This window comes from Peromyscus californicus, unplaced genomic scaffold, assembly GCF_007827085.1.
Source record: "Peromyscus californicus insignis strain IS unplaced genomic scaffold, ASM782708v3 Scaffold_16__1_contigs__length_79575227, whole genome shotgun sequence".
Taxonomy (NCBI): Eukaryota; Metazoa; Chordata; class Mammalia; order Rodentia; family Cricetidae; genus Peromyscus; species Peromyscus californicus.
Genome location: NW_026294458.1, coordinates 10,385,539 through 10,527,096, shown reverse-complemented (window position 1 = coordinate 10,527,096; position 141,558 = coordinate 10,385,539). Strand labels below are relative to the sequence as shown.

At 45.0% G+C, this 141,558-nt stretch overlaps 5 protein-coding genes, 5 non-coding genes and 1 pseudogene across 16 annotated transcripts in view; 9 read left to right on the top strand and 2 right to left on the bottom strand.

The window, feature by feature from the left end:
* Hrg (histidine rich glycoprotein) overlaps positions 1-9,958 on the top strand; it is a 10,488-nt gene extending 530 nt beyond the window's left edge. Inside the window, exons 2-8 of the mRNA XM_052739740.1 lie at positions 2,112-2,228; positions 2,999-3,089; positions 4,469-4,635; positions 6,020-6,100; positions 8,046-8,147; positions 9,191-9,593; positions 9,684-9,958. Coding sequence (XP_052595700.1) covers positions 2,112-2,228; positions 2,999-3,089; positions 4,469-4,635; positions 6,020-6,100; positions 8,046-8,147; positions 9,191-9,593; positions 9,684-9,958 — 1,236 coding nt within the window. The remainder of the gene's footprint in view (positions 1-2,111; positions 2,229-2,998; positions 3,090-4,468; positions 4,636-6,019; positions 6,101-8,045; positions 8,148-9,190; positions 9,594-9,683) is intronic.
* Positions 9,959-16,349: 6,391 nt separating this feature from the next.
* Positions 16,350-48,873, top strand: Kng1 (kininogen 1). 2 transcript variants are annotated; one of them, XM_052740325.1, is made up of 11 exons: positions 16,362-16,705; positions 18,982-19,092; positions 21,800-21,884; positions 25,299-25,471; positions 28,838-28,945; positions 34,496-34,580; positions 35,504-35,676; positions 44,342-44,449; positions 44,546-44,632; positions 46,448-46,525; positions 48,664-48,873. In XM_052740325.1, exons 1-11 carry the CDS (start codon positions 16,511-16,513, stop codon positions 48,760-48,762), a joined length of 1,302 nt encoding a protein of 433 aa, XP_052596285.1. In that variant the 5' UTR covers positions 16,362-16,510; the 3' UTR covers positions 48,763-48,873. The 2 variants fall into 2 exon arrangements, with proteins under 2 accessions (XP_052596284.1, XP_052596285.1); XM_052740324.1 differs by lacking the exon at positions 48,664-48,873 and having other exon boundaries at positions 16,350-16,705; positions 46,448-48,559.
* Positions 48,874-81,937: 33,064 nt separating this feature from the next.
* Eif4a2 (eukaryotic translation initiation factor 4A2) lies at positions 81,938-88,279 on the top strand. Of its 4 annotated transcripts, none has more exons than XM_052740317.1 (11): positions 81,938-82,026; positions 82,799-82,844; positions 82,935-83,067; positions 83,333-83,472; positions 84,221-84,389; positions 84,475-84,584; positions 84,815-84,958; positions 85,435-85,572; positions 85,802-85,891; positions 86,141-86,220; positions 87,501-88,279. In XM_052740317.1, the coding sequence occupies exons 1-11, from the start codon at positions 81,998-82,000 to the stop codon at positions 87,643-87,645; spliced, it is 1,224 nt and encodes a 407-aa protein (XP_052596277.1). In that variant the 5' UTR covers positions 81,938-81,997; the 3' UTR covers positions 87,646-88,279. The 4 variants fall into 4 exon arrangements, with proteins under 4 accessions (XP_052596277.1, XP_052596276.1, XP_052596278.1 ...); XM_052740316.1 differs by having other exon boundaries at positions 81,944-82,026; positions 82,796-82,844; XM_052740318.1 differs by lacking the exon at positions 87,501-88,279 and adding an exon at positions 86,687-86,806 and having other exon boundaries at positions 81,944-82,026; positions 82,796-82,844.
* LOC128112359 (small nucleolar RNA SNORD2) lies at positions 83,167-83,234 on the top strand. The gene has a single exon (XR_008218977.1). It is a non-coding gene; the product is annotated as a small nucleolar RNA SNORD2 (small nucleolar RNA).
* LOC128112344 (small nucleolar RNA SNORA63) lies at positions 84,620-84,744 on the top strand. The gene has a single exon (XR_008218962.1). It is a non-coding gene; the product is annotated as a small nucleolar RNA SNORA63 (small nucleolar RNA).
* On the top strand, positions 85,000-85,177 carry LOC128112357 (small nucleolar RNA SNORA81). Its single transcript, XR_008218975.1, has one exon. It is a non-coding gene; the product is annotated as a small nucleolar RNA SNORA81 (small nucleolar RNA).
* LOC128112343 (small nucleolar RNA SNORA63) lies at positions 85,617-85,747 on the top strand. Its single transcript, XR_008218961.1, has one exon. It is a non-coding gene; the product is annotated as a small nucleolar RNA SNORA63 (small nucleolar RNA).
* On the top strand, positions 85,925-86,068 carry LOC128112348 (small nucleolar RNA SNORA4). Its single transcript, XR_008218966.1, has one exon. It is a non-coding gene; the product is annotated as a small nucleolar RNA SNORA4 (small nucleolar RNA).
* On the bottom strand, positions 88,260-104,287 carry Rfc4 (replication factor C subunit 4). 3 transcript variants are annotated; one of them, XM_052740320.1, is made up of 11 exons: positions 103,875-104,287; positions 102,881-103,022; positions 99,478-99,556; positions 93,923-94,002; positions 91,376-91,495; positions 89,926-90,069; positions 89,611-89,731; positions 89,017-89,142; positions 88,849-88,929; positions 88,510-88,626; positions 88,260-88,430 (listed from the first exon to the last, which is right to left on the bottom strand). In XM_052740320.1, exons 2-11 carry the CDS (start codon positions 103,009-103,011, stop codon positions 88,335-88,337), a joined length of 1,095 nt encoding a protein of 364 aa, XP_052596280.1. In that variant the 5' UTR covers positions 103,012-103,022; positions 103,875-104,287; the 3' UTR covers positions 88,260-88,334. The 3 variants fall into 3 exon arrangements, with proteins under 3 accessions (XP_052596280.1, XP_052596282.1, XP_052596281.1); XM_052740322.1 differs by lacking the exon at positions 103,875-104,287 and adding an exon at positions 103,599-103,820; XM_052740321.1 differs by lacking the exon at positions 103,875-104,287 and adding an exon at positions 103,130-103,299.
* Positions 104,288-104,829: 542 nt separating this feature from the next.
* On the bottom strand, positions 104,830-113,740 carry LOC128111866 (60S ribosomal protein L27a-like; annotated as a pseudogene).
* An 18,802-nt stretch (positions 113,741-132,542) lies between these two features.
* Positions 132,543-136,026, top strand: Adipoq (adiponectin, C1Q and collagen domain containing). The gene is made up of 2 exons (XM_052740315.1): positions 132,543-134,056; positions 135,123-136,026. The coding sequence occupies exons 1-2, from the start codon at positions 133,804-133,806 to the stop codon at positions 135,641-135,643; spliced, it is 774 nt and encodes a 257-aa protein (XP_052596275.1). The 5' UTR covers positions 132,543-133,803; the 3' UTR covers positions 135,644-136,026.
* Positions 136,027-141,558: the final 5,532 nt, after the last annotated feature.

Genomic DNA, 141,558 nt, shown 5'->3' with positions numbered 1-141,558 from the left:
AACCGTGTAAATTAGGACGTATTTTGTGGCCATGTGCCTGTGGAAAATATTGGAGCAATTGAATGACAGATCTCTTAACACCGAAAGGGAAAGGTGCTGGTGGCTTCTGGAGGATGGATAGGATTTGCATCGCTGTGTTCTAGCACATCATCTCCTTTAGGAGAGCAGGGAATCAGAAAAAGGTATGTTTTGAAGTAACTGAATAAGCAGGGAGGGAAATGCAGAAGTTTAACGGGGCTCTGGAAAAGCCGGAATTCAGTGTGAAGCTGGAAGAGAGCATGGCTTATCTTGAAGGCGAGCAAGCTTGTTGTCTTCATTTAGATTATAGGTCGTTTAGAACGGATTTGCTAGGCTATCGGGGACTCTGGAGAGATGCTGGTTCCTCCTACTGCAACAACAACAGTAACAATATCCTACCTTTTCTCTGGTGGAATGTCTGAAAGCAGGAAGCCAGACCGTGGACGGGAAGCCAGACCATGGACAAGTGCAGACAACACATAAAGCAATTTATACTTTTCACAGCCTTGGAGACGGGGAGGCACGGCAAAATGTAGAAAACGGGAACGCGGGAACTTAAGACAACTAACAATTTAATGACCATCTCTGCCACTCGAGGCTCTTTTCCTCGTGTGTCAGACCCAGGATGAAAGAGCATGGCCTTACTTCTGAATGGCTTACAGAGAGGTGGGGGGGAGGGGACACAGTGGGATAGAGGAGACAGAGGCAGGTGACAGGGACATGAACCAAGAAGCTGCTCGTGTATTCAGGAATTTGGGCAGGAGGACCAGACCAAGACAGCGGCAAAGCAAAAGGAATAGACAGGACACCAGAGACGTTTCTATGAAAAGTCGTTCAGCCTGGTTGGTGATTGGCCAAAACAAAGAGACTGATCAAAACAAGATTCATTTATCTTTTTTTCCTTGCTTGTTTTGTTTGGCTGCTGTTGTTGCTATTATTAGCTCAGGCTGATCTTGAATCCTCCTGAGCTTTGGGGTCATAGGTGTGAGCCCTGGGCCCATGCAAACTACATTTGTGTAGCCAGAACCCAAGTGAAAAATTAATGAAGCCACTGAGGAGGATGAGGAAGTCCAGGGAGATGGAGCAAAGGGAACTGGCTTAGCTTGAGATAAGATTAAGGAGGGAAAGCCAGTTCAGGAACAGAGGACAGGACCATAGACTAGAGATGGCCGTGGCTGTTGTCACTCTAACTCTGGGCTTGCACATCCAACACACACCTCTACCCAAACCAACAGGGTCATTTAAAGGTGAGAGAAGAAACATCCTGATCCTTGAGGAGAGGATTTAGAAATCACTATTTAAAGCTGTTTCTTCAAATATGTAGATTAAAGGACACAATAGAACGTCTGCAGAGATTTGGTTATGCCAAGAAATTTTAAGAAAGGAGATTGTGCCGGGCGGTGGTGGCACATGCCTTTAACCTCAGCACTCGGGAGGTAGAGCCGGGTGAATCTCTGTGAGTTCGAGGCCAGCCTGGTCTACAGAGCGAGATCCAGGACAGGCACCAAAACAACATGGAAAAACCCTGTCCCGAAAAAAACAAAGAAAGAAAGGAAGAAAGGAAGAAAGAAAGAAAGAAAGGAAGGAAGGAAGGAAGGAAGGAAGGAAGGAAGGAAGGAAGGAAGGAAGGGAGAGATTGCTGCTGGGCATAGTGGTGCATGCCTGTAACCTCAGCACTCACGAGTGTGAAGCAGGAAGAAGCCAGCCTGGGTTCTCACATCCTGGGATCCTGTTCTTAAAAAGGAAAGAGAAGGAGCAAGGGACAGGAAAACAGAGAGAGGAGGGAAGGAGAGGGGCAGGAAGGGCAAGGACGGGAAGGGAAGGAAGAAATTGCTTTCATTAAAATCAAGAACAAGGCCGGGCGGTGGTGGCGCACGCCTTTAATCCCAGCACTCGGGAGGCAGAGCCAGGCGGATCTCTGTGAGTTCGAGGCCAGCCTGGTCTACAGCGAAAGATCCAGGAAAGGCGCAAAGCTACACAGAGAAACCCTGTCTCGAAAAACCAAAAAAAAAAAAAAAATCAAGAACAAACCCAAACAAGAAATCTCTGGGTTCCCACATCCGACTGACTGGTTCCTTACTTGTCGTCCTCAGGAACCAGCCACCGTCTACTACTTGGTCCTAGATGTGAAGGAGTCTGACTGTTGGGTCTTATCCACAAAATCCCAGGACGACTGTCTTCAAGCTCTTTCTACACGACCATCTGAAATAGTAAGTAACTGGACCACCACGCCTCCTTCCTTTCTTCTGTCCACTTCACTCACTCAGAGGAGCCACATGTGGGCTAGAAAAACCTGCTTATGCCTTAAGAGTCATGAAGACGATGTCAACCTTAAGTAGTACTCTCCTAAGAGCCATTCCTGGGAACCCTGTTGAAGGTAAATCAGTAGGGCTTGTGGCCCACCCTGCACCCCCCAGGATAGTGTCACCAGCTTCAAGTCTTGGGCAAATCGCCAACCATCTTAGACTTCAGTCTCCTCCACACTAAAGGGAGAGGGTTGAGGTAGGGGAACTCCCGTGTTCTTTCCAGACCACACAGTCTGTGAATTTATGAGCTGGGAATTGTGTGCCTTCAAGAGTGGTCCGTTAGCAGTAATGGTCACAGTTGCAGTGAGAAATACAGCTTTGCTGTGCATGTTGGACCTGGTTACTGAGGTCAGTCTGTCTCCCTGTCACAGGCAAGAGCACAAAGAAATAAGCAGACATGGCATGTCAGTTCCGGAAGTGAGAGTTTTGCACATGGAAGGTCCTAGTGCTCTCTCCTTTGAAAATGTTTGGGATGTGGTCACGATGCACTTAAATGGTTGCTCTCCTAAGGGTTTGGGGTGTCAATGGTGTGCAGCCCACAGAGCAGGCTGAAAAGGCAGCTCTGGGACTAGACTGATGGAGGAATCCCCAAATATACATTAAGTGAGATGGTTCTGTGTTCCCTCGTAGGCCATCTGAGGCACATAAAGGCTTAAAATGGTCTTGTTTTACAGGTGATTGGACAATGTAAGGTAATAGCTACAAGATATTCAAACGATTCTCAAGATTTTAGAGTGAATAACTATAACTGCACCACGAGTTCTGGTAAGATCTTCTGCTGAATTGCTAATTAATTCCAAATTAACATAGAACTTGATCATACAGTAGTGTTTGTTACCTAACGCATGATAGACATCAGAGAGGGCTGCTACCCTTGAGTTCTCCATTAGCACTCACTCTCCTCAAAATAGATGACAGTTCCCCACCTCTGGTGTACGTCATTTAAAGAGATCTAATATATAAATATAGAGATTTAAAGAGGCAGTACACACCATCGCAGAGACTTAGTTCTGAGTTTAGGCCAGCCTGAGCTTAAATTCAAACTTTGTTATTTACTAGTTACCTCAGAGTCAAGGCTGTTGGAATGGAATCCTGTCTTCATTGTGTCTAGATTTAGTTTCCAAGGTCATGAACTTCTGCCAGCCCAATTATTTTATCTCCAAAATAATTGTGACTTGGAGAGCAGGTTACTTAACCTCTTCAGGCTTTCCTCATTTAGGATTCTTGTTGAAATTAAATATAATGTGTACTCTTGGCAGAATACTTAGTACTTTATAAGAATTGGCTTCAACAGTTAGAAGTTTTATATCACTCTATAGTGTACAAAGTAGTCATATATTGTATTATATCATGCATTAATCATTTTGTTTAATCTCACACAAGACTATGAAAGTAATCATTATAAAACTTCCTACTTTAGAGATAAGAATAATTGGGTCTGGCCAAGATTCCAATGTGGGTTCTCAGAAGCATATGGAAACATGGTAGAGATGACTATGTGTACATCTCTAAAGTGTGGGTTCCAGAGTCCATCCATACTCCTCTTACTTATTTTTTCCGAAAGAATTAGTTTTAAGAGGGCAGATTTCAGCATGATTGACCCTAGGCAACAACCCAGCAGCTTCTACAGGAAGTTGCTTTAAGAAAGAAAGAAGTAAGGAGTGATAGCTCAGGCCTGTATTCCCAGCAGTCACCAGGCCAAGGTGTGAGTTTGAGGCCAGCTACAGAGTGATTTCCTGTGGTCAAAAAGAAGAGAGAGAGAGAGAGAGAGAGAGAGAGAGAGAGAGAGAGAGAGAGAGAGAGAGATTGTGCTGAATCCTTTTCTGTAACTTTAACTTAAAGCTGTCTCCTTGACAAAGATAAGAAGCGTCAACTAAAACAGCATGTTGTAAAGGCTGGAGTGGGCAGGGCATCATGGGTCCAGGTCACAAGTGCCAGCACGGAAGAACAGCTGGGTGTCTCTGCTGCTGCTGCCTGACTGATTGATCTTGACAAGTTACTTGAACCATCCATTGGTCCGTCTGTCCTATGGAAGCTAGTGTCCTCCTCTGCACCATGCTTACATTTGCTGCATTCAGACCTGGCGTTGACATTGTGGCTGACCCTCTGACCCCGTGGCATGGGCCATCTCTCTTCTTTCCTAGTCTCTTCAGCCCTAAGCAACACCAAAGACAGCCCTGTGCTCTTGGATTTCTTCGAGGATCCCGAGCTTTACAGAGAACGAGCCAACCAAGCCCTGGACAAGTACAGAGAGGAGAATGACGACTTCGCCCCTTTCAGAGTGGAGAAAGTGGAGAGGGTTGTAAGGGCGGTGAGTTTCCAACACGCCGACCTGGCGGGGGTGAGCTGAGGGGCGCACCCTGTGTACCTGCCTCACCCGGCCAGCTGCCTTTTCAATCACCACAGCCTTTGATGCTTGGCAAACGGCAACCCCGACGCACAGCTCTTCTATAGCTTCTTTTACTTGAGAGAGTGTGGAATGAGGATACAGTCACTATCTGACAGGGGAAAAAAAGAAAATCTGAAGGAAAAACAAGAGCACAATGGGGTTATTTGAGCATTAAAAACCATTCAATTTTAACCTTCTTATATTGTGGTTAGAATAATACTGAGGCTCAAAATAAAGATCCTCACCATGACCAGCATTGTAGCCGATGCTGAAAGTCCCTGCCTCACAGACCAAGAATTCTAGAGCCTCCCACACAGAACTGTCAGGTAGAACAGCATTTGCTTTTTTTAAAAAAATGTTTTTTTTAAAAACCATTTTTAAGACTTTTTTATTTGTATGTGTATGAGTGTTTACTTGCATACATGTATGTGCAACCTGCATGTGCTCTGCCCCCAGAGTTCAGAAGAGAGCATTGGATCTCCTGCTGTGGGTACTGGGAATTGAACTCATGTCCTTTGAAAGAGGAGCAGGTACTCTTAACTACTGAAATATTTCTCCAGCCCCGCCAAGTGTTTTGGAAAGGGAAAACTGACTAGATCATGGTGTTTTGTGCAATGGGATGCATATACTGTTTTTTGCTATGAAGAATGTTCTGGACTCAAGTGTATTGGCAAGAGGGAAGGAGCAGGTTGCAGTCCAATACTTAGCTCATGAGCCCATGTAAATGAAGTGTTTAAATATCTATATATTCCTGCATGTAGACAAAGCCTAGACGGAGAAACACATTAGACCAATGGCAATGGGGCTGGGGAGATGGTTCACATGTTAAGAGTACTGACTGCTCTTCTAGAGGATCTGGGTTCGATTCCCAGCACCTACATGAAGGCTCCCAACCCTCTGTAACTCTTATTCCACAGGATCTGATGCCCTCTTTTGACCCCCTTGGACACTGCATGTGCATGGAGCACAGACACACGTGCAGGAAAAACACTCCACACAAACAAACATAAATAAAATGAAAGAAAAAAAAACAGCAATGGTGACACCCCTCAAGAATGAGGGTCTGGGCTCAGGGAGGATGTTTTTCCCTGCTGTGCTTATGCCTGTATATCAGAGAGTTTCTGTAAAGTGGTGACCTCTTATCACTGATGCAATATATTTTTAGAAGGCAGAAACCATAGAAAAATAGCATGTATTCGTCATTTGAATTCCAATGGTGCTTTAAGAGATGTTGTATAATAGGTGTCTGTTGTTTTTCCTCTTAACTTTGTATGCTCCTGAAACTATGTTGATTCCTATGTTCTAGAGAGGAGGGGAAAGAACCAACTACTATGTGGACTTCTCTATGAGGAACTGTTCCACACAGCATTTCCCCAGACACCCTCCAGTAAGTATGATGCACACCGTGAAACACCGTCATTTAGAGAGGGCTCACTACTTGAAGGGGCCCTTCCAAAGGTTTCATACACATGCTCACTTACCAACACCCACACTACCACTGTAGAAGGAAAGCGCTCATATTTTCTCTGGTTCACAGATGGTAAATGGTTTTAGCATATACATGATTTTATATATACATACCTGAAATTGATTTTTCAATTCATCAAGACTAAAACCTTAGTGAACTAATAACCAGCATGTACTAGGGCCATCTACAACCACGAATCAACCCCCACAGAGATCCCAAAGGACAAGTGAAGAAGTTACTGTGGTCCTGCCAAGTTTCACAGCCAAGCTCGGATTAGAATGCAGGTCTCTTCTGTGGGACTTCTTCCCCAGTCAAATTTACCCATTATCTGTTGGAAGACCTTGCTAACAATACTGGATACTTCCTCCCTTTAGTCACCGTTTAGCGGGTATTTGGTCACAGTGATGAGAAAGTGGCTGATACACATGGTGTCTTGGCATTTACAAAGCATCTCCACCTACTGTCTGCTGAGCTTCATGGCAATCCCACAGAGGGATGCAAGTGTCCGGCTCCCTTACCCTGGGATAAGGAGGCCTGAAATCTCTTTCTGTTGCTGTTGTTATTTTATTTGTTTGTTTTCTAGACAGGGGTTTTCTTTATTTCGTTTTGTTTTTTGTTTGTTTGTTTGTTTGGGTTTTTAGGGGTTTTCTTTTTTTTTTTTTTTTTTTTTTTTGGTAGCCCGGACTGTTCTGGAATTTGCGCTGTAGTCCAGTGTGGCCTCGAACTCAGAGAATGAAGTGCTAGGACTAAAGGGGTGTGCCACCACCCACCCAGAGAGGCCATTTACCTGTGCACTCTTAGCTAGGAAGTGCCAGCGAATGGAAACTCTATTCTGATCTCAACTCCAGGGCTTTTCTGGGCTTTAATGACACTTTCACTTTCTCTGGCCAGAAGGGAGGAAGCATTGATTGTTTCATGTTCCAACTGCCCAAATTTCCCACTGGGGCCAGTCCTAGATTCCTACTCAGAAGCCACAAAAGACAAGAGAGTCTTTCTCCTAAACCCAGCCCTAACAAACTCTACACTGTGTTTGTGTGGTGCTAAAAACCCAGGGTAGAATCTCGAGGGCGGGAGAAGGGGAAGCTAACAGCCTCACCTCCCTTAACCAGAGCTGCCTGTAACTTGTGGGTAGATAGTGTCACACTCATCCCACGAACACCGAATTTCAGAACTTTTGTACAGTTTGTCTCTATTGCTGGTAAACGGTAAAACCACATTCATATAGGTTTTGTTTGTTTTCAAAACTGTATAGACAGCCTCAACGCATGGCTTTTTCTAGAGATGAACTGTCTTCTTGTCCTTTGACAAAGGGGGCTAGGGGCTTCCAGAGCACAGGGATGCCAGCCGTTAGGGCCAGCAGACATGTTCACAGGGCCACGTAAGCGCATCCTTGCAGTGACTCTGCCCTTCCCAGCACTTGCAAGTTACACAAATCTGTCTTCTACAGCGTTCCTATTCTCCCAGGTACAAGCAGAATCACTGGGCTAAGAGCAGCGGGGACGTCCTGCCTAGTGCTGCGGACAGAAGTACAGTCCTCATGTCTGCTCATGCCAGAAATCCAGAGATGTCTGAATAAAAACCTGTGGCACCTGTACTTGATCCAAATGTTGACTGGATAACATTGATAAATAACTTAGGGGGTGTATGAGCATGGTCCTCAGTTTTCCCTGGTTTTGTTCAGGTGTCGTGCATGTGAGGCAAGGACTCCATCAGGAAGTTACAGATCTGGCCCCTTTCTTCTCACTCATTTCTCGGTTGGAAATCTTCACACCCCTGTCCTGAGACAGACAGACACACAGACACACACACACACACACACACACACACTCACTGTACATACACTAACAGGCATCTCCCTTTGCAGGTCTTTGGATTCTGCAGAGCACTTCTGTCCTATAACGCGGAAGCCTCTGATTTGGAAGCCCCAGAAGACATTGACATCAACTGTGAAGTCTTCGACTTCGAGGTGGGCTGCCTGAGCATCCTTTGTCATCAGAAGGGCCGGGCCAAGTGATATTTCCACACATAGTACCTTGGGTTCATTTGGCTTTTGTGACGTGTGTGTGTGTGTGTGTGTGTGTGTGTGTGTGTGTGTGTGTGAGAGAGAGAGAGAGAGACAGACAGACAGACAGACAGACAGAGACAGACAGAGAAACAGACAGAGGCAAAGAATAGGTTTGTTGTCACCAAGAACATGGCTCCATAGATGTTATTTATTTGTTTGTTTGTTTATTTATTGTTTTGAGACAAGGCCTCACTATGTAGCATTGGCTGGTCTGGAACTCACCATGGAGACCAAGCTGACCTCAAACTGCTAGAGATCTCTGGTTCCCAAGTGCTAGGATTAAAGGTGTACACCGTCACACCCAGCCATATGTGCACCACCATGCCCAAACATAGGTTTTTTTTTTTTTTAAGTTAAAGTCTGTTGGTATACAACTGTGATTCCAACATGTGGGACGTGAAATAGAAGAATGCCCAAGTTCCCTGCCAGCCTGAGCTACAGGGAAAGACTCGGGGTCTTTTGTTTGTTTTGTTAAAAAAAAAAAAAAAGAGCTAAAGTTGAGGGTGTAGACAGTGTCATCTGTCCTCTGGAAGAGTGTCTGAGTGTCTGTCTGTCCTCTGGAAGAGTTTCTTGGGAATGTGTTGGGGATGTCAGACCCATCACAGGATGCTAGTTTAATAGACAAGTACCCTTCCTTGATAGAGTTTCATCGCTTTTCACTGAAATGAGAAAAATAAGAACAACAAAAAAAATTTTTTTAGTTGTTCAAAACAGGGTTTTTCTGTGTAGTTTTGGTGCCTGTCCTGGATCTCGCTCTGTAGACCAGGCTGGCCTGGAACTCACCGAGATCCGCCTGGCTCTGCCTCCCGAGTGCTGGGATTAAAGGCGTGCCCCACCACTGCCTGGCGATTTGTGAAATCTTTGAGAGCCTCCAGTCTAAGTCAAGCCTAACATCTAATTTCTTACATAATTAATTGTATTCGCTTTTCTGTGTCCTTTACCAGGAGAGAAACGTGAGTGACATAAAACCCCCTTGTGGCAAACATATGTGCAAGTTCAGTGGATCCGGGGGTCGTCATCATACCCACAAGGCATATGGACACGGCCACCCACCTCCACCAGAAGGAACACACGACTCAGACAGACCACCACATCAAGGAGGGTCCCTCCCACCGCGCCACTCCCATAGACCCCCTCATAATCACAGTTGTGAGCATCCTTCCCATGGACATCATCCACATGGACACCACCCTCATGGACATGAGCGTCATAGACACCATCCGCATGGACACCATCCCCATGGACATCCTCCTGATGGACATGATTTCCATGACTATGGACCCTGTGACCCACCCTCTAATAGCCAAGAACTCAAAGAGCAGCAGCATCGGGGCCATGGCCCACCACATGGCCACGGCCCACCACATTTTCATGGCCCACCACATGGCCACGGCCCACCACATTTTCATGGCCCGCCACATGGCCACGGCCCACCACATGGCCACTCAGGAAAAAGAGGCCCAGGTAAAGGGTTCTTTCCTTTCCACCATCGACAAATCGGATCCGTCTACCGACTCCCTCCACTAAATACAGGTGAAGTTCTCCCTAGTCCCGAAGCCAATTTCCCCAGCGTCTCATTGCCAAATTGCAACAATCCCCTACAACCAGAGATTCAGTCCTTCCCCGAGGCAGCCTCGGAGTCATGTCCTGGGGAATTCAAGAGTGAGTTTCCACAAATTTCTAAGTTTTTTGCAAATATGCCTCCAAAATAAAACCTGATTCCTTGGTAGGGGGAAAAGGGACAATGTCCTGAATAAATAAAATGTGAGCAGTAAGAAATGAAAAGTGTGGTTATTTTAACTTTATTATCATACTTAGGGAAGTATGGGAAGGAAGCCAGCACAAGACAGACAGACAGATGGAAGTGAGAGGAAGGACATTAACCCTATGAACGAGAGTTGAAGTCTGTCACTGCATCAGATGGGGCACATCGCTAACACTCAGAATTCCTCTCTTCCTTGGGACCCTAATTCTAGAGTCTCTGTTCACACTTCTGCTATAGCTGGGTGCGTTCGCTGCCTTCTTGTTGCTGCGATAAAACTCCATCACGGCGGTGGGGAGGCGTGGCAGCACGGGGGGGGGGGGGGGGGGGGGGGGGGGGGGGGGGGACAGCACGAGGGGGAGGCGTGGCAACACAGAGGCGTGGCAGCACGAGGGGGAGGCGTGGCAACACGGAGGCGTGGCAGCATGAGGGGGAGGCGTGGCAGCATGGGGGCGGGGCAGCACAGGGGCGGGGCAGCACGAAGGGAGGCGTGGCAGCACGGGGAAGGGGGCGTGGCAGCACGAGGGGAGGCGTGGCAGCACAGGGGCGGGGCAGCATGAAGGGAGGCGTGGCAGCACGGGGGCGTGGCAGCACGGGGGGGGGGGGAGGTGTGGCAGCCAGTGACTGGCGTGGTAACAGGGAGCTGAGAGTTCACATCACAAGCACAACTTGCAGAAAGATAACTAGAACCGGCATGGGGCTTTTAATCTCAAAGGCTGCGTCCAGTGACATGCTCCTCCAGCAAGGCCATACCTCTCAAACATCCCCAGAAAACACCACAAACTGGGGACCCTGTGTTCAAGTATCAGCCAATGGAGACAGACATTCTCAATCAAACCATTGCAGTAGGCATACCAAGGAAGTATCTATTACTTTAAAAAAGATGATTATGAAAGTGACTCACCTTGTCTCCTGGTGATTTCTCGTCTACATTCCATTATAAAGCACTTAATAAAACTGACTTGTAAGAAAGTTTTAGCATAATCAGCAACATCAATTCAGATGTTCAAGAAGTATCACTCATGTCCCTACTAATTCCCATTTCACGGAGGCACTCCACTGGGCTAAGGGGAAACTAACCCTAGTCCTCACTGAAGTCCCTGACTCTCCCCATACAGATTTGTACCACATAGTGCCGTGCTTGGGTGGACACAGAGGGCCATCAGCCTGTGCACATCTCTCCTTGAGGATCAATGGCCACTTCTAGATCCAACTAAACATAAAGGAGTTCCCGGAAGATCACCATGGACTAGAGTGCCCAGTTGATGCACCCATGGCCAACCATGGACTAGAGTGCCCAGTTGATGCACCCATGGCCATTCCCTCCAGGGATCTTGCCCAGAATGTGTTTCAGAAGGGAGGATGGAGCTCTGCGTCTCAGGAACCCTACACCCTATACTTCCACTGTCCTCATTTCTTCCACAAGATGGCTTCTCTCTAGTCTCAGATGAGTTTGCCTTGTTTATTTTTGGTGCTAGACAACTGTTTTTCTTCCACTTTAATACTCTTCCCCCTTTTTTCTAAGTCTGAACTCTCACACCTGGAGCCAGGTTAATCAATTTCAGATTTTCTCTACCTCCCAGCCACAGTGGTCATTAGTACTCTAACTACTGAATAACCGGCATGGCCCAGGCACTGACCAGTTCCGGCAACCTTTTTGAACATTTACCAACCAGAAATAACCAGTGTGACCATTCTGGGGGGGGGGGGGGGCAGCTAAATGTTGCCCTAGTTCTTTTACGGAAGCATGAACCCAGAGTCAGCTGCCAGAGTGAAGAGTTGACAAAAGGGAGACATCAGGAAGCCAAGAACAAAACAACTTAGGTTAATAACCCCAAATATTATTTCCCCACAGATTTGTTTTATTTATTCCTTTTGTTGTTGTTTGTTCGTTTTTTGAGACAGGGTTTCTCTGCGTAGCCCTGGCTGTTCACTCTGTAGACTAGGCTAGCCTCAAGCTCAGAGATCTGCCTGCCTCTGCCTTCCAAGTGCTGGGATAAGAGGTGTGTGCCACCCACCAGTGCCCAGCTTGTTTTGTGATTTATAAAGCACTTTGACAAATATTTCTTGAGTTTATGAAAATACATCTTGAAAAGCATCGATATTACAATCCCTGATTCATTTTAATAGATAGCCTATTGCAGTTGCTAAGATAAACATTAAAAGCAGGAAACAAGCTGGGCATGGTGGCGCATACCTCTAGGTCCCAGAACTCAGGAGGCAAGAGGCAGGAGGATCTCTACGAGTTAGAAACCAGCCTGGTCTACATAATGAGTTCCAGGACAGTCAGAGGGATATAACATGGAGAGCTTGTCTCAAAAAACAAACAAAACAAGAAACGAACAAACAAAAACGTCGGTCCTGTAAGGAGCGTCTTTACATTCAACGAGACCACACCTACTCCAACAAGGTCGTACCTACTCCAAGGCCACACCTACTCCAACAAGGCCACACCCACTTCAACAAGGCACACCTACTCCAACAAGGCCATACCTACTCCAGCAAGGCCACACCTACTCCAACGAGGCCACACCTCCTAATAGTGCCGCTCTGGGCCTATGGGGGGTCATTTTCTTTCAAACCACCACAGTTAGTAACCAGTAGAACTCAGGTTAGAGCTCTGATCAGCCTCCTCCAGAGCCGTGTTCTTTGCCCACTGGCTGTCCTGATTGTGAGTCTCCAATGGAAACGTCCACAGTGATCCAGGGCCTTCACGATAGTACACTGTGACTCACTTCCTCAGCCCCATCTTCCAGCTCCTGTATTTCTTCCTCTTCCTCCTTCCACTCAACCTGGAAACTTATCTACAGTGAAGAAATACTGTGAAAACATCTTTTATTTCTTCTACGAGTCTGGAGCGTTTACTGTGCCTCCCAGCCTTGGGAGTCACTTAAGACCTAAGACCTTGAAGTCACTTAAGACCTAAGACTTGCTGTCCTCCTGTGCGCTCAGCGTGTTTGTTTGACCCGCCTTCTTGAGAACAGTGCAGTAACCAACCTTACTTGCCTTGGATTTCCTATGCAGACAGATTTTACAGCCTAAGCTAATGCATAACTGTAATCTTAAGTTGTGTACTGCCCCGATACAAGAGTGATGCATGTGTGTGTGCATGTGTGTTATGATAATCATCTGCTGAAAACAGTAAACAGTTTGAGAGAGGCTTGATAAAATGAGTATCAACCATAAACGTTGGCGGTAACACAGATATGGCTCGATAGCATTTGTTTGTTGTCTGGGTCATTTTGATGTAGGAGAAACGTGAAGTAGTAGCATTGATGCCTTAAAGGACTTACTAATAAACATCCTTTAGGAAATACTAAGTTACACAAAGTAGAATTTAGTTAAAGAAGTGCTGCCTCCCATACGACGGGAAGGTAAGTAGTGTACTGACTGACCAGACTTGTTAGAAACACTAAGAAAATTTTGTACCCTAATTGAAGTGGTAGTGTGTGCTGTCGTTATGGGGAGCCTACACACGGGGAGACTTTGGCTAGTTTAACCGTGCACTGATACAGCGGATGTGTAACAGCCACGTAAGTAATGTAACAGTAATCGTACTGTTGCACAGCTGGGGTCGGGCTGGCTCCCACAAGTAGCAAGCAAGTTTTACGGCTTTAATGCTCAGGCTTTCCTTGCTTCCTCACAGCTACAGCTTTATTTAATAGGACCTCCGCTGAGTTGATAACTTCTGGGTTTTCCTTTTTGGATTTTGGTTTTTTTTGTTTTTTTGTTTTGTTTTGTTTTGGTTTTTTTGAGACAGGGTTTCTCTGTGTAGCTTTGTGCCTTTCCTGGAACTCACTTGGTAGCCCAGGCTGGCCTCGAACTCACAGAGATCTGCCTGGCTCTGCCTCCCTAGTGCTGGGATTAAAGGCGTGCGCCACCACCGCCCGGCTCCTTTTTGGATTTTGTAAGCCAGAAGTTTTGGGCCACAGTGTGGAAGACAAGTCACATAACTTAGACACAAGTAGGTGGGCTCCAAAAGATTCGAAGAACGGCTTGGACATGGTGGCCTTGAACCTGCTGTTCCAGCTTGAACAAGAGCACCTTACCCGGGTGACATCTGCCGGTTCCATGGCGACTTGTGCGACTCCAGCACTTTCCAGCCCTGGTGGAAGCCAGTGCTCTTCCCCGGGCCTGAGGTCTTGAGAGAGCCCTCTCTGTTGAAGACACGAGTGTGTGTGCTTGTGCACCGGCTATTGGGAGAGCCCTCTCTGTTGAAGACACGCGTGTGTGTGTGCTTGTGCACCGGCTATTGGGAGAGCCCTCTAGCCCTCTCTGTTGAAGACACGCGTGTGTGTGTGCTTGTGCACCGGCTAGTGGGAGAGCCCTCTGTTGAAAATGCACTGGTTTTGTGGAAACTTTTACAGAAGTCTGTATGAATCCCCCCTTATTAAAAAGTGGATAATGTACCCACCAGGATCACACGTCTTCCTACGCAAGCTGCCCACCCTTGCTGCTTTTGTAGAATAGTTTCCAGTCTTGAACTTATTGGAATATCATGCTGGACTCTACTCAGACTGCTACAGAACTAGGCTTCTCTTTTCGTTATTAATCTTCATGTCTTTTGGTGGCCTTGTACCAATGTGACATGTCACTTAGGCATATCTTTTGTTCCGTGCAGAGCATCTCATTTTGACTTTTACAGACATTGTAATCCATGTAATTCATATAAACCTTCTGACTGTAGAAACGTTTTGCTTCTGGGCCCAACTCTGGGGAAACTGAAGTCAAAGACTTGTGTTCTCTGCCTTGGTTTACCTTCAACTCCCACCCTCTCTTCTCTTTACTTCTGTGACCTGTGGTGTTGGGCTGTTTCATTTGCATGAAAGCTTACGTGTCTCTGTCTTTATTTTCAAATCTTGCTTAAATAAAAGGATTTCCAGTGGAAAAAAAACAAAAACAACCCCATTAAGATATTATGATTTCCAGTCAGGCAGTGGCACATGCCTTTACTACCAGTACTCGGGAGGCAGAGGCAGGTGGATCTCTTTGAGTTCAAGGCCAGCCTGGTCTACAGAGTGAGTTCCAGGACAGCCAGGGCTACACAGAGAAACCATCTTAAAAAAACAAAAACAAACAAACAAAAGTACTATAATTTCCACATTCTTCAGGTGAAGAAACCGAGATGGGAAGGTTATGTGATTCTGACTTAGAAACACGCATATGGGCATACATACAAACTTACACTCATTCACACCCAGACACGCACATACATGGAGACACACACTCGGCCAAGCATGAAACACACACACACACTGGCATACATGCACATGCCTGTACAGACACAGTCATACAGAAGTTCAGGAGTAGAGCCAGACTGACTTCCATCTAGGACCTCTAACCAAGTGCCCGTGCCCCACATTGACAGCAACCCACCTCGGGGCCTCTCAGGCAGACTCCATCGCCAACTCGAGATTCCCATCAACCACACAGAATTCAACCTTTGGAACTTTTACTTCTTCTTTCTCTTTCTCTTCTCCCTTCCTCCCCTCCCTCTGTCCTCCCTTTCTTATCTTTTTTGTTATTGTTATTGTATGTGTGTTTATGGGAGAGAGAGGATGAGAATGTACAGGTACAGGCACACAAAGCCACAGCCCACGTGTGGAGGTCAGTGAACTCTCAGGAGTGGGTGCCTCAACATCCGCCGTGGTTAAGACGCTCTCCTTGTTTCTCCTCCACCTCCCAGACAGCAGGCAGGCCTGTGAGCTTCCCGGTGATTCTCATGTCTCCACCTCCTGGTTCCCAGTAGTAATGCCAGGACTAGAAATGTGTGCCACCATGCAGAGGTTTTGTCTGACTTCAAGGCAGCAAACTCAGGTTGTCAGCATGAGGCTCCTGAGGTGAGCACTTTTATCTGCTGGGCTTCTGCTGGCCCCTTCTCTTCCTTTTTCACTTGAACTAATAGAACTGAGCAGAGAGGCTGGCTTTTCAGATAGGCCAGTGTCCTGGGTGGAGCTGCCAGCACTGGGCTGATACTCCTGTGCTTGCACTTTTCAGGTACGCATTAGAACGGAGAGAAGCCTGCATCCATACACACCAGTATCCCACAAGCAATACTGTGTGGGAGGTGTTTGTACCTTGTCCCCATTGCTCACACACGCAGAGACCTTTGTAACTGGCCCAGTAAAGTCACAAGAGGATAACGGAATTGGTTTTAGCTCCTCTTTTATTGGTTTCTGCTCTAATTCACTGGACCAAGTTGTGCAATGTTTTGGAAATGTGCTCTGCACTCCCACATTCCCCCCGAAGGCAAACGTGAAGGTCAACAACCCCAGTGTCGCAATGTTCCAGCCTGAAACCAGCTTGGACATCGAGCAGAGTCGAATTTGCTCTCTGGGAAAAGGTCAGGCAGCTTGTGACAGCAGAAAACCAAATAGGGTCCCAGTGGGGAGGCAGGACTGGAGAGACCAGACAGACCAGAGAGGCTGCTAAAAGCAGCTTCGGAGTTGGCTTCCGGCGCTCGGCAAAAGCATCCTTCCGATTCTAGAGGGAAACTTAAATCATGAAGCTAATTACTGTCCTGCTCCTCTGCTCCAGGTTGCTACCGAGCTTAACGCAGGAAGGAGCCCCCCAGGAAATCGACTGCAATGATGAGGATGTATTTCAGGCTGTGGATGTTGCTCTGAAGAAGTTCAACACTGGGAAAACAATCGGCAATCAGTTTGTGTTGTACAGAGTGATGGAGGGCACTAAAATGGTGAGTGACTGCTTCACCGTGAAATCACTTATAATTTGTGCTCCCTAGCATGGGGATAGAGGACAGGAGATAGCCAGTCCTTAGGCAAGCAAGATTGGCCCCTGGGGTAATAAAAGCAGTGCCCCAGAAAGAAAGACACAGCAGGAGATGGAGGTGTTTGAAAGGGACCAGGCATAGCGGAGAATCCAGCGACTTAATCAGCTTGCAACAGGAGAACACACTGGGTCTGTGAACTCAATGACCTCCCAGCCTTAAGTGAGAGTTCTGTATGCAGATGAATAAAGGGAATAAGAAGTTGGCATTATTGCCTCGGACCAAGCGAATACCACCGAGTATGTGTGGCTGATTCTTCGAGGTTAATAGCAATGTTTCCATTAGTTTTCTTCAGTTGGGGGGGGGGGGTGGGGATGCAGAGAGGTTGAGACAGGGTGTCAGGTAACTTTAGACTAGCCACGAACTTGCTATGTAGCTGATGGTAAACTTAAACTTTTCATCTTCCTGCCTCCATCTCCCTAGTGCTATGATTACAGGCATGTGCCACAATGCCAGGTTTATGTGGTACTGGAGAATCAAACCCAGGACGTGCCAGGCAAGGGCTTCACCAACTATACCTGTAGCCCATTTTGGCTAGTTCTTACTATGCTTTCATTTCTGCATTAGTGCACTCAGGTAGGAGACAAATGATCCTAAATCAGAGAAAGACAAAATTTATAAGAGCTTTTAAAAAAAATAGCTGGGTGGTGGTGGTGTACACCTTTAATCCCAGCACTTGGGAGACAGAGACAGGCGGATCTCCTAAGTTTGAGACCTACAAAGTGAGTTCCAGGACAGCCAGAGCTACACAGAAAAACCCTGTCTCAAACAAACAAATAAACAAAAAAGAGTTTTTAAAAATAAACTTCACAGACTGGAGAGGTGGCTCAGTGGTTCAGGGCACTGGCTACTCCTGTAGAAGACCTGGGTTCAGTTCCCAGCACCCATGGTAACTCACAACCATCTATAACTCTAGCTCCAGGGGCTCTGGTACCTCTTTTGGCCACAATGGGCACCAGGCACACATGTAGTATACGTACATACACTCAGGCAAACACTCATACACATAAAATAAAAACTTTTTAAAAAATTTAAAAGCTTTCAAAAAGATAAATAAACAATATAATAAATTTCACTTTCAAAGACTCTTTTGCTGTGGAATAATCCTTTTCTACACTATGAATATGTATTACTCTCATTGGTTAATAAAAAGCTGACAGGCTGGTAGCTGGGCAGGAAGTTAGGCGAGAAAGCCACACTGAGAATGCTGGGGAAAAGGCTGAGTGAGGAGACGCCAGCCAGCCACCGAGGAAGTAAGATATGTAAATATGAGGTAGCAAGCCACCAACCACATGGCTAACCATAGATAAGAATTATGGGTTAATTTAAGTGTAAGAGCTAGTTAGTAATAAGCTTGAGCTACCAGCCGAGCATTTATAAGTAATATTAAGCCTCTGAATGATTATTTGAAACAGCTGCAGGATGGGGCAGGACATAGAAAAGCCTTTGTTTACACTCTTTCTTTGAATAAGTCAAGTTACTTCAGCAGGAAAAAGAAAAGTCCAATCATTTGACATGAGGATTTAAAAAAAACCTAATGTTTGTGGACTTGTTTGTTTTCCAAAGGTAAAACAAAACCTTTTGTTTCTCACTCCAGCACAGTGTACATTCTGCTTCTTGGTACTCTGGAGCCGCAGTTCACTGGTGTCTCCATTGGGTGATGGATGGGGTACATGGGAGTTTTGTTATACAACGTCCATGTAGTGGGCTTCCCCTCCCCATCACTGGGGATCCAGCCCAGGGCACACATCAGGCAAGCACTAAGCCACACCCTGGCCCTTGGGTTTATTTGAGGCAGGGCCTCACTATGTATCTCTGCTGGCCTTGAACTCAAGGTCCTCCTGTCTCAGTCCCCCAAGTCCCCCCGGATTGGGATTACAGGCTTCCAACTATGCTCAGCTTCAACCAGACATTTTGAAGACCCATATATGTACACGAAAAGCAGGTTTTACAAAAAAGAGGGCAGGATTAATACTGTGAATGCTGCTTTGGAATCGTTAAGAATACAAGTGTATTATGAACATTCTCCCAAGGAGTATTTCTGCAGATGTAAACTTTGATATTTTAGTAGACACTCAGCTCTCCCTGAGTCCAGTCAGGACAGGTGTTTGTAACATGTCAGGTCCCACATACTTGCTGCTGGGTCCTCTGAATGACTCCAAGTGTCACCCTTGCTTCCTCAGGTTGGCTCTGAAACGTTTTATTCCTTCAAGTATCAGATCAAGGAGGGGAATTGTTCTGTGCAAAGTGGCCTCACCTGGCAAGACTGCCACTACAAGGACGCCGAGGAAGCCGTGAGTGTGCTCTTTAGGCGAAAGCCCCCAGCCTGCCCCATGTAACCCTCGGGGTTCTATACAGCTTAAAGGAAACGGTTAAACTGATAAAACTTAAAACTTGTACACATGGCGGGGTACACCTGACGATTTGATCCCCGAGCATTTGTTTAAAACCGGGGCACGTGTTTCCTCAGGCTGTCATCAGTCCTTTACGGTGACAAAATTCAAAATCCTTCTGGCCGTTCTGCAATGAGCAATATCAAATTGTTATCTGCATTCATGCTGCTCTTATTGAACTGTCACTCAGGGATCCTTGCCAGCCCTGTCCTGTCCCCAGCCTCCCGCTGCTGGAGACTAGTGTCCGCGCCCAGCTTCTGTGACATCACCCTTTGTTGGCTTTTGAAGTCCTGTGCCTACATGTTTTCCCTCACCTGCTGTTTTCCAGTCCCCACCATGTTGCAAGTGACAAGTTTTAATTCCTTACAGTTCTTTCCATTATGTGTATACACCAGCTTCCTTGCCCACTCATCAGCTACAGACTCTTTTAATTGCAAGGGGATGATTTATATTACTGAGTTTGTTTATGAAGGATGCACATAAACCTTCTAATACATAGAAAATTTAGTCACATTGTATCTGAATTCTTGGGAAGACAGACAAACCAGGAATGCGCCAATCATCAAACAGGCTCGTTGTCCACTCATAAGCAGGTGGTCCTAGTAACCAAACAAAGCTCCTGTGTCAGACCTCTGAGAGACAACAGATAGACATTTTGGCTGAGTTCAAGGAAGTGAACTAGTGAACTGGCTAGTGAAGGAAGGATATTCGAGCTTCAACTATACCGGGGCCTCAGTACAAATCTGGACTTTGCCTCCCTCAGTACCTACCTATTTACCCTATTAAAATGAGATGACATTGATCTCACTGGCTGTAGGAGGCTGAAACGAGATGAATTATACAAAGGATCTTGTTGACAGTTTAAGTATGTTAAGGAAACACCCGATCTAGCGTCCGATGGCTGCCTTGCCCTGGTGAGAGGGGATGGCAGACAAGTATCCGCCTGAGAAGCAAGCCTCTCTTCTCAAAGGCTGGGATTCCCCTCTCGGGTCGGATGTCAGCATCCTCCTCAGCGTTTGTTTACACATGGTGGTCATCCACGGTTGTAAAAGAGCACTGCTCTCCAGATTAGGAGACCAGGATGGCCACCCTGGCTCTGCCCCTCAGTGAGGGGCAGCTGCTCTGCCCTACAGAGTCAATCTCTCAGAGCTACGGGGAGGCATCAGGGTGAGCTCTGGCCTCACACAATGGCCCCTGATGCTCAGGAGAGTGGGTAAGACTGAAGAACAACAAGATAAAGGAAGACAAAAAAACATTGTTCATCGCTAACAGTGGACAGCCACATCACTAACAGTGGACAGCCACATCACTAACAGTGGACAGCCACAACACTAACAGTGGACAGCCACATCGCTAACAGTGGACAGCCACAACACTAACAGTGGACAGCCACATCGCTAACAGTGGACAGCCACATCGCTAACAGGGGACAGTCACATCACTAACAGGGGACAGTCACATCACTAGCAGTGGACAGCCATGTCGCTAACAGTGGACAGCCACATCACTAACAAACAGTGGACAGCCACATCACTAACAAACAGTGGACAGCCACATCACCAACAGTGGACAGCCACATCACCAACAGTGGACAGCCACATCGCTAACAGTGGACAGCCACGTCGCTAACAGTGGACAGTCACATCACTAACAGGGGACAGCCACATCGCTAACAGTGGACAGCCACATCGCTAACAGTGGACAGCCACATCACTAACAGTGGACAGCCACATCGCTAACAGTGGACAGCCACATCACTAACAGTGGACAGCCACATCACTAACAAACAGTGGACAGCCACATCGCTAACAGTGGACAGCCACATCACTAACAGTGGACAGCCACTGTGCAAGCACCAACTGTGTGCTGCTTCGTTAAGCGCTTTCTGTGTGCTCGCACATTTACTCCTCACAGTAACCTGTTAAGTACATGGGGTGTATCTCTACAAGGTGGGTAAACTGAGGCACTGAGAGGCACCAGGGCAGAGGGCACAACTAGCAGGCAACAGAATGGAAATGGGATATTCTAAGAGGTTGCACTGAAGTTCCTGGGAAGAGCATGGACCCACTGACATTGAAAAGGAAACCAAGCAGGAAGTGCAGGCTGTTGGTCCTGAGGGACAGACAGTCTGCCTTGGTGGCAGAGAAGCAGCTCCAGCAGGCCACATAAGCTTGACTCTGCCTCTCCCCTGACCCGTGAAGATCAGCGGCCTGTGGAAGCAATCACTAGGTCACATAAACATTCATTCTCATGTCTCAAAACTTTGTTGGAGGGCTGGAGAGACTCTCAGTCGTTAGGAGCACTTGCTGCTCTTGCGGAAGACCTGGAGTAGGTTCCTGGCACTCAGATGGAGCCCATAGCCATCTGTAACTCTAGTTCCATGGAATCTGATGCCGTCCTCTGGACTCTACAGGCACCAGGTGCATACATACACACACACACACATACAGGCAAAACACTCATATACATCAAACAAATAAATCTTGAAATAATAATAATAAAAAGACCTCTATTGAAAAAAAAAATTCTTTAAGCCACATTTAGTACTAGATAGATGTCTCCATTAGGAAGAAAGATTAGGACAAATGGCCTCTTTCTTTTCTTTTAGGCCTCTGGAGAATGTACAGCAGTCGTGGGAAAGAGAGGAACTAAGAAATTCTCCGTAGCTACCCAGGCATGCGAGATTACTCCAGGTGGGTGCTTCATCTGGGGGACCCGCCCTGCTGGTGGCAGCGGGTAGGACCCTGGGATTAGGGGAGGGTAGGTATGTTGGCGTTAATTATTCCTAAGTACCAGGAACACAACCCAGACCAGACCACTTCCCCCTCCCAGAAGGTGACAATGGTAATGCCCTCTGCAGTGTTGGGAGTGTGGCGGATGTGTGGGTGGAGTAGCACTGCACCAAGTTCTTGGATTGGGTCAGGCTTGTGTCAATCATCCCCCTCAGACCTATCCTAACTCTTCCTGTGTCGTGTCAGCAGGGACTGGGGGGTGGGGGCTGGCTGACAAAGGATGAGGAGACAGGGACCTGCCTCCTGTCCTGCACAGCACCCGATAGGGAGGAGACTGTGGGCCTTGAGGTCTGCCCTGGCCTGAAATCATTCCAAATTTTTATCTTCCTCGCTTTCTTTGTTTTTCCTTGTCTCAGAAGGGAGATAATAAAAGTGCACACTTCACAGGATTGGTGTGCAAGGAAATGAGAAGATAAAAGATGCAGTGTCTGGGCATCGTTAGACCATAGACACCTAGATGACGGCAATAGCTAACACTCTCCGAGCGCTTACGTGCTGCTGTGGATCTAGGGACTTCGCATGCATTGACTCATTCGACCATTATAGCTCCATCAGGGTGGTTTGTAGCCTGATTCTTCAAACCAGGAGACCGAGGCCAGAGCAGCTAAATAACTTACCTAAGGCTATACAGACAGTCAGTAGGAGAGTTGGTAGAGTAGGCCCTGTGTACATAAAATCCCTGAAGAATAAAAAAAAGGAACAACCTATGAACAGATACAACCATTGCTATCACTTCCAATAATGTAAAGGTACATTACATTATTATTATTACAGAGGAATGGGTGCATGTGGGTAACTCCAGTCATGAAAGCCTCCCTGGAGCTGGCCTCTTTGGAGGTGGAGAGAAAAACAGAGAGAAATCCAATGACAGTACACACCCAGGAAGTGTGTTCCCAAGTGGTACGGAAAGCCTTCGATCCTGATGTGGTGTTTCCGCCGCACTACCCACTCTGCAGCTGTCCACTGCAGGGTATTTTTCCACACTTCAGAGGGTCTATGAGAACCCTAAAATCATACGTAAATGTTGCCATTATTGGCATTTTCCTGGGGAAGGACTACAGCTCTCCTGAGATTTGTGAGCCTTGGGTCTAGATAGTGACTGTACATGGAGCACAGCCTTTCTCCGACTGTCCGTAACTCCAGCCGGCCCGACTGTCGGTAACTCCAGCCGGCCCTCTCTGCATCACGTTGGACGCTTTGGTAAAATGAATAGACGCTACCTCCCAAGCAACTGTCCCTCGACTCATCGTGATCTCTCAGCGCCATCTGTCCCTTCTCCCCCTGTCCCACACATCATGTTGACACCTCTGGCTATCTTCTTGCTTCCAGCTCAGGCATCTTCATCATATTCTTAGGCGTCTTCTCTGATCTCGTTTCAGCCTCCTGTCTTTCCTAGCTCTCGCCAACCCCCATGAAGTGATCTGTCTACACTCTTTCTTTTCTATCTGACTGTCCTTCCTCATGGATGTGACACTTAGCACCTCCCCATAACCCTAGCTCAGCACCTGGCGTGTGATAGCAGGGGAAGATGGACTTCAAGGAAAGGCTCCTCTTAGGCTGGCGAATGAGAAAGCCTCTCGCCTTCTATGCTGGTTGTCTTAGTTAGGGTTTCTATTGCTGTGATGAGACGCCATGACCAAGGCAGCTCTTATAAAGGGAGACATTTAATTGGGGTGGCAGCTTACAGAATCATCCATTATCATCATGGCGGGGAGCATAGTGGTGTACAAACAGACACAGTGCTGGCTACATCTTGATCAGAAGGCAACAGGAAATGGACTGTGACACTGGCTGGAATCTTGAGCACAAGAAACCTCAAAGCCCATACCCACAATGACACAATTCATCCTACAAGGCCACACCTACTCCACCAAAGCCACAGCTCCTACTAGTGCCACTCCTGATGAGACTGTGGGGGCTAATTACATTCAAACTACCACACTAATCACATGAAAACAGAGAGGCAGGTGCACCTTCTTGTCAGTACACAGCCATACGTTTTTCTACCTGCCAATGACTTGTTTTGGAGGATGAAACCGTGAATGTAAAGATGAACAAAGTTTAACAAAATTGTGTGCCATAAAAAAATGGAAATACAAACCTGTTTGGGAGGGTCCTTCTCCAACAGCCGAAGCATCAGGTTGAATTTGTCAGGGTCAATGACAGGAAATAAATGGAGTTAGGCATCAAGGAGCTTTAGTTAACACCGAAAATAACGATGTGTCTGTAATGTTTTCCCTTTTATAAAATGGTGAGTTAATGTATTACTGTGATCATTAAAAATGCATTAAAATAAGGGCCTAAGATGCAGCTCAGCTAGTGTCACCATTCTGGAGGTGGTGGGACCTGGGAGAATGGAGCTGATAAATGAGGCAGACTAAAGTCTCATGCAGTAGCCAACTTTATCCAGAGTTTCAGACAGTTTATACCCTGATGGTTAAGAAAGGTCACATGAGTAAAGTTCTCATGAGTTCAGTCTGTGTACAGTCACAAGGACAAGTCACACTGCAGCAAAAACATGTTTTTCCATAGAGGCACATAAAGGATAATTTAAACGTTTAATTGAATAGCAGCAGCAAGCAATAATGAGTAATCTGAAATTAACTCACTCCTATCTGCTACACCCAGGAGGAACACAAAAACACATTCCAAGAAAAATTCTGTGTCTTGAAGAAACTGAGGTCACAAGACTCTTGTCTTGTTGTGTTGGAGTGTTCTCATAAGCACTCAGAATTCTCCTCACACGACTCGGTTCTGGGACTGTGTTCTGACGAGAGCTAGTATGGCTGAAGGCCTGGGTTCCTATCCTGGTCACCTCATAAAGCAGGCACAGAAGCCTGTAAAGAAAAATAGAGAAAGGAGGATCCTTAGCTACACGGATAGTTCCGGATCAACCTTGGGGTGTATGAGATCCCTGTCTAAAAAAAAAAATGAGCTGGGCGGTGGTGGCGCACGCCTTTAATCCCAGCACTCGGGAGGCAGAGCCAGGCAGATCTCTGTGAGTTTGAGGCCAGCCTGGGCTACCAAGTGAGTTCCAGGAAAGGTGCAAAGCTACACAGAGAAACCCTGTCTCGAAAAAACCAAAAAAAAAAAAAAAAAAAAAAAAAAAAGAAAGAAATAATAGAACATAAAAAAACTATTCCTAATACTCTCCATGTTTTCCTCTGACTGCACACGAGTCCTAAACTCTTTCACTCACACAGGAGTTACTGGAAAGTTAGCTTATCAGGATCTTCTAAATGGTTCGGGTTTAAGAGCATGTATATGAGAGGTGTTTTCAGCTGTTAATGCTGCCTTCTTGTCTGCTTTGTCAAGGTAACGGCCCCGTGATGACAGCCAAGTACACCTGTTTGGGTTGTGTCTACCCCATATCGACTGATAGCTCCGAACTCGAACCGATTCTCAAACACGCCATCCAACATTTCAACAACCACACTGATCACTCCCACCTCTTTGCTCTTGAAGAAGTAAAAAGAGCCCAGAGACAGGTTTGTCTTTTCAGTTTCTCGTGACATGTGGTATGGTTAAAAAGGTGTTAGATTAGCATTTTGCCACATACGATAGACCACTGGCAGGAGGAACCTGTCTGGCCACATGCTGGCATGGTACTGGAGTTTCTGGGGTTTCGTGAGAAGGACTCATAAGGCCAGGAGCTTCCTCCTGGGTCCAAGTGAATGGAGTGACGTGTGAAAAGGAGAGGGTGACTCTCACATCTTCTTCCCTTGGCGTTTGTTTTAACAGTCAGCATTGCATGTTTTTCCCGGAGATGGAAAAATGAAAGTGTCATTCTGGGTTTAAGGTTTTAACAAATCTGTATTATTGTCTTATTGTCATTAATGAAACATAGCCTCAAAATATTAAATTGTTCCTAAAAAGGTGAACATGATTTTCTGGGTACTCTCTAAATTATACTGCCCACTTCCTTCTGGTGGTGGGGTAGAAACAGCTAGTAATCTGATTATTTATTTATTTGTTTGTTTGTTTGTTTGTTGTTTGAGGCAGAGTCTGTCCACATAGCCCTGGTTGTCCTAGAACTCACTGTGTAAACAGGGCTGGCCTCAAAATCACAGAGATCTGCCTGACTCTGCCTCTGTAACATTGTCTTCCTTTAGTTCAACTGCCACTAGGTGAGATTTGTACTTTACCCACCTGTGTTGATGTACAGCAGTTAGCATGATGGGGATGGGGGGTGGGGGAGGTGAAGGGGGTGTTGGTCAGCATGGAGATGGTAGTCACCATGGGATGGTGGTCAGCATGGGGATGGTGGGTGGTCAGCATGGGATGGTGGTCAGCATGGGATGGTGGTCAGCATGGGGATGGTGGTCAGCATGGGATGGTGGGTGGTCAGCATGGGATGGTGGTCAGCATGGGATGGTGGTCAGGATGGGGATGGTGGTCAGCATGGGATAGTGGTCAGCATGGGATGGTGGTCAGCATGGGGATGGTAGTCAGCATGGGATGGTGGTCAGGATGGGGATAGTGGTCAGCATGGGGATGGTGGTCAGGATGGGGATGGTGGGTGGTCAGCATGGGATGGTGGTCAGGATGGGGATGGTGGTCAGCATGGGGATGGTGGGTAGTCAGCATGGGGATGGTAGTCAGCATGGGATGGTGGTCAGCATGGGATGGTGGTCAGGATGGTGGGTGGTCAGCATGGGGATGGTGGTCAGCATGGGGATGGTAGTCAGCATGGGATGGTGGGTGGTCAGCATGGGGATGGTAGTCAGCATGGGATGGTGGGTGGTCAGCATGGGGATGGTGGTCAGCATGGGGATGGTGGTCAGCATGGGGATGGTGGTCAGCATGGGATGGTGGTCAGCATGGGATGGTAGTCAGCATGGGATGGTGGTCAGCATGGGATGGTGGTCAGGATGGGGATGGTGGGTGGTCAGCATGGGATGGTGGTCAGCATGGGGATGGTGGTCAGCATGGGGATGGTAGTCAGCATGGGATGGTGGTCAGCATGGGATGGTGGTCAGCATGGGATGGTGGTCAGCATGGGATGGTGGTCAGCATGGGATGGTGGGTGGTCAGCATGGGGATGGTGGTCAGCATGGGGATGGTAGTCAGCATGGGATGGTGGTCAGCATGGGATGGTGGTCAGCATGGGGATGGTAGTCAGCATGGGATGGTGGGTGGTCAGCATGGGGATGGTGGTCAGCATGGGGATGGTGGTCAGCATGGGGATGGTGGTCAGCATGGGGATGGTGGTCAGCATGGGATGGTGGGTGGTCAGCATGGGGATGGTGGTCAGCATGGGGATGGTGGTCAGCATGGGATGGTGGTCAGCATGGGGATGGTGGTCAGCATGGGGATGGTGGTCAGGATGGGGATGGTGGGTGGTCAGCATGGGATGGTGGTCAGGATGGGATGGTGGTCAGGATGGGGATGGTGGGTGGTCAGCATGGGATGGTGGTCAGGATGGGGATGGTGGTCAGCATGGGGATGGTGGTCAGGATGGGGATGGTGGGTGGTCAGCATGGGATGGTGGTCAGGATGGGATGGTGGTCAGCATGGGGATGGTGGTCAGGATGGGGATGGTGGGTGGTCAGCATGGGATGGTGGTCAGCATGGGGATGGTAGTCACCATGGGATGGTGGTCAGCATGGGGATGGTGGGTGGTCAGCATGGGATGGTGGTCAGCATGGGGATGGTGGTCAGCATGGGGATGGTGGTCAGCATGGGGATGGTGGGTGGTCAGCATGGGATGGTGGTCAGGATGGGGATGGTGGTCAGCATGGGATGGTGGTCAGGATGGGGATGGTGGTCAGCATGGGGATGGTGGTCAGCATGGGATGGTGGGTGGTCAGCATGGGATGGTGGTCAGGATGGGGATGGTGGTCAGCATGGGATGGTGGGTGGTCAGCATGGGGATGGTGGTCAGCATGGGATGGTGGTCAGGATGGGGATGGTGGTCAGCATGGGATGGTGGTCAGCATGGGGATGGTGGTCAGCATGGGGATGGTGGTCAGCATGGGATGGTGGTCAGGATGGGGATGGTGGTCAGCATGGGATGGTGGTCAGCATGGGGATGGTGGTCAGCATGGGATGGTGGTCAGCATGGGGATGGTGGTCAGCATGGGATGGTGGTCAGCATGGGATGGTGGTCAGCATGGGGATAGTGGTCAGCATGGGGATGGTGGTCAGCATGAGGATGGTGGTCAGCATGGGGATGGTAGTCAGCATGGGATGGTGGTCAGCATGGGATGGTAGTCAGCATGGGATGGTGGTCAGGATGGGGATGGTAGTCAGCATGGGATGGTGGTCAGCATGGGATGGTGGTCAGCATGGGGATGGTAGTCAGCATGGGATGGTAGTCAGCATGGGATGGTGGTCAGCATGGGATGGTGGTCAGCATGGGATGGTGGTCAGCATGGGATGGTGGTCAGCATGGGATGGTGGTCAGCATGGAGCCTGCCAAGAACAAAGCAGAAGAATTTCACTATCTGATGACCTGAGACCCAGAGAACTCACCAGGACAGGCCACTCCCATTTCACACTCTTCCAGTGTAGAAAATCATATTGCTTCACAAAACTGGGAGAAACATGCCCTCTTGGCAACCCGGAAAAGGAAAAATTGTGGGGTCTTTGACAAAATAAAATATTTCATATTATGTGTATATATATATTAATTTGCAGTTATACAGAAAATATCAGGGGACTCTGTGTGTGTGTGTGTGTGAAGATACTCAATATTTACTCAGTGATACCCTTGCCTAGTAATAACGATGGTTTGTATTCCTTGAGCACTTACTATATCCAATTCAATGATTAAAGGTGTTTATAACTTTCACTCACTATAAATAATGTTCAAGCTGAACCTCAAGTACTTACTCAACCTAAAACCGTTTCAGGTGGTGGCTGGACTGAATTTTGAAATTACCTACTCAATTGTGCAAACTAATTGTTCAAGGAAGCATTTTCGACTCTTAACTCCAGAGTGCAAATCCCTTCCGAACGGTGTAAGTAGGCAAACATTTAATGATAGTCTTTAACATTTTGTTCACAGCATCTACAGGACAGTCAAGCTCTGTGGAAAGACTGTCAGTTAATAGTTCCCATTTATGTTCACTGGGGATCTTTGGACCCCAAGGTGCTGGTCAGAGACTCTGCATATGTCACACTGAGTGTTTGCGTTCATCAGGGATTGAGAACGGGGTTCGGGTTGTCATACACTCTTAGTCTCCTCCAATGTCGTGTGTGCTCAGTGTGCCAACAGGGTCCTCTAGACCAGGGTTCCTTACTTCAAGCTCTTCTCTTCTTGCTTCCTCCTTTTCCCTCATCTACTTTCATTTTAATTCACACATTCTGCTATTCTCTCCCTTTGTGGATGACGTCTTATCATTTCAACCACGATTACATAGAAATGACATCAGTGACTTTGCTGTAACTGGTGAACGCCAAGGTGATTGAAGCACTAGCCTTCCCAGGAGGTTGTTGCTGATAGTTCTTTAGTGTGGTGGCTCTGTTTTATGAATGGAACAGTGGGAAATCCAGACTACAATATGCTAATTTCGGGTAATTTTTTATATAATTTATTTTTATTTTATGTGCATTGGTATTTTGTCTGCACGTATGTCTGTGTGAGGGTGTCAGAAGCCCTGGAACTGGAGTTACAGACAGTTGTAAGCTGCCATGTGGGTGCTGGGAATTGAACCCAGGTCCTAGGGAAGAGCAGCTTGTGCTTTTAACCACTGATCCATCTCTCTAGGCCCCAATTTTTTTCTTTTGTTTTTTTGGGACAGGGTTTCTCTGTGAAACAGTCCTGGCTGTCCTGGAACTCACTCTGTAGACCAGGCTGACCTCAAACTCACAGAGATCCGCCTGCCTCTGCCTCCTGAGTACTGGTATTAAAGGTGTGTACCACCACTGCCTGGCTAATTTTGGGTATTTTTAATGATAAAGCATTGAGACAAATTATATATGCATCATTAGGAAATTGTTAAGCCAAGTATGGTGGACCATAGATTAGAATACTTTTTACAGAGCCTTTAGTGACATTTCGGTATGTTAAGGAAAAAGCAAAAACCAGGATACAAACTGTACTCACAGGAGCCATGGAGACAGGAGGATTAGGAATTCAAAGTCATCCTCAACTGCACAGTGGGTTGGAAACCAGCCTTCTGTACAAAGACCCTGTTTTAAGGGGGAAAAGCAAATAAATAAACAAATGAAGGAAGCAAGGGGTCTGGATGTGATGGCCCACACCTTTAATCCCAGCACTCTAGAAGCAGTAGATCTCTGTGAGTTCAAGACCAGACTGGTCTACAAACTGAATCCAGGCCAGCTTGGGCTAGATAGAAAGACCCTGTCTCAAAATTATTTTTTAATTAATTTTTTTTAAAAAAAGAAGAAAGGGAAAACTATGTATATAGTCATCCAAATATACAAAGTAAAACTAATTTAAACATAAAAAGTGATAGAAAATAGTTGGGCAGTGGTGGTGCACACCTTTGGTTTCAGCACTTGGGAGACAGAGGCAGGCAAATCCCTCTGAGTTTGAGGCCAGCTTGGTCTACAGATTGAGTTTCTACAACCAGGGATACACAGAGAAACTGTGTCTCAAAAAATCTAAATAAATAGACAGACAGACAGATAGACAGATAGATCACCGACACTCACATTAAAGAAAGGGGGGGGCAGGAGTGGTGTCATGTCCCTATACTCCCAGCACCAGGGAGGAAGAAACAGAGGATTCCTGTATTTCACTGGCCCTAACTGAATGGGAGAGCTTTAGGGTCAGTGAGAGACCCCATCTCAACCAATAAGGTAAAGAGAAACTAAGAAAAAAAATCTCTGACTTCAACCTGTGGCTTCTAAATTTGTGTGCACACATGTGCACATACACAAATGAAGGCACGCCCACCTAATATACAAATAAATAAATCAAATTACACTAAGCAGAAAACTGGTAGGTGCCCTTGGAACTGCACTTCCAGGTGTGTCCCCAAAGGAACTCAAACCAGAAGCTCAAACAGATACAGTCATGTTCCCAACGGCACTACTCAGAGAACCAAAAAGTAAAAACAACCCACGTGCCCATCAACAGGGGTCCGCCCTGCTTAGGTTCTGTGACTGTGGTAAAATACGGACCAAAAACAGCTTGGGAAGGGAAGGGTTTATTTCATCAAAGTCACAGTCCATCACTGAAGGACGTCAAGGCAAGAACTCCAACAGGAGCCTGGAGGCAGGAACTGTAGAACCACAGAGGAACTGCTTCCTAGCTTGCTGCTCAGGCTCCTGTTTAGCTCTCCCTTATATCTCCAAAGGACCACCTTCCCAGGGGTGGTACCATCCACAGTGGGCTGGGCCCTCCCGTATCAGTCATTAATCAAGAAAATGCTGGAACTGGAAAGATGGCTCAGTACTTAAGAGCGCTTATTGTTCTTCCAGAGGACACAGTTTCCATTCTCAGCACCCACATGGTGAATCAAGCCTTCTGGAACTCCAGTTCCAGGGTTTCTGATCCCTCTGATGGCCTCCATGGGCACCAGGCACATAGTGGACACACACATGTATACAAAACACTCGTACATATAAAATAAAATTTAAAAAGAAAAAGAAAATGTTCCACAGACTTGCCTACAAGCCAATCTGATGGAGGCATTTTCTCAGTTGAGGTTCTCTCTTCCCAAATGATTCTAGTTTGTGTCGACAGCAGGTGAATGGATGAATGGCATACTCTATATGTACAACAAAGGATGTTTGATACACCTACAGCAGGAATGAACCCTGAAACATGGTATAAATGAAGTAAGTCAGAAATGGAATTATAAATATTGTGTGATTCCATTTATACACATGTAAGGTAAGCAAGTTCATGAAGACAGGAAGTAGATGAAAGTTCAGAGGGGCCGAGAAAGGGCAGAATGCTCATCTATTGTGCACTGGGTTCAGAGCTTCTGGTGGATAAAAGGACTTTTCAAGGCCGTAGCAATGGCTGTGCAGCAAGGTGAATTTTAATTAACGCCAGCAAGTTCTGCAACTTTTAAAGTTGTAGATGGAAAAGTTTACATTTTATATGTAGACATCCTATCTATTTTTAGATCTTATTTCATATGCACATAATTTTACTCTAAAAATTCATATATGCTAACTCCTATTTAACTTTGTCAGTTTGGGACGGTTCTGGCAGCCAAAGGCCTCTGGGTTTCTTAGACTTCGCAGCTACTGGAGGCTGTGTGGCTCTTATACCATGCAGCACCGTTTTTCTGCATCTGTTTCCAAGCCATCAGTCTAGTCACCTCTTGACAAAAGGAGGAAATCCCAACAGCTTTGGTATAACTTCTCCGAGACTTCATTTTCCTTCCTTGTAAGATAAGAAATGGCATTAGCAATGATCTCTCAGTTTTTATAATAACTAAAGACAATGTAATGGAAAATATTTTGCCCATGGTTGGTAAGATTTAAGCCTTGCTCCTCAGCATCCACAGGGAGCTAAACCCACATGTCCAAGTCCATCTGCATCCTCACAATCCTCTCAGATGACACCTGTACACACATTGTTTTATGACTGAAGAGGTTTCATGAATCGGTCTCAATCTGGAAAGCTTACCAGAGTCACCTGAGGGCTTTTGGAAATACCTGCCCCAGGATCCCTAGAATGATCTGGTGTGTGGGCCAGGAGTCAGTGACCCAAACAGTAAAGCTTCTAAGCGAGTCAAAAGTACTGCTGGAATTGAGAACGCTATGCTACCACACTCCTCATCCAGCACTAACACATTACAATTGTGATGCCCTATAGCTTTGACACTTGACCTTTATTATATATGTGGGCTTATTAGAAAGATACATATATTGTCTTAAAGCTGTAGGCGATGTAGAAACATGGAGAAGGTTAATATTGAACCATAGTCAAAGACCTGAAGACATACATCTTAGTGTATTTTTGCTTCATCGTTTTTGCCAGGGGGATAGAGAGAGGGGAAGAGTTGTGGGAACTTTTCGGGGACTTTTTCTCTCTTAAAGGTTGTGATGATTTTATTCAGTTTTTTGATTGATTTATTTTATTTCAAGTGTATGGGTGTTTTGCCTGTGTGTATAATCTGTGCACTATGTATATGCAGTGCCTGCAGAGGCCAGAGTGGGCATCAGATCCATAGGGACTGAAGTTGTGGGTGGTTATGAGCTACCATGGGGATGCTGGGAATTGAACCCCAGTTCCCCATAAGAACAGTCAGTGCTCTTAACTGCTGAGCATCTGTCCAGCCCTGTGATAACTTTACATGCTCTATTTTCTGTCACCTAAGAATTCCTCCATGCCACTAGAAATCTTGGTAAGCTTTTAAAATGACTGTATGATATTCAGGCAAGGACACCATAGATTGTTTTTACAACAGCACTCCTACCTTTGAATACTAGGGTTATTTTTATTTTTCATATAATTAGTAACAGCAAACATTTTTTATTTAAAATCTTCATTTCTTCATTAGCATTAGCTTTTTGCTAAAACATATCAATTTACATTCTATTGGCATTAGAATTCACTATTTTATAGCTAAAAAATAGTTTAGTTTTAGTTTTCTCAATTTATAATTAAGTTAATGTGTTAATTTTCCTGAAATGTCTTTTTACAAATATACTAGAAGTTTATGGCTTGAATTTCTGGATGAGAAATTATCATCTTTGCCCATTCTTTTCTTGGTGTGTGTGGTGTATGCATATATGTGCACATGTATGTATGAGTGTGCTCACCTGTGCAGATGCATATGAAGGTCATATGCTCAGCTGATTTTTGCCTCTAAAACAAAACAAAGCCAAAATTGGAGCTGTGAGAGAGCGGTCTCAGTCAGTAAAGTGCTTGTCTTTATAGACCTATAAACCCAGAGCCAACGAGACAGCAACAGGACCCTGGGCTCACTTGACGCCAGCCTACTGGAATCAATGAGCTCCAGGTTCAGTGAGAGGTTCTTTCTCATAAACTGAGGTGGAGAGTCTGCAGAGGTGGCTCATTCACTGAAAGGAAGCACTGCTCTTGTAGAGGAACTGAGTTCGGTTCCCAGCACCCACACCCCACTCTGGCAGCTCACAACCTCCTGTAAATCCAGCTTCAAGAGATTCATCATCCTGCACTTGTGTATACAAACACACACACACACACACAAAGAGAGAGAGAGAGAGAGAGAGAGAGAGAGAGAGAGAGAGAGAGAGCTACTTACTTATACAGTCACCGAGTAGTGGGCATTGTTTCATGCCCCTTGTGTTTACTTGTTACCACTGATACTCTCATGTGTTTCTGATTTTCTCCTGCTGTCAGACATTGTCTTTTCTTTTTACTAGTCGTTTGCTTTCAAAATTGATTCCAGGGGCTGGAGAGATGGCTCAGAGGTTAAGAGCATTGACTGCTCTTCCAGAGGTTCTGAGTTCAATTCCCAGCAACCACATGGTGGTTCACAACCATCTGTAATGAGATCTGGTGCCCTCTTCTGGCCTGCAGTCATACATGCTGTATACATAATAAATAGATAAACCTTTAAAAAAATTGATTTCAATTTCTGATTTTGAACCACCAGGATGTTGGTGAGTGTAGAGATAATGCCTTTGTGAATATCGATCAAAAAATTGCTTCCTTCTCCCAGAGCTGTGACATTTATCCAGGTAAGAAAGCACCTACGGAGCCATGGTGAAGTAGTGGGGCCTGCCTTCTTACCCAGCAGCCCTGCGTCTGTAAGTGGCCAAGGCAACACAGTTGACAGGAGAAACGATGTGTGTTCTCCGGGCCAAGGCAGTCTTCAGGGGCACTGCCAGCCGACTTTCCTTTTATACAAATTGTTCTTCAATCTGGTGTTTTGAGCTGGAGAGAACCGCATCTCGTTTTTAACCACCCACAATGGAATCTTCCCAGATAAAGGTGGTTTTCCCTGCGTGTTATGATGGGGGGAGCTGTGTGAAAAGCTTATGCTTAAGTCAGCGTTCCTCATAGAAGGGGGCTGGCTTCTCTCACACTTATACACAGTTCCACGCGCGCACGTGCGTGTCATGACCAGACGCGCCACTGTGCACATGTCGCGATGAGAAGCACCATGGCACTGTCTGTTCACGGGAGCCCCGCTGGAGGGGCATTCCTTTGGGTTCACTCTGGCCTTCCTCTAAGTTACACATTTCTCTTTAGTTTACATCAAAGATGCGAAATTTTAAACTGGGCATGGTGGCACACACCTGCAATCACATCAGTCAGGAAACGGAAGCAGGGGGATCAGAAGTTCTAGGCCAACGTTTGCTACATATAGAATTCAAGGCTGGCTTGGGACACATAAGACCCTGTCTCTGGGGGGGGGGGGGGGGAGTCTAACCAAGCACAGCATATGGCTCATATGGTCAAAGACATGCTTCCCTAAACATCTGAGCTGCAAGGAGGGCAGAGAAGAGAGGAAGAAAGTGACTATCTCAACGACCACCTTCCCTTAACCCTGCTCTGGTTACCCCCCACCTTGTGAGATGCTGGGCTTCTGTGTGTGTGACAGGAGCCAGGCTAGACTACTCTTTGGGTGGACCCACTGACTTTCAATCTGCTTTTCCAGGAGAAGATTTGTCACACCCACTTCCTGAGAATTGCCCTGGATGCCCCAGGAGCATACCTGCAAACAGCCCGGAGCTGACAGAGGCACTCGGTCATGCTATCAGAAAGCTTAACACAGAAAATAACCACGCTTTCTATTTCAAGATTGACACAGTGAAAAAAGCAACATCACAGGTCTGTAAACAGTTACAAAGACGGAGGGAGGTCCTAGCCTATGCGTTGATCGGTTGCTAATTTGACCCCTGGTCTTGGTTCTGGTTGGGGAAACTATACCTGGTAACAGGATTTGGTGGTTTAAATTCCAAGTCCCAACTCAGCCATGTGCTTGAATGTCTTAGACAAGTATCTCTAAAATTCTCTCTTTGCCAGGAGATGGTAGTGTATGCCTTCAATCCCAGCACTTGGGAGGTAGGGGCAGGCAGATCTCTGAGTTTGAGGCCAGCCTAGCCTACAGAGTGAGTTCCAGGACAGCCAGGGCTACACAAAGAAACTCTATCTCAAAAAACAAAAAACACCGGGCGGTGGTGGCGCACGCCTTTAATCCCAGCACTCGAGAGGCAGAGGCAGGCGGATCTCTGTGAGTTTGAGGCCAGCCTGGTCTACAGAGTGAGTTCCAGGAAAGGCGCAAAGCTACACAGAGAAACCCTGTCTTGAAAAACCAAAAAAAAAAAAAAAAAAAAAAAAAAGCAAAACAAAAGCTCTGTTTTCTACCTGAAAATGTCTGGGGTGCAGCTCAAAATGACAAATCACTTCCAAACTCTAAAAGGCTATATAAACTCTGGAAACCACTGTATAATTAGTAAAATCCCAGAGAGGAAAAGCAAAGCTTTTTTCTGCCTTTCTAGGCTCTTATCTCATAAGAACATTTAGTGCCAGGTGTTGTGGTACACACCTATCCCTAATCCAAGCCCTCAGAAGCTGAGGCAGGAGGATTGCCACAAGTTCTAGGTCAGCTTGGACTACATAGCAAGATCCTGTCTTAAAATACACACACACACACACACACACACACACACACACACACACACACACACACACACACACTGAAAGAGAGAGAAAGAAATGCTAAACCATTTGGACTCATCCACATCACTAGTCAGTCACCATTAACTGCCCTGCACTCTCACGTGGCCTCGTTCTTTCTCCCTCCTCTCCCTCTGCTCTGGATGCCCTCGTGTCCTACAACTATATCTCTGGGGGCTCAGCTCTCCTTTCACACCCTATCAATAAAGGTTAGTTACCTTCGTCTGGGGTCAGAGGATCAGCTCTACCGTAGCGTCTGTCCTTGGTGACTCTGTGTGGTTATTAAAATCTCAGGCTGCGGCACCATATGTAAAAAGAGCAGCTGGATTAGAAAAGCCAAAATGAAAAAAGAGAAAAAGAAGGAAGGAAGGAAGGAAGGAAGGAAGGAAGGAAGGAAGGAAGGAAGGAAGGAAGGAAGGAAGGAAGGAAGGAAAGAAGGAAGGAAAGCCAAAATCTCTAACAGTGCTGGCAGTCTATGACCGGAATGTGCAAGGACAGATTCCTACTCTAGAGGCTCGAGGCTGGCTTTCCTAGATACAAGGAAAAAAAAAAAAAAAAAGTAATCAAAATAGAACCAAGCTGTTACAGAATCCAACATGATCTTCGTAATCTCGTAAGAAAATTCTCACTTGAAAGTTCATACTTTTGGGGGCTGGAGAGATGGCTCAGCGGTTAAGAACATCTGGCTGCTCTTCCAGAGGTCCTGAGTTCAATTCCCAGCAACCACATGGTGACTCACAACCATCTGTAATGGGATCTGGCACCCTCTTCTGGTCTTCAGGCATACATACAGATAGAACACTGTATACATAATAAAATTAAATCTTTAAAAAAAAGATTATTTATCTGTGAGTTCGAGGCCAACCTGGGCTACCAAGTGAGTTCCAGGAAAGGCGCAAAGCTACACAGAGAAACCCTGTCTCGAAAAACCAAAAAAAAAAAAAAAAGATTATTTAATAAAAAAATTTTTAAAAAGTTCATACTTTTGGCTTAGCAATTGGATTTCTAGGAATCTGAAACAAGAGACTTCATACACAACCATAGTCATTGTCGTTTCAATTATAAGAGCAAAAAGATGTGGTAAGCTATCAAACTCTCAGGCCATTGAGATGGCTCCGATGATAAAGGCACTTCCTACACCCGCCTGACAGACAGCCTGAATTCCATCCCTGGAGCTCACACAAAAATAGGAGAGATCCGATTCCACGGAGTTGCTCTCTGACTTCCACATGCATGCCGTGGCATGCACACACCCACCCCACCCCACCACATCCACACTAATAATAACAGGATCCACAATATGGAAGTGGTTAAATGAAGCCTAGGAGATCCCGACAGTGGAGCGTTAGGCCGAAACTTAAAGGCGTCGGAGTGGTCGATGGGGGAGTGTCTCATGCTTTCGTATTCAATACAAAGCAGATGGTAAAAATGAATCCACGTTAGGCTCCCCCACTGTGCCATACAGAAAGCAATACTGAGATAAATAGGTGCAGTTTTGGTGTGTTCACGGGGTGGTTTTTAGGTGGTGGCGCCATGAACTATTTATTCTCATCTTTCTAATTTCTTCAGTTTTATGACCAAAAAGAGTAAACAAATTTTATTAAGATAACTCTCAACGGACACTTGATCTCTGTATGATGTGTTACTCCTACCTGACAGTGCAGGGCCTCACTGACTTCACTGCCCCTGACCCATGCCAGCTCCTCTGAAGGGATTGCTAATTTATACTGCTCTTTCTAGTGTCGGCTTTACTTCTCGCTTGACGTGTCTGCTGTCCTATGAAATTCCTTCATTCTTAGTGATGTCAGAATTGGGTGTCATGTACTGCACATCCAAAGCTTGGGGTCTAGGAGGCAGCCCCTCATTCATCCCCCTTCTTCCCCATCCCCCTGCCCCGTGTGTGTGTGTGTGTGTGTGTGTGTGTGTGTGTGTGTGTGTGTGTGTGTGTGTGTGTGAAGGGTGCCAAGGGAATGCTGTGAGATAATACGTGAGCCCAAGGGAGCAGGAAGCAGACAACCCTTCAGCTAGCTGCCAAATCTACTGGAATACGGGGTGGATTTCATTTGAAAACATCCACTTGATCCTTAGCCTGATTATTCAAGGCAGCCTTTGACGTAGCAGTTTCCAGGCACTCAGTTAGCTGTGAGGAACTTGTTACCATGCAGTCTCTTCACAGAGATCTTGCTAAGTTGCTAAAGATGTTTGTATGTTTTAAACTTGCCTTGCCGTTATTTGTTTAGTCCTATTAGAGTGTGCATACACTCCACACTGGATTGATAATTGTAAAATCAAGCTCTGAATCGCCACCCTTAGTGAGGGAGGTTTCTGCCACTTCCTGTCACTTGTTCCCGCTCCACTGCTGCTGGTCCTGGGGCTGGGGATGGTGTTCCCTGGGACTGGGGATGGTGTTCCCTGGGGCTGGGAATGGTGTTCCCTGGGGCTGGGGATGTTGTGCCCCATCTCTGCTCAGATGAACAAATGCTGAAAATCTATGTTCACAGTTTTGAGAATGTTCCTTTTAACAGAAGTCCTAAGACTGTAAAAGAATTTATACATATCTAATTTTGAGGGACTTGTTGTGTGTTTATTTGTGATTCTGGGGACCGAACCCAAGGCCTTGGGCTTCTACACTGAACTAACCCCAAGTCAACTTGCATGTACCTGAGACTTTTGATGCAAACTCCCATGTTAGTGTTAAGGAAACAAAATGGAGAAATGGCGCCGGGCGTGGTGGCGCACGCCTTTAATCCCAGCACTCGGGAGGCAGAGGCAGGCGGATCTCTGTGAGTTCGAGGCCAGCCTGGTCTCCAAAGCGAGTTCCAGGAAAGGCGCAAAGCTACACAGAGAAACCCTGTCTCGAAAAAACAAACAAACAAACAAAAAAATGGAGAAATGGCAGGTAGGTTCAAGAAAGGAGCTGAGGGCCGAGTGGTGGTAGCACATGCATTTAATCCCAGCACTCAGGAGGCAGAGGTAGGTGGATCTCTGTGAGTTTGAGGCCAGCCTGGTCTACATAGTGAGCTCCAGGACAGCCAGGGTTACCCAGAGAAACCCTGTCTTGAAAAAAAGGAAAGAAAGAACCATTTAGGAATGAACTCTGTGCTTGGAGAGAGAACTGTAGGCAGACTTTTCTGTTTAGACTGCTGATCAGCTCTGTCCCGCCAGCTGCTCCCCAAATAACCGCACAGACTTAATACTAAATATAAATGCTTGGCCAACAACTTAGGCTCATTTTTACCTAGCTCTTATAATTTAAACTAACCCATTTCTATTAATCTATGTGCTGCCCTGAGGTTCATTTACCTCATGTACATACTTCCGATCTTGCTTGCTCTGTCTCATGGTGTCTCCTCCAGACTCCTCAGATTCTGCCCTTCTTCCCAGGGTTCTCTCTGCCCTGAAAATCCTGCCTAGCCATTGGCCAGTCAGTTCATTATTAACCATTTAGAGTATACATATTTACAGTGAACAAAAGGATTATTCCACAGCATAGGACCTCATAACAAGGGAGCCAGGATCCAGCCCTTGAGGTAGGAGGTCATAAAAAACAATGTGGTCTTGATTCTACCCTTTCTGGCAGGGACCAAATGTGCACTGGACCAGCAGCGGGTGTCTGCATGCCCTCAGTCCTTTCTGGTATGGACAACTGAGAATGATGTTACTCGGCTTTCTCACAGCACCTGTCTCTGCTTATTAGCAGCATTAAGCCTTGTTCAGACTGGTGCATGCTGTAATTTCTTTTCTGAGATACTCAGGTCCCATGTCCATTTTTCAACGTTGGGCTTTATGCTCATGACAATATTTATCCTATGTCTCAGCTTTACCCGTTTGCCTTTTCACTTAATTTATTGTGTTATTTAACTTACGATTTTAAATAAACTTTAATAAACAAATAAAAACATCACAAACCAAAATTAACCAGACCCAAATAATTAAAAGAACTTAGCAAACATAATTGGCATCAAAACAGAAGCTGCGAAGCTTACATTGTTTTACATTTTCAGTATCAACTGTGTTTTATGTACTTACTCATCACCAAAATCAAAAAGTCCCTGACAGAATTAACACTAAGAAACCAATTAGCTTTATATCCTCTTTCTTGTTCTCTTTTCTTCTTCTTAGACTTTACTCACATGTACATTGATTTATGTGTTTTATTGGCTGGATTCCTCACAGGAAAACGTGATAAATTTCTTCCTGAGAGTGTGGGACATTCCACATGCTACGTCCATGCATTTTCTGGCAAATTTTTTATTTCATTTTATTTCTTCAGAGCTGAGTAATATTCCAGTGTACATATATATGTACTAAATTTTCATTATCCTTTCATCTGTTGATGAACAACTAGACTGATGTCAATTCTTTGCTATAATGAATAAAACAGCAACAAACCCAAGGTATAAACATCTATGGCAGGGTGTGGAGTTCTCTGGGCATATGCACAGAGTGAAATAGATGGGCCTTAGGGTAGTTCTACTTTATTTTATTTTATTTTTTAAGGAATTGTAGCTTGAGTTTTCCTGCCTGGCCCACAGTCAGGACAAATCTCTCTCACCCGCCAGTCCCACAGCCGCTCAGACCCGACCAAGTAAACACAGAGACTTATATTGGTTACAAACTGTATGGACGTGGCAGGCTTCTTGCTAACTGTTCTTACAGCTTAAATTAATCCATTTCCATTAATCTATACCTTGCCACATGGCTCGTGGCTTACCGGCATCTTCACATGCTGTTTGTCATCGTGGTGGCTGGCAATGTCTCTCTCACTAAGCCTTCCACTTCCCAGCTTTATTCTCCTCCTTGTCCCGCCTACACTTCCTGTCTAGCGAATGGCCAATCAGTGTTTTATTTATTGACCAATCAGCAACACATTTGCCATACAGAACATCCCACAGCAAGGAATGTTCAAATGATTCCCTTAACGGCTATATTAATTTTCATCCCTATCAGCAGTGAATAAGGGTTCATTTCTCTTCGTATCTCTTCACATCCTTGGTTGTTGGATTAATTAATGGTAGCCATTCTGAGCGGGGTGAGGTGTTATCTCAAAGTAGCTTTAATTTGCATTTTCCTGATGGATAGGGATACTGAACACTTTTTAGTATAGTTATTGGCCATTTGTGTTTCTTTTTTAAAAACTACCTATAAGTTCGTTTGCCTATTTGCTAATTGACAGTTTTATTCCCTTGGTATTGAACGTCTGCCACGCTTTGTAAGTTCTGGATATTAGCTCCTTGTCTCAAGGGCAGCTGGTAAGGAATACCTCCGACGCTGTGGGCTGTGTGTGCTCTGCTGTTTCCTTTGCAGTATGAGACTGTCTGCTGGTTCCTGGGGCTGGTTCCCGTGCTGTTGGTCTATTTTGTGGCAGCTGTAGCTGTCCCTGTCCCTATGGCTCTACAGTACATATATTTGAGGTCAAGAGCTACAATACCTTCAACATTGTTCTTGCTCCTCAGGATTGTTTTGGCCGTTCACTTTTTTGGGGTTCCATATGAATTCTTGTATTGTTTTTTTCTAAACCTGTGAAATATGACATGGGAACTTTTATAGGCATTGCATTAATTGTGGATATTAATTTGGGTAGTATAGACATTGTCATGATATTAATTTTGTCTATTCAGGAATGTGGACTATTTTTCTGTTGTCTAGTGTTTTCTGTAATTTACTTTGCCAATATCTTGAAAATGTCACTGTGGAGGTCTTTGACTTCTTTGGTTACATATATTCTTAAATACTTTTCATTTTGTTTTTGAGACAGGAGCTCATTATATAGTCCAGGCTGGCCTGGAACTCGCTCTGTAGACCAGACTGGCCTGGAACTCGCAGAGATCTACTTGTCTCTGCTCCCAAGCGCTGGAACTGAAAGCATACACCACTGTGCTAAGCCACTTGCTCTGATTTTTGAGAAATTCTTTTCACCATCATCTATCCATTTACTTTAGGCTTGCTCCCACTCTTTCTCCTAGGAATGCCCCTCCATATCCTGGGTTCTGATGAGTATTTATTCATTAGTCTTTTTTTTTTATTTTCAAATACATTTGGAATTTATATTGACATACAGTGTTCTCTACTGGGGGAAAAAATAACACAAAGAAATGAACTTGGGCACAGAGGCTTTGGACTTCATGCACTGGAAACCCTGATCAGAAGGCCACTGGTGGTGGTGGTGTGGATGCAGTCTTAAAACGGTCCTGGGCGTGTTGAATTTGTCCCCCCAAGCTCTGAATCAAGTTGAGCCGTCAGCCTCGGGAGGCCAGGATGGTGGCTCACACCTATCTGAGAAGGTTCAGGCAGAAGGTTGGTGGTTTCGATGACCACTTGTTCCAGGCCACTCTGAGTTATACAATGAGGTTATACCTCAAATAAAAAAATTAAAATTAAAAACTTGGAGAGGGCTGGAGAGATGGCTCAGTGGTTAAGAGCACTGGCTGTTCTTCCGGAGGTTCTGAGTTCAATTCCCAGCAACCACGTGGTGGCTCACAACCATATGTAGTGGGATCTGGTGCCCTCTTCTGGTGTGTAGGCACAACACTGTATGCATAATAAATAAATAAAATTAAAATTAAAAACTTGGAGAATATAGCTCAGTGGTAGGTCCCTGACGGGATCCTAGCACCCATCCCTAGCACAACAAAGATCAAACAATAAAAGCATGAAGAGCTACAGAAGGTTTCAATTGTTTTTTTACAAAATGAGATTGTAGTATTGGTGTGTGAGCTCTTTTTCAGGAAGAGCTGCCCTTCCAGGTCACTACAGTTAGATGCGTTCTTTTCAAGAGCTTTGTAATACTCCAAACACACACACACACACACATACATTTCAATCCCATAATATATAATTAGATCACAAAGCTAGTCTATAGACAACTGTTTATAGACAACTTTATGTCGTGACTAAAACCGTTACTAAATACTTAAATGGGAGGGCTGCTGAGATGGCTCAGTGGCTTAGAGAACTGACTGCTCTTACAGAGGACTGGGGTTCAGTTCTCATGACCCACATGGTGGCTCTCAGCCCTGTGTAACTGCAGTTTCAGGGTATCTGATGTCCTTTTCGGGGCTCTCGGGACACTGCTGCACCCATGTGTTGCACAGAAGTATATACAAAAATACCCACACACATAAAATCAGGATAATAAATCTCAGGCTGAGCGTGGTGGGGCACGGCTTTAATCCTAGCACTGGAGAGACAGAGGCAGGGAGATTTCAGGGAGTTTGAGGCCAGCCTGGTCTATACAGTGAGTTCCAAGCCAGCCAGGGCTACATAGTGAGACCGTGTCTCAAACAAACAAACAAACAAATAAATAGTTTAAACATTTAAGAGGTTTCTTAACATTAAAAATACAAGAGAAACAATAGATAACCTAAATATTTTCCTAATTGCATAATTTAATCTACATAAGAATTTACTGATTCAGTATTTGGCAGCAAGACAACAAACAATGTTAAAGAAGATATTTTAAGGTTGCGTTCCGTACCCCAGATTGTATTGTAACTTAAGCCCTGAGTTACTGGGGAGTGCAGTTTTCAGCATTGGGACATTAAAATTGATATGTGCATATTAAAGTAAACAGTGTAGCATGCTTTTCTTCTCCTCAGCAAAGGAAGTTAGCCCAACTAATATCTAGAAATCTTAGATATGCACACAAACTGAAAGTCTGTATCAGATATTGGTAACCTGAGGAGTATGATTATTTAAGATGGTCAGTATATAATTAAAACTTCAAGGTTCTAACTTTAAACTCATCGGAGTAAAAAGGTATGATTTATTATACAAATCCTTATTAAACACTTGTTTTGTTCTAATTAATTTTAAGGTGGTGAGTGGAATGATATATACTATGGAGTTCATAGCCAGAGAAACTGAGTGTTCCAAGGAGAGTAACACAGAATTGACAGCAAATTGTGAGGCCAAGCCTGCTGGGGTGAGTAGCACTGCGCCTGTGTGATGCTCTAAGAATCACTTGCTCAGGCGCCTCATGACTAACCGTTTTCCTCTTGGCTTCTGCTTTCCTGATTAGCAAAGTCTCAACTGCAATGCTAACGTGTACCTGAAGCCTTGGGAGAACAAAGCGGAAGCGACTGTCGACTGCCAAGCCTTAGAAATGGTAGGAATTCAGTTTCGGTCAGCTTGGAGTCAATTCTGCCTATTCCACAAAGCCGTGTCTGCGTATTGAAAACCAGTCATTACTGAAATACACTGGGGAAGGAGAAGCTATCTTTTTAAAATAGTAAGAAGTTGGACGTTTCTATGCTGATCTTGATTTTTATGGCTGGAAAGGAGAACAGGCAACCTGTTGGTCACTTAACTCACTGTCAGTGTTCCCTGGAAGTTCTGTGGCTGGCAGTGAGGAGCCTGCCCGGGCCCCAACACTAGACCTGCCCGAGGCACAGCGCTGTGCTCTGCATTGTACATTCTAGGACTTCGTGAGAAATGTGGACTCACTCCCCTTCCACAGTTAATGAATCCTAACCTGCACTTTTGAAAGGTCCTCAAGGGATTCACACACATGATTCACGTCTGTAAGGCATTACTCTGCATCGTCCTTTTAGGTCTTTAAAGAACGCCCCATGTGACTCATGCTTTGTTAGTTGTCAAAGATGGAACACTAAGGTTTGAAATTCGAGCCACGTGGAGGCAGAGGCAGGCATTTCTTTGTGAATTCTAGGTCTCGAAAGTGAGTTCTAGGACAGCCAGAGCTGTTACACAGAGAAACCCTGTCTCAAAAAACAAAAAAGAAGGGCCAGGCGGTGGTGGTGCACGCCTTTAATCCCAGCACTCGGGAGGCAGAGGCAGGTGGGTCTCTGTGAGTTCGAGACCAGCCTGATCTACAGAGTGAGTTCCAGGAAAGGCACCAAAACTACCCTGAGAAACCCTGTCTCAAAAAACCAAAAAAAAAAGTAAAAAGGATGTTTAGGGTTGGGGATTTAGCTCAGTGGTAGAGTGCTTGCCTAGCAAGCGCAAGGCCCTGGGTTTGGTCCTTAGCTCTGGGAAAAAAAAAAAAAAAAAAGATTTGAAATGCTGTGAGGTTCCAGAGTGAATAACATCATGATGTCTCTTGTCCCAGGCTCTGCACAGCAGACCTTTTATACATTCCCACCAGTCCTTAGAACCCTGAGAGGCAGGGGCTATTATTTTTATTTGGCAGAAAAGTGAAGTTAGTTTGCACAGCATTGAGTGCAGGTCAGATCAGAGCCCGCCCTTTCCATCATGAACCTGATGGCCGGGAGATCTTGCCTGACTCTGAAGTCCCAAACTTCTTTCACCTCTGAACACTGACTTCAGCGGCCGCCTTCTCACAGGTGGTACAAGTGGAAGTGGAGAGCATCCACGGGGCCATGCTCTCGTGCAAGCGGCCACCTCTCTTTGTCTAGTTTAGGTCCTTGCCATTTGTAGACTGTCTCTAACACATTGTAAAAAGCCTTCCGACCAAGCTTTGTGAGCAAGCCCTGTGGTGGTTCAGCCGACAAAGGGAAGCGATGAAGATGCTCGGGCCTTTAAGGATAAGAACGGCAATGCTTGTGATAGAAATGATATCAGTCATCCAACAGTGTACCCGAGCTATCATGTAGTTCAACCACCCAGCTTTTCCAAATGAAGAAAAACTCTTAGCCTTGGAGTATTGTTAAGAACAATAGTTGGGCAAGGCTGGGGATGTAACTCAATGATGGAGTACTTGCCCAATATGTACAATGGCCCTGAGTTCAATCTTCAATACCACAAACAAAGTCTACAAATTTTAAGAACAATCAAAAGAGAAACAATATCGCTAATTCTTTTTCCTAGAAAATTAATATAGTATTTAAAACCCAGCAAAGAATCACCCCATTGCAAACCAAACTGGCATCGTCAGGTTCTTAGTCTGCCCTCATGAGCAGCATGGTTCTAACATAATGTGTCCCTTTTAATATTTCCTGTTTAGAGTACAATGATGAGAAGGCCTCCAGGCTTTTCACCTTTCCGAGGAGTCCAAGTACAAGAGACAAAAGCAGGAGCAACTGTAAGTCCACCCTCTACTGCCATGGTGCAAGAAGAGCAGAATCCAGAAAATGAGCAAAGACCCGCTCACGGGCATGAAAGACAAACAAAGTATAAGGTTGACCATGCCCAAAAGCATGGGCATGACCAAGGCCATTGGCCCCCGCAGATTCATGGCCTTGGCCATGGACATCAGAAACAACATGGCCTTGGCCATGGACATCAGAAACAACATGGCCTTGGTCATGGACATCAACTTAAATATGATTTTCTTAAACCCCAAAGGGAAGATGGCTTTGACCATGGACATAGAGTGGAACATGGTCATAAGCATGGTCATGGTCATGGTCATGGTCATGGCCACGGTAAACACGAAAATAAAGGCAAAAACAAAGGAAAACACACTGACCAGAGAACAGAGCCTTTGGCAAGCTCTTCTGAAGACAGTACTACATCCTCTGCACAGATCCGAGGGAGGACAGAGGGAACCACCCCTAGCCCTCCCCTAGCTCGGCCAAGTGTTACCCCTTCTGGCTTCCAGGACTCAGATTTAATTGACAGTGTGGTGGCTACCACACCACCATATGTCGCAGAGATTGATGATGATTTGATCCCTGATATCCATGTACAACCAGACAGCCTTTCATTTAAGCTGATATCTGACTTTCCAGAAGCAACATTCCACACATGTCCTGGACGCCCATGGAGGCCAGTTGGTACAAAGGATCTAACCACAGAAATGGGAGACTTCTCTGATTTTGATCTTGCTGATGCTCTTTCTTAGCTTTATACAGCCTGCTAGCTCAGAGAGGCAGAGAAAGCACCCAGCTGATTTTCCTCCTCCACCGTTGTCCCAGAAGCCTGTCCTCTCTCCTTGTCTCAAATAAATCTCTTCCAACTCACTCTCCCTCCCCTCTACTTCCTCTGCATCTCTCTATCCGTCCTCCTGACTCCTTCTCTTTATGTTTTTTTTTCTTAATAATCCTATGTTCACTTCCTGTCAACTGGTTGCTTGCTCCACCTCTTGACCTATGGTTGACTTTATTTAACCCTGTTTACAATATTTAAGCAGAAAGCTCTTGGGTTAAAGGTGTGTGCTAGGGCTGAGCCACACCACAACTAGAAACAGGTTTTTCCAGTAAGAAATGCAATCTTGGGGTTCAGAGTGTGATCAAATATCCTGCAACAATATGCCTTTTTGTACCCACTGGTGAGTCCACCAGACTCCATTGGAAACTTCCATACCCATGGCCACTGAGACACTCTAGTGGTCATTAGACAGACAGACAGACAGAAAACCTGAACGTGAGACATGGGCCTGTAGGGAGGAGGGGCACTGACAAGTATGGGAGGGAAAAAACAGGGTGTGGGGGATAAGAATATTACATATGAAAATTTCAAAGAACAATATATATGTGTACATATAGAAATATATGTATATGTAAATGAATACATATGTATATATATGTGAAATTGTCAAAGAACAAATTCAGCTTGTTAAAAATATTATTGATCATAAACAACCAAACACATATAAAAAATGAAAAGTTTTGAAATACTGTAAGAATTACTGGAGCTGGAGAGATGGCTCAGTGGTTAAAAGCACTGACTGCTCTTCCGGAAGTCCTGAGTTCAGTTCCCAGCAACCGCATGATAGTTCACAACCACCTCCAGTGGGATCTGATGCCCTCTTCTGGCATAAAGTCCTACACGAAGATAGAGCTCTCATATACATAAAATTAATTAATTAATTAATTAATTTAAAAGAAAAGAATTACCAAAATGTGAAAGAGACAGAAAGTGACCCCACACCACTGAACAAATGATATCAAGGGATTCCCGATTGCAGATTTGCTGCAAACCTTGGATTTAGAAAAAGCAAAATATCTACAAAATGCAATAAAGTGATGTACGGGAAGAAAACATAAGGATGTGACTTTTAACAGTTTAACAGCCAGTCTGTAAATGCATGTGTTGCTGATGTTTAAATTTACTGGAAGCATCTGAGCTCTGAGTGTTTCTTTCATTTCAAATATTGTCTACATTTTAAAATAAAGAGCCAATGACATCAGGAAACATTCTCACCTTGTCAACTGGCTTCATCACTTTGCAAACATTGAACAGAAACGTCAAATTAACAGAGTTTTGCTATACTTACAGAGGCTCCTAAACTCCTGTGAGTACAAGGGCAGACCCTCGGGGGCAGGGGCAGAGTCACCGCCTGGCAGTGAGGCAGAATCTTCACACTCGGCACAATAGCCCCAGCAGCGACCCCGAGTGGAAGGACCAGAAGAATCATGGGATACACGTAACAAGGAAGAATGTCCCTTTTATCATTCTGCTCCTGGGCAAAATAAAATTCAGACTTGATGAGTTCATAGTGCTCTCCTTTCAGCCACACCTATCTTGTAGCAAATTGTAGCTGTCATCAAAGCTTGAGTTTGGCCACAGAAGCTTACCACCCCACTGTGGAACATTCTCTCAAGTCAGACAGGAATCCTTAGATGAACTTCCTTCCCACTGAGACCCCACAGGTGCTAAGTGGAGGATTAGAGAGTCGAACTTCTGCAGTGTCTAAGGACTCTTTCTTTCTTCTTCGCCATGCTCCTGCTCACCAAGCCAATGCTAGGAATAATTAGACTTGCTTATTAATATTTCTAAATCTCAGTAATTACCCAAATAGAAAATAATCTATGTCAATATGATGTCTACTAACTTCTGATTACCAGACTATAGCCAGTGATCATGGTGGCGTATACTTGTAATACCAGCACAGGGGAGTCTGGGAAAGGAGGATTGCTGAGAATTTGAGGTCAGCCTGGGTTACACAGTGAGTTCAAGGCCAGCCTGGGACACACAGAAAAACACTGCCCCCTCCACCCCACAAAAAAACAAAAGCAAAAACAAGCCATGCTGGGTGGCTTGACTTTAATCCCAGCAAATGGGAGAAAGAGGCAGGCGGATCTCTGAGTTCAAGCCTAGCCTGATCTACAGAGAGAGTTCTAGGACACTCAGAACGACGCAGAGAAACCCTGCCTGCCATCTGAGAACCTCCTTGAGGCCACCAGTCTCTCCACAGACAGAGCTCCCCTCCTCCCCTCCTCCCCTCCTCCCCTGCACCTGAAACCCCCAATTCCAGGGCCTGCCTGAAACACCTGCTCCCTCCCCAGATTCAGCCCTCACCCCAACTCCATCTGGAGCTTCAACCCTAGCCCCACACAGAGCAATATCCAATATCCCTTCATTTAAAAAAAAGGGGGGGGGGGGTTGGGGACTTAGCTCAGTGGTAGAGCACTTGTTTGGTCCTCAGCTCTGGGGGAAAAAAAAAAAGCCCCGGAGAGAGCCAGACATGGTAGCACATGCCTTTAATCTAGCACTCTGGGGGCTCGCTGTGAGTTTGAAGCCATCCTGGTGGTCTACAAAGCAAGTTCCAGCCAGCCAGGGCTGTGTAGTGAAACCCTGTCTCAAAAACAAACCAAAACATGACACGGACGACGACGATGACGACAGCAGCAGCAGCAGCAGCAGCAGCAGCAGCGGCGGCGGCTTCGGAACAAATACATCTCAACACAATGGAGGCGACACAGGACGGGCTCAGGAGCAGGGTCACGCTGGATGGAGACAAATCTGAAGCAGCAGCGTTAAAATCATGAGCAAGACAAGGCTGACAATTCTCTCCATTACTATTCAATATAGTTCTGGGAAGTCTTGGCTAGACCAATAAGAAAAAGAAAAGGGATGTGAACAGGAAAAGAAATCAAAGTGTTTCCAATTTCAGACATAAAAGACTCTAGGGCCAGCCTGGTGGGTCACTGGGTAAAGGCTCCTGTGGCCAGTCCTGATGACCTGAGTTCAGTCCTGGGATCCATACAGTGGAAGGAGAGAACCAACCCCTAAAAGCTGACAATCAGACCTCTACATGCATTTCATATTCTATGGCACATGAGCACACACACATAAACACATACAAATGAATAAAGGTAATTTTAAAAAATTAAGAGAGACCTTGAAGATGCCACCAGAAAACTCTTAGAACTAAAAAAAAAAAAAAAAAACTTTCAGCAAAGTGGCATAAAATAAAATAAATATATAAAATCAGGAGTCTTTCTATATACTAATGACAAATATACTGAGAAAGAATCCTGGAAACAATTCCATTCACAATAGCCTCAAAGAAAATATCCTGGAATAAACCTACCAAGAGATTGAAAGACCTCTACAATGAAAATTTTAAATCTCCAAGAAAAGAAATCAAGGAAGACACAACAAAGTGAAAAAAACCCACCTGTGCTCAGGGATTAGAACGGATGTTGTAAAAACAACCACCTTGCCTAAAGCTATCCATCCTTGCAGACTGCAGTTCACAGGAATCCCAATCAAATCTCCTTGATATGCCTCACAGAAATAGAAAAAAAATCTTAAGATTCATAAAACAGCACAGCAGACCCCAACAACAACGCAATCCTGAGCAAGAAGAGTACAGCTGGAGGTGTCAGCTACCCGATTTCAGGTTCCACTGCAGAGCCACAGGGACAAAGGCAGCCCAGTATTGGCATGAACGCAGACAAGCTGATCAATGGGTAGAACAGAAGCTGCACAGAGAGAGGTCCGTAGAATTACAGCCATTTGATTTTTTTTAATAAAGAGGCCAAGGATGCATACCGGAGAAAAGAGAACGTCTTCAACAAATGGTACTGAGAAACTGGATATCCACACAAAAAAGACTAAGAAGAGATTCTTATCTCTCATTCGACACAAAAACCAGCTCCAGATGCATCAAAGGTCTCAGTGTAAAACCTTCAAGAAGAAAGAGTAGGGTGTCCACGACAAGAGGCATGTGGAAGGGCTTTCTGAGTAAGACCCATGTTGCTCAGGAAATAAGGCCAACAATTGACAAATGGGACCTTGGCTTCTGTGCAGTAAAGGAAACTGTCACTCAAGTGAAGAAACACCCTTCAGGATGAGAAGTTACACATCTAACAGAGGATTAATATCTAGACTATACAAAGAACTAAAAAAATAAATAGCAAGAAAATGGAATTAAACAGTTCTCAAAGAAGAAATACTTGTGGCTAATAAATATTGTTTAAAGTGTTCGGCATCAGGGGATCGAGAGGTAGCTCAGTGGTTAAGAGCACTTGCTATTCTTGAGCAGGACCTAGATTCAGATCCCAGGCCCCACATGGTGGCTCACAACCATCACGACCACTCCAGCTTCAGGGAATCTGACATCCTGTTCTGACCTCCACAGATAACAGGTATGTACATACATAATACATATATACATACATACATTCAGGCAAAACACCCATAAAATAAAAAATAAATCTGCAACAATTTTTTAAGTATTCAGCATCATTAACTACCAGGAAAATGTTAATCAAAACCAACCTGAGATTTCATCTTACCCTTGTCAGAATAGCCATTATAAAAAAAAATAAATTACTCCGGGTAGTGGTGGTGCACACCTTTAATCCCAGCACTCGGGAGGCAGAGGCAGGGGGATCTCTGTGAATTCGAGGCCAGCCTGGTCTACAAAGTGAGTTCCAGGACAACCAGGATGGTTATATATATAGAAACCTTGTCTGGGGGGGGGGGGGAGAAAGAGAGAGAAAGAAAAGAAAATAGATAACAACAAATGCTGTCGAGGATGTGAGAAAAGAGGACCACTTTTACACTGTTAATGGGAATATAAACTGCTGCAGTTACTATGGAAATCAGCAGAGAGATTTCCCTAAATGTTGAAAGTAGAACTACCAAGTCTTAGGGTTTCTATTGCTGTGAAGAGGCACCATTACCACGGCAACTCTTTTAAAGGAAAGCATTTAATTGAGTGTCTTACAATTAGAGATCCAGTCCCTTATCATCATGGTGAAACATGGCAGCATGCAGATAGACGTGGTGTTGGAGAGGTAGCTGACAGTTTTACGTCGTGCACAGGCAACAGGAAGTGAACTGTCTCACTGGGCGCAACTTGAGCATATATGAGACCTCGAAGGCCGCCTCTACAGTGACACACTTCCTTCAACAAGGCCACACCTACTCCAACAAGGCCACACCTCCTAATAGTGCCACTCCCCTTAGGGGCATTTTTTTTCAAACCACCCCATACTATATCACCCAGCTACATCACTCCTGGGCCTATACTCGAAGGACTCAGTACTCTATGACAGAGATTTGTATACGGATGTTCATTGCTGCCCTGATGACAATACCCAGGAAATGAAATTAGCCTAGATGTCCTCCAACAGGTGAATAGATAAGGAAAATACGGCACAAGTACAGAATGAAATTCTATTCAGCACTAAAAAAAGAAATGAAATATGCAGGAAAATGAGTGGAGCTTGAAAATCTTCTACCAAGTGAGGTAACAAGGGCCCAGAAAGACATGTTGTAGGCTCTCTCTCACATGTGAGCCCTAGATTCAAAGTTTAAATTTCTCTGTTTACATTGGAGTGAATATCTGTAAAGGCCAGGCATCAAGGAAGGGGCCATGAGGTAGAGGTGGTGGCAGTGTGGAAATAAAACTAAAATAAGAGAAGAGCAAAATGTGTGTCATAAAGAGGGGAGAAAGCTGGAGGTGGTGATTGGAAGAGAAACCGTAAGTGAGGTACGGCCTCCATCAGATAGGCCTATGGATGTGTCTCTAGGGCATTGTCTTGATTAATGGTTGGTGTGGGAGGGCCCAAGTCACTGTGGGTGGTGCCATTCCTGAGCTGGTGGGCCTAGGCTGTATAACAAAGCAGGCTGAGCAAGCTATTGCTTGGAAAGCAAGCCATTACCTAACATTCCTCCATGGCCTCTGCTTCAGCTCCTGCCTCCAGGTTCCTGTCTTGAGTTCCTGTCCTGACTTCTCTCCAAGTGAATCTTTTCCTCAACAAACTGCTCTTAGTCAATGTTTTATCATAGCAACAAAAAGCAAACTCATATAGAGAGTAAGGCCTACCGTTGAAGACATGACATTTTGGATACAGAACACAGAGAAATTAAGTTAGAAGTGGGCTGGAAACTTCCTCCCTGATGATCAGTGTTTATGGTGCTCGAAAATTCTATGCAAAATATTTGGGGGGAGCCGGGCGGTGGTGGCGCACGCCTTTAATCCCAGCACTCGGGAGGCAGAGGCAGGTGGATCTCTATGAGTTCGAGGCCAGCCTGGGCTACCAAGTGAGTCCCAGGAAAGGCGCAAAGCTACACAGAGAAACCCTGTCTCAAAAAACCAAAAAAAAAAAATATATATTTGGGGGGAAAAGTCATCAAATATCTAACACAGATATGGACCATTGACTTGCCAGCCAAAATATGCTCACAGGCACAATGGTGGCATGTATGTTCCAGGGCTAACCAACCCCTTCCTGATGGGATCTGAGACATGCCTCATGGGAGGGAATGCATGCTTCACACTGTAAACATGGTCAAAAGCCTATGACCAGGAACAAAGCCCTATGGAGGAATCTAGTACTGATGTTTTGCTAAATGGACAATTAGCCGGATATGGTGGCATATACCTTTAATCCCAGCACTTGGGAAGAAGAGGCAGGCTGATCTCCATAATTTTGAGGCCAGCCTGGTCCACATAGTGAGTTCCAGGACAGCCAGGACTATGTAGAGAGACCCTGTACCAAAACTGAAACACTAAATGGGCAATCCAGCTACCTGCTAAACACTTACATTTATAGGTGCAGACTGGCACAGCTATCAGAGAAGCTCTGTGGGGCTGTGAGCAACAGTTAAAGCAGGAATTCATAACACATCAAAGTCCTAAGAATAAGGGACTCCTGAGAGCTAGCTATACATGAACTGGGACATCTCTGTCACTCCAAGACCCAGGGAGTACTGTGGAGGAGGGTGGTGCAGAGACCATGGGGGCTGGAGGGTAGAGGGAAATGCTATAAAATGGCCATGCCATCATAGGCATACAGCAGTTGTGGTTGCCTGTGCCAGAAGGGCGCACACACAGAGACATTACGGTAAGAGGGTAGCAGGTGTGGAAGAAGAAGGGGTCAACAGGAATGGGAAGGAGATGAGACAAGGTAATGGGGGTGTGACCAGGATACAATGTATGCAAGTAAGAAACTGCAATTTTAAAAAATTTAAAAAAAAAAGAAAAAGAAAAAAATGTAACCTTCCCAAAGTTTAAGGAAAATCTGAAATTATCTTTTTGATCCAGGTGACAGAGGAAACAGAAAACGAATGAAGTCAAACATGGTAGATGATTTAAATGTTCTTTAACAAAAACCTTTATCCAATGCCTGTAATAGTCACTTAGTGTGCCAGACCACATACCTTTGGTCACTTAATTCTTACAAATGCCCTGAGGTCTTGTGCTCAAGTTTCTTTTACATTGAGGAACCTTTGATTGTCAATACCTTGACCAATGTTATAAAAGACGATATTGAAGAGGTCAAGGAACCAGTGCCAGAGGTTAATAAATGAAAGAGCTGGTACTTCATCTTAGACCTTTAAACTCCAATATACCAATCGACCTTGAGATGTTCTTCAAGGTTATTATTACAAAAGACATGCCAAGGAGTTGGAAAGGGCACTGACTGCTCTTCCAGAGGACCTGGGTTCAATTCCCAGGACCCCCATGGCAGTCACAACTGTCTGTAAATAGTCTCAAGTGACCTGATGCCTCTTCCGGTTTCATTAGGCACTGTATACACGTGGTACACATGCACACATGCAGGAAAAAAATCCATACACATAAAACAAACAATGTTTTAAAAAATGTAACTCTCATTTATGACTCTGAGATGATCATTATTTCAGCTAAAAACTGTTAAATAGCTGTGACTGACTCTATTCCCAGGACTAAGGTAAACTGTAATTGAGTGGACCAGGTCCTGAAAGATGAATTTTAGAAGACATAAAGCCTTTCCCAGAAAGGGCTTACAATCTCACTGAAAAGTCAAGACAAAAGTATGTGGGTGGCTGGCCAGACGGCTCTGAGTGTAAAGGTGCCAGCGGCCAAGCAGACAACCTGAGTTCAAGGCACAGAAACTTCACGGAGGAGGGGTCCTCCGTGTCTGCACACTCCCACCTGTTGTCCTCTGACCTCCACACATGGCTGTCTTTTGGATCAGTGAACAGACCTGACCAATAAAATAAGAGGATGTTGAAGAGGTCGAGGAACCAGTGCAGAAGGTAGAACAAGACCAGATTGGGAGCTAGAGTGAAGTAGGCAGGAGAATCCTGCCTATTTGATAAGCTCAAGTGCTTAAGATGGATTATTATGAAGATTTTGGGAGACACGAAAGTGAATGAGCCAGAGACTGTCTTCACACTGTCAGTTTTTAACAGGATGACCCCTCAGTGCTTTATTCAACAACAGAGTATTTTATTTCTACATTGGACATTTCCTACTGCCCAGTGAGTACACACTTTTCTCACACTTTTCTCACATGTTATTTTTGGTTGGTTGGTTGGTGGAGCTGAGCCGAGCCGAGCTGGTGGCGGGTGTTGCACGCTTTCAATCCCAGAACCCAGGAGGCAGAGGGAGATGGATCTCTGAGTTCAAGGCCAGCCTGGTCTATAGGGTGAGTTCCAGGACAGCCAAGGCTACACCGTGAAACCTGTCTCAGAAAACAACAACAAAAAACACAAACAAACAAACAAAAACCTGGCTCCAGGCAAGCCTGTAGAGCATTTCATTTACTTGTGATTGATATGGGAGAGCATAGCCCATTGTGCGTTGGGAACACCCTTAGGCTAAAGGTCCTGGGTTCTATAAGAAAGCAGGCTGAGTAAACCATGGAAAGCAAGCCAGTAGGCAGCACCCCTCCATGGCCTCTGCCATCAGCTCCTGCCTGTAAGGATTATGTCCTTAATTATGTCACCAGCCTGCAACGGTGTCCCAGCCTAAAAAGCGGGCGTGGTGCTCTTTCTGTGTTCTCTCTTTTCCGTATCGCCTCTCCTTCTATATTCTCCCTCCTCCACGCAGTCTCTCTCTCTCTCTCTCTCTCTCTCTCTCTCTCTCTCTCTCTCTCTCTCTCTCTCTCTCCCTTTCTCTCTCAATAAAGCTCTAGAAAGGTAACCATGGCTCGTGACTCTTCCGTTACCCGATACATCCAGCACTCTCCTGCAGCAGTCAGCCACTTAACCAACACTGCCCTACTTGAGTTCCTGCCCTGACATCTTCAATGATGAGCAGTGATGTGGAAATGTGAGCCAAATAAACCCTGTCTCCCTAAATTGCTTTGGTCATGGTGTTTCATCACAGCAATAGTAACCCTAAGACATCTGCTTCTCCTCGTCCAGCGTACTGGTGTGCCATTTAAGTTAAGCTAAGTTTTCTCATCTATTCTGTTATCCAGCTTTGGGTTTGTGAGGTGTTTTTTGTTATTGTTGTTGTTGTTAGCATAAATACCATTGTGTATCTAGGAGATCTGGAGCCTCAACAGGGACTCCAGCCTTTTTGAAACTTACAGAAGTAAAGTCTTTGTAGTGGGGTGGAAACTTCACAAATGACAGGACAGGACACATTCCCTAGGGGAAGTCTTTGAATGATTTTAGAACACTTCCAAAGGACCCATAGAAAAATGTTATAAAACAGCTAGAAAAGTGTCTCGAATGCAGTGAGGCTCCCACAGCACATTCAAAGGACCGTAGGCTATGTGAATCTAAGAGAAGGAGACTTTCTATCTCTTTTATAATTACATCCCTTCCCCTCCCCTCTCCTCCCTCCAATGCCTCCCAACATGCTGAGCTTGTTGTTGCTTGTGTGTATAGAATTACAGGGCTGGCCACTTTATATTGGATAATTAATCTGGGAGCTCATTTCTGGGAGAGGTTAAGTCTCTCTTAGAAGTTGCTAGTTGCCTGTAGGTCTTGTCTAGGGGTGTGACCCCATGAGATTTCACCCTTCCTCATTTTTCAGGGACTATGGGGGTCCAGCCCCTTGATAGTCCCCTCCTAGGGTCCAGGAAGAATCTACAACCAGCTAATAATTAATCTTTGAAGAAAAGAAATGAATCTATGTACACGAAACTCCTTAGTCCGTACACTTTATTATTCTGTGTTCTCTCTCTACAAGCTTATACTCTGCTCTCATTTTTAGCTCCTTTCTTGCCCAATTTCTCTTTACATTTATCTGCTGTCCCCTCTAGGTTCTATCTTAATTCCTTCATCTAGTTCTGCCCTTCTAGGTTCTCATCCATCTAGTTCTTTCCCATATCAGCTCCTCTCCCATCTTCTTTCTCATCTTGTTCTTCCCCATCTGGCTCTTCTTCATCTTCCATCTCATTCCTCTAGCACTCTCTTTTAGCCCTTCAATCTAGTTCTTCCCATCTCAGTTTGTTCTTCTCAAGTTCTTTAGTTTGTTTTTTTGAGACAGGATTTCTCTGTGTAGCTTTGCGCCTTTCCTGGAACTCGCTTTGTAGACCAGACTGGCCTCGAACTCACAGAGATCCACCTGGGTCTGCCTCCTGAGTGCTGGGATTAAAGGCATGCGCCACCACCGCCCGGCTTCCTCTCAAGTTCTTACCCATCTGTTTCTTCCATTCTCTTTTCTCTTCCCCATCCTCTCGTGCCCTGGGAGTCCCGGTATATATACACTTACAAGCAGTAATCCCTTGGCAGTGTAAAGCCAGGTTTCCAGGATCAAATGGAAGGGTGACAAGAATCACATAGAAGGGCAGTAATTATTAATTATCATTTGCAACCCAAAAGGGAAGTGACTAATGGGGAAATGAATTAACTAAAGGCTAAATTCGAGTAATATCTAAGAAGAGGGAGCTTATGTGCTCCACTACAGTCTTAAATGTGATTGGTAGAAAATTAAGAATCTATAAGTTGCTAAGTCAGTGGGAGAAAATAAAACTGCCTTCTTTTTTCCTGTGGCTCCTATCTGTCCAAGCTATCTGCCGTGTTTTTTTTTTTTTTTTTTTCTGCAGGGTGGGGGAAAGTGTGCTCGATCGCTAGGCAACCTGTGTACAGCTAGATGCCTCTGGTGATAGTTAAAGGGAGATCTGGAACTAGAGGTAAGGTCTGGGAAAGGAGGAAGTTAAGCTTAATTGGCACATCTGCCAGGCTTTCTCAAACAGGTAATCTGGACACTTAAGTCTGTTCTTAGAGAGTACAGAGGTATCTTTGATAAGTTACTTTCCTCCAACTGGGGATGGACCTAGCTGGATGCTGCCAATGATGATAATTACAAGGATGCTTGAACTGAGCAGAGCTGTCAGTGCAGAAGGTTATCTAAATATTCCTAGAAGTGGTTAGGTAAGGAGTTAGAGGTCTATAAAGTTAGTAAGGCTATAAGAAAGGAGGGTCCAAGCTAAATTGTGTAAAGCTATAACTTAAGGTCCACCTGACCTAGGCGGTGTCTCCTTGTAGAATTTACCTTAAATCAGGAAACTAGCATGTGGTGGTCTCGACTGTTATTTCTGTTAGTCCTTGAAAGTGGCTAAGGGAGATATCTGATTCCAGAGAAAGCCTTTCCTGAGGCTGTTCTCCAAATACCTGGAATATGTATGTCCAGAGAGTGATCAGTCCACACTGTTAGCCCTTCTTAGGGAAAAGTCAATTGGGAAAACTATGAAGACACACATGATTTTCATAACAGAATACAGCTGATATTTAACAAGCTAAATAGCACCAAAAGGTCCCTGGAATTTGGCTTCCTCTGGAGGAATTCCTTGATCCCTCCAGGCAGTGACTTTGCCATAACCAGCTGAGTTCTTATGATGTGTTCCTGAGGCCCGCAGCACTCATTAGCAAGTCTACTGATGCTGCTGCGCTCAGGTCTTGTGAAGACAGCTGTATTGTTGGGGTATCATGGGCATAGCTTCCCTTGTCATTTCTAGGAGACAGTCTTAGAGCAGACGTCCTGGTCCTCTGGCTCTTATACTCTTTCCTCCCGCCTTCCATGATGTTCTCTGAGCTTTAGGTGCAGGAGTTGTGTTGTAGATGTGTCCATCAGGGCTTGGCTCTGTTGATTTCTGCATCATGACCAGTTATGGTTTTCTGTAACGATCTCTGCTGTAAAAAGAACATTTTTTTTTTTCTCGAGACAGGGTTTCTCTGTGTCGTTTTGGTGCTGTCCTGGATCTCGCCCTGTAGACCAGGCTGGCCTCAAACTCACAGAGATCCGCCTGGCTCTGCCTCCTGAGTGCTGGGATTAAAGACGTGCATCACCACCGCCCAGCAGAACTTTTTTTGATGAGGGGTAAGAGCTACATTTACCTGTGGGTATAAGGATAAGTTTTAGACTGTAGTTAGGAATCATGCTGGTTTAGTAAAGTGGTTGTAGTAGGTTAAGAAATGCAGGTCTTTGGGGGTGGTGGGGGGAGGCGGTGTTAGATACAGGGTTTCTCCGTGTAGCCCTGGTTGTATTGGAACTTATTCTATATGTCAGGATGGCTTCGAACTCAGAGATCGGCCTGCCTCTGCCTCTGGAGTGCTGGGATAAAAGGCGTGCGACAACACCACCCAGTTAAGAGTCTTAAAGATTATCGTAAGAGCCCAGCAGTGGTGGCACATGCCCTAATCTTAGCACTTGGGAAGCCGAGTTCGAGGCCAGCCTGGCCTACAGAGCTAGTTCCAGGACAGCCAGGGCCACACAAAGAAACCCTGTTTTGAAAAACCAAAAAAAAAAAAAAAAAAAAAAAAAAGTATCAGAAAAAATTCCAGCCAGACTAAAACTCAACAGGGAAGAGAAGAGCGGTGTTCTGCCACCTGGTGCCCATCTGTGAAATTGCATCCTGAGACTTCCCAAAATCCACCAGGAAGTTTAAGTCTCCAAGACTGAAACCTTAAAGGTCTCCTACCAGGAGCAAACAGATGGTGTCTTTGTCTATCTGGAAGAGTCTCAGCCTAGACAGCAGTTAAAACTGTAATTCACCATAATAAAATTTACGGATATGCTGGGCGGTGGTGGCGCACGCCTTTAACCCCAGCACTCAGGAGGCAGAGCCAGGTGGATCTCTGTGAGTTCCAGGCCAGTCTGGTCTACAAAGCGAGTTCCAGGAAAGGCGCAAAGCTACACAGAGAAACTCTGTCTCAGAAAAAAAAAAAAAAAAAAAGTTGTTTTGCATACTCACAAAGGAAATAAAGTAATAACTCCCTTCAAAAATTATAGTTTCACATACTTGACCTCTGGCCCTCCTGGCGTATCTGTACACATGTAAATGATGATGATATCAACTTGTTCATATTTATAATAACTAAAGGTGGCCAAACATGAATTATCCGTGGTCCGCAGACCCCTAAAAAGGACCAATGAGTCTGTTATGTAATGATGTAGAACTGATGTCCCAAGTACATTGGCTCAGTGGTTAAGCTCACTTAGTGCTGTAGCTGAGGACTCAGGTTGAATCCCAAGCACCCACATGGCATCTCACAAGTGTCACTCCAGTCCCTGGGGATCTGACCCTCTCTTCCTGACTTCTGCAGGCATCAGGAGCACATGCTACACACATACATATATATGCAGATAAAATACTCACACACGTAAATAAGAAAATTGGGCCTGGGGGTGGTGGTGGTGGTGGTGGGCTGAGCATGATGGCACATACCTGTAATCACAGCACTTGAGATATTGAGACAGGAGGATTGCTGTGAGTTTGAGGCTAGCCTGGGCTATAGAAAGAGTATCACGCTGACATATCAAAACTGTCAAAAACAAAACAAATATAGAATAATGAAGTATGCTATCATTTTCTGTTAAAAAAAGGAGATCACATTTCCTTGTGTATACATTAATACATATTAAGCACACAGAAGAATCAGTATCATTGGTTGAATCTTGAGAAAATAATTAGGTACAAGGAAATGGGGTAATTCTTGTTAATATAATGTCTATTCGAAAACTAAATAAAAAATTAGGGGCTGAGTGGTGGTGGCAAATGTCTTTAATCCCAGCACTCACTCAGGAGGCAGAGGCCGTCAGATCTCTGAGTTCAAGGTCAGCCTTGTCTACAGAGTAAGTTCTAGGACAGCCAGGTCTACACAGAGAAATCTGGGGGGGGGGGGGTTAGTTGAGGTGGCACACTCCTACAATCCTAGCATTATTGGCAAGGGGACTAATTACATTCTAGACCAGCCGGGGCTACACAGCAAGACCCTGTCTCAAAAAAAAAAAAAAAAAAAAAAAATAACGGGTTCCAAGATAGCCAGGGCTGTCACACAGAGAAACCCTGTCTTGAAAAACCTAAAATTAATTAATTAAAATAAAGAGATAAATAAATCAAATGTAACTCATTAAACTCAGTCAAGCAATACAATTTCTGAAGATGCCTGTTATGTTAAGCCACGGCTGTATCATCATTCAGGAGGCAGAGGAGGAAGAAGGATCTTAGTTCAAGGCCAGCCTGCTGTACATAATGACACCCCCTTTCAAACAAACAGACAAGCAAACCAACAAAAAATGCTGAAAATTATGAAGAAGAATAAAAATACCCCAACCAAAGCCCAGTTGGAATCCCAATAAAATCTACAGTGCTTAGGGCATATCTCATCAGGGGAGCCTGACTGATTTGTGTGGGCCGTGGGCTGATCCTAGCAGTACAAACAAGAAAATGTGCTATGTCCAACTGTATCTTGGGACTGGATTAGAATGGACGCTGTTGCAGCTGATCTGCTCTGTGGAGCTAGACTAGGAACCCAGGTAGTTCCTAACCACCTTTAAAATTCATTATTTTATTTATTTTATATGTATGCGTGTTTGCCTGCATGTATGTGTGCCATGTGCACGCCCAGCGTCTGCAGAAGTCAGAAGAGGGTGTCAGATCTTCTGAAATTGTAGTTACAGAGGGTTGTGAGCCTCTCTGTGAGCTGGGAGCCAAGCCCTGGTCCTCTGGAAGAGCAACCAGTGCTCTTAATTGCTGAACCAACTTGTGAGACCAAAACAGGAACAATATGCCTTTCAGGTTAGGGGTTCTTCTGTTTGCAGTTAAGACAGTCAAGAATAGGTTCCTGTTTGTCCTGCTAGGATTAAGCTTTCTGTAGTTAAAGAATAGGTTCCTGTTTGTCCTGAGTTAAGCCCTTGCAAGCTAAGATTTCTTTTTGCAATTACGAATAAGTTCCTGGGGCTGGAGAGATGGCTCAGAGGCTAAGAACACTGGCTGCTCTTCCAAAGGACCTGGGTTCAATTCCCAGCACCCACATGGCAGCTCACAACTGTCTGTAACTCCAGTTCCAGGGTATCCAACACCCTCACATAGACATGCAAAATGCAGGCAAAACACAAATGCACATTAAAAAAAAAAAAAGAAGAAGAAGAAGTTTCTGTGTCTTAGATCTGTTGTAAACTGGAAAACATGTTTCTCAACCCACACTAAACTCGAAACCCCATTCACATGATGTATATTCTTACCCATGTTCCTTCCCTTTCGTTGTATTTTTCTAGCTATTGTACATTGCTCTCTCCCCTCTGTGAACACCTTATCTCCCTTATAAAAAGGCCAACAGGGCTGCACTCTCAAATCCTGATTTAGAGTAAGACAGCGGACTGGCCAGTCCTGAGTGCACTCCAAAATACAGTTTGCTTTAACTGGACAGTCATGGACGTGGTCTCTTCACCTCACAATTCTCAGGTTTCACATACTCCAGGCCCCAAACCCTCTCCCTCTCTCTCTCTCTCTCTCTCTCTCTCTCTCTCTCGGTTTTTCAAGACAAATTTTCTCTGTGTAGCTTTGCGCCTTTCCTGGAACTCACTCTGTAGCCCAGGCGGGCCTCGAACTCACAGAGATCCACCTGCCTCTGCCTCCTGAGTGCTGGGATTAAAGGCGTGTGCCACCACCGCCCAGCATCTTTTTGTTTTTTCAAGACACAGTTTCACTGTGTGGTCCTGGCTGTCCTGGAACTCACTCTGTAGAGATCCACCTGCTTCTGCCTCCTGAGTGCAGATTAAAGGTATGCACCACCACCACCACCACCACCACCACCACCACCACCAGGCTCCTAAAACCTTTGTCAATGTACAGGTCCCCTAAGCAGCAGGGGTGGTCATATCTAGGGAGATGTTAGAAATGCAAATTCCCCTGAAATCCATGTTTCTCAGAATTGGGGGTTGAGGATGGGTCTGTTTAACCCCAGCACTCTGGAGGCTGAGGCAAGTGGAACTCTAGAATATGAGTTCTAGGTCAGTCTGGTTTACAAGATAAATTCCAGGAGAGGAGAGTCACAAGCTACAACATGATGAGACCCTGTCTCAAAATGTGAAGGCCTAGACTTGACTTTACAGGCTCCATCTTAGGGCAGGGCCACCATCTCAGACCACCTTCTGTACTCAGTTCCAGGAAGGACCTCAGGAATGTACCATGACAACTTGAACGGATACAGAGCAGTATCCTCCTGTAGACATCCTGTCTGCAGTTTATGGCCCTTGAAGATATCTAGATAATCCTGCCGAGCAGTCCAGATAATCCTGTTCAGCGGGTTGTGGTTCCCCGCCAAAAGTCTAACCCAATGGTTTCAAGTGTGGCTTTGTGATCAAAGTCTAGACCAATAGTTTCAAAAAATCACCTTGCCCCATATCCCTTCTGCCCAATCCCAAATTGCCAATTCCCGGCTTGTGGTTTTTCCCTATAAAAACCCTCTATACCTGGGCTCGTGGCCACTGCCACATTTCCTTCCACCTGCTGTTGGGTGGCCTGAATTAAAGGACCCTTATGTGCTTGCATCAGAAACCGTCTCCTTGGTGGTCTCTGGGGGTTTCTCAAAACGGATACAACAAAAACAAAACAAAACAAAAAAATGGTTTTGATGAGAAAAATGGGAGAAGGACCGAAGGAGAAACTGGGGTGTAGCTCAGAGGCAGAGTTCTGGCCTAGACAATGGAGGCTCTGAGTTCTCTAGTCCCAGCCCCACAGGAATGCAGAAAAAGAGCAATAACTAACTAAAACGAGCATGCTGGGAGTGTGTTCAAGGGGGCCCAGCCGAAAAACTGTTGACATGACTGCTCCCATGATGTAAGGGGAACGTTTTCATCATGCACAGCACCATCTGGAAAGGTCCATAGCAGAGAGAAAAGAAAGCAGACTGGACATCCCAGGGCTATGCAGGAGGAGGGGAAATGGGAGGAGATAGGGAAGAGAGAGAGCACAGTGAGACAGCAGGGACAGGGGAAACCCTGCCTTTATAAAGAGAACACAGGGTATCTGGGAGGAGGGAAGCCTAGGGAGGCTAGTGTAGACTTTCAAATGTCTCACAAGTGCTTGTGACTAGGGACTGAGGGACCCTGGAGGCCGGCATGGCACAGGTGTCTGTCAACAGAGCCCTGTGTCCCTTTGGCCCAGGTAAGGGAAAGGACTCCTTTTGTCAAACGGGAACTTGTTTCACAAGTTCCTGAGGAATGCTGGCTTTTCTCTAACTTCTACAAATCCTTCTATAGTATCGGCTGAAATGGGCCTAGACTCACTCAAGTTTTGGACTGAGTCAGTGGGCCTGCCCTTTTGGGCAGTGAGGAACGGGGTACCCTTTGGACCTGTCAGTGAGCAACTACAGTCTACGTATAGCCTTAGCTACTAGGGAGGCTGAGGCAGGAGGATCACTTGAGCCCAGGAGTTGAACAGCAGACTGGGTAATTGTCTTGAAACAAAACAAAATAAATAACTGCTCTGACCATATTTAGTGTTTTTTCCCGAGAGATAGATACAAATGTTTGTGGGTTTTTTTTTCTTTCTTTCTTTCTTTCTTTCTTTCTTTCTTTCTTTTTGTTTTTGTTTTGTTTTGTTCGTTTGTTTGTTTGTTTTGGCAGGGTTTTCTCTCTATAGCCTTGGCTTTCCTGGAACTTGCTCTGTAGACCAGGCTGGCTTCAAACTCAGAGATCCACCTGCCTTTGCCTCTGAGTGCTGGGATTAAAGGCGTGCCTGCGCCGCCATCACCCAGATTGGTTTTTCTTAATTAAGCTACTAAAGGACTGTGCTGACTGGTCTTAGGTCAACTTGGCACACAAACTAGAGTTATCTGAAGGTGGGAACCTTAACTGAGAAAAATGCCTCCATAAGACGTGGCTGTAGAGCCGGGTGGTGGTGGCACACGCCTTTAATCCCAGCACTCGGGAGACAGAGACAGGCAGATCTCTGTGAGTTCAAGGCCAGCCTGGGCTACAGAGTGAGTTCCAGGAAAGGTGCAAAGCTACACAGAGAAACCCTGTCTTGAAAAACTGAAGAAAAAAAAAAAAAAAAAGACGTGGCTGTAGGGCATTTTCTTAACTACTGATTGACAGGAAAGGGCCTAGTCTATTGTGGGTGTTGCCATCCCTGGCTGGTGGGTCTCTGGTTCTATAACAAAGCAGGCTGAGCAAGCCATGATAAGCAAGCCAGTGAGCAACACCCTTCCATGGCCTCTGCATCAGCTCCTGCCTCAGGTTCCAGGCCTGCTTGAGTTCCTGTCCTGACTTCCTCCAATGAAGGACTATGATCTGGAAGTGTAAGCCAAATAAACTCTTCCCTCCCCAACTTGCTTTTAGTCATGGTGTTTCGCCGCAGCAATAGAAACCTTAACTAAGACAGGGACTTTTGCCCTTCTCCCACGTTCAAGACATTTAAAAAGAAAACTCAAAGAAGAGACTATGGAAGGGCAGGGAAAAGGGAAACAGATGGGGAGAGACACTCTCCCCATCTACCTCACTTCCACATTCTTCTTTTGGGTACAATATATTAATGTCTCATTCTTTTCTTAGGGATCCAATTCTTGTAGGCTTTAGTCATTATAAAATTTCCTTTGTCCTTTCTTGTAGACTCCTCTATTTCCTGAAGTTCACAGATGTTGAATCCTACTGTTCCGGGCCCTGCTTTCTCCTGAGAGGATCCACTGTATCTTGGGTGAAAAGAGATCCTAGCAGATGTTTCCCCCACCAAAGTCAGGGATATCACTGTGCTTAGTAGACATATTCACTTATTTATGTATGTGTGTGAGTGTGAGAGAGCGGGGGAGGGAGAGAAAGGAGGGAGAGGAGAGAGAAAGAAGAGAGGGGGGAGAGGAGAGAAAGGGAGAGGGAGAGGAAAGAAAGAGAAGGGAGGGAGAGAAAGAAGAAAGGGAGAGAGAAGGGAGAGAGAGCAGGGATGGGGAAAAGAGAGAGGAGAGAGAAGGGAGAGAGAAGGGAAAGAGGAGAGAGGGAGGAGAGAGAGAGGAGAAAGAGAGAACTACATCATGCATGTGGAGACCAGAGGCCAATATTCAGGCATTGATCCTAGCCTTCTGCCGTGGTGAGCCTGGTGTCTCTAGTCCACAGGCTACGGTACTTCGGAGTAACTGGCCCGGGAGCTTCTGGTGTCCCCCATAGTTGTGCTGAGATTTCAGGCTTTTGGTCTTCTGCGGGGAGTTTGCCTATTGACTTTTCACAGCACCTCCTTGTCCAAAGCCTAGTGACAAGAAAATGAAAAAGAAACTCATCCTTGACAACCAGGTCTGCCTGCCCAGAGGTCAGAGATGTTTAAGGGCACTGGTTTGTGTTCTGCTTTTCTTAAAAATAAATTCATAAATTTTATTTTTATTGTATGTATGAGTGTGCATGCTTCTGTGCCATGAAATATGTGTGGAGATCAGAGAATGATTTTGTGGACGTGGCACTCTCCTTGGAACATTATGTGGGTTCTTGGGTAGAACTCAAGCCAGACAAGTGTTTTTATCTGTTGAGCCATCTCCCACCCGTACACATTCCTCTACTCTCATGGGATGTGGTGGTTTCTTGTTATCCTTCTTCTCCTTTTCCATAACAACCCAATGAACACAGCTGCCTAGAAGCTGTGTTTGTATGAAGGGCTTCACGGACTGTGGGGGACCAGCCCCCACTTTTATGACCAGGGTACTCTTGAGCAGGGAGAAGTGGGACTATTTAGACGGAAAGAGATACCTAGATGAGGAGAGGAAAGACAGAAACACAGGATAGCTTCGGGAGGGCCTGGGTCAAAACCCACCAGGGTTTATTCAAACTTTATTCAAAAGGGCTTTTTATAACAATGCCCAGGGGCAAGGCAAAAAGATCTTCCCCTGCTGGATACAACCAAATGTAGACCCTTCCAAACACCTGGTACCCAGGCCCACGGTCCAATCATCCTCTTATGCAGTCCTGCTGGGTACAGCCACTAGGAAACCTCGGTGGGCTCCAACAAGTGACCCTTGAAGATGTGCCTCAAATTCCAGTCTAGCCACCAGGATGGAGAAGGACAAAAATTGGGGGAGGGGAGCATGAAAGAGAAAGAGAGACTCCTCACCTCCACATCTAGTTGAAGCCTCTTACCTGTGGTAGAATAATTCTTTGGTACACTGTGAAGATGTTTTGCCTTCATTGGTTTAATAAAGAGCCAGCTGGCCAATGGCTAGGCAGGAGAGCCAGACTGAGAGAACTCTGGGAAAAAAGGGGGCAGAGTTGCCTACCAGCCAGATTCAGAGGAAGCAGGAGATGAACATGTCATGGTGAAAAAAGGTACCACCACATGGTAGAGCGTAGATAAGAAATATGTGTTAATTTAAGTTGAAAGAGCCAGTTAGTAACAAGACTAAGCTATTGGCCGAGAACTTATAATTAATAAGTCTCGCCGGGCGGTGGTGGCGCATGCCTTTAATCCCAGCACTCGGGAGGCAGAGCCAGGCGGATCTCTGTGAGTTCGAGGCCAGCCTGGGCTACCAAGTGAGTTCCAGGAAAAGGCGCAAAGCTACACAGAGAAACCCTGTCTCGAAAAACCAAAAAAAAAAAAAATAATAATAATAATAATAATAAGTCTCTGTGTCATTTACTGGGGAGCTGGTGGTCCCCAAAGAAAAACTCCACCTACACTTACCAGCAACATAGCAAATTTTCCAGCACATTTGGTAAGTTATCTGTCTTAGCTAGGGTTCCTATTGCTGTGAAGAACACCATGACCACATCAACTCTTATAAAGGAAAACATTTAATTGGGGTGACTTACAGTTTCAGAGCTTTAGTCATTATTATCACGGCAGGACTTGGTGGCATGCAGGCAGACATGGTGCTGGAGAAGGAGCTCAGAGTCCTGTATCATGATCCACAGGCAGCAGAAGGAAACTGTGTGCCACATTGGGTGTAGCTTGAGCATAGGAGACCGCAAAGCCCACCCCCACAGTGACACACTTCCTCCAACAAGGCCACATCTACTCCAACAAGGAAGGCCACAACTCCTAATAGTGCCACTCACTCTGAGCCAAGCATTCAAACTCAGGAGTCTATGGGGGCCATACCTATGCAAATTCAAACCACCACATTGTCCATGCACGATTGGATGGCCGCATGCCTGTGTGCATTTGGTGGGCAGCACTAATTGGACTGAAAAAAAAAAATGACATGAAGGTAGGAGATAGAAGTGTTGGGGGGGGCTCTTGAGGATTGGTGGGGTGGATATAATCAGGATAAACTGCATACATGAATAGAGTTTTTTGTTGTTTGTTTTTTGTTTTTTTTTTTCAAGACAGGGTTTCTCTGTGTAGCTTTGCGCCTTTCCTGGAACTCACTTGGTAGCCCAGGCTGGCCTCGAACTCACAGAGATCCGCCTGCCTCTGCCTCCCGAGTGCTGGGATTAAGGGTGTGCACCACCACTGCCTGGTATGAATAGAGTTGTTTTTTTTTTTTTTTTAAAGATTTATTTATTATGTATACAGCATGTATGACCAGAAGAGGGCACCAGACCCCATTACAGATGGTTGTGAGCCACCATGTGGTTGCTGGGAATTGAACTCAGGACCTCTGGAAGAGCAGTCAGTGCTCTTAACCTCTGAGCCATTTCTCCAGCCCCCGAATAGAGTTTTTAATAGCAAAAGATATAACAGAGGAAGGGGAGGGACGGAAGGCGGGTGAATTCCAGGGCAGTTACCACCTGCTCGAGCTCTCCCCTTCGAGCCACAAACCTGCAGTTTTCTAGGAATCTCCCCATTTCCACATGTGCTATACTCAATGTGCAACCCTGGTGGCTTCTGGATCATTCTATCCATGGATCTCTAGAGCCATCTCACTCATCTCTCTTATTGGAGGGAGAGAGAAGGGAGAAGGGCTTTTTTAGCAATCTTCTGAGATGTCACCTGACAGCCACCAAAAGGGTTATACGTCAAATGTTAAGACGATTGTTTCCTCTTTTATGGAGAAGCTGAAGTACCCTTGGGCACATCTCACTCCCCACCCTCACACACTTGGGAGACACACACACACACACACACACACACACACATGCACACACAGACACACACACACACACACACACACACACACACACACACACACACACAAAGCATAAATAATAAAATTTTAGAAGCAGGGCAATGGTGGCTCCACACCTTTAATCCCAGCACTTGGGAGGCAGATTCAGGAGGATCTCTGTGAGTTCGAGGCCAGCCTGGTCTACAGAGTGAGATCCAGGACAGTCGCCAAAACTACACAAAGAAACCCTGTCTCGAAAAACTCAAGAAACAAAAAACGACAACAACAACAAAAAAAAAAAACCCAACAACAACAAAACAAAAACCAAACAAACAAAAAACCAAAACAAAACAAAAAACTTTAAAGTTTATCTAGAATTTAAGTGAGCAAATCCATTTCTTACTGCACATACAGACTGTAGATAAAGACACATGCAGCCGGTTGTGGCGACGCTTCTAAACTCTCTCCCTGCTCCTCAGAGGAGTAAGTGTGAGTATGGAGATCAGAGAACCACCTGCAAGAGTCAGTTTTCTCCTACCGTGTGGGTCCCGGGCATTGAACTCAGTTATGGGGCTTGGTGGCACACACTTTTCCTTGCTGAGCCCTCTTATTGACCCCCAAACGCCATTTTCCAACTACCAGCAGAAGGAGTAACAATCGAATAATCTCTAAAATAAATGAAGAGTGTTGACACTCTGGACGGCTGGAGGAAACAGATAATGGTCATGTGTCCTTGCGGCCCATGAGTTCTTCCTACTCATTCTACAGCTTTCTCAGAGTGATTGTGTGCAAAGGACTCGAGAGCTGGCAAAGAATCTGCTGCTGGTCTGTTCGCTCTAGGAGTAAAGGACGCAGAATGTCGTTTTATACTTTTGGGCAGATCTCACAGTTCACAAGACTCAGTGTCACCGCCTTTGCCTCCTTTTCACAGGAACAGCTTTTGCTCGTGTTTCAGAATTCCCTTTCTATTGAGTTATTCAGGGCTTTCAATGTATTTTAGACACTAGTACGGCTGGTTTGCAAATATTTCCTCCTTCCTGTGTAGCTTGTCTTTTTATCTTTACTTCAGGGGAATCTTTCAAAGGCAAGGTATTGCCACACAGGCGGCTGAGCTGCCGCAGCAGGCTGGGCGGTGGGTCCTTGCAGGCTCTAGCACAGTGCTGGGCGTTGGGAAGCGGAGGGGGTGGGGGCTGGGCAGGGAGTGGGGCGGGGTGCCGGGGGAAGCAGGAGGTGGACGAGAGGAAGGGTCGGAGGATGGAGGAAGAAAAACAGGAGAAAGGCGGCGAGAGAGAAGATACGACCAGAGGACACCGGAGACAAATTCTGAAGCTGAGCCACCTTTCCCACGGCTCAGAAAGTGAAGCGTGCAGCAGCGGCGGCTTCTCAGGGGAGCCCAGGTCTGCACCCCAGGAGCGCGGGAGGCACCAGCCAGCCCAGGGCACTGATCTGGCCACACCGAGGTTTCCACCCCGAGCCTTCTCAATCCGCGTTCCGCTCAGGGGCTGCCTTTGTAGGGACCCAGAGCAGGGGCTCCCTGTGGGGGTCCCGGTGCGGCTTAGCCCCCATCTTGCTGTGGGCCACGCGGCCAGCCTCTACTCATCAGTTCACAGCAGTCGAGCGTGTCTCAGCAGGAGCCCAATCCTCTGCCCTTGGGGCCCCTTTGCCAGCTAGGCCGGCCCTTCTAGCCTGGTTGTGCCCCCACCGTTGAAGGATAGATGGAAGATACCAAACAGAAACTGGCTTCTTGGGTGTCTTCTGGCCCCAGGCTCAACGCCCAGCCCTGCTAGCTAGCCCCAACTCCTTGCCTTCTTCCAACTTGCACGCAGACGCAGAGCAGGATTTTGAGCCTTGCACTTATCAGGGAACATGGCCCCTAGTGCTGCTGTATCTGGCCCAGCCAGCACCTTGGGACCATCAGCTATTCTCAGTCTCATCCCTCATCCGCCCAAACCATGGTTGTGAGGTCTTCTCTGTGTGTCCCATTTGCACAATCTTCCTACCTTTGGCGGGGGTGGGGGGTGGGGGTGGAGGGGTGGGGAGGGGGTGGGGTGGGGAGGTGGGGGTGTTAGAGAAGAGGGACAAGCAAACAAAGTTTATTTTTTATTTTTAATTTCTGAAACTTTACTATAACAACAGTTGAAAAAAAAAATCACATACCAAACTTAACCAGACACAAAGACTATACAACTCAGTGAACTTCTATACAATTGGAGCAGACATCTGAACAGAAGCCGGGGAGCTTCACACTGACTTTACACGTCACTATCAAATATAATTTTATACACGCATCCACCACCCAAACCAAAAACAACAACATCACAGCGGAGTTAGAACTAGAAAGGCAATTACCCTTATTATATCTTCCTTGTGGAACTTGTGTTTAATACTTGAATTTGGTTTTTGTTTGTTTGTTGTTGTTGTTGTTTTAGAGACAGGGTGTCTCTGGGTAGCCCTGCCTGTCCTTGAATTTACTCAGTAGACCAGGCTGGTCTCAAACTCAGAGATCCACCTGCCTCTGCCTCCTGAGTGCTGCCGGGCATGCGCCACCACCCGCCTGGCCAGTATTCTATTTTTTAAGAAAACAAAACAAGGATAACCTGAAAATCCAAGAAGGACTATTACTGCAAGTAAGGAAAGGGTTGGGTGGAGCGCAAAAGTGTGGAGTTCTGAGGGGGTACTGCCATGCAGAGATCAGAGACACGGACTGCGAGTGAATTTGGGGAAGACAGAGGAACTCCAGAATAGAGTTCATTAGCTACACTGTGGTACAAGAGGGCAAGAGAGCTGCTTTTGTTGGGCCGGGAAGGGAACTCTGAGCTGGCAGTCCGTATTTCAATGTCACGGTGTCCTGGAATATTTGCAGTTGGGATTTCCTGTGGCTAGCAGTAGTCTGGCCCTGAGGCAAGGACAATCTAAGAAATGCTGAGCATGACCACCCACCCATCCTACACTGGCATCTGCATTTTGTAACTAGGGTTTGTTAAGATGAACTCTTTTGACAAGGTAACGATCCTGCCTGAAGACAGTGGTGACTTTGCCCTGAACATAGCCTTGTTCTGAGGTCAGAGTGCAAACAAAAGTTTTTAACTTTGAGGATCAGTCCAAGTTATCGCCCCATTCATCACCAACACACACACACACACACACACACACACACACACACACACACACACACACACATTTGCTCAAGCTGGTTTTGAATTCTCAGTCCTCCTGCCTCAGTTTCCCTATGGTGGGATTACAGGAGAGACTGGCTCAGAACTACATGTCAAGTGGAAACTTCGTTCTAATACATTGACTGGGAACTAAACAAGTAATTCCAAAAAACCAAAACACTTTCTTTTCATTATTATTAACTTTTTTAATAGACAAGATCTCTCTCTATAGAACAGGTTGAGGCTATTCAGAACTGTGACTCTGGCCCTGTAAGAAGGGAGATCTAAACAGCAAACAGTACATATTGTCAGAATCACTTAAAATACACCAGTGGTTTTGTTGTTTTGTTGTTTTTTGAGACAGGGTTTCTCTGTGTAGCCCTGGCTGTCGTGGAACTCACTCTGTAGACCAGGCTGGCCTCGAACTCAGAGGTCTGCCTACCTCTGTGTCCTCAGTGCTGGGATTAAAGGCATGAGCACTAACTCTAGCTTGTTTCGTTTTTAACAGTTGTTACCCGGGGTCATCTTACCCACCTGGGAGAATTTTGTTTTTCTGATAAGAGCACAGAGGACTTAATGGCAAACAGACTTAATGATGGTTGTGATTCTGCTCTGCCCCACATGAGCTGCCCATGGGAGGTTTGTCTTTAGTATGGGAATCAGGGCCTATGTGGTGGTAAGTCTCCTTTGTGATGGCAATGGTCAATCTTGGTGAATACACATTTACACCCTAGCATCTAAATCTGCTTTATCTTTAGCAGGCGTGATTAGCATGCTCCTTATCTTGGGGTATTTTGGAGGCTCTGTCCCTTTAGCTGAATTCTACCTGTGTGACTTACTGTCTCCTCACCGAATCTGTTAGTAAGTTCCATCACATCAGTTTTATTACTTTTGAGTTTCTTTTATATCATCATGGTCTATGTAGCCTAACCTAACCTTGAACGTCCTGCAAGATACTTGATTAAATACTAGTTTCAAAAATTGAGACTGTATGAAAAAGAAATCTGTTGTCAATAAAAAGGAAAACACCTAACCTCAGTTTCAAGGTTAATGTGTATCATGGAGTACAGGGGTTTACTGTTCTTGTAGAAAGATAATGATTTAGCTGGGCAATGGTGGCATACACCTTTAATCCCAGCACTTGGGAGGCAGAGGCAGGTGGATGTTAGTTTTTCGACTGCGTTGTGTTCTTACCCTGCAAGGAAATGCCACGAAACACGACAGAATCCGCTAACAAGAGTTTTATTAAAGGGACAGAGAGTGAACAGGCCTGCGGGAAACACGTGTGTAGAGAAGAAGGAGGAAGAAGAAGAAGAAGGAACCGGGAACATGGCGCCGGATTTTAAAGGCTGGGCGTGGACAGATCAGCGTCACTACTACACGCAAGCACGTAGATCACATGGCCACGTTGCGCGCCTACGTAGCCAATGGAACGTCACGGATCTTGGTCACGCGAGATGCCCTGACCCGGAAATGGCTATCCTGACCTGGAACTGGCTAGGTGGAAGTGTCTGTTGGGCATATGCGAACACGCCCGACCGTGGGGGCGTGTTGTAAACCTTTCAGTGGATCTCTGAGTTCCAGGCCGTCCTGGTCTATAAAGCAAAATCCAGGACAAGTTCCAAAACTACAGAGAGAAACTCTGTCTCAAAAAACCAAAAAAAAAAAAAAAAAAAGTTGCAGGTTTTTTTTTCCTCGTTGGACAGGGTTTCATTGTGTAGCCCCGACCGTCCTGAAACTCACTCTGTAGACCAGGCTGGACTTGAATTCACAGAGATCCGCCTGGTGCAAAACTACACAGAGAAACCCTGTCTCGGAAAAAAAAAAAAAAAAAAGAAAGAAAAAAAGAAAAAAAAATGTCTGGTGGGCATAGTGCCCTACATATATATAAATCTGGGCCTAGGTGGTAGAGACAGAGGATCCCCAGAACAAGCTGGCTAGCAAAACTAGCTATATCAGTGAGTACTGAGTTTGAATGAGAGACCATGCCTCAATAAATAAAGTGGAAGAGCAATTGAGGATTATTCTGGGCATCAACCTGTGGCCTCCACACGTATGCCCACCCAGGTACAAGAGCACACACACATACACACACACACACACACACACACACACACACACACACATGGGTTGGGGGAATAATAAAATAAAATTAAGGGTTGGGGATTTAGCTCAGTGATAGAGCACTTGCCTAGCAAGCGCAAGGCCCCGGGTTCGGTCCTCAGCTGGGGGCAGGGGGAGGGGAGAAAAAAAGAAAAGAAAATTAAAAAAGAAATTGACAAGAGAATTGAGAACTCTGTAAAACCATCTTAATGTTGATCTTTGGAATTGAATCTGAGGAGGAAGAGAAGTGAGAGAAGAGAGGCCTTGATGAAGGTGGTCGGCAGTAGGAAAGCGATGAAATTAACAGAATTGGGGGTTACTAAAAAGAAAGTGACATGTTTAGATGAGCTGAAAGGGTGGGAGGTGGAAGCAAGTGTCAGGATGCTTTTTTTTTTTTAATGCCGAATACCGTTTATTGAAGGAGGGAGGAGGTCTTAAATACAGGCTTACAGCACAATGGGAGAACCCCAGAGGGCAGAAGTTCACTACCAATGTTTTACAATCTTGCATCTAAGCTGTTAACGCCCATTATGCAGGATACACAGACAAGGAACTTCCCTTAAGCATTCAGGAGGGTGGAACCCGGCAGGGAATTAGCATAGGGAGGATATCAAGGTCAAGGTCAGCAAGCAAGGCAACAGTTACCCAAAATGGGGGCCAGGGACCTACAGGTCCCCCTTTTGCTAAAAAATGAGCTTCTGACTTAGGTTGCGTGGGACATAAGCAGGTCACCTTACCCGTCATGGAGACGCCTGCCCAGGCCACACAGGTGCTCTGTCTTAGGTTGGTGAGCGCCCTCCAGGCAGCCTGTCATACTACATATTTATATAAAACTAACCATCAGAAATGATGGTTTTAAGATCAAGTACTGATTAGCTGTGAAAATTCTGATATGCTCTGTGTCCTGAAACATAAAAAATTCAATCGAGATTTTATTTATGTAAAATAATTAAGTCCATCCATTTTTTATTTTATTTACTTATTCATTTGTTTGTTTGTTTTTCGAGACAGGGTTTCTCTGTGTAGCCCTGGCTGTCCTAGAATTTGCTCTGTAGACCAGGCTGGCCTCCACCTCAGAGATCTGCCTGCCTCCTGAGTGCTGGGATTAAAGGCGTGTGACACCACCACCCAGCTTTATTTAACTATCTTTCTCTTTGACTAAAAAAAAAAAAAAACCCAAATCTTGGTCTGTTGTTTCCGCTTCAGTAAATTTCAAACGCTATTTTTTGCTTTTTTGAATGATCGAAAATACTATAAATAGAAGCAAACAAAGCCTTTCCCCCAAATTTAATAATGTTTTCTCTTCTTCCTTTTTGTTTTTATTTCTTTCCTGTTTTTATTTCTTTCTTTTTCTTTTCTTCCTTCTTTTTTAAGCCAGGGTCTCACTTTATAGCTAGCTCAGAACTGGCTATGTAGACCAGACTGGATTTGAAATCAGAGAGATCATGTCTCCACTTCCTGAGTGCTGGGATTAAAGACATGCACCACCACACCTGGCTCTGCTTTCCTTCTATTTAATATTTAGAAAGTCATTCAAAGGCTAGAAGGCCATGCAAGTGAAGCTTCCTGGAATCAAACCTGAGGACCCGAGTTCAACACCCAGGATCCATGTGGTGGAAAGAGCACTGACTCCTACAGGTTTTCCTCTAACCTCTACATGTGGGATGTGGCTCTTCTCCTTCCCCAAATAAACACATGTTAAAAATGTAAACCAATTATTTTATCTATGTATTTATTTAAAACATTTTAAAATGTACTTATGGTGTGTGTGTGTGTGTGTGATGTAGTATGTGTGTTGTGTGTATGTGTGTGTGATGTAGTGTATGTGGTGTGTGTATATGTGTGTGTGATGTAGTGTGTGGTGTGTGTATGATGTGTGTGATGTGTGTGTATGTATTGTGTGTGTGTGTGTGTTGTGTTGTGTATGTGGTGTGATGTGTGTGTGTGATGTAGTGTGTGGTGTGTGTGATATAGTGTGTGGTATGTGTGTATGTGGTGCAGTGTGTGTGATATAGTTGTGTGGTGTGTGTGTGGTGTGTGTAATATTGTGTGTGGTGTATGTGTGATGTGTGGGGTGCATGTGTGTGTGTGGTATAGTGTGTATGTGGTGTGGTGTATATGTGTGTGTGTGTGTGTGTGATATAGTGTGTGGTGTGTGTGGTATATGTGTATGTGGTGCAGTGTGTGTGTGTGATATAGTTGTGTGGTGTGTGATATAGTGTGTGTGTGGTGTGTGATATGGTGTGTGTGGTGTGTGTGTGTGTGTGTGTGTGTGTGTGTGTGTGTGTGTGAAGATGGGCATGAGTATGGAGGTCAGAAGACAGCTTCAGGAATCTGTACGCACCTTCCACCTTGTTGGGGCCAGGTCTCCTGGTTTCTCCTGGCTGTGCACTCCAGCACAGCTGGCAGGTAGGCTGTTTCTGGCAATTCTCCTGTCTCTGGCAGTAGGACTGCTGGAATTGCAGATGCATGTCACTACATCTAACTTTTAAAATGGGTTCTGACCACCAGAACTCAGGTCATCAGGCTTGCGCCTAGAGCTGAGCCATCTGGGCCCAGCTGTTTCCTCATTAACAGTAACACTAAATTCCTGGCAGGTCAGTGCTCTGTCCTCCTGGGACCCAAAATTCTACCTCTGTGAAAAAAGCATATTATCTCCCAACACTTACAACTGTTAGGTGATCTGACTACACTGGCAAAGCAGTTGTGGTGGTTTGAATGTAACTGACCTCCATAAACTCATAGGAAACGGCACTACTGGGAGGTGTGGCCTTGTTGAAGAAGGTGTGGCCTTGTTGGAGGAAGTGTGTCGCTGTGGGGTGGGCTTTGAGGTTTCCTATGCTCAGGATACCTCTCAATGTCTTAGACCATTTCTTTTTTTTTTTTTTTTTGGTTTTTTCGAGACAGGGTTTCTCTGTGTAGTTTTGTGCCTTTCCTGGAACTCACTTTGTAGCCCAGGCTGGCCTCAAACTCACAGAGATCCACCTGCCTCTGCCTCCCAAGTGCTGGGATTAAAGGCATGTGCCACCATTGCCCGGCATTTAGACCATTTCTTGTTGCCTGCAAGATGTAGGACTCTCAGTTACTCCTCCAGCCCCATGACTGCCTGCCTGCATGCAGCCATGTCCCACCATGACGACAATGGACTGAACCTCTGAACTATAATCGAACCACCTCAATTAAATGCTTTCCTTTATAAATAAGAGTTGCCCTGCAAATGAATGGAACTAGAAAACATCATCCTGAGTGAGGTAACCCAAACCCAAAGGACAAACATGGTATGTACTCACTCATAAGTGGATTCTAGATGTAAAGCCAAGAACAATCAGACTGCAACCCACAGATCCAGGGAGGCTACATAGCAGGGGGACCCTAGGATGACTGTGGCTTTAATAATAAGTTTTGGTTTTACTCAATTACTGGGCAAGCCTCAGTGAAACATTTCACTATTAGGATAAGAGTTTATACGGTATCAAGCTGATAATAGAAAAATAAATAAATAAAAAAAAGAGTTGCCCTGGTCATGGTGTTTCGTCACGGCAAAAGAGACCCTAACTAAGACAGCAGTTAAAAACATAAAATTCGCCAGGTGGTGGTGGGTGGTACATGCCTTTAATCTCAGCACTCAGGAGGCAGACCTAGGTGGATCTCTGTGTGTTTGAGGCCAGCCTGGTAAACAGAGATCTAGGACAGGCACCAAGGCACCAAAACTATACAGAGAAACTCTGTCTCAAAAAAAACCAAAAAAAAAACCCAACCATAAAATTCAAAAAGTAGTTGGTTATTTTTATTTTGGAGGTGGACAGTAAGAGAATGGAGAATAACAAATAAGTTAACAAAATATTTTACCATTAAAAAGGGGAGGGAATAATCACAGCTTAAACCTCTAAAATACAGACCTATGCACTGCTCACATGAAATATCATTGTTTTAAGGATATATAGGTTATGATGGTAAATACCTATAACCCTGGTACACAGGAGGTTGAATCAGGATGATCACTAGTTCAGGACCACCCTGGGCTGCATAGGGAGATCAAATTCAGGTCACTGGGTTTGGCAGCAAGCCCTTTTACCCCGAGCCATCTCATTGGCCCACAAACGCTTAGAAGTTATTGTGTAGACCATGACGGTGGATGCTACCTACTAACTTAACTGACTTCGGGAAACACTGCCTACATGTAAACAGAATCTGTCCTCTGCTATGATCCAGCAACTGAATAATGGAGAGGTAGGCAGCAGAAGTAGCCATTCTAATCCAGCGTGGGTCGTTTCGGACAAATTACAGATTAAGACAGCAGCAGGTATCAGGCTGTGAGCTTATTAAACAATAAGCGTCATGTAGTAGCTAGGTCTTATAATATGCATGAACAAAAGTTTATCACTTGATTACCAAAATGCTGTTTTATTTATCTTTGCTTGCCTCTTATTTTACTTTAAGTGATGGGTGGGGGTTCAACAGTGGCTGGCCTGGAACTTGCTATTACAGACCAAGCTGGCGTCTAACTCACAGGGATCCACCTGCCTCGCCTCCTGAGTGCTGAGATTAAAGGCATGTGCTATTCAGGGCTCTATTGAATGTATGTTTGTATTCTCTTCATACAGTATTTTATGTAGCTCAGGGTGGCTTTAACTCATGCTGTAGCCCAGGGGGACCTTGAACTTGTGATTCTCCTGGCATAGCCTCCTAAAGGTGGGATCATGGGCATGTGGCCTGCCTAAGAATCTATTTTTGGTTTTTCAATCATTTGTAGTGTAACTGTTCTCACAAATTCCAAGATTGCTCAGGAGCATTTATAGCTAATTTTGAGAAGGCTAACTTCAGACTGTATTTAGAGACACTTATCTTAATGAAGAGTAGGCATCTTCTATGCAGATTTGCAAAACATTAAAATATATGTGTTATTTTCAGCTCACATGTTACTTGATGCTATTTATATGGTGAGAATAGAAGACACACAGGATTTATTGGAAACTCGTTACAGGGTGACAGATACTTTGATTTTATTATCCTTATTTATTTGATTGTTTTGTATTTTTGGCTAGCCCTAAAATATTTCCTTTTAAGAGATTTAGAGCCGGGTGGTGGTGGTGGTGGCGGCGGCGGCGGCGGCGGCGGCGGCGGCGGTGGTGGCGCACGCCTTTAATCCCAGCACTCGGAGGCAGAGGCAGGCGGATCTCTGTGAGTTCGAGGCCAGCCTGGGCTACAGAGTGAGTTCCAGGACAGGTTCCAAAGCTACACAGAGAAACCCTGTCTCGAAAAACCAAAAAAAAAAAAAAAAAAAAAAGAGAGATTTAGAAAGATCCTTCGGGGCATCTAAGGGCAGTATAACCCTACAGAAAACATTCAGCTGGAAGGTGTGTTGACCTATCTCCACCTCAGTGAAAGTGAGCCTACACAGTAAACAGTCACATTTCTGATTTAGTATTTTGAGTTTCTTAGATCAGGCAATTTTTTTTCCCCCAGCAACTCTGAATGAGACCTTGAAGGCCAGTCCATTTTGTCTCACACACACACACACCTCTCTCTTGAGGAAATGTCTCATGACACAGCCCTTGGACCCACAGGCCTCTGCTTCCCTAGTGCTGGAGTTAAAGGCCCGAGCCACCACACCCTGCCTCTATTTTGTCATCTTGTTTTGTTACAGTTTCTGACTCAATAACTTCCAAATAAGTAAACAACTTATTTTTGAATAAGGATAGTATTTAGGGCTGGCAAGGTGGATCAGTGGGTAAAGGTGCCGGCCTTAGGGCCCGATGACCTGAATTCCACCCCCTGGAGCCACTTGTGGGATTCCCATGGTAGGAGAAGAACCAACTCCCAAGGGATGTCCTCTGACTTCCACAGGCGCTGAGGTGCACACAATAAGTAAATAAATAAATGCAATGTAATCATAAAAAAGAGGGGTTTTTAGAACCAAGTATTACCCGTAAAGTGGAAAAGTGAGCCTTTCCTCACCTCTTGTAAATCAGCGTTCGGTGTTGGTCTTCTGAATTAATGAGAAAAATTTTGAGCGTTCACGTTGAACAGAGACCAGAGTTGTGTTTTAAAATAAAATGATTAAATATATAATATATTTTTAGCAAAGGGCCGGAGTCGTGGTTGACTGGGCTTAAGCAGCCATGCAAGTTTATTATGGGCAATAAGAACTATGGCTCTCAATTTCAGTAAGGCAACACCAGACGATTAAAATTCTTGTTTTGTTTTACCAGAAGGGACGGCATCAACTTTTTTTTTTTTTTAAGTGCTAGGGCTGAACCTGCCAGAAGCACCCGTTTACATTTCTGTGTGACAAAAGAATGACAGATCCTTTGCAAAAGTTGGTAATGATTCTATCCAACATTTCTCACCCCTGCTAGGTTTAAATTATTAGTATTATTTTTCAAACCAGAGCTAAAGCCGACCAGGAGGATAGGAGAACAGAATCGCCACTCAAGGGACATCTGTTAATGACACTACGCGTCTTGCCCCTCCTCTTACAGAATGTAACCGCGACCTGGATTTCCTAGGAGGTGCTGGGTGGCCGACATTTTCCCTGGCCGGGGTTTCACACGTTGCAGATCCGAGTGGAGAGTAAATGGCTGGGCGAAGTGCCAGGTAGCCCTTTCCCGACCCATTAAACAGCAGTGCGAACGGACGGAGTAACCCGAACCCGCTCCGGCGCGGAACGCGGCGGCCCGGCCCGGCGGCACGCTGACGCGCAGCTAACCCGGAGCCGCGTCCTGGAGACGCCGCCCGCCAGCGGAGAGCGCCACCGGCTTCCGCCCGGGCCGTCCCCGGCTCCGCCGGCCTCTGCGGCAGGGCCGCGGAAACCCCGTAGGAGCAGGGCGGCCGAGGAGCGCGGCGCGCGGCCGCGCTGCTGCAATATTCTTCCGCCGACCGCAAAGAGTCCCAGCACCGCTGCCGACTCATGCATCTCCTGGGCCGCGCTAATACCCCGGAATAATGAAATGTGGATTACTGTCATCGACGCCCTTAGGATTTCATCCGCGGTAACAAACCCGAGCGGCGCAATTTTCTGCGGCTCCCGAAGCGAGGGGAGAAAAATTCCTCCGCGAGAAACGGGTTCCGGCCGCGAGCCTATAAAAAACGGGCGGCGCCGCGCGGCTGTCTTTTCAGTCGGGCGCTGAGTGGGTTTTCGGATCATGTCTGGTGGCTCCGCGGATTACAACAGGTACGGCGCTCCCGGGGTGGCCGGTGGCCTGTGGCGAAGGTCACGGGCCCCCGCAGTTGAGGTGGGTGGCTTGCGGCCACACTGCAGGAATGCGGGCTTTTTCTTGGGGGCACACACAGCCCCCCCCCCCCCTTGTGTCCTTCGAGAGGCTTCCATGATGGTAGGGCTCGGGGAGGTGGGGAGACGGGACGGATAGGAGAACGGAGTGTGAAGGATGTCCTTGCTTAGGGAGACATTGTGACATCTTGGGCCGCTGCCCCTCCCCGGGCGGGACATGGCAAGCAGAGCCGTGGCGCAGTCTGCTTTAGGACGGGGCAGCCGGGTCCCGACTCCATGGGCGGCCGGTGGCGCGAGCTGGGGCTCCTGGGGTTCTGTCGAGGTGGGAGATTGGACGGCCAGGGGACGATGACCCCGGCCCGCAAACGGCGCCGACGAACCGTTGGCATGGTCCTGGCTGGGCCTCGGCGTCAATCACGCCGGCTTGCGCAGAGTTAGGGGCGGAGCTCGGCGCCCGCAGCACTCGCGAGAGCTGCTTTTCCCAAACGCGAGTGCTTGGTCCTAGGGCAGTAAGTAAAGGGGCTTCCAATTTTTAACGACATTGCCAGCCCTTGGGTCAAAGAGGAGGGTATTTACCCGCAATGCCACCTTGCTTGGGCAGTTTTAAGTAAGACTGCACGTGCGTGGAGGGTAAAGGAGGCACCGGGTGGAAAAGGCAAGCCGTGTAAAGACTTGGGAGGGGTAAGTTGTCTAACTGCAGTGTTCTTGCCAGCAGAGAACATGGCGGCCCAGAGGGAATGGACCCCGATGGTGTTATCGAGGTAAGAAATGGTTGTGGACGTTAAAGGTTTGGGAAGGTGGAGGTTTCTTTTTTTTAACCTCTTACTCATCGTTTTATTATTAACTTACAGAGCAACTGGAATGAAATCGTTGATAACTTTGATGATATGAATTTAAAGGAGTCTCTTCTTCGAGGCATCTATGCTTATGGTTTTGAGAAGCCATCAGCTATTCAGCAGAGAGCTATTATTCCGTGTATTAAAGGTAAAACTCACACTTAGAGTAAATGTGTTCTGCATATATATATGGACCATAAAGGGAAAGTAACCTTTGGGGAAGTAGTAGCACCTGTTTGTATTCCTTAAGTGAAATGATGGCAATCATCTTTCGGGACTGACCTGAAATGAAGAAATTACTCTTGCTGATCACTTAACTTGGACATAACTTATGTTCCAACTGGAATACATGGTGTATACTAGACGTGACAATTTGATGTGGGATCGGTAAATATGTATCCTACTTTTTTTAGGGTATGATGTGATTGCTCAAGCTCAGTCAGGTACTGGCAAGACAGCCACATTTGCTATTTCCATCCTGCAACAGTTGGAGATTGAGTTCAAGGAGACCCAAGCACTAGTATTGGCCCCCACCAGAGAACTGGCTCAACAGGTATTGATAGTGTAGTTCAAAAACTGCTTGCGTATTGCATAGGTTTCAGGTTTCACAACTGTGAAGAATTTAAAATTAAAACGTATGAATTTTCTTAGTAACTATTAGAGCCTCCATTTTAATTATCCATGCATGCAGGGAGTTTTTGTTGAAAGCTAAGCAGGAACTGGGTATTACTTAGGTATGGCTTGTAGGGTTGTACCTCAACAGTTGAGAACCCGTAGGTTTCTCAAAGGGTGGATTATATCTGTACCCATTTTAAAACTTGGAATCCAGTTGTGCAACATGAAAACTGCAGTGACATGTTAAACATTTGACTGTCTCAGTAGTTTGTGATGCATCTGTTGCATGCTCTGTTTCAAAGCACTGCTCTATTGGCTTTGAAGTAACAGTTCCTAATAAAGCTTGAAGCTTTATTCAGGTCAAAATTACAAGGCACAGTGCATTGTGGGAGGAAAATTACCAACATTTGTCCTTATAGAATATATTTCAGTCTGTTCACTACACAGTGAAGAATGTAGAAAATTTTTTCTTCATTCCCAATTGGTGTTTGAGGCAACAGGTTCCCCAGTTCTACAAGAAAGGAGGGAGCAATAAGTAGTTAAGAGTATTGTAAGCTTGAAGTTTTATTGTGCTATGCATGCATTAGAGCTGTTGGCAGTCAAGGTAGTTTAATTTTATGCCTTGGAGCTTAAGTCTTACACCTTAACAGTTTTATAGGATGATAATTAAGATTTTTGGCTTTTAGATCCAAAAGGTAATTTTGGCTCTCGGAGATTATATGGGAGCAACTTGTCATGCCTGCATTGGAGGAACAAATGTTCGAAATGAAATGCAGAAGTTGCAGGCTGAAGCCCCTCATATTGTTGTTGGTACACCAGGGAGAGTGTTTGATATGCTAAACAGAAGATACCTTTGTAAGTATTGTCTCTTAAAGACCTTTTTATTATCAAAAAATGGCTACGAGAACTTTGAGATGCAGTATGACTTTCTTATTAACAGCTCCAAAATGGATCAAAATGTTCGTTTTGGATGAAGCAGATGAAATGTTGAGCCGAGGGTTTAAGGATCAAATCTATGAGATTTTCCAAAAATTAAATACAAGCATTCAGGTAAGGTTTATTCCTATACATTTGGATTTGGTTTCATGCAGGTACAGTTACAATATAACTGAAGTGTTCTATTGTCGTTCCCCCTGCTGAAAGTATTTGATACATTACTATCTCTGCCTGGCTCTATCATAGTAAGGCAGAGACGCTTGGTTTCAAACATTTTCTCCCCTGCAGTATTAGCTGAAAGGTCCCAATACATAGTTAAAAACAACCATTTCTCTCTTTTAAAGGTTGTGTTGCTTTCTGCCACAATGCCAACTGATGTGTTGGAAGTGACCAAAAAATTCATGAGAGATCCAATTCGAATTCTGGTGAAGAAGGAAGAATTGACCCTGGAAGGAATCAAACAGTTTTATATTAATGTTGAACGAGAGGTAATTGGTCTCATTGTTAAATATAAAAGAATTTTCTTCCTACCTTCTTGTATAAGCACTGTGCTAAAATTGCAGAAACTAGGATTGTATCTTGGTTTTTGTAATAATGCTAGCAGAGTACACACAAGAAGAAAAGTAACTGCACTGGATCCCAAAGACAGGGGTGGACCTCTTTCTTAATGTCCAGTGTCCTTTGTCTTAAGATTTGGTGCAATAATTCTTTAGACTAGCAGTTTTCAATATGGCTGGGTTGCAACACCCCTTTTGAGGTTCTGTCAGATAATCCTACATATCAGATATTTATGATTCATAAGAGCAAAATTAGTTACAAGGTTAGCAACTAATTTTATGGTTGGGGGTAACCACAACATGAACGGTATTAAAGTGTTGCAGCATTAGGAGCTTGAGAACCATTGATTTAGAAGTTTTTTTTTTTTTTTTAAATGGAAAATTTGACTTACCTTTCTTTACATTAGGAGTGGAAGTTGGACACTCTTTGTGACTTGTATGAGACATTGACTATCACACAAGCAGTTATTTTTCTCAATACAAGACGCAAGGTGGATTGGCTCACAGAGAAAATGCATGCCAGGGACTTCACAGTTTCTGCTCTGGTAAGAGTTGGGTTTAATTTGCATCAAATTCAATTATATCCACTAAGCAGGATTTAACTACAATATGGCTGTTAAGTGCTGTGTTGTCGTTCCCCCTGCTCAAATCAATATTGTTTCTTAACTATACCTGTCTGCTTTACACCTGTAGCAGCCAGGGACGCTTGGTCTCATACATAGTAGAACTTAACTCTACCTTACTAGAGGTTCTTAAGTGTTGTTACATTTGCAGCATGGTGACATGGACCAGAAGGAAAGAGATGTCATCATGAGGGAATTCCGGTCAGGGTCAAGCCGTGTTCTGATCACTACTGACTTGTTGGTAAGTCTAACTTTTTTTTTTTTTTTTTTAAGATCACCAAAAGCTAGATTTGTGGGAAGGTTTTTTTTTTAAAATAACCTTAACCAACTTGGGCTATTTGGGAGAATGAGTTAAGACCACACTCCACAGTGAGCTATACCACTTCGTATGGTTCATTACTATCTTGTGGCCTACACTGATTTTTTAGGATGTCCAGTTTTAATTGGGATATTGAAAAGCAGGACATTGAAAAGCCTTGTTTTATTTCAGGCTCGTGGGATTGATGTGCAACAAGTGTCCTTGGTTATAAACTATGATCTACCTACCAATCGTGAAAACTATATTCACAGGTGAGAGGAAAGCATCTCTAAATACTTGTATTTGAGAAGTAAATTCAAACATTTTCCTACAGTGTTGTGTGTGTACAAGGTAATGGCAATTCAGGGAATAGATTCCAGTAAAAAGGCAGAGTAATTTATACCAAGGTCTGATTAAAATCGGATTTGGGAAAATTGGTCAGAAGAACAAAGTGGGAAAACTTTGTAATTTGGCCAAGGTTGTGTACATACATGCAGATTAGGTTGCTTTAGATTTTTTTTTGGTCTTAGCTTATGTTTGAGCCTTATTTTGTAGTGATTTTCCTTGTGTTCATGTGCTTTTTTTCTTGGTGATTGAGTCTATATAGTTGGGATTTTCTTGGTGTTGCTGGTAGCATTTTGAGTGATTCCCTGGTTTAGTTATAGTGGCTTTTATCCCTAAATAAATTGAATTGTACTTTGTTATATGATGTAAAAAAAGACTTTTTAAAAAATACAGGAGTCGATAGCGGCAGTTGATGACGAGATGGCGCTCAGAAACGGCGTTGACGTAATTTAGGACGTGGAATCATAAGCGAAACAGCACACTGTTTGAATAAAGAGCGAGTCGGTATTTATATTTGATTTTCTTTTGTCATGATTATTTGATATTTTAAGTTGTTCCAGCCCAAGGCATTTTGTTATGTTAGCATTTCTGATAGGGAGCATTAGGTGGTTTGTATTGTTTGGTACTTGGTAGGTAGAGGTGTTTTTGGAGGTAACACGTTTGAATAATTTTTGACTATAACGTGTAAAAAAGCTGAGCAAAAAGCAGTGATAAGTTTGGGCTACCATACCAAATACTTGTTTTCCCACTGGAAAAAAAGTAAGTTTTAGAAAAATAGTTAACCTTGCAGCATTTGTATTTACAGTTTACAGTTCCAGAAGTGCGTCGAAATGGATTTTATAACTGTTTTCTTTTATCCCTGGTGTTCACATCTGTCCCAGGCTGACAACTGCTCCTGGCTGGCCCACTTTGGTATGGGCTTTAATTTCACCCCAAACACAATACTGTCATCTGCTTTATTATAATGCTCAAGGCGCCTATCTCATTTTGCAGCCAGACAAGCCTTGAATTCTTTTGGCACTAACTGCAAAGGAAGATGGTTTCCCCCACCTGGATATTGGTTTTAGCAGCTAGTGCTCCACTTAGAAGCACGAACTATAACCATAAGTAAACAGCAGCTGATGGTTAACAAGTGGATCGTCATATTCAGTAGTTCTAAATAATGCTAAAGCATCTTTCTGACTGCTGGTTTCTTTTTCTTACACAGAATTGGCAGAGGGGGTCGATTTGGGAGGAAAGGTGTGGCTATAAACTTTGTTACTGAAGAAGACAAGAGGATTCTTCGTGACATTGAGACTTTCTACAATACTACAGTGGAGGAAATGCCCATGAATGTGGCTGACCTTATTTAATTCCTGGGATGAGATAGTTTGAATGCAGTGCTCGCTGTTGCTGACTAGGCGATCACAACGTGCATTGTGCTTCTTTGAGAATATTTGAATCTTGTCTCAATGCTCATAACGGATCACAAATACAGATTCTGATAGCAAAGCGACTTTAGTCCTGAGCTCTTGTGAGGAAAGGCATTGGCTTTATCCTCTTTAGAGTTAGACTGTTGGGGTGGGTATAAAGATGGGGTCTGTAAAATCTTTTTTTCTTAGAAATTCATTTACTAGTTATGTAGAAATGGTTGTATTAGATGTTCTCTATCATTTAATAATATACTTGTGGACTAAAAGATATAAGTGCTGTATAAAATCAGCCAATTATGTAAAACTAGCATATTTACCTTTATTGTGTTTGTCATTAGCCTGATTAGAAAGGCCTTTAAAAGTGATCTTTCTTTTTTAGAAGAATTTGAATGCATTTTGTTGGTATTGTATTTATTCAATAAAGTATTTAATTAGTGCTAAGTGTGAACTGGACCCTGTTGCTAAGCCTCAGCAAGCAATCATATCCTAGGTAGGGTTAAACCCCCAGTAAAATTGCCATATTGCACATGTCTTAATGAAGTTTGAATGTTAAATAAATTGTATATTCACTTTATAGGGTTTTTGTCATTTATTTGTTATCCAAAAGTCGTAACATACAAGTTCTGTCCTTAACAATTCTGAGTCAATTGCTGCATCACAGTTGCACAAAGGCTCGTCAACTGCAGGTGTTCGTCTGCACCATCCGCTAAACATTTATCCACTTCCTGTAAAGAAATGGGAAAGTTAAGTCGGGCACTCAAGGCATGTATGGTCTACAAATGTCTATGTCTGTGCAGTACTTACAGCAAGTTTTTCTGTAATAATGGACTTCTGTTTATCAGAAAGATTGTCATTTTCTACAACCACATCATGAAGTTGATTAACAAGCTGAATAGCTGCATGTCCTTCATCTATTAGGTCCTACAACATAAGTGGTTTTAGTTAGTGGTCTTTCCAAAAGCAAATTTTCTACAACAGAAATGTGGGTTTTTTTTTTTTTTTTTTAAAGTTTTTGAGACAGTTTCTGTGTGTAGTTTTGCACCTTTCCTCGAACTCATTCTGTAGCCCAGGCTGGCCTTGAACTCCTAGGATCCACCTGCCTCTGCCTCCTGAGTTCTTTACAAGTAAGTAAATTAACATTACCTTTACCACAGCTTCTAGTTTGTCAAAAGAGCCACTCTGACATGCAGTGAATATTCCATCAATGGTTGTAGCTGGTATTACCTGAATAGACATTAAATGAGTCAGGACAAGGCTAGCTTGAAGAGGACTGTTACAGCCAGAAGGGATGGCAAGATAAACTAGGCTCACCCCAGCAATGTCTGTGATTACATCTTCCATGACTTCCTTCCCACCTGTTAGTCGAGTAGCACTCTGAAGAAATGTGATGGCTTTCCGTAGATCTCCTTCTGATACTTTAACAAGATAAGCTATTCCCTGAAAAGGAGTTTCAAGAAAATTGGGCTGACCAGATGTCTTACCGAGTAAAGGTACCTAACACACAGGAACCTCATAACTAGTCCCCAGAACCCATAGTGTAAGTAGTATACCTCTGACCTACTACACTAACAAGGCTAAGGAAAAGCTCCGCACCCGCACCCCCATCCCCATTTGGGGGAAGTTTTCAGTCTTGTAGCTGGGTTTGTGGAGATAGCACCTGTGTAAATAGAGAAAGGAATGGGCCACTCTAAAATGTTGACTAAGTTCTGCCAAAGGACATAGTCTACACTTTTATTAGGGTACTAATGTGTGGGATTGTGTTTTAGTTTGCTCACTTAGCTCAAATATGTCTGAATAAGAGTTACAGCAATGATCATTAATTTTCAGTAACTTTTATGATGTACATTCATAAAAGAAATTAGTATTAGAAAACCAATTATAACTATCATAATTAGTACTACTTACCTCATGGCTAATTTTGACATTTTCCTTCTCAGCAATATCCAGTAATCGCTTCTGCTGAATTTCATCTGACAGAGGCTTGAAGCGGAACTTGGAACATCTAGAAGTGAGGGGTTCAATTATTCTGGAAAAGATTGAAAACCATATATTTCAGAGTAGCACAGGGTGAGACTTTGGATGTTCTCACTACAAATCCAAGGTGAAAGATGAGTCAGTGACTGATCCAATTATTACACACGTGTGTGCGTATAGACGTTATCTGGTGCACCACAAATACATACGTTACTACATGTCATTTTAAAAAGGATGTATACATACCGACTGACATAGTTACAGATGAGGCAGAATCTGGTTGTCTTAGACTCTTTTTCCATGGTACGTCTTAAAGCTGCCTGAGCAGCTGAGGTCATAGAATCTGCTTCATCCAGAATTACAATCTTAAAGGGAGGACATGGCTTCCCACTAAATCAGAAACACAAGAGTTGAACACTGACAAGTATCTTTGCTGAGATACAATGCACAGTTCACCCACTTTTATCTTTCAGTATATGTAACCTGTACCTTGGAAACTAACTCAGCTTATTACAGTGTGTGTATAATGTGTGTGTGTAGGTGCATACATGCCACAGCACTCGTGTAGAGAGAATAGGGCAATGAGTTGGTTCTCTCCACCATTACAAGGGTTCTGGAGAACAAACTCGGGTTGTCAGGCTTGCATGGCAAGTACTTTTCCCTCTGAATCATCTCTAAACGTATATTGTTTAATTTATAGAATGAAAGAAATTACAATGAAATTTAACAAATATAACATTACTGTTTGCATGCTTTAGGGTTATTAAAAGTTATTTAACTTCCTTTCATACTCCTGCAACAGTTAAGAATAGGCATCCTTCCTGGACAGACAGATGACTGATGTCCTAGACAGGTCAGAATTTCAGCCACAGTAGTAGCTGAGAAATGTCTAAGATCCTTGCCCATTTTGTAGTTGTAGTTTTAATTGAGTTTTAAAATTTTATATATTCTGGACATAGTCCTTTTCTAGGTACATGACTTGTAAACATTCCATTTTATTTTCTGTACATTGATTTTGCTTTGTTTTGTTTTTGGCTTTTACTGTTCACTTAGTTGGTTGAGGATCATTTCATGCTGTTCAGGAAACAAACAGAACCATTTTAATGCTTCTCAGCCTTCATGCTGCCAGGCTGCTACTGGTGTAATGCCACCGCACAGGGATCTGGCTGACAGCAATGGCTTCCATGTAACAACAGAGAGGAAGGGGCCAGGACTCTACTACCCACCCTGGGGAGGAGTGGCAGAACCAGCTGCAGCATCAGTTCAGGGGAGGGATTAGGCTCTCATAGCAAGGCCAGTCTGCAGTAGCAGTAGGACCTTGCAGGGCCTGGCTGCATCAAGAGCAAGGAACCTAAGCTGCTGCCTGCCCTTCCACTTCCCACTCTCCAATCACTCTAGGTGTAAGCACTTTCCACTGCCAACTCAGAATGTATCTGTGTTGTTATAACATGGTATCTGAGATGGAAAGATTGTGAAATCTGATCTTATCAAAACACTATAAACAAAATCACATGGCCAGACTGAATAATTGTGTTAAACAGGGTTTGTCGTCTTAGAAAGATACCAGGGGGACTTACTTTCATAACTTCCAATTATCCCAAGCAAATGCCTGACTGGAGGCCAAATTCAAACCACAGCCTACATTTAAAGCAAATATAAATGAACTGTATTATGGAGGGGGGTGCAAGTTACTTACTCTGAACGACTTCCTGACACAGTTAACTGAGCAAAGTTTTTCACTTTCTCTCGGACTACTTGTATTCCACGTTCATCAGATGCATTTAACTCAAGAACCCTTAATCGAAAGAGTTCAGGCCTATTTCAAGATGAAAAGCATTATGAAACATCACACAGCACTAAGTAACCCAGGTGCTAATTCAGCTGTTTTAACTCCGGAGTTCAGAACTCACCCAGTGAACAAGACAACAGAAGGCACAGCCACACACACGGTCTTTGCAGAGCTAGTCATTTAACATTTTGGCTAAAAACCTAGAGACCAGGCATGGTGGCCAACACCTTTAACCCCAGAATTTGGGAGGCAAAGGCAAGCAAATCTGGGATCTCTAAGTTCAAGGCCAACCAAGTCTATATAGAGTGAGACCCTGTCTTAAAAAAAAAAACAACAAAAAAACCAAAAACCCAAAACAAAAATATATACAAACATTTAATTTCTCAGTTTTGTGCAACAAGCATCTACTTTCCACTAAAATCATAGTAACATATTCCTTAGGTAATTTATTCTTCAATTGTTAGATATCTATTGAGTTTTAAATGTTATAATTTAGCACATTTGAATTATCACCATACAATAACTTGCTATAAAGAAAATTACTGGATTAAAACATGAATGAAGGTTGTATGTGGCAAGGGATCAGACTCAGGGCCTATACCTCAAGCCTAAGTGTGAACCTTTTAAAAAATATTTTTTTCAACATATTTCTATTGATTATTTTGGAATTTCACACAATGCACCCTATCACATTTGCTTCTCAGTCTTTCCAGGTCCACCTGACCACAAAGTAGAAAAAAATACAATACACCAAGTCCAATTTTTTTGCCCATATACTCATTAGAGCACGGTTAAACTCCCAGTGGCCAGCTCCTTAAAAACGGAGTGAGCCCCAGAAACCGCCTGCTAGAAGCCAACAACTATGAAGAGCTATTTATTTCCTGTCTAGACTGTTTCTTGGAATGGGAGTCGGTGGGGGAGGTTGTTGCAGAAGGCTTCAGTGTCTCTCATTGTCAACTTCGAGACTGCAGTCATCAATAACACTACAAAATAAGCTTTCATGTCCATAAAAGATGGATTCTCATAGCCAGGCTAGATTAGAACTATATAGCCCAGGGTAGATCAAACTTCTAGTTAGTTCTCTTGTTTCCACTTTTTAGTACAGGATTCATAAGCATGTACCATCACACCTGGCATTTGTTGTTTTTGGAGGCAGGATTTCTTTGTGTAACAGCTCTGGCTGTCCTGGAACTTGCATTGTAGACTAGGCTGGCCTTGAACTCACAGAGAACCGAGTGCTGGGATCAAAGGCGTGCGCCATCACTCCTGGCTAGTTATAAAATGAATATTTAAAGTAATATATGCCACTATAGAGATCTGAGAAATAAAAATGAAATTATGCTCAAAAAAACTATTATTCTCTATACTATTTTCTCTACAGACAAATGCACACATGCACTTTTTCTTTTTGGAAACAGGGTCTTGCTGTGAAGAAGAGATCCTGAGTTCGAGTTTAATTCCTAGCAACCACATGGTGGCTCACAATCATCTGTAATGAGATCTGGTGCCCTCTTCTGGCCTGGGGGCATACATGCAGGCAGAACACTGTATACACAATAAATCTTTAAAAAAATTTTTTTTAATTGTGTGCTTTTGTGTGTGTGTGTGTGTGTGTGTGTGTGTGTTTACATACACTCAAGTGCAGGTGCCCATGGAGGAAAGAGGCATGGGATAAGCTGGAGTTACAGCATGGTTGCTTAGCATGGTTGCTGGGAACTTAACTCGGGTTCTCCAGAAGGTCAGAAAACCCTCTTAACCCCTAAGTCATCTCTTCAACCCCTAGTGAATAGTGTTAACCACTGAGTCATCTCTCAAACCTCTTTTTCTTCTTAAGATTTATTCTTATTTATGCATGTTTCTATGTGAGTGTATGCCATGTGTATTCGAATACCCTCAGAGGCAAGAAAAAGGTGTCTGATCCCCAGGAGCTAGAGTGACATGCATTTGTGACTCACTGGATGTGGGTGCTGGATACCAAATTCTGGTCCTCTGGAAGATCAGAAGCTCTCCTAACCCTTAAGCCATCTCTCTTCAGCCCCTTGTACATAGTCTTTAAAAAGAAATTGACCAACTGTGGCAGTTTGAATAAGAATGGCCCCCAAAGTCCCATTTGTTTGAATGCATAGTCATCAAAGAGTGGCAAAGAATTAGGAGGTGTGGCCTTGTTGGAAGAAGGGTGTCACTGGGGTGGGCTCTGAGGTTTCCAAAGAGCCCATGCCAGGCCTAGGCTCTCTCTATCTCTGCCTATAGATCAGGATGTAGTTCTCAGCTACTTCTCCAGCATCGTGTCTGCCTGTGTGCTGCCATGCTTTCCACCATGATAACGAACTAAACCTCTGAAAAACTGTTAGCCAGCCCCAATTAAATGCTTTCTTTTATAATTGTTGTCTTGGTCATAGTGTCTCTTCATATCAATAGAATGGTAACTAAGACATTAACCAATTTTCAACTTACCCAAAGAGTTCTCTAGCTGCTGCCAAAATTGTGGATGTTTTGCCAGTTCCGGGTGGCCCATAGAATAAGAGATTAGGAAGCTGCAGAAATTAAATTTTAATTTTTATAGATTATATTCTGTTAAAAACAGATGAGACTGACAACACGCAACTGTTTGTGGAATGGTGTGATGACTTTCCTCATAGACTACATATACCTAAAGATTTTTTGATAAGTGGTATCACAGTATCTAAAGTTCTAAATACGCCTTTGAACTTGCTATGTAATTGTAGATGACCCTGAACTCCTGACCCTCCTGACTCCACTTAGAATTTCAGGCCACTCTACCCCCATAATGCATTAAGTTCTAATTCAGGCAGGAGAATTCTGAAGATAAGAAAGTAGGTGGGAGTTTAACTTTTGCCAACATTGCCCTTCCTGTTCATTCGTGCTTTACCCAAATCAGGTGTCACCCTGGGTGCTACTAAAAAGCTTTCACTGGCTTCATACTCCACTCGCAAAACAGTAACAAAACCTCAAGCACTTATATAATGACTTCTAATAAGAAAGAACTCTCTCTTCTGAATGTATGTAATTCTCAATCTGGACTGACTCCACTCTTGCCATGTCAAGGCTATGCACTGCAAGCTGGAGCCTTCTCCAGCACCCCTTCTAAAGTGGCTCTGCTCGGACCCACTGGATTTGCTGCACTTGTTTTAATTTGCCTTTATTCAGTGTTTAACAATTGAATTTAATTATAAAATACCTGCCTACCTTACTAGATAGTTCACTTCAAAAGTTCATTTACAGCTGGGTGTAGTGGTACATACCTTTAATCTCAGCACTCAGGAGGCAGAGTCCAGTGGATCTCTGAGTTCGAGGCTAGCCTGGTCCACAGAATGAGTTCCAGGACAGCCAGGGCTACACAGAGAAACCCTGCCTCAAAAAAGAAAAAAGAAAGAAAAAAATGGGGGTTGGAGAGATGGCTCAGGGGTTAAGATCACTGACTGCTCTTCCAGAGGAACTAGGTTCAATTCTCAGGACCCACATGGCAGCTCACAACTGTCTGTAACTCCAAAGATCTGACACCCTCACACAGACATACATGCTGGCAAAATACCAATGCAAATAAAAATTATTTAAAAAAAAAAAGACTACTACCTTAACAACACACAGTTTAGATAAAACTATGAGACCCTATTTTTCAAATAAAAATCAAAATACCTTATGTGATGATTAATATTAACAGGTCCTGGGTTTACAAACTCCTGGGCACGTCCTTGAGGAATACCTCTAGGAAGTGTTTCCTCAGGGTCAGCCCAGAAGACACACAGGTCCATGCAATGGTGGTTCAGGCAGACCAGGCTACATGTTACACTGGAAGCAGAGCTTAGCATCATCACCTACATGGTACTAGTACATGGTACTAGTTTTACAGACATGAACCATGTAAGAATAAAGCATAGTGTTTACGCCAAGGTTCAGAAAGGCTGCTGAGATCACTGGGTGAAGCAGTCTATGAAAGTGAGGCAATAGTTGCAATAGAGACCCCAGGATTTAGGAGAACTAAGATCGTGGGATGTCTGCTGAGGAGCTGGTCCAAGACAGACACTATGTGTGCTGTAGGTGGCAGAGCTGGAGGGATGGGGCTACCTAAGTTCTTGTTTTGGAGCCTCAAGTGTAAGACTTGATGTCTGTCCTGCTGGGTTTAGGATATGCTTTGGTCTACTCTTCCTTGCTATGCCTCCTTCCTCCTTTTTGGGAAAGGGATGTTGACTCTGCAATTGTATATTAAAATTATGTAACTTGGCTTTGACTGGAAGGGACTCACAGCTTAGGGAGTCTCAGAAGAGCCTCCACTCTTATGCTTTTAAACAGTTTTAGAAATGCTAAAAACTGAGAATTTTTGAAATTGTTTTGAATACATTTTGCATTACGATCCAGCCATCAGCCTATGGGGACAAGAGTTAGAACATCATAGCTTAAAAGTTATATGTTTGGATGTCAAGTTGACAAGGGCTCTCCTACATCTCTGACTTGGGATTGTAAACTTGACACGCTCTAGATTTACTGAGAAGATAAGCCTCGGAGCACTAGGGAGTCAGGGGTAAGCACTAGCATTTATCTCTACACTTCTTGATCATACATGCAGTGGGACCAGCCAACTCCAGTTCCATGCTTCCCTGTCCTGTCCTGTGAGACAGCATAAACCCTAAGCTGTTTATGTCAGGGATGCTGTCATGCAATGTGCAAATTAATTAGCATACTTCCCCAAGTTCCATAATTGTTAAGGTTATTTTGATATTTGATATTTTTATTTTTGATATTTGTTATTTTGATATGTACATGGCTCTATTTGTAATGACTAACCAGGGTAACTGTAACACATCTCAATTCTTTAAGACAAGAGTAAAATTATTCTTTTAAAATGTTTTTAATTCCCATTTATTAGTTACATTAAATGGTTGTGTGTGTGTGTGTGTGTGTGTGTATCATGTTTTTACCCCCATTACCCTCTCTCTCTTTTGTCTTTTGAGACAGGGTTTCTCCATGTAGCCCTTGCTGTCCTGGATCTCACTTTGTAGACCAGGCTGGTCTCAAACTCAGAGATCCACCTGCACTTGCTACCCAAGTGCTGGGATTAAGGCGTGTGTCACCGCTGCCTGGCTACCTTCTCTTAATATTACCCATTTTTATACTATAGAAACTGATCTCAGAGAAAAAAACAACAAACAAACCAAAAACAGAAAAACTACTGCAGTTCAATTTTAAAATATTTCAAAGAAAGGACTTTAACTCTTTAGTGTAAAAAAAAAAATCACATTATAAATTTAGTCAGAAATGAAGTGTAAAAAATTAAACAAGACCTGCAGCACTGGAGACCAAACCTAAGGCTATACCTATTACATGCTATTTAAAAATCTACCAGTGAACACCCCCACCCTTTTCTTTACTTTGTATTTTGAGGCAGGGTTGGCTAAGATGGCCAGACTGGCCTTGATTTTACAATTCTCCTGCCTCAATTCCCTGAGTAGCCAAGATTATACCTACACTTGCAGACCCAGCTAAATAAGAACAGGTCAACAAATGTTATACTAGGAGATAGTCTTACATTTGTCTAGAAATGTTAGTATTTCGACTTTATAATTTGTTACTAGCCAATTAACATTGTATACTATTATAGCATCAAAAGTCAAATAGGTATTTGGATCAAATCAAAATGAATACTGGAAAGGATTTTAAAGTTTTTTCTCAATGTGTACTATAGTACAAGCTGAGCATCCCTAATTGGAAATCCCAAATCCAAAACATTTTGAACATTATTGTGATGCCACAAGTTCATGGTTACTCTGAACACATTTTTTTTTCTACTGTATCGTAAGGGAATGTTAAACTTACTACTAAGTACTGATATGTGAATATAGAAAATAATAACTTACTGGTTGTACCCAAATTAAGAATCAGTGATGAGCCAGGTGTGGTGGTGAATACCTTTAATCTCAGCACTTGAGACAGAGGCAGGGGAATCTCTTGAGTTTGAGGCCAGGCTGGACTACATACTGAGTTCCAGGATAGTCAGAGCTACATAGAGAAAGACTCTGTCACAAAAAGGAAAACAAACAAACAAACAAACAAACAAAAGAAGTGGAAAAAAAAGTCAACAATGATGTGATATCAATCCACAACTGCCTACATGGGTGGGTAAGATATTTACAACTTTGTTTTTTTTTTTTTTTTTTAAGATTTATTTATTTATTATGTATACAGCATGTATGACAGCAGTCCAGAAGAGGGCACCAGATCTCATTACAGATGGTTGTGAGCCACCATGTGGTTGCTGGGAATTGAACTCAGGACCTCTGGAAGAGCAGTCAGTGCTTTTAACCTCTGAGCCATCTCTCCAGCCCCACAACTTTGTTTTTGATTGTATGAAAATCTCAATTCATGAAATGCTATTGTATCAAATTCAGGGCATGGGCATAGCTATGAAGCATAAATGAATTCTGTGTTGACTTGGGAGTCTCATTTCAAAAACACTTAATTTGGGTTTTTTTTTTTTTCAAGACAGGGTTTCTGTGTGTAGCTTTGCGCCGTTCCTGGATCTCGCTCTGTAGACCAGGCTGGCCTCGAACTCACAAAGATCCGCCTGCCTCTGCCTCCCGAGTGCAGGGATTAAAGGCGTGCGCCACCACCGCCCGGCTTAATTTGGGTTTTAAGTGTTTTCCAAAGGCCCATGTACTAAGGCTTTGTCATCAGTCTGTGGTATGAATGGTTAAGGAAACTTCTCAACTGTAAGCCAAAACAAACTTCCCTTTTAAGTTGTTTATATCAGATATTCTGTTAAAGATGTAAAGTTGCCTAACCCAGCAAATATTCCAAAATCTGAAAAAACAAAACAAAAAAAGAAAAAAACACAATCCAAAATCCAAAACATGTTTGGTTCCACTCACTCTGGGAAAGTGATATTCCTTAACCTTTACTGTAACTTTAGAAATGAACAATGGCAGGCCAAACCAAATGTCTAAGGTAGCCAGGTTTAGGAGACAGAATTCAACAATGAAGCAAAATTGATTTCCTATGCTCACCTCGGGTTCCCTTTCTGTACTGAGCTCATGAGGCATGGGGATACCTCTTCAAATACCATTTAAAACTGCATACTCAGCTAGGTGTTCTGGCACACGCCTGCAATCACATCGTTTGGGAGGTAGAAACAGGAGAATCTGAAATATGAGGTTATCCTCAGCTATGCTGAGAGTTCAGGCTAGCTTAGAGTACATAAAACCCAGTCTCAAAAAAGTAAACCAAACAAACCTTCAACTCTTCAAATGGGCTTATGTTGACTCTACTGATTTAAAAAACAAGTTACCTAAACATGGCAGGAAATGTAGTGCTCTAAGAATTAAATACTCTATTTTTTTAGTAAAGCTACGTTAAAAAAATATGCAGCCACACATACACATGTTTCAGACAGGGTCTCACTGTGGCTGTCCTGGAATGTACTATGTAGACCAGAGTGGCCTGTGCCTCTGGAGTGTTGGAATTAAAGGCACATACCACCACACCCAGCCAACTATACCTATTTTAAAATGGACTCTTCTATAACACATATTTGTAATTACTTGAAACATGTTTAGCTCTACTTGATTTACTTGTTTAGTCTCTTTCCTCTCCAAAATAAAAGCTCATGGCGAAAGGGTCCTAATCTATCTTCTTCAGTGATCTTTTTTTTTGTTGTTGTTGTTTTTCCAAGCAGAGTTTCTCTGTGTAGTCATGGCTTTCTGGAACTCACTCTGTAGACCAGACTGGTCTCAAACTCACAGAGATCCGCCCGCCTCTAGCCCCACCCCCACCCCCCAGTGCTGGGATTAAAGGCGTATGCTACCACCACTGGCTTTATTCAGTGATCCTTACTTGAATACTACTAAGAACGTCACATAGAAGATAATTATTGTTTTATAAATAGTACCAAGACTTATAGCATATATTTAAGGTTATATTTATGGATAAAAGGTTAAAGTAAAGGAAGAGGTGAATAAATTCTAACTTCCCAATGCCATCAAACACCATCTACTTACATCAGCTCCTTCTAAAGACTTTTTAAGCACTGCAACCACTTCTTCCTGGAAAGCAACTTCATCCACACACTTTGGACGACTGAAGGATAGAGGGAAGAAAGGTTATTTAGCATATGTGATAGCTATAGAAAAATCTCAAGTGTTCCTTCTGCTAAAATACCAATGTTGCTCTTACATATTAGTTATGAAATTGGAAGTAGGCAGAATCTTCATTTGTATTTACCTTAAGCAAATACATACTACTGGATGCAATTATTTTTGCTTCTACCTGTACTGCATGCATAAAATATTAAGCATAGGAATTTAAAGTGAACCAAGTGTGTAGGCTCACCTCTTTAATCCTAGCAACGGGGAGGCAGAGGTAGGAGGATCTCTGCGTTTGAAGCCAACATGGTCTACACAGTGTATTCCAGGACAGTCAGGGTTACAGAGTCAGACCTTGTCTTTAAAAAAAAAAAGAAAGAAAGAAAAGAAAAGAAAGAAAGTGAACACTGGTTTACAAAATGACCTATCTAACAACTGGGCAACTACTTTGCTTAAAACAAATAATCACACACACACTCTCTCTCAGCTAAGACATTAAATGGTTAGTACCATTTTTTCTAACACCCAACTACAACAAAATAAAGGAGATTTTTTTGTTTTGAGAGTGTTTTTCTCTGTTTAGTCCTGGCTGTCCTGGAACTCACAGGGTAGCCTTGATTGACCTCAGAGATCTGCCTGCCTCTGCCTTTTATCGTAAGTCATTTATAAGTAATTTTTTTTATTGTCAGACAAGGTCTCACTGTGGCTCCGGCTATCTTGGAACTCACTATCTGGACCACAGATATCCACCTGACCCTGCCTTTCCAGTACTCTGACTAAAGGCGTGAACCACCGCATCCAGCCGTTAGTTAGTAATTACTATGACAAAGTTGTTCTTCCAAATTCTATGACGGAAGTTTCTGCTTAGTAAATTAATGAAACATTCTTTTAAGAAAGTTTTATGGGGGGCTGGAGAGATAGCTCAGAGGTTAAGAGCACTGATTGCTCTTCCAGAGGTCCTGAGTTCAATTCCCAGCAACCACATGGTGGCTCACAACCATCTGTAATGAGATCTGGTGCTCTCTTCTGTATATATAATAAATAAATAAATCTAAACAAAAGAAAGTTTTATGGGGTTACAGAGATGGCTCAGTGGTTAAGCACACCTGCTGCTCTGCCAGAGGACCTGGGTTCAATTCCCAGTGCCCACACGGTAGCTTATAACCATCTATAGCTGTAGTATAGCTCTGATACCCTTTTCTGGCCTCTATGGGCACCAGGTACACACATGGTGCACTGGCATACTTGCAGGCCAAACACTCACACATGTAATCTAAAATAAAAACAATTCAAACTTCTTATTTGTTGTGTGTGTGTGTGTGTGTGTGTCAAGGTATACAGATGATGGAAGGGAACAACTTTCAGGAGTCATTTCTCTCCTTCCTCTGTGGTGTTCAGGGATCACACTTATGTTGTCAGGTTTGTTTATTTATTTATTTTTGGTTTTTCGAGACAGGGTTTCTCTGTAGCTTTGGAGCCTATCCTGGACTAGCTCTGTAGACCAATATCAAACTGAAAATGGAGAAGCTGAAAATCTAGATTCCTCTCTTCCCCACATATTTTTTTAATTAAAAAAAAAAATCTAGTTTGGAGGCTGGTAAGACAGCTTGGGAGGCAAAGGCACTCATTGCCAAGTCTGATGCCCGGAATACACGTGATAGAAGGTGAGAACCTAACTCCCAAAAGCTGTCCTGACTTCCACGTGTGAGTCAAGGCATGCTTGCTGTGGCATGCACCCTCTTTCCCCAACAATACCTTTTAAAAATGCTAAGAAACAGAGAATTTGGGGCTAGAGTACAGTTCATTGGTAGACTGAGTGCCCAACACGTCGAAAGGCCAATGGATTAATAAAAAGTCAACTAAAACTCTAGATTAGGGTCAGGGAGCTGGGTCAACAGATGACAGTGCTGCTCGCCTTTGGGGCCGATGCTCTCAATCTGATCAATGAAGCTGTGTAAACACAATAGATGTAGTGGTACACACCTCTAATACCCGCACTCCTACAGTGAGATTGGAGAGGCAGGAGAATTCTCTTGGAAGCTCAAGAGCCAGCTAGCCTGAAGAATGTAACACAGCGAGAGAAACGAGATCCTGCCTCAGCGAGGTGGAAGGTAAGAACGGATTCCCCGAAGTTGTCCCTGGACCTCCATATGCAGGCCATGGCACACATGCACCTTTACTCTCCAGAATGCACAATAAATAAAACTTAAAAAAATCTGGATTGTTATAAGCACTGGCTTTGGGGGGAGGGAACATGGGAAAAGTTGGGGCAAGCAAGGGATGGGAATGATATAGATGTACTCATATTTAATTTCTTAAAAAAAGACTAAAACAAGAAAACAAGCCTTGTTTGGTGTGGTGATATTGTGTTCCCCAAAATATTGTGCACCCTAATAAACTTATCTGGGGTCAGAGAACAGAACAGCCACTAGACAGACATAGAGGCCAGAAAATGGTGGCACACACCTTTAATCCTATCACTTGCGAGGCAGAGATCCACCCAGATCTCTGTGAGTTTAAAACCACACTGGAAACAGCCAGGCATGGCTACAGGAGTCTTTAATCCCAGGAAGTGATGGCAGAAAGCAAAAAGGTATATAAGGTGTGAGGACCAGGAACTAGGCAGGTTAAGCTTTTAGGCTTTTAGCAGCAGTTCAGCTGAGATTCATTCTGGATGAGGGCTCAGGCTTTCAGTCTGAGGAAACAGGATCAGCTGAGGAATTGGCAAGGTGAGGTGGCTGTGGCTTGTTCTGCTTCTCTGATCTTCCAGCATTCACCCCAATAACTGGCTTCTGGGTTTGTTTTTATTAATAAGACCTTTTAAGATTCCTGCTACATCTTGGCTTGTAAATAACCTGAAAACCCTTGGTAATCACAGAGGCTACATCTAGCTAATGGTTACATCTAGTATCACTTAGCTGATGACAATTTAGTGCTACTTCAAACCTTTTTTTAATGCTAAAAAACAAAACAACCCCAACAATTTCCAGTATATAATAAAAGGGGGACAGAATCTAGATTTCAGTACAACTACTGTTTATAGCCAGCTCACAGAAATGTTTTCTTCATTTCTGTATTTAAGACCCTAAAACTGCACTTTATAAAAATCTTAGCTCATTTATAAAATAACAGAGTTAAACTCAGCTACTATATCAGTCCAAGGACCCATGACTTTTATAATTGGGTAATTTTTTCCCCCCACTCAAAGGTAGCATGTAAATAAGGCAATCCCCCCTTACATTAAAAAAAAAAAAAAAGTGGACTAGCACTGATTAAAGAGGAAACTTATTAGTTATTTCAACAAATGAGTAATTCTTACTATTTTTCCACCCAAGGAACCGGTTTGGTTTTCTTGGTTTCTCCACTGCTTCCTGCACTGGCAGATACTGCCCGGTCCTTGGTGAATTGAGGTTTGGTACTGCTAGATGTGCCTTTTAGAAATGCCTGCATGGTTTCTTCTCCTGGGTATAAAACAAAAGAAAAAGAAACCATTATGAGCAAGTTCCCCGTGGAAGGGCACCTAACCTATTACAAAAGCATTCAACCATTCCTTAATAAAGTGCATCACCTCATGACTTAGGATGCTCTGAATGCACTCAGGGTCACAGGGTCTTAAGAAGGGCCAAAGTCCTTGAAGAACCTATAGGTAAGGAATTCTGAGACAAATTGACCAATATCATCTCTTCTTGGGCCTTGAGCGCGGCTTTACTGGCAAAGCCAATACAGGTCTTCAGAGACTTGCGGGCAGGGAGGGGAAGGTGGGACCTTGCTATAAGGGCAACAGCTACTGTTCTGATAAACTCACATCAAAATGAGAAAATGTTAAGTTTTATACAAAAATAATTACTAATACATAAGCACACTTAGAGGCGATTTTCAGGGGTTTCAAACCACCACCCCTCCGCTATCACCGGCTTCTCTGACATCGCCCAGCATCGATGGCAACGTGGATTTTTGTTTTGTTTTTTCCTTTCCCCACTGCTATACAGTCGGTGCTTAGACGTGTCCGGCTCCACAACATTCGGCAAACGCTTTACCAAATGAAATGTGAAGACGGGGCTAAAGGCGATTCCATAAGTAAACGACTGCAAACGCGTAGCTCTGGGCCTGGCACACAGGCTCATTCATGCTCGAGGAAACAGTGCGCGATCGCTGGTCTAAGGCCAGTCTCCTGTCGCTGCCTCCCGCCGCGGGCTGCCGACGACAATGCCGCCCGAGCCGCGGTTTGCAGCGACCACCGCGGAGGTGGAGGACTCAGCCCGGACCCCGCCAAACCCGGACCCAGGCCGAGAACAGCCAGAACCGACACTTACAAGCCGCCGCCGTCCCCGAGGCGCCGCGGTTCCCGCCACAGGACGGCGGCGCAAGGCACGGCGGGAGCGCGCGACACCCGGCACGTCACTTCCGGCGCGCGAGTCCGGGGGACGCGCGCCTCTTTGGTTAGGCTCGGGGAGGTCCCGCGCTACCGGCTCCGGCCGCGGGGGTCCACTGAGGCAATCCTGGGCAGACTGCGCCGCGCTCGGGTCACTCGGGGTGCGGCGGGGGATGGCGCGACCGCAGCCCCGGCATGCTCCGCGGGGAAGGGCTCGAAGGACCCGGCCTAGCGCCGCGCTAGCATCTGCTTTAAGCAAGCGGCTTGGGTTTGCTGCCACCGTCGCCCCAAAGGTCTGGGCCAGGAGGCTGTCACTCCGGCTTTCACCGGAAGGAGGCACCCCGCGGAGTACTGCCCCCACCCCACCCCACCCCACCCCCGATCCTCAGTGGGGCACTGGGCAAACTGCGATCCGAAATGCGGCGTCTGAAGCTAGAGAGACCGCTGAGCGGGTAAGAGCATTGGCTGCTCTCGCGGAGGACTTGGGTTTGATTCCCAGCGACCAGTCTGGTAGCTCACAACTGGTAACTCCAGTTCAGGGGCTCCAACGCCCCCCTCGGGTCTCTGAAGGCACTGCATGTATGTGGTGCACAAAATACACACACACACACACACACACACACACACACACACACACACACACACACACTCACACACACACACACACACACACACACACACACACACACACACACACACACGGCAAAACCAAAGAAAGGAGATACCTGAAGAAGTTGCCTTTCGGGACTGGAGAAATGGCTTAGCGGACCCGGAGTTCAATTCCCAGCACCCTCACAGCAGCTCACAACTGTATGTAACTCCAGGTCCAAAGGATCTGACACCCTCACACAGAATATGTACAGGCAAAACATCAGTGCACATTTAATAAATAAATAAATAAATAAATAAATAAATCTAATTTTTAAAAAAGTTCCCTTTCCTTGGCCTCGAAGGCAAGTGTCTTCACCTAGTGAGCAGACTCACCGGCCCAGAGCAGGTGTCTTTTACATCCAGTAACGTCAGTTTATTGCAAGGAGGTGTGGTGATATATTGTGTACCCTAATAAACTTTGCCTGCAGATCAGAGGACAGAACAAGCCACTAGATTAAACAGAGGTCAGGCAGTGGTGGCACACACCTTTAATCCTAGCACTCGGGAGGCAGAGATCCGACTGGATCTCTGTGAGTTCAAAGCCACCCTGGACTACATGAGATTGACGCAGTCTAGGAGAGAAACAGAGCCAGGCAGTGGAGGCACACACATTTAATCCCAGTGTTTGGGAAGCACACAGGCCTTTAATCCCAGCAGTAGGAAGGTTGAGACAGGAAATGACATGGCTGGGCAGAGAAAGGTATGTAAGGTGTGAGGAGACAGGAACTAGAGCCTTTTGGTTAAAGGCTTTTCCGCAGAAGTGTCCCTTTCAGATAGAGGCTTTCAGACTGAGGAGCTGGTGAGGTAAGAGGTTGTGGCTGTGGCTTGCTCTGCTTCTTTGATCTCTCAGCTGTCACCCCAGTATCAGGCTCCAGGTTTTTTATTATGAAGACCATTTAGGAATTCATGTTACAGGGAGGGAGGACCATCAACTTAGCTATGGACATCTTGTGATTCCTGAGACCCGCTCAAAAATCTAGTGGGCTGGAGAGATGGCTCCTCAGTTAAGAGTATTCGATGCTCTTCCAGAGGACTGGCGTTTGCTTCCCAGCACCCACCTGAAAAAAAAGTTTGGGTAGGCTAAACAAAAGAAAGGAGTGTGAATATCTTTGCAGCATATGTCAACATCCATCGGACAGTGTGTCCTGTGGAGGACTTACTAGTCCAAATGAGTCTTTCAGTTCCTAGCCAGCCTCTGTTCTTAGGTACCCTCATTTTAGTAATAAATTCATAGACTAGCCATGTTAGCAGAGATAGTTGCTACCCACAAATCCAACAGCAGGGACTGCTCTAGTTAGTGCATTGCTGGCAGCCTTGGCATCCACAGGAACTAAGTAAAGATCACCCTTCCTAGGGGGGGGGCATTCCTCAACTGGATCAACTAACCTTTGCCCCGCAGTGGAAGAACGACATTGTTTCCACTAGAAATGTTACTAGATTTGTCTAATCATGCTCATTTTTCTAGAACCCACATTCTCAAAGACTGGATTGCCTGAGGAGCACTTGAGGGGTTTGTAAGAAGTACATTTCCAGTCCTTACACAAACCTCCAGGTCAGAATCTCTGTCGTGTCTGGGAATATGTATGTGTCATAGAGGTTTTTTGGTAGTGGACATTGGTTTTTGTTTCCTCCAAAACTCAGGTGGAAAACCCTAGTGTTGTCCTCAGTAATCCCAGGATTCGTGGCGTAAGAAAAGACTTTGTTCTTTGCAGTCCCCCTTGTGGTGATATATTGTGTACCCTAATAAACTTGCCTGAGGATCAGAGAAGCAAAGCAAGCCACTACCAGGTCTCACCTCACCAACTCCATGCATCCTCTGACTGAAATCCTCTGAGTCCTCACCTGAAAGGGTCTCAGCTGAACTGCCTTTAGTTCCTGTCTCTTCACACGTTATATACCTTTCTCAGCACTGCCATTTTACTTCCTGGGATTAAAGGCCTGTGTGTGCTTCCCAAGCAAAGGCATGAGATCTCAAGTGCTGAAATTAAAGATGTGTGCCACCACTGCCTGACCTCTATGTCAATCAAGTGGCTGGCTCTGTCCTCTGATCCTCAGGCAAGCTTTATTAGGGTACACAATATATCACCCCACTCTCTTCCCCCTTGAGATGGCTCAGTGGGAGATCCTCACTAGATGGTGGCACCTTAAGCTGAAATTTCCCAGGTTCAGGAACTAAGCAAGCATCCATTTGTTAATTAATTAATTTATTAATAAATTACCCAGCACAAGACAGACCAAGTTGCTTTTCACTACACTACTTGATATCCTAACTGAATTTCTTCCAGAAAATACAAACTATACAGGAATAGCCAGACTGAAAAAAATCCTGTTTATTGCTCTAAAGTCGATGGAACCTGGGAGAACAGAGCCTCAAAATGAGGCAGACTAAAGTCTCCCGCAATAACTAACTTTATTCAGAGCATCAGACAATTCATACTCTGAGGGTTAAGAAGAGTCACATGAGTAAAGTATAGAATCACAAGGACAAGCTGCATCTGACAAAAATGTTTTTCCATAGAGGCATATAAACAATAACCAGTTATAATGTAATCTGAAGTAAACTCATTCCTCTTCTCTACGTCTGAGAGGGGCATGAAAGCACATTTCAAGAACAATTCTGTGTTTTAAAGAAACCGAGGTTACAAAACTCTTGTCTTGTTTTCTCACAAGCACTCATACTTGGACTGTGTTCTGACACCATGTCAGCAGGAGAAACCCACTGCTTATCAATGAATAACAAAACCACATGTACATGGGGCCCGTGTGAGCCTGGCATTATGCTCCAGGCCAATGTTCTCAACCTTCCGAATGCTGCACCCCTTTAATACAGTTCTTCATGTTGTGATCCCCAACTATAAGATTATTTCGTTGTACTTCATAACTGTAATTTTGCTACTGTTATGAATCACAATGTAAATATCTGATATACAGGATAGCTGATGTGTGACCCCCCGAGAGGGTTGAGACCCACAGGTTGAGAACCACCGCTCTAGGCTCTGATGTAAATCAGGAGCATCAAGGTTAACGATAGAGGAAAATAAACATATAAAAATGTTAGAACCAAAAAGATGTTCGAGTCCCTTCCTTTTGCAGATCTATCTGTCTTGTCTATTCAGGGGTTAGTTCCACACTTGGCAGGTCCATCCAGTTGGGAAACATCGCCAGGGGCAATGCAAACAGGACTCTAAGAATCTGGAGAGGGTCATATGACTGAATGTCAGTAGCCAAGGCTGGCCCCTATGATGAGATGGACTCAAGGGCATCCAGAGAACAGAGATGTGATCCCCAAGGTGTGTCATCAAGAATGTCAGGAATAGCAACACCCTAAATCTGTCTAGCGCTTTATGAAGCTCTAACGTGTGAGCATCCCTAAGCTCATTCTTTTACCACCCTAGACTGCTTTTCAGCTGCGGGCACTGTTGGCATGATTACTCTATACTGGGCAAGTCCTGTGTAAGACCCCAGGCTCATAGGTAAGAAGGACAGCAGAAAGGGCCTGTGAGGTGGCTCATTCACTAAAGGTGAGTTCAATCTCTGGTAACCATGTAAAGATGGAAGGAGAAAACAGACTCAACAAAGCTGTCCTCTACAGTCCATGCGTGCGCCATGGCACATGCACATCAAGCATGTTCATGTGTGCGCGCACACACACTGTCTATGTATCTAAATTAATTCATATTAAAAAGGAACAGAGCCACCAGGCGGTGGTGGTGCATGCCTTTAATCCCAGCACTTGGGAGGCAGAAGCGGGCAGATCTTTGTGAGTTGGAGGCCAGCCTGGTCTACAGAGTGAGTTCCAGGGCAGCCAGGACTGTTTCACAGAGAAACCCTGTCAAGAAAAACAAAACAAAACAACAAAAAACAAAAACAAAGAAACAAAGCAGTAGAGCCTCCAGGAAACAGCCCAGGAGAAGAAAGCATTGTATTAGAGACATGTGACTGGGACTTGGGCATAGGAGAGCTGATGGTATGAACACAGCTATGCAGGAAGTCAAGGAGGATGGTGGCACTGTAGTTGAGGACAGTCTCTTCATTTGTGACATGACCGTGTATCAATCTCATGGATAATCCGATGACCCCAGGAACCTTTGAAGTTCGCAGAGCTGCCTTTAAGGAAGCTTAATTGATGATGGCTGAAGCTGTCTTGAGGTAGCGCTGCAGATCCCAGGAAATGTGTGATGTGTTTGCAGTGACATCCTGATGGACAGAACCAAAGTAAACAGAGGTGGGACCTCCCCACCAAAAGAAACAGTGCCTAAGAGCATACTCCCTTCTGTTTCATTTTATTGATCTTTATTTCTGTTAATATTTTCATTTTTTAAAATTTAATTTTTCTTTTAAAGTAGCTTACAAAGTAATAGGTTTCCATAGGGGGTTTTCTTTGAATATTTTAAATTTATTCTTTAACAATTTCACACATGTTTACAAACTATCTCCATCATATCTAACTCAAATCCCCCCCTACACTTCAGAACCTTCCAATGCTTACCCCTCCCACCTTCATCTCTTCCTTTCATTTTTTATAAGTCCTTGAGTCTAATTAGTGCTCTTTACATATGCGTGGGTGTGGGGCCATCCCCCTGAACAGGGGCAGCCTATGAAGACAGGCGACTTTAGGACCACACTAAAACAAGATGAATTCCCATCAATTGCAAATATCTCCTCAGCTAGGATCAGAGCTTCATGGGCTTCCCTTCAATGCTGGGATGCTGACTGGCTTGATCTTGTTCAGGTCTTGGGCAGGTAACCCCAGCTGCTGGGAGTTCATGAGTACAATGACCATGTCGTATCCAGAGGACATTTTGCAGTCCTCAACCTCTCCACTTTTTACATGTTTTCTGTTCCCTCTCCTATAATGTTCCCCAAACTTTGGGTCGTGTGGGCTGTTGGTGTATTGTTCCATTTAGGGCTGAACACTCAACAGTTAATTATCCTTAGCATTTTGACCACTTCCAAGTCTGCACTGACAGCTGCTCACTGCACAAAGAGGCTTCTCTGACTGAGGTTGAGGGTAGCACTAGTCTATGGACATAATTATTTAGAAGGCAGTTTGAAACATGTCCATTTAACAACAACTACAAAACAACAGTAGGTTCCCATCTAGGGCCTATAAACTCCTGAACCGTGTATTCTTTACAACAGCGGGCATACCTTTCCTCCTCTGGAGCAAACCTCAAATCCAATCAGAAAGTGACTACTTAGCTCCTTGACAGTCATGCCATAATTGCACGAGCAAGTGTATCTTGCCTGGCAGCTTAGCACTGTAGCATTCATGGTCCACTGTTGGGTGAATTCGCTGATCATTTTTTCTGCATCAGGGCCCTATTTCCACGAACATGAAGGCTAGCCTGCAGGGAGGAAGTTTCCGTGTCAGTTCCTGACTGATTTCTCTGCGACCTGCAACCGAAGTGTGTTATGTCTTCAGCAATAATGTCTAGCTATGGTGGGCAGCCGAGAGCAACGGCAGTAGTTTGTGTTGTTTGGGGGACCTCTGAGGACTTCCTGGTCAATAACTCACAGAGGGGTAATTTTTACCAGGCTCTGAATAACTCATTTCTTCAGGGGAAAGTATTGCCCACCCATTAAGGGGACTTGGGTTCAATCTCCTAATTTTTTTTAAATTATATATATTTGGTTTTTTTCGAGACAGGGTTTCTCTGTGTAGCTTTGCGCCTTTTCCTGGAACTCGCTCTGTAGCCCAGGCTGGCCTCGAACTCACAGAGATCTGCCTGCCTCGGCCTCCCGAGTGCTGGGATCAAAGGCGTGCGCCACCACCGCCCGGCTATATCTTTCAATTAGCTTACAAATAGTGGGTTTCCATTACGATTTTTTGGTATATCCTCAGTTTTGCCTAACCATCTCACCTCCTCCCCACCACTTTTCCCTGCTTAAACCTTGACTTGGAGTAGTTCTCGTCTCCTTTCACATCACGTGCATTAACTCTCCACTCTCCTTTTAGGGCTATTTCCCTCCTCACTTTCATGTGTCCTTTCTGTTACCTGACCTTTACAGGTACTCTAGGTTAAACACACAAATCTGAAAAATTGTAGCTAAGATCCACATATGAGAGAAAGCATGTGACATTTGTCTTTCTGGGTCTGAGCTATCTCATTTAGTATAATATTATCCAGTTCCATTGATTCCCCTCTAAATGTCTTTAAAAGCATTTAAATCAGAATTTGAAATACGTCATTCCAAGATCTTCCAGCAGCATTTAAAGTTTGAATTTAATCTAAGGATCAAACTAATCTGTTGTTAGTCTTATGCGCCTGCCATAAAAAAATTCTTTTAGATTTATTATTTTATGTTTATGAATGCTTTGCCTGCACGCATGTATGTAAATCATGTATATGGTTGCTGGATCCCGTGGATGGGTGTGAGCCGCCAGGTGGGTTCTGGGAATTGAACCAGGGACCTCTGCAAGAGCAGCTAGTGCTCTTAAGCACTGAGCCGTCATCTCCCCAGCTCCCTGGACCTGCCTTTATGTGTGATTTAGTGGTTTTCTCTTGCTGCTTCCAACATACTTTCCCTGTTTTAGATATTTAGTGTTGGAATTACAATACTGTGAGGGGAGGTTGTTTCTGTTTGCTGTCCTAAATGCCTCCTACATCTGGATTGGCACCTCTCTTCCTAGCTCTGGGGAATTTTATAGTATGATTCCTTTGAAAATATTTTCTATTGATTTAGAACAAGATTTTTCTTTCTCTATGCCCAGAACTTTAGATTTGTTTTTGCGAGAGTGTCACGTGTATCTTAGAATTCCTTCTGATACCTTCTTAACATCCATCCTCTTCTTTGCTTGATCGTTCCAGCCCCTTTACCTCCTCCTCAAGCTCAGAAAGTCCCTCTTGACACAGTCGAGAACTGATGAAATGTCCCACAGAAATTTTTGTTAGACTTACGGTTTTTTTTAGTCCTGTTTTTCTTCAATATTTTTATGCCTTGTTGATTTCTTCTTTCATTTATTGTATTGTCTTCCTTATTTCCTTCAGCTGTTTATGTGTTTCTTATGGTGGTATTTTATTTGTACTGAAATGTGATTTTAATTGTATGTTAATAAATAAAGTTGCCCGGGGGTCAGAGCTATGAGAGCCATAGCAAAAGCTGGGTGTTGGTGGTGCACGCCTTTAATCCCAGTACTTGGTAGGCAGAGCTAGGTAGATCTCTGTGTGTTCAAGGATACAGCCAGCATTGGAGACACACGCCTTTAATCTCAATACCAACCATAGAAGACCTGGAGGTCTATACAGACAGGCAGTGACGAGGCAGTCATGTGGTTGGTTTACAACCAATGAGAAGGCAGAACAGAAAGTCTATATAAAGACAGACAGACAGGAAGTAGGTCTCTTTCGGAGAGGTCTCTTGCCTGAAGAGGCTAGCTGCAGCAGGCGGGTAAGGCTCTTAGCTCTGATCTCTTGGCTTTCTTCTTTGCATTGGTTCTGTGTTTCTTATTTAATAAGACGGTTGGTTACATCTACAGTTTCTTCATTCAGGAGCTTATTTCCTTCTTTCCTTCTGTGAGCATACCTACAATCATTCTTTGGAGTTCTCTGTCTGGGGTTTCATTTAACTCACTCTCTAGATGCCATTATTGCAGTCTTTGTGATTTTTGGAGGAGTTATGTTTTCTTGTCTTTCGTATTACTTAAGTTACTGCATTGGGATTTATACTCCGAGGGTTGTTTCTTTCCTTGAGATTTTAAAAACCAGTGGTACTTGTTATGTTCAACTGGAGTTGGATGAGGTAGAGTTGAGGTGTGTAGTTCAGAAAGTAGTTCCTTAGTCTAGGAGTTCAGGGTGCTTAGTGTGGACTCTATTTTATTTCCTGAATGAACAACAGTGGCAGGATGAGTGGATAGAGGGGCAAAGACTGTATGAGCCAGGGACCACAGAGTGTTTTTTTGAATAGGAGACAGAAAAAGGGTTAGAGAGGAAATTCAAATACATTCCTCTAAATACATGGCTATAGTATTTTATACACGTGGTGAGCAGGTTCTTCTAATCCTGTTGATGCATATGTGTGTGCAAAATAAACTAAAATTGGCTTCAAAGATGAATGATGCTTTTCCATTTCTGTGTGAAATAAACCTATATGAAACATGCAAAATTGAGTAAATATGGTTTTATTTAAATGAAATAGCAAAATACATTTTAAAAGGTTTGTTTCAAAATGCTTATTTTGTTTTTTTATTTTGCCTGCATGTATGTCTGTGCATCATTTGTGTGCCTGGTACCCGTGGAGCCTGGAAGAGGGCGTTGGATCCCCTGGCCCTGGGATAGTTACAGACAGTTATGAGCTGCCATATGGGTCCTGGGAATCAAACCCAGGTCCTCTGGGAGAGCAGGCAATGTTCTTAACCTCTGAGCTCTCTCTCCAGCCCCTTGCAAATGCCTTAAGTATTCATGTTGATAATCGGTTTTCTTTCCTTTTTCTTTCTGTGTGCATGGAAAATGTTTAGCATTTAATGACCCTCCCTGGGTAGCTTCGAGCCACCAGGACACAGGCACCTCCAACACTTTCCACCGTCTCCTCAGTTCCTCTGCTGAAGAGTCTGGTTGTCTTGGTGACAGGTTGCTTAGGGAGCTTTCCCTTCCCCAGAACTCTGGGGTAGCCCAATCGCACAACATGGACGATGAGAGCAGTTCCAGTCTTGTTTTTTTCTGCAGCGTTGACCCGTGTCTGCTCACTGCCCAGTGTCCACAGTTTATCCGGGCTGACAGTCAGGCAGGAGCTCTGGTTCCCCTTCAAGCGGTAATGCCTCATACCAGCTCTCCCAGAGTCACCCGGATGATACTTGTCGACGTCGATCCTGTGGTGATGCGTGCTTCCAGCCGTCCGGAGGCCTCCCGGATGTTTGCGGTGCTAACCGAAGCTGCTGTGGCTCATGTGGCCCTGGAGTTTCTGGGTCTTCCTCAGTCTGGATGGCATGGTGGTGGCAAAGAGGAAAGAGAGAAATACTCCCAAGTCTCAGAGGTAGCAGACTGATAACTGATTTTCTTAGCTTATTACAAAGTTATTTATCTCTTCATTTACTTGTTTTTTTTGAGACCAGGTCTCCTTATGAAGCCCTGGCTGTCTTGGAGCTCACTATCTAGACCAGGCTGGCCTCAAACTCACCGAGATCTGCCTGTGTCCGTCTCTTGAGTGCTGGGATTAAAGGTATGTACTACCATGCCTTGGTACAGTAAGTATTTTTACAGTAAGTATTCCAGTTCCCTCTAGTGATTACTTGTAACTTGGATTTTTGCACTTCAAGATATGTACAGGCTTAAGTTTTGGTTTACAGAACAAAACTTTGCAAAAGATAAAGATTCGGTTTAGGAATGTAGATTATTCCCAAAGTTCCTAGGCCAGTGCTTTAACACTCGGAGTGGGAGATGAAGAAGGTACCAGCAGCAGCAATAAAGAGAAAATGAGTGAGGTCCTGCACCTCCAGATGCAAGCTCAGCTCTCTTTTTGGGTAAACTATTTTAATGCACTATGCTTTAAATCAACCTTCCTTCTCCTCCTCTCCTCCTCCTCCTCCTCCCTCCTCCTCCTCCCTCCTCCTCCTCCCCCTCCTCCTCCTGCTCCTCCTCCCTTTCTTCTCCTCCTTCTCCCCTTCTAATCCTCCTCTTCTCCTCCTCTCCTCCCCATCCTCCCCCTCCTCCTTCTCCCCCTCCCCCTCTTCTCTGTCTTCCTCTCCTCCTTCTTTGTGTGTGGGAGATTCGATTAGGGCCTCATGCGTACTAGGTACCTGCTTATCCACTGATCTATACCCTAAGCCCTGAATTCTAAATTTGTAATCGCCTTACAACGTGAAGGCAAAGTATGTGGTCTCTGTGTAAAGATGGGGTGAGCTGGAGCTGTAAGCACAGCACCATCCTCCAAGGAGTTTCATCTCGGTTAGTATGATGGCTCAGTCAGTTTGCCTCCAAAGATAAAACCTGTACCGAAGCTGCAGACAGACAAGGACTGAGAAGGAAGTGGGGTTCTTCTTAGACACGGTCTGTCTGTTGGTATGAAGCGGTTTAGTCCAGACTAGAGTTGTAATCACCATCCTTCCTCAGACTCCTAAGTGCTCTGGTTATAGGTGTATAAGGATGCTACCATGAGAAGGATCTTTAAGGCAGCTCCAATGTCTCAGTCAAGATGTCTCTTTTATATGCTAGAAAAGGCCCCGTACTTGTATGTACAGCCTTTACTTTTCTTTCCCACTAGATAAAAAAAGGAACCAAACAAAATTATAGTTTGACCGGTTAAAACTTGGGAGACTTGCAAATGTCCTCCAGCGTGGCTTCATTCTGCCATCTAGTGGGCAAGAAGAGAAAAGCCGGACCAGAGCAAAATTAGTTTGTCACGAGTTTGCTGTGATTGTCATTTACCAAGTGTTTTCTGGTTAGTGTAGTGGGGTGGCAATTCTTGGCTGTCAACTTGACTATATCTGGAATGAACTACAATCCAGAAATGGAGGGCACACTTGTGATCCGGATCCTGAGGCTGGAAGACACACCTTTAATCTGGGCTACCCCTTCTGCTGGAAGCCTATGTAAGGACTATGGAAGAAGGAAGGGATTGTTCGTTCTTGCCCTGCTTGCCCTGACCTTGTCAGCACATCCATTCCTTCACTGGTGCTTCCGAGGATGAAGACGGTGGCAGCCAAGTCTCCCCCAATGGGAGGAGAAGCAGCATACTTCGTGTCTAGTGATGCTCATGCTCTTATTAGTGCTGACGGCGCTGGCCGGTGCAGCTCACCTGCCCCAGCTTCTGTGATGCGTCAGACACCGGCACGTGTGCTTTGTGATCTTTCTACTGTCCAAACAGAGTGGTTCTCACTTTAGGAACAGACCCTTATGACCTCCCGGGAAAAGTTCTACCATGCTCACCCCTGCATGGTGAATTCCACTGATTGGCTGCTGGACACTCGGGAGTCACTTTCCTTTCCTGCAAAAAATAGTTTTGCACCATTTTGTGGACACAGGAAAGAGAGAGCATCTGTGGAAGCAGAGCTGGAGGGGAGCAGGTGGGCCTATTGGTACCTTAGGATTTGAGCTTCGGCTTTTTGAGCGCAGGATCTAGAAATGCATCGAGATTCCTACCTACCCATTGGACTGTAAAGTTTATGTGGGTAATCTTGAAAACAGTGGTAACAAGGCTGCCTTAGAACAGGCGTTTGGCTATTATGGACCACTCCGAAGTGTGTGGATTGCTGGAAACCAGCCACCCCGCCCCTCCCCCGACTTTGTTTTCCTTGAGTTTGCGGATCCTGGAGATGCCCCGATGCTGTCCGCAAGCTAGATGGAGGAACACTGTGTGGCTGCGGCGCAAGCTAGATGGAGGAACACTGTGTGGCTGCGGAGCAAGCTAGATGGAGGAACACTGTGTGGCTGCGGAGCAAGCTAGATGGAGGAACACTGTGTGGCTGCGGCGTAAGCTAGATGGAGGAACACTGTGTGGCTGCGGCGTAAGCTAGATGGAGGAACACTGTGTGGCTGCGGCGTAAGCTAGATGGAGGAACACTGTGTGGCTGCGGAGCAAGCTAGATGGAGGAACACTGTGTGGCTGCGGCGTAAGCTAGATGGAGGAACACTGTGTGGCTGCGGCGTAAGCTAGATGGAGGAACACTGTGTGGCTGCGGCGTAAGCTAGATGGAGGAACACTGTGTGGCTGCGGCGTAAGCTAGATGGAGGAACACTGTGTGGCTGCGGCGTAAGCTAGATGGAGGAACACTGTGTGGCTGCGGCGTTAGAGTGGAACTGTCAAGTGGTTGAAAAAAGACGTCGAAATCGTGGCCCACCTCCCTCTTGGGGTCGGCCCCCTCCAGGCGACTCCTGTAGGAGGGGTCCTCCACTTCGGCACAGTTCTCCAAGGAGAAGCTTCTCTTGAAGCTGGAGGAGGTCACTTTCGAGAGATAGGAGAAGAGAAAGGTCTCTGTCACTGTGAGAGAAATTACAGGACGTCCGATCCTGCTCTAGATCTCTCGTGGCAGATCTAGGTCAAATGAAAGGAAGTAGAAGACCAGTTTGCAAAAGAAGTGGTGCACAGGAAATACCTTCATTTGACAGGAGTGTGCACGGGAAATTCAAGCTTTGCATGAGACCTCACAGGCTTGGTGCATTTTTAAGATGTTTTAGCTGTTCAGATTTGTTTCGTCTCTTGGAACAGTGGCACACACATAACGATGTAATTCTCTATGGTTTCAAGTGGGTTGTAGGAAGCGTGTAATATCAAAAATTGTTACTTTACAATGCTCTTAAGCAAGGTTGAATTTGCTTTGAACGTTAGCTTTTCATAGACTGAAGTAAACCTAGATCCTGCCCAGTTAAAGTGGGGTGTGCTAATGATACAGAAAGAGCTGGCGGCAATTGAATAAAGCCGTAGATTCTCCAGTAGCTGGGATATGCTGTGGAGCTGTGGGCGAAACAAGAAGCAGCCTTTCAATATGCTCTAAAAACACAAGCAAATGGGTACAGGGTAGGAACGGCACCCAGAAGGCTTCAGAAGACGTTCCTTACTGGTTGCTATATATGGACACACAGCTGTTTTTAGCATTCTTTATTTGGAAATGGAAGACTTTAAGATTCCAGTGTCAGTTTAAGGGTACATTGTAAGAGCTGAACTTTGGAATAACTGCAAGATTTCTTTTTCATGCTGTCATTTGTAATAAGTTTGTGAGAATCCTTGGGATTAAAGTTTTGGTTTCAAATTATTGTTTTATTTGGGAAAAAAAAGGAATAGTTTTGATGAAGGAGTGTTGTACATGGTGGCTCTGTGGTCCCCGGCAGCATTGGAGATACTGAGGCTATTGACTCTGGAGATACAACTCTTTCAGTTCATGCGGAGGATAATCAAAGGTTCTCCAACATTCATAGGCTGAAACTGTAGCATGTGAGGTGAGGCATTCGGACCGCACACTCTGAGTGGTGGCGTTCCTCCAACATTCACAGGCTGAAACTGTAACATGGAAGGTGGGTCATTTGGATGGGAACAGTGCCCACATAGATGGCCAGCAGACTCCTTGGCACCTTGCTGGGAACACAGCTAGAAGCTGCCACTCACAATCTGGAAAGCAGTCCTTTGCCAGATCCATGACCTTTGACTGCCTAGTGCTCAGGACCGTAATGCAATTTTGTGTTTTGTAAGTCACTCAGTTTATAGTGTTTTGTTACAACAGCCTAAACAAGCTAAGATGGCCATCTGCTTATCCTGTCGATCACAATATGATCATTTCCTATGTGAATATGTCAGAGCTTCAGCTGGCATACTATGTTAAGAGAAAAGCTTCAGGATTCTGACTACTTGCTTCAGGAACTGCTGCGTGGATCACTTGGTTTGACCACTGGATAATCTGTTGCTTACAACAGAAACACAGTACAGAATATTTGAAACCTGAGCCTTGCCCTGAATCAGGAAAGTGTCTGTGCTTGATGATGCTTGCCGAGGGCAGAGGGCCTGATCCAACCCAGAGGGGCTCTGATGGTCACATGTCACAGGTGTGTGACTAGAGGAGCCTTCCCTGCATCAGTCATTGAATGATGTCTCCAGGTACTTCATCAAGTGCTCTGGGACACACCCACTCTGGCCCAGAGGACATGCGTCTTCTTCTCCAGGGTCTCGAGCATGACAGCCATTCAGAAAACAGTTGTCTGCCGAACTATTGTTATGGTATGTTATTAACGCAGCTTGTAAGTAAGATGAGAAGATGACTCTCTGTGAGTAAAATTTTTGCCATTTTTAATGAAAAAATAAGACAGGAAAGTGAGACAAAAGTCTCTTAAAACTTTCGGAAGAATTGTTCTGTTGTGGGTTAGCCAACGGAGAGGACTGCTCAGACATGGGTTCAAGGCAATAGGAAGTCTTTGCTAGCCGGCCAGTGACTACACTGGGTGTTCATGACCCAAGTTAAGTCTGAGCCTTCCTCGGGGTGAGCTTTAAAGCTCAGAAACCATGTCCTGAGCTGACACACCACAGTTAGCAAGAACAGTCAGCCAGAAGCAGAACAACAGAAGCCAAAAAGCAAGGTTAGTACATCGAGGGACTTTCCCAGAGCTGTGGACTTGGATGGAGGAGGTCTTGGTTCTTGTTTTGGCAGATGTTGCTGCTTATGTGCTGGGTTCCAAGGCCTGAATGGTACTTCCATCATGGCGTCCATTGTGCTAAGGTCTGGGGCTTGTTACAATTCAGATCCCTTATAGCTTTTTTGTTTTGTTTTGTTTTCTAGACAGTTTCTCTGCATAAGAGCACTAGCTGTCCTGAAACTAGCTCTGTAGACCAGGCTGGCCTCGAACTCACAGAGCTCCACCTGCCTCCCTAGTGATGGGATTAAAGGCACGCGCCACTACCTGGCTTCCCTTACAGCTTTTTGATGTTGCCTTACTGTTCCCAATAGGAAGTAGACGAAAGGATACGAGTGCTGGTTGTTCGGGGGAAGAGTCATGAGCCATGGTTACCAGAGTTAGAATGGGCTGTATTAGAGAGAAGAGGGGGATAGGACAGGAGAAGCCAGGCCTGGCAAAAAGACAGAGGGGGGGAAGAGATGGGGGGGGGGGGGGGGACATGGCGCTGCCTTATAAAGGCCAGGACGCATCTGCGCACATAGGCCCATGCGCAGAGATCATGAGGTCACGTCCGTGTAACTACGTGACCACACAACCGTGGGGCGTGAGTCACGCAGGACGTATGACCCAGAAATGACTAGGCGGAGATGACTAAGTGTCCTGCCGGGCATGCACGACCATGGGGCGTGGTTGGAATTCCTATCAGTAGAGAACATGAATAAGGCCCCAGTTCCATTCAGTTTGGTGTTCTGAATGCCACATGCTGTGTTTTATGTGGTATTAGAGGAAAACCAACCAAATTAACATTTCTAGAGCTTTTCAGAACCAGCCTGAGAACGCAAGAGGTCAGCAATTTCTCCTATATTTCCCCAAGGAAAAGACACACACACACACACACACACACATACACACACACACACACACACACACACACCACAGAAAACAACAAACAAACAAGCAAACTAACACTATGCAGGCTCAGAGAAGTTTTCTCCCCTCCCTGCCCCTCCCTTCCTGTCCTGTGACTTTTTCTCTTTTCTTACCCTCTCCAGGTAAGGATCTAGTTCAAGCCTTGCATGTAGAAGGTAAGAGCTCAACCAGTGAGTTCACCAGCACCTTTTTACCTTAAAAAAATTCCTATCACTTATCTAAGTCTTGGAATGCAGAGTTCTTTCCTTTGTACAAAGGCCTATGCCATGTGTGTTACTAATCTGCTATAACAAAGACCAAACGGTGGTGTGACTTAAAAAGTGTGCCGCCTCTTGTGACATCCGGGATATATCAGAAGAAATACTCCCCAGAGCTGTTCAGGGTTCCCTGGATTCTGTATCTGCTTTCCACACCTTCCCCTGGAACACTGTCTTTATGGGGCTCATCTTAGGGTTTCTGCTGCTTTGATAAAATACCGTGGCCAAAAGCAAATTGGGGAGGAAAGGGTTGATTTCAGTTTACAACTCTCAGGTCACTTAAAGAAGTCAAGGCAGGAACTGAAGCCCAGCCTGCGCTCGCTCTCTCTCTCTCTCTCTCTCTCTCTCTCTCTCTCTCTCTCTCTCTCTCTCTCTCTCTCTGCTTTTTCGAGGCAGGGTTTTTCTGTGTAGCTTTGGAGCCTGTTCTGAAACTTGCTCTGTAGACCAGGCTGGCCTTGAACCAGCAGAGATCCGACTGCCTCTGCCTCCTGAGTGCTGAGATTAAAGGAGTGCCCCGCCCCCCACTATCAGCCTGCTCCCTTATGTCATCCATGATCACCTGTCCAGAGGTAATACCACCCACAATGGGCTGGCCCTTCCCATCTCAATCATCAAGGAAGAAAAACAAAACAAAACAAAACAAAAACCACGTCTCCCCCCACCTCCACAGGCTTACCTACAGGGCAAACTGGTGGGAGCATTTTCTCAATTGAGGCTTTCTTCCCAGATGACTCCATCTAATACAGTAGCCATCGGAGAAATGCAGATCAAAACCTTGTTGTGACTCCAGCTTACCCCAGTCAGAGTATTGTTCATAAGAAATAACGATGAATTCTGTCAAGGATGTAGACAAACAGGAACCCTTACGCACTGCTGATGAGAATGAAAGCTAGCCCGGCCTCTGTGAAAACCAGTCTGGAGGGTTCTCAAAACAGGAAAAATAGATCTACCGCACACAGCCTGGCTCTACCTACTGCTGGGTGTTAACCCAGGTCAGCACGTCACGGAGGTGTCTGCACGCCAACGTTTCCTGCAGCTCTAGTCCAGCGGACTAATTTAGGTGGCCAACAACAGAAGCTGCTCAGAGAAAACGTGGTTAGATATGCTCAGTGGAATTCCTTTTCAACTGTACAGAAGAATCAGGTTACGTGGTGTGCAGGAAAATGTGTGTAACTGAAGACAGCTGTAGCGAGTGAGTGGAGCCAGTCTCGGAAAGACAAGTGGTATGGGTGTTCCCTCATCTGCGGCTCCTGCGTCATATAAACTTACACAAAATCCTGTAGGAATATATAAAACACAAGTGAGAGTGTCTAGGAGAAAGAAGAGCCCAAGTGGGGGGGGGGGGTTAGAAAAGGGTGGGGTGGGGGGCATGAAAGGGAGTGTGCTCAAAGTGGAATGAATAGACACTTGTATGAGAATTCTAAAAAGTAAAATGCAAGGGTGGTCCGAAGACACGGAGTTTCAACACATGAGCCTAAGTTTGCCCATCTAAACCACGCAGGCCCGAGTCAGCACCGGTCTAGCAGGAGAAGCTGGTGACTGCTGACCACTGACACAGGTACCTCAGTTCCCATCTGAGCTGCCTTGGGTGAAGGACAACTGTGCATCTGCCTTTGGAGAATGTATAGGCTGTTATTTTATTTTAATTTTCTTTCCTGGTACCAGGGATAGAGATGGGGGTCAGTGTACCACTCTACCACTGAGTTATTCATCTAAGACAGAGACATTTTTATTTCTTGAATGTTCCAGGATTTGGGGTCCTGCAGGATAGACCCACTCTTCCACAGTATTATGTCTCAAAATACGATTTTATGTTTAGTTATTTCAGTAAAAAAATTTTTTAAAGTCATAATTAAGCAATAATACATAGCAAAATTTAGCCACACTTAAGGGAACTCAGTCGTCTGGCCTTTTGCTTAAGTATCTTACTTCACATGGAGACAAAGGTTTGAACTGTGGACATGAGCGCCTGAAGGAAATAATCAAATTTCTGTGGCTATTTCATTCTGGGCAGTAATAATCTGTCCTAAGAAAAATGAACCTCAAGACATGTGTGGTTTGATGTTTTCCCCTTGTAGTCTCTAAGCGAGCATCTGTTTCCACAGAATACCGTCTGTGGTGGGAGGCGGATCCTCCTGAGGCCTCATACAATGACAGGCTTTCACAACGCCGCCGCTGGCTGACTGCCAGAGCCAGCCAAGTATTGGTGTAGTTTTAGGGTGAAAGTCACACCACCTTGTGCAAGAGTTAGAACCTGCTGAAACCAGCAGTGCAGCAGGGTGGGGGGTCGGGGTCGGGGTCGGGGGTGGGGGGCGGGGGCAGGTGTCCAGAGCTACTCTGGAGTGTATAAAGGAGAAGCGGTGAGGGCCATGAGGCACGAGAAAGCATATGCCCTTTGTGGTCAGAGAGATCCAGCTTCATGCCTTGGGTATGTTTCTCTTGCTCTTACTGGATTCTGGATCCTTCATTAAGTGGGAGACAACCATAGCTATATCTCCAAGGGGAGACTGAACATGGCCATTCATTCATTCCTTGATTCAACATTGGTTGTTACTTACTTTGTTACAAAGCACTACTCTCGGGGCTAGGGAACGTAACCCCAAATAGGCAAAGCCCCTCCCCAGCATGTTTGCGTTCCAGTAAGGAGCAAGAGACAGTCGCACACGTACAAAATAGTAAGAAAAACGCTACGGTAAGGATAAAGACTGAGACGGCTGTGAGTTGCTATCGTTCCCCTCTCTCCTCCACTTGACACGATTTGCCTGGGAACTTTCCAGAGCCGTGTATTCACACCTAACAGCCCTTGGGAAGGGGCTCATGTCTTAATCTTCATAGCCTAATTTCTCTAGAAACATCTGTGTATTAAAAGGAAGGCAAGCTGGGTGGTGGTGGTGGTGGTGGTGGTGGTGGTGGTGGTGCATGCCTTTAATCCCAGCACTCAGGAGGCGAGGCAGGTGGATCTCTGTGAGTTCGAGGCCAGCCTGGTCTACAGAGCGAGTTCCAGGAAAGGCACCAAGCTAGACAGAGAATCCCTGTCTCGAAAAACCAAAAAAAAAAAAAAAAAAAAAAAAAAAAAGAAAACACCAAAAAAACGTACTTGGACTTCCCTTTCTTGGAGGGCTTGACAATGCTGTCCCATCCACCAGTAAAGGCAGACTCTTAGGCTCTGTGTGGCCAGTGAAAGGGTGTAGTTGGCAGCAGCAGACTCTTGCCCAGCCTAGGCCTAGGAGCGTTCTGTTTCTTTTTTCTTTTTCTTTTTGTTTGTTTTCAAGACAGGTCTCTCTGTGCAGCCTTGACTGGCCTGGAACTTGCTTCTGTAGACCAGGCTGGCCTCGCTCGAACTTACAGAGACCCACTTGTCTCTGCTTCCTGAGTGCTGGGATTAAAGGTGTACACCACCACTGCCTGGCTGCATTCTGTTTCTAAAGGTCTTACTGAAGATGCTGCTTACATCCAGAGCTTCTGGAATCATGATTCAATTTATTGGATTTGTGCTCCTGAGAACCAGCTCTGTTCCTAAGGGGGGGAAAAAAAAAGACGTGGGTTTGTGGAGAGGTCTCAAGATATTGCCTTTCCAACCTCAAGCCTTCTAGGAATAGCTTAGCGGGAGGTGACTGTCGGTGCTCTCGGTGTAGAGCTGGACTTCCTAATTGACAGAAAAGGCGTATACTTAAAGGGCTGGGAAGGTGAGGTTTATCTATACACAGAAAATTAGTTTTCGAAATTTTATTTTGACATTTGGAACCAGAAAAATCTTAAAAGATGGTGCTCTGATGTCAATGTAAGCTTTCTGTGATATTGGCTTGAATTATATAGGGACTGTGGATTTTAGAATTTGGAGCTGCTAATGGCTTTGAACTTGCCCCATACCACATCAGGAATTTTCCTGTACCTCAGCTCTCAGAAGTCATATACATCAGCATTATCAACCTGTGGGTCATGATCCCTTTCACAGGGGTCACATAAGACCATCAGAAACATTAGATATTTACATTATCATTCATAACAGTAACAAAATTACAGTTATGAAGTAGCAATGAGAATAATTTTATGCTTGGGGATCACCACAACATGGGTTGTGGTGTATTAAAGGGTCGCAGCATTAGGGAGGTTGAGAACCACTGATATACATGGTCTTTCTTCAATATGGGATCCAGGCCAGAGAGTAGAGGATGCCTTCTACTTCTTATCCTAGTGCAGCCCCCTCTGAAATACGGATGTCTGAACCCCATAGCCTCACGTTTAGTTACGCACAATGAGCAGAAGTACGATGTGAGAATTAGTGTGCTGACTGACCAAGGCAAACTTGCCGGACAGGGAGGTCTCCTGACCACGGAACGATTCAGTCTACTTGAGGACGTCTCTCATTACATTCAGAAGCCTCTTGTTTTTATTGTCGTCCTTACCCTTGCCCCATCAGTCGCTCTGGTAGAGTGCGGCCAAAGCCTGGGGACATGAGGACTTGGCTAAAGCTCTACTTGGCTTCCCAGACCCAGGCTGGATTAAACCAGGGTCCCTGGGGTGGAGACTTAGGGGAGCGGCCAGGGGCAAGGGGCCCACTCACTGGCTGCTCTCCCTCCCTTGGGCTGGCCAATGGTGAAATGGGGACTGCCAGAGTCACTCATAAGACGAGGCCATTTTCTCCTCATTTTCGTCTATACGGTAGACTACACCAGAAGGTAAGACCAATTCTGCTGAATTCCTGGCTGGCTGGGTATAAATGCCCAATCCTGGCTGAGATGTGTCTAGGTTTTGTTCTCTGCAGGAGTGGGAGGATGGATGTAGAGGAACCTCAGATCAAGGGGGCACTGGTTGGGCCAGATAGGCACTGGGCTCTTCCTCATTTCTTCAGAGCTCTAAGAGAGAAAGAGTTATCTCCTTTAGTCCAAATGCTTGAGACCATCCTGAACTTTGCTCAGTCTGTTTGACAGCAAGGTGCTCACTGAGAAAAACCCTGGGGGTCAGTGAGGTGGGAGGGTTCACCCACGGGTGGAATTCAGCTGGAAAAAGGGATCTACTGCCTCTCAGCGCTGTGAGTTAAGATGATAGAAGCAGGCAGAGAGGAGGCGTGGGGAAGCCAAGTTGAGGTCTGACGTCAGACTGAAGTTTAGAATCTATTCCTACCACTTAGCTCTATTCAGTAGCTCAGTGCGGAGTAGATGCCGTAGACTACTGTCAGGACTGAGGGGGAAAATGGGTGTGGTCTGGCTGTTGTCTGAAGAGCTGTCGACATTTGTCAGCATGAGACATTTTAGGGTGCTTGAGGGAATCTGGTGACACAAAGAGGCAAGAGCCTGGAATACGGTGGCAATCTGGACAGAAAGCCATATTTTGAAAGGTATTTTCTGACAGGAGCATTGGACCCACTCGGTCTTTGCCAAACTCAATCCTTGCCCCAGTGAACACTGCATAGGCACCCTGGTGGTAGATGAGGTGAAGGGTGGAGGGTTGGGAAATCAAGGCAGCCTTTTGTGAGTCATGGGATGTAAGTGCCTTATCTGGAGAATTTTTGTTTGTTTGTTTGTTTTTAAGACAGGGTCTCACTAGATATCCCCAACTGGCCTGGAATTCACTACAAAGACCAGGCTACCACTGAACTCCCAGAGATCCACCTGCCTCAGCGCCTCCTGGGTGCTTAGAACCGTTCTTTTGAATCGAGCCTCACAAGGGTAGAGCCATCTCTCTCCTTGTGACTTCATTAAAAATGAGGAAAGGTAGTTTGGTCAGATGGATTTTGGGAACAGGAGGGCTAGCGAGCGGAAGAGGCCAGAGTGTAGCGTGGTTCTTGGAGCAGTTTGGTTCCCAAAGCTTAATAAGAGATCCTTCATGCCTCCTTCCCCGTGTCTTGAGGAATCCTAAGAAGAGATAGGGCTTGTTTCTCGTCTCGTACGAGTGAACATGTATGTGTGTGCATGTGGAAGCCAGAGGTCTCTCTCTCTCTCTCTCTCTTTCTCTCTCTCTCTCTCTCTCTCTCTCTCTCTCTCTCTCTCTCTCTCTCTCTCTCTTGATACAGGGTTTCTCTGTGTAGCTTTGCGCCTTTTCCTGGAACTCACTTGGTAGCCCAGGCTGGCCTCGAACTCACAGAGATCCGCCTGCCTCTGCCTCCCGAGTGCTGGGATTAAAGGCGTGCGCCACCACTGCCCAGCTTAGAGAGGTGTCTCTCTTAACCTCTGCCTTATTTTTTGATGAGAGAGACAAGGTCTCTTGCTGAACCTGGAGCTCGATGAGGAAGGCTGGACCCACTGGTTATTGATCTCCAGGGAGGCTTTTGTCTCTGGCACCCCACACCCACCCCAGCATTGGGATTGAAGGTGGCAGGCTTTTAGACGAGTTCTCGGGACCGGAACTCAGGTCCTCGTGCTTACACAGATAGCGCTCCATCAACTCCACCTTCTAAGCACTTAAAAATATCTAGTGTGTGTGTGTGTGTGTGTGTGTGTGTGCCACATGTGTGCAGGGACGCTCATTCTATGTCAGGCATGTCAGAGGACAGCTTTGGGAAGTCAGTTCTCTCCTCCAACCTCGTTTGAGGTGGTTCTCCCTTGTGGACTCCTCCACTCTGGGCACGCCAGGCTGCCCAGTCCACGAGCCTTGGGGTGATCCTCCTGTCTCCACTTACCTTCAACCTTTGCAGTGTTGCGATTACAGATGTTTGCCGCTGCGTCTGGCTTTTTATGTGCTTTCCAGGGATTGAACTCAGGTGGTCATGCTTGCCCAGGAAGTGCTTGTCCTGAGCCATTTCCCTTCACTTTCATTTTTGTCTTTTTTTTTTTTTAAAAGGAGGTTGCAGAGACAAACATTGCATTTACTTGCCAACCCAGAGGACCATTAGCTCCCAGGTGCTCTCCTGAAGTTAGGAGTCAATTCATCTGCAAAGCAAAAGATTCAATTAGGAGCTCATCCTAAAATCTTCATGGAGGGATGCTCTGCTTTTCCAGTTTCTGGAGAGTGTGCGTGTGTGCACATGTGTGTAAGGACACGAGAATGCAAACAACTCTCCTAAGGCCATGTGAGAGCTTCCAGATAATCTCCTTAGGAGTTAGACAGAGGTGACTCAGTTCCTGGTCTGGCCATTTGTGATTGGGTTGTACCATTGTGAAACAGACAATATTAACCCATCTTATATTTTTATTATTTATTTATTTATTTATTTATTTATTTATTTATTTATTTATTTATTTATTTGTGGTACTGAGGGTTGAACTTAGGGTTTCACACATACTAAGTAAGGGCTCCAGCCTCAGCTGCCACTTTGAATTTTAAGAATGGCTGTTTCATGTCATTCAACCCAAAGACTGCATGATCTTTTTGTTTTTTGAGACAGGGTTTCTCTATGTAGCGCTGGTTGTCCTGGAGTTCCTTCTGTAAACCAGGCTGGCCTCAGACTCAAAGATCCACCTGCCTCTGCCTCCCGAGTGCTGGGATTAAAGGCGTGTACCACCGCCGCCCAGCATAATCGTAAGCCTAGCATCTTGGCCTCGTGAAGTCTCAGGTTCTCCTGATTAGCACAGTGAGAAGTAAGGGTATAGGTGCGTTAAATAAGATAAAATCCCGAAAGTACTTTGTACTGGGTGTGATGGTGCACACCTTCACACCCAGCACTCAGGAGGCAGAGGCAGGTGGGTCTCTATGAGTTCAGGGCCAGGTTGGTCTACATAGAGAGCTCCAGGACAGCTGGGGCTGCATAGGAGCTCCTCGTTTCATAAAAAAAAAAAAAAGAAGTACCTTTCGCAAATGCTACTCCACAGAATCGTCACCACTGTCAAAGCGTACTCAAGTTCCTCATGTCCCGTGACCCCACTAAGCAGGTTATGACACTGGGCCCAAGCTCTGTGGGCAATTTCAGAGGCAGTGCTGCAGAGCACGCTGGCCTGTAAGTCAGAAATCTCTCAAGGCTCATTTTCCTGCTTTCTCAGCTTCCTCCCCTCTTGTGCAGTCTCATGAAGGTGAAAATAACTAACACGTCAAGGCTTCTAGCATGGAGCTTTTCCATGGGTGCAGGAGGTGCACACCCAGCCTTTCTGTTTCTAAGAGCAAGGATGGGAGGATTCCTGGGCTCGCCCTTGGCTCTGGGGTTTCTTGTGCGCTTTGTTCAGCCTTTGCTGGCTGGAGGCGTTGAGATCCTTTTCAGTGACCTCTTCTCTCAATGTGGCCATCTCTGCTCGTCCCAGAGGAAACCCCAGCCTTGTGTTTCACAAGACTCTGCTGTTGCTGCTGAAAAGGCAGCAGGTCAAAGTGGAATTTCACATCTACTTCACTATACTGTGGTCCTTAGGATCCTGGCACATGGAAGCCATCCCTTTGCATAATTCCTGGGGGGTTACCCAGGAGGGCAACTATAGGGAAGGCCAGTGTGGTGATCTGGTTCTACCTCGTTTGCTTCTTATGCTTGGGCAGAAATGACTGGACCTTTCTGGCTCCCAGATGTCTCACGTGGAGGTCTCCCTCCTGGTGTTGTGTGGGTGAAATGAAACGCAACAGCCGTCCAGAGTGGGTTGCCCATAAATATTTGTTTGCTTCCCTTTTCTCACGTATGTGTGTAGCAGTTTATAAGTTTATAAAACACTCCACACTTTCTGCCAAGTGGGTCTCATGATCCTGTTGTGAAATCACATTTCTAGGCAGAGCATAAAGCCAGGGAGGCAGATGTGGACAGAATGAGGAGTGGGCAAGATGAGAAGCCAGGTCATTTGATTCACAATCTTCTGTCTCTTATCCCCCCTTCCCCCCATGGGGAGGGATAGTAAAAGGCAAGGTATAAGACTTTAGTACTTTTCCTCGACTGTGTCAGAGAGTCTGTTACTAGGTCAGGGCTCAACTTCCAGCCCTTCTGTGTTTAGTTCTGGCATCCTGGACTATCACCAAACCGCTCAGCAGCCCCCTTTCCTCACCCCTAAATCAGTGCAGACGTAATTGACAGTTGTTGCTCACCAGCTTATTCCAGACACTCGGCTAAGTATGGTTTGTTGATGGTGTCATTTAGTCCTCCAACACACACATAAATGGTGAGAACTGGTCGTTTGCTGATTATTTGTACCTGAGCACGGGTTTCCCTGAGTACCCCATATTGTCTCCAAGATGGCTGCGATGATTAAATGAGACGAAGATGCAAAGACTCCCCAAATGTAAAGCACGATTCTCACCATCCGGCTTCATGACCTATCCAAAAGTGTTCTCTTTGTAGGGTGCTCTAGCTGTCGATTATGTATAGTACTCAGTTCCGTTCAATAGTGTTTCCCCTACAGAAATATAAGTCTTTCAAAATCAAAGTGTAACAATTGTTTTGTCTATAGAAAGAACAGAAATAATTTCAAATTAAAAAAAAAGATGCATTCTGTGTCCTTTAGTGGCTATCCTTAGCTGACTTTCCACCCAGAATTAGGTGGAAACGAAACCTTCTTCAATTAGGATCTGTCCTTAGCAAATGTCTAGGGGCTGGAGAGATAGCCCAGCGATTAACAGCATTTGCAGAGAACATCTTGGGAAGGACCCAGTTCCCAACCGTCGGTAGCTCCAGCTCCAGGAGATCCAATGCCTTCTGACCTCCCAGGGCTCCTGGACACAGGTACACACCCCCATGCATATTCCAATAATTCAAAAAACAAAAATAAATCTTAAAAAAGAAACAGCCGAGGGTACATACTGTGTAGTACCTCCACCCCATGCCACTCTTGGGGTTCCTAGAACAACTGCCCCTGGGGGGAGAGAAGAGTGTTGAGAACACAGGGGTGTTGCGGAAGACTGTGTTCTTTTAGGTGAGAAAGGATGTTGATTTTTCCAGCAGAAAGGGAGAACCCGGAAACTCTAGGGGTCTGCCTTTGCCTTCCTTCCCAGCATTTGGGATAAGTCCTGGGCCACCCTCCATCCTGGAGGTCCTCCTTAACTGCTTATACTAGCCCACACATTCTGGATTCTTGTTTCTCTTGGGAAAAGACTGTCGCTTCAGAGACGGTTCCTTCTTCACTTCTGGGGGGAAGAGGAGAGCTGAAGCTCTCAGGAATTTGGTGGCTGGAGCTGTAAGAAGACAAAAGCAGAGACGACACCGGATGGATGACATCTTTAAAGTCTCAGAGCAAGGGCCCGTGAGATGGCTCCGTGGGTAAAGATGTTGAACCTAATGACCCGTTTGTTCCCCAGGACCCAGTTGGTGGAAGGAGAGAACTGACCCCCTACAAGGTGCTCTCTGACTTCTGTGGGTACATACCCACAGGCATAAACACATGCTAACCAACTAACCAACCAACCAATTAACCAACCAACCGACTAACCAACCAACTAACTAACCAACCAAGCAACTAACTAAGCAACTACCTACCTACCTACCTGACTGATGACGGTAATAAAAAAGTTTCAGGACAAGCCTTCTCCCTAAATACAAAAGGGGATCAGGGAATTTTCCTCTGGTCTTCTCCTCCTTGCCTCTTTTGCTTTAAGCTAAAACCTAAGCTTTGCTTCATTTTGTTTGTAGCAGTTACTGAGACTTTGCTCCTGAGCTTTCCAGATTCAGTAGATGGCGACAAAGGCACATAGAGACTATGAGGCAGTCTGGGGCTGACACTCAGGCTCTCCAGGAGCAGCATTTGCTCCAGGCCACTGCCTCTGGCCCTCTCCTCCGCACACCTGCCAGTTTCAGTTGGTCTACAGTTATACCAGAATTGGATATTTAGTAAATGATGCATCCGAGCAATAGGGAGTGGAAAGATGAATTTAGTTAAAGGTATTTAAAACGATCTTACACCACAGTTTACAGCAACATATATATATATAAAATCACAGATGAACCAAAGAGTAGCCTTTTAAATAGATAGAGTGAAAAGAAGAAACAGAAAGAAAACGGAAAATTACCAAATCTTTCCTGTGATAAGAACTGTTTAATGGGAGTTGGGGATTTAGCTAAGTGGTAGAGCGTTTGCCTAGCAAGTGCAAGGCCCTGGGTTTGGTCCTCAGCTCTGGGGGTGGGGGGTAGGGGGTTGTTTAATGCTCGGAAGCAAAGAAAAGGTCAACAGAGCTGATTACATGAACTCTAAAGTTTCTGTACACCTAAAACAAGGACAAACAAGTCGAAGGATGATCTCCACAGTGCGGGAGAAGTCACAAGGCAGTGGCACGAGCTCACGCAAGCTTGTTGAAGAGACGTTCATAGGGGCTGGCATGCAGCCAAGTGGTCGAGCTGTTGCCTAGCACTGGCGAGGGCCTGGGTTTGAGTCTCAGCACCATAGAGGGTGAAAGACAACCTCCAGACTAAAACAACCTTTCTATGCACTGGGCATGCTGGTACACCCATGCAATCCCAGTTTGGTGGAGGCTGAGGCAGGAGGAATGCCCTGAATCTGAGGCAATTTGAGCTATATACTAAGACTCTGTGTCAAACAAACAAACAAACAAACAAAACCTAAATGGCAGCTTTTGCTTGTAATCCTAGGATTTGGGAGGTGGCAGTTACAGAATCAGGAGTTCAAGGCCATCTTGAACCCAATCATAGTAGGCTTGAGGCCAGGCTGGGTTACATGAAACCCATCCTCAAAATTCTGACCCCTCCCCCCTCACAACAAAACCCAAACCAAAACAGATCAAATAAATAAAAATGCAGCAGGAACCCATTGAGATGCTTAGTAAGTTAACCAACAGAGAATACTTACAGAGATACTTAGTGAGGAAATTAAGAGATAGCCCTCTCAATAAAATGTATAATTTATTAATGACTGGGGAACGAAAATCATTTATTTTGCTCACTGAACATAACAACAACATCTTCCGTTGTTGAGACAGAGTCTCACTATGTAGCTCTGGCTGTCCTGGAACTCACTATGTAGATCAGGCTGGATTCAAACTCACAAAAACCCTCCTGCCTCTGTCTCCCAAGGGGTGGGATTAAAGGCTTGAACCACTCTGCTTCCTCACAGTGCTCCAAAGCTGGTAAGAGCAATTCAGCAAGGCTTGCTTATTTATTTATCCTTTGTTGTGCTGAGGACCCAGGTCCTTGCAAATGCTAGGCAGGTGCTCTGTTACAGAGCTACACCCTCAGCCTGCGAGAGGTCATTCTGTGCACACACTAACACTTTATTGGGGGGCAGCACGGCATCTTGTAATGTTGGTATGTGTATTAAAAGATTTTTTAAAAGGGGTTGGCGAAGCCGGGCAGTGGTGGCGCACGCCTTTAATCCCAGCACTCGGGAGGCAGAGCCAGGCGGATCTCTGTGAATTCGAGGCCAGCCTGGTCTACAAAGTGAGTTCCAGGAAAGGCGCAAAGCTACACAGAGAAACCCTGTCTCGAAAAACCAAAAAAAAAAAAAAAAAAAAAAAGGGCGAGAGGGCTCAGTGGTTTAGAGAGCATACCGCTCTTCCAGAGGACCGGAGATCAGTTCCCAGAACTGACAGTGGGCAGCTCACAACTGCCTGGAACTCCATCTCTAGAGGATCTGACATCCTTTTCTGGCCTCCTCAGGCTCCTGTACACACGTAGCACATGCACATGCTCACACACACAAACGAAAATAAAACAAATTTTCTTCTTTTCTTTTTTTGGTTTTTCGAGACAGGGTTTCTCTGTGTAGCTTTGCACCTTTCCTGGAACTCACTTTGTAGACCAGGCTGGCCTCGAACTCACAGAGATCTGCCCGCCTCTGCCTCCTGAGTGCTGGGATTAAAGACGTGCGCCACCACTGCCTGGCTTCTTTTCTTTCTTTCTTTCTTTTTTTTTTAAGACTTAAAAGTGTTTAGGCGGGCTGGAGAAATGGCTCAGTGGTTAAGATCTTGCACTTGTTGCTTTCCCAGAGGATCCAGGTTTGGTTTCCGGTACCTACATGGTGCCTTATAACCATCCATCACTCTGGTTCTAGGGGATCTGATGCTCTCTTTTGTACATGTGTCTCATATACACACACAGACACAAATAAAAATAAGTCTTTAAAAAAAAGGTTAAAGCAGGCACAGTGGCACATGCTTTTAATTCCTGCACTTGGGAGGCAGAGGCAGGCAGATCTCTGAGTTTGAGTCCAGCCTGGTCTACAGAGTGAGTTCCAGGATAGCCAGGGCTACACAGAGAAAGCCTGTCTCGAAAAACCAAAAGGACAAAAGTTTTATAATTTGTATCTGGGAACATATCACAATAGAATGATACTTTTAGAAAAGCTATCTGCCTAAGGACATTTCAATATTAATTTAAAATCAGTACATGAGAAAATCTGTTGAGAACATAAAATAATATTTTGAAGTGGAAATAAGCTAAACAATCAACAAAGAAACAATTGCACATATCTTGGTCATATCCACTTGATGGATTGTCAATGCATACACTTTAAATGATGATCATAAACACTAGCAAATGACAGAGCTGGAACAGAAGCGTCTCAGGTGAAGGATGATTTCCGCCAAGTTTTAAGAATAAACAGATTCTTCAGAATTAGAATTACTTATTTTTCTGTAGTCTCCAAAGAGTTTGTGTGTGAGTGTGTGTGAGTGTGTGTGAGTGTGAATGTGTGAGTGTGTGATGTATTCATGTACACAAGTGCTCACAAGTGTGCATGTGTATATGAAGACGAGGGAGAAAAGAAGAAGAGCCAGGGAGTGAGAAGTTGTTTAGAGTTGAATGGAACTACCGGAAAAACCCAGGGCAGGATCTTGGAATGTTTGCTGTGTCAGGACCGGGAGACTAGAAGCAGACCATCCCTGCCAGCTGTGAACTGACAATCTGGCAGCTAAAGGAGATTATGTGCAGGAGATGATGCTATGCATTGTAAATCTCAGAGAAGGATGTCTAAGTGAAGGCCTTCTGGGAGAGGTGAGGACTGGGGTAGCCACTGAAGGCCTTCTGGGAGAGGTGAGGACTGGGGTAGCCACTGAAGGCCTTCTGGGAGAGGTGAGGACTGGGGTAGCCACTGAAGGCCTTCTGGGAGAGGTGAGTATTAAAAGTGCAGACTTTGGAGTAGACTCCGCTCGGATGGATGGAACACGATGCAGGTCCTGATCGGAGGTACTGTGTGGGTCTGCCCTTCCCATGGCTGTGCACTTGCTGATTGCAGGACTCAGGATGCTGCTGCTGCTGCTGCAGGCTGTCCTGCTGCTGTTAGTCCTGCCCAACCATGCTGAGGTTACCACGGCTGAAGAGCCGGGAGTCCTGATCCCTCCACCCAAGGAAACTTGTGCAGGTTGGATGGCAGGCATCCCAGGACATCCTGGCCACAATGGGACACCAGGCCGTGATGGCAGAGATGGCACTCCTGGCGAGAAGGGTGAGAAAGGAGACGCAGGTACGAAGGGTCTTGGGCAGAGGGGGGCTTTGCAGGGTATGTGATACCAGTTGCTAAGGCAAGAAGCAAAACCTTATTTTGTGTGGATCATAAGCATCCTGGGGCTTGAGTTGTCCTCTTTGAGAGAGACAAGGTGGTACCTACTGAGGTATCCATGACTTTACTCTATCTGCCTCTACTTCCTTCTGCCTACCCTTGTCCATATTCCCAATGTATTCCTATTCTTCTTTCCCCTCTTAACTCTTGTTCTACTCACTGGCATTCACCTGGACTTTTAGTGCACTCCTGGAGCACTCTAGCTTTTAGAGAATGCGTGGCTTAGTTGAGAAGACAAGTATAATGGACAAGACTCTGGGCAGTGGTTACAAGGACACAGTGTCTTCCAACACGCAACCTGCCAGTCTGAACATGTGCAAATGCTGAAGGCATGGGGTACAGGAAAAGTGCACTCAGTGAGGATGCAGATCAATGATCAGGCTGTGCTGAGGAGGCAGGGCTTGAGCCACACCTCCAAAGATGGCTCCAGAGAACAGAGGAGGAGGACATCTGGACAGAGGGGACAGAAGGCAGGCACAGTGGTCGCTTAGCCCGTGCACAAAGGACTTGTAGGGCACATGAACTATGGTGGATACTTACAGGAGGTACATTTCTGGAAACCTGCTGGGCTATGGGGGATATGGAAAGGTATGAGATGAAGGAATGAATACACGAATGAGTAAATGGATACTTCACGATCAGAACGTGACCCCAGCTGACTCCTACTAACTCAGAGCCTCTACCAGGCCAACTCATTCACGTGTCAAGCAAAGAGCAAATGAACCAGGATGTATTATCCAGCTTGAACATTCTAAATATTAATCAGTTTGCTCACCCATCTTTTCACTCACTCATAACTATTAAAAATAAGGTTGGAGATAAACTTATGGGAGCCCATCAGGCTATGGAGGGTGTGGGAAGTGGAGATGGCATCCTCCCGTGTCCTGTCAAATGGGTTGTGGGTGGAGGCCCTGGAACCAGCCTGGGCAGCTCTGTTCCCAGCAGTCACAGAGCTCTTCTCACTTTCCAGGTCTTCTTGGTCCTAAGGGGGAGACAGGAGATGTCGGAGTGACTGGAGCTGAGGGGCCCCGAGGCTTTCCCGGAATCCCCGGCAGGAAAGGAGAGCCTGGAGAAGGTGCTTATGTGTATCGCTCAGCATTCAGCGTGGGGCTGGAGACTGGAGTCACTGTCCCCAGTGTTCCCATCCGCTTTACTAAGATCTTCTACAACCTACAGAATCATTACGATAGTAGCACAGGGAAATTCTACTGCAACATTCCAGGGGTCTACTATTTCTCCTACCATATCACGGTGTACATGAAAGACGTGAAGGTGAGTCTCTTCAAGAAGGACAAGGCTGTTCTCTTCACTTATGACCAGTATCAGGAGAAGAACGTGGATCAGGCCTCCGGCTCTGTGCTCCTCCATCTGGAGGTGGGTGACCAAGTCTGGCTCCAGGTGTATGGAGACGGGACTCATAGCGGACTCTATGCAGATAATGTCAATGACTGTACCTTCACAGGCTTCCTCCTGTACCATGACACCAACTGATTGCAACTAACTCAGAGCTCCCCACAGCCTAAGCACCCCAAGAATCAAATGACAGCCCACAAGCTCCCAGCATAGCTTGAAAGATTGATTTTACGGTTTAGTTTGAGGGTTCTGAATATTATCCACACATGTATTCATTCATTCATGAAATGACTTCATAAAAAATCTTTTCTGGGCTCCTAGTCCTGAAGAAGAAACATTCCTTGGTCTTCACAACTCTTACATAGTAGCAATAACAGAATGAAAATAACATTTAAGGGAGGAGTTTCACCATACTCTCACTGACTATAAGGAAGTAGACAATGCTATTTTGTGTCCACTCTCTCTTGATGTTCACACAAATCCTGTAAGGTACTCATGAAATACACGATCTCCTCTCTTCACAGCTAGAGTCTTTAGGATGTGTTTATGAATGTCTAAAGTCCTACACTTGTTAAAATGGCAGAGCTAAAAGTGAAGGCCAGAGCATGGTCTGTTCCCATTGGATGGGACCGTTTTTCAAAAGCACATGCTTGTTTATTGTGTTGGTAGAGGTCTCTGTCCACCTCATCTGAGGCTCTCAGTTGACATCCATCAAGACTTCTCTCCAGTAGAGCTCTCTCAGAGAAGGTGGTCCTATGTCAAGGTCCTAGTCCAGCTGGACTGATACTCATTGGCTCCTTCCCTACTCTGCGCATGCGCTCCTCTGTGTCCGTGCTCCTGTACTTCCTTCCAGCTAGGGAAACCTCTACCACATTCACGTGTGTTTTTTTTCCGCCGTCTCCCAAGGCCACTCGGAGAGAAGATTTTCTGATGTGATCTCATTCCAACTCCCTCTGTGTTTTTCCACAGATGAAAGTCTGTGTGTGAGACAGGTTCTCCTCAGACTAGGAGAAATTGCCTGTTAAGACTGAGCTTCCTCTCCCCGCCGCCCTCACCCTCACTCCCTGAATCCTCTGAAGGTCCTTGACAATTGCTTAAAAAAGAACAGTCTCCTGAATCCCATTTATACCCATAATTTACTTCAGTTCAGTTTCTACAATACTCTTTCTTATCCAAAGAGCCATCTCATTTAGGAACACTGTGGTTTTAATAACCCAGTCCCACTGTTCAAATGGATAGCTTCATCCTTTCCTACTGAGGTGAGGGATGGCTGTGCTTTCCACAGCACCCACAGAATTATCCCTCAGACTGTTGTGGCCGAATCTCCAGACCCTTGAGCAAGACCACCACAGAGCTGATATCCAATGCAAAACACACAGGGGTTTATTGATAACAAGCAAGCCCGGGCTTGGTCCTTGGTCCGTGTCCAACATCTGACACAGTGGGTGGAGGAGGATGGCCCTGAGCTCTCAGGGTGAGGAGTTTTTAAAGGGAAAAACCGCAAACAGGGTCGTACAAGCCTTGGTGTCATATGATTAGATGAGGGTGTGTAACCTTTGAATTTACTGGTTGGGGATAACAGTTATCAATTTGGGGGCAGGCCTTGACAAGTCTCAGGCTCTGTCCTTGAACTATCATGTAGGCTGGCTGGCCTCACACGTTCACATTTATGTACACATGCACGTAGCTCTAAGTTGGTGAGGGATCACAGACAGTAAACAACTGGCTGAACCTTGAGCAGTCAGAGTACATGCAGAAAGGGAGCTACTGCAAGGACTATGTCATGGCCCTCCCAGAAACTGCTTGCTCAAGTCTCAGGAAACTGCAAGTGAGGCCTGATCTCTGAGAGAAGACTGAGCAGCCTGTTATGGCATCTGCTTGGTCCTTTCAAAACAAGTCATTTGAGCATGAAACCCAAAGCACAGAGGAATTTGCCTCCTTCTTTCCATGAGCACCGACAAGGTGGAGGAAGAACCGGCACCCCTGAATTGATCTTGTTTTCCGAGACTTACAGGTGGAAGGGCTGGAGAGATGGCTTTCTGTTTCCGAGCATTTGCTGTTCTCATAGAGGACCTGGGTTCTGATGCCAGCAGCCACACCGGACAGCTCACAGCTACCTATAACTTCAGTTCCGGGGATCCCACGTCCTTTTCTGGTTTCTGTAGGCACTGCACGTACGTGGTGCTCTTGAATAAACTCAGGCACACACATATACACATAAAATAAACAAACAAATGAACCTTAAAACACAGGCAGTTCTCTATGAGAGGCAAAGTCCTTTGATAACTCTGCCATAGGAGCTAAACACACTTGGCTCGAGACCTTGGTTATTGCTGGCCTTTGAAGGATCACCTTGACACATATTGCCTGGCTCTCAGTGTGTGTTAAGGATGTGAGTAGGTCTCCCTGGCTTCCCCATCATGAAGTCCTACAGGCCTTTGTTCCTTCTATCTGTGAGCAGCAGGCCTGTGTAGCCCTCAGGCAGCCATGTGTGACTGAATTAGCGGTGGTACTGTACTCGGAATCAACCTAGACCTTCCACACACTACTCAAGTGCTCACCACTGAGCTGTAGCTCAAGCCCAGAATCTGGGTATTTAAAAACTGATCCGTAAAGCCAAGAGATGTTTGAAAACTGAAAAACAAAATGATGACTTCAAATGATTTTGTTTACATCCATTAATAAAAGTCTTTTGTATAAATTATAAAGAAGAGCTACAAGTGGCAAACAGTGGTGAACTTTCCCTTAGGAGAAGACCACTTGAATGGAACACTTTAAAGGTTTAGAAAAAGAATGAATAAGTCCGTGCATATGTTGCTTTGTTTTCAAGTTTATGTTCTGGATGATTCCCTTGGTAGGGATGTTTGGACTTTGTCCTTTGAAGTGCTTGCTTATTGTCATTTTCTGCAAGTAAAGGTCCACTCCAGTGTTGCAAGTAAAACTATGCTATGCACCACTTCTCTTTTTATTTTCTGGAGGAACATTTGAGGTCAAGAGAAGGATAAGTGGGTATTAGGACTCTATGTTGCAAGTGGCGGAATACCCACCCTCAAACAAGGCAGGCAAAAAATAAAAATATGGTACTTGACTATGTGTGGGCTCCTTCCCCTCCCCCATTCTGCTCCCTCCTGAGTGGTTAGAGCTGTTGCTGCCTGTCCGACTCAGTCTCTCCCCCTAGCTCACCACCATCCCCTTCAGCTGCCATCCTTGCCATCCTTGCCCAGTGCCACAGTGCCCCTAGTTCGGCCTCTGCCGTTCTTCATGGAGCTGGACCCCAAATCCTCCAGCTGGACCCCAACTCCAGAGTCAGTTCCCTTCCCCCTCCCACTAACCCATCACCCACTCCCCAACCCTCTGCACCAGTCTATGACTATTGGGCCTGAACCCAGAGCTCCAATCAGAATTTCAGATCTGGGACTAGTGACAGTCTAAAGCTTAAAATCCAGAGTGACCCAAGACTGAAAACCAAGCATCATTCTGGGCCACAACCTGCCAGTTTAGGGCATGAGCACCCGAAGAACCAAAGATCTACCCAACAAAAATAAGAACAGATATCTACACAAAGAAATAGCACAAATGTCATAATTCCAGATGTTTATTCCCAATGCAAAGGAAAAAAGGCAGACAATCAAGACAGTATGTCTCTCCCAGAGGCCAGCAACTCCATTGTGATATTCCCTGAGAGAATCAACTTATCTGAATCACCAGACAATGACTTCAAAATAGCAATTATGAATATGTTCAAGGCCTTAAAAAAGATGTGAATAGCTGGGCAATGGTGGCACATGCCTTTAATCCCAGTACTCAGGAGGCAGAGGCAGGCGGATCTCTGAGGTCGAGGCCAGCCTGGTCTACAGATTGAGTTCTAGGACAGGCTCCAAAGCTACACAGAGAAACCCTGTCACGAAAAACCAAAGCGCGTGGGGGGGTGGGGAGGAGAGGGGAGGATGTGAATCAATGCCTGAATGAAGACTGTGCATGTACAAACAGTTGAATTAAAGGAGGAAAGCTATTTAAGACATGAAATGGCTTTAGCAAAGAAATGGAATCACTAAAGTAAAACCAAACTAAAATAAACTCAATGGAAACCTCAGATGCAAGCTTCAGCAACAGATTAAAAGACATGGAAGACGATTTCTGATTCTGAGGATAAAGTAGAAGAAAGAGATCAGTAAGAGAAAATGTTAAATCTAAAAAAAAAAAAAAAAAAATTCCAAGCACAAAACATCCAGGAAATCCGGCACACTAGGAAAAGACAACTACAAATAATAGGTATAGAAGAAGGAGAAGAAAACCAGATTGACAACACAAAAAAATATTTTAAACAGAATCATTTTTAAACAAAATCAAAACAATTTTGCCAATCTAAAGAGATGCCCAGCAAGGGGCAGGAGGCGTAGAGAACAGCGAATAGACAAGACCAGGAAAGAAAGTCCCCATGACACGTACCGATCAAAACAACGTGCAGAACAAAGAAGGGATATTAAAAGCTGCAAGAGAAAAAGACCTAAGCCACATATGAAGACAGGCCCATTAGAGTAGTACCTGCCTTTTCAGTGGAGTCTCTGAAAATCGAAAGGACCTGCTTGGTTGGATGTTTCACAAGCTCACAAAGACCACAGATACCAACCAAGACTATTACACCCAGAGAAAAATACCAATCACAAGCAAGGGAGAAAGAAAAAAAATTTCATGATAAAAACAAATTCAAACCCTTCTTTTCATCAATCCAGTTCTGCAGAAGACACTAGAAGGCTGAAGAGAGGTTAAACACACCCAAGAAGAATTAATAATCCCAGAACAGTTCATCAAAAGAGGAAAGAAAAAAATGCTACCACAACAAAATAATAGGAATTAATGAACACTGCTCAGTAATAACTGATAATGTTGATGCCATCAATTCCCCTGAAAAGACACAAACTAGCATTAGAAAACAGCATCCATCTTTCTGAGGCATCCAAGGAACACACATTACCAGTGGGAACAAACCTTAGAGTAAAACAATGGAAAGGGTGTCCTAAGAAAATAGAAACAAGAAGCAAGCAGGTGTAGCTATTGTAGTAACTAATAAAATAGTCTTCAAAACAAGACTAATCAGAAGAGATGGGGAAGGACCCTACCTACTCCTTGAAGGAAAAACCCACCAAGAAGATATTACAATTTTAAACATTTATATGCCAAACAGAAGGGCACCCAAGCGCATAACAGAAACATTACTACATTTAAAATCACATAGTGACCCTAACATGCGATGGTGGTTTCAGTATCCCACTTTTGCCAATGGACGGGGCATCCAGACAAAAGCTAGACAGAGAAATGCTGCAGTTAAATAATATCATACATTAGATGGAACTAATAGACATTTTGTCTTGTTTTGCTTTGTTTTTTCGAGACAGGGTTTCTCTGTAGTTTTGGTGCCTGTCCTGGATCTCACTCTGTAGACCAGGCTGGCCTTGAACTCACAGAGATCCGCCTGCCTCTGCCTCCCGAAGTGCTGGGATTAAAGGTGTGCGCCACCACTGCCCAGCCCTAATAGACATTTACAGAACATTCCACCCAATGTTAATGAGTACACTTTATTCTCAGCAGACCATAGAACATTCTCCAAAATGGACCACATATTAGCAGACAAAGCAAGACTTGGCAGCTAGAGAAAACTGAAATAGTACCCTGTATCCTAGCTGACTACATAGATTAAAGGTGGATATCAACAACAGAAACTGGGATAAGCTCACACACTCAGGTAAACTAAACAACTCACTGCTGAAAGAAAATTGGGTCAAGTAGGAATAAAGAAGGAAATTAAAAACTTTTTAGAATTGAATGAAAATTAAAATGTAGCATATCTAAAACTATGGGACACAAGGAAGGCAATTCTTTTTTTTTTCTTTCTTTTTTTTTTTTTTTTTTCCGAGACAGGGTTTCTCTGTGTAGCTTTGCGCCTTTCCTGGAACTCGCTTTGGAGACCAGGCTGGCCTCAAACTCACAGAGATCCACCTGGCTCTGCCTCCCGAGTGCTGGGATTAAAGGCGTGCGCTACCACCGCCAGGCTA

Excerpts from the sequence above, each read along its gene's own strand:
- Kng1 (XM_052740324.1), top strand. The coding sequence starts at position 16,511 with ATGAAGCTAATTACTGTCCTGCTCCTCTGCTCCAGGTTGCTACCGAGC. Across the intron at positions 25,472-28,837 it reads TAAAAAGAGCCCAGAGACAG|GTGGTGGCTGGACTGAATTT; the intron begins GTTTGTCTTTTC and ends AAACCGTTTCAG. Across the intron at positions 44,633-46,447 it reads ACTGCCAAGCCTTAGAAATG|AGTACAATGATGAGAAGGCC; the intron begins GTAGGAATTCAG and ends TTTCCTGTTTAG.
- Eif4a2 (XM_052740316.1), top strand. The coding sequence starts at position 81,998 with ATGTCTGGTGGCTCCGCGGATTACAACAG. Across the intron at positions 83,473-84,220 it reads CCAGAGAACTGGCTCAACAG|ATCCAAAAGGTAATTTTGGC; the intron begins GTATTGATAGTG and ends TTTGGCTTTTAG. Across the intron at positions 85,892-86,140 it reads TGATCACTACTGACTTGTTG|GCTCGTGGGATTGATGTGCA; the intron begins GTAAGTCTAACT and ends GTTTTATTTCAG.
- Rfc4 (XM_052740320.1), bottom strand. The coding sequence starts at position 103,011 with ATGCAGGCATTTCTAAAAGGCACATCTAGCAGTACCAAACCTCAATTC. Across the intron at positions 99,557-102,880 it reads GTTCCTTGGGTGGAAAAATA|TCGTCCAAAGTGTGTGGATG; the intron begins GTAAGAATTACT and ends TCTATCCTTCAG. Across the intron at positions 88,431-88,509 it reads TTATTACAGAAAAACTTGCT|GAAGTGGATAAATGTTTAGC; the intron begins GTAAGTACTGCA and ends ATTTCTTTACAG.
- Adipoq (XM_052740315.1), top strand. The coding sequence starts at position 133,804 with ATGGCTGTGCACTTGCTGATTGCAGGACTCAGGATGCTGCTGCTGCTG. Across the intron at positions 134,057-135,122 it reads GGGTGAGAAAGGAGACGCAG|GTCTTCTTGGTCCTAAGGGG; the intron begins GTACGAAGGGTC and ends CTCACTTTCCAG.